This window comes from Pogona vitticeps, chromosome 5 (genome assembly GCF_051106095.1).
Source record: "Pogona vitticeps strain Pit_001003342236 chromosome 5, PviZW2.1, whole genome shotgun sequence".
Lineage (NCBI taxonomy): Eukaryota > Metazoa > Chordata > Lepidosauria > Squamata > Agamidae > Pogona > Pogona vitticeps.
This window is the reverse complement of record NC_135787.1, coordinates 162,267,804-162,372,416: the sequence shown is the minus strand read 5'-3', so window position 1 is coordinate 162,372,416 and position 104,613 is coordinate 162,267,804. Positions and strand designations below refer to the sequence as shown.

General features: G+C 39.3%; 5 protein-coding genes across 10 annotated transcripts; 3 read left to right on the top strand and 2 right to left on the bottom strand.

Annotated features, from left to right (window-relative positions):
- Positions 1-1,510: 1,510 nt before the first annotated feature.
- Positions 1,511-12,988, bottom strand: DESI1 (desumoylating isopeptidase 1). The gene is made up of 6 exons (XM_020787881.3): positions 12,711-12,988; positions 8,058-8,079; positions 7,028-7,097; positions 6,224-6,333; positions 4,221-4,343; positions 1,511-2,344 (listed from the first exon to the last, which is right to left on the bottom strand). Exons 1-6 carry the CDS (start codon positions 12,799-12,801, stop codon positions 2,251-2,253), a joined length of 510 nt encoding a protein of 169 aa, XP_020643540.3. The 5' UTR covers positions 12,802-12,988; the 3' UTR covers positions 1,511-2,250.
- A 239-nt stretch (positions 12,989-13,227) lies between these two features.
- Positions 13,228-37,232, top strand: XRCC6 (X-ray repair cross complementing 6). Of its 4 annotated transcripts, none has more exons than XM_020787880.3 (13): positions 13,228-13,369; positions 20,816-20,908; positions 22,570-22,682; positions 24,808-24,946; positions 27,159-27,413; positions 27,874-28,057; positions 28,313-28,499; positions 30,007-30,175; positions 31,174-31,335; positions 33,130-33,259; positions 35,359-35,459; positions 36,087-36,200; positions 36,779-37,232. In XM_020787880.3, the coding sequence occupies exons 2-13, from the start codon at positions 20,830-20,832 to the stop codon at positions 36,973-36,975; spliced, it is 1,830 nt and encodes a 609-aa protein (XP_020643539.3). In that variant the 5' UTR covers positions 13,228-13,369; positions 20,816-20,829; the 3' UTR covers positions 36,976-37,232. The 4 variants fall into 4 exon arrangements, with proteins under 4 accessions (XP_020643539.3, XP_020643534.3, XP_078232247.1 ...); XM_020787875.3 differs by having other exon boundaries at positions 36,776-37,232; XM_078376121.1 differs by lacking the exon at positions 13,228-13,369 and adding an exon at positions 18,029-18,375.
- Positions 37,233-39,157: 1,925 nt separating this feature from the next.
- Positions 39,158-43,243, bottom strand: SNU13 (small nuclear ribonucleoprotein 13). Of its 2 annotated transcripts, none has more exons than XM_020787913.3 (3): positions 42,292-43,243; positions 40,992-41,112; positions 39,158-39,918 (listed from the first exon to the last, which is right to left on the bottom strand). In XM_020787913.3, the coding sequence occupies exons 1-3, from the start codon at positions 42,292-42,294 to the stop codon at positions 39,656-39,658; spliced, it is 387 nt and encodes a 128-aa protein (XP_020643572.1). In that variant the 5' UTR covers positions 42,295-43,243; the 3' UTR covers positions 39,158-39,655. The 2 variants fall into 2 exon arrangements, with proteins under 2 accessions (XP_020643572.1, XP_020643571.3); XM_020787912.3 differs by having other exon boundaries at positions 42,667-42,822.
- On the top strand, positions 43,208-51,659 carry LOC140707684 (meiosis inhibitor protein 1-like). Its single transcript, XM_073002272.2, has 5 exons — positions 43,208-43,476; positions 45,193-45,316; positions 47,149-47,199; positions 49,139-49,212; positions 50,584-51,659. Exons 1-5 carry the CDS (start codon positions 43,339-43,341, stop codon positions 50,704-50,706), a joined length of 510 nt encoding a protein of 169 aa, XP_072858373.2. The 5' UTR covers positions 43,208-43,338; the 3' UTR covers positions 50,707-51,659.
- Positions 51,217-101,071, top strand: MEI1 (meiotic double-stranded break formation protein 1). Of its 2 annotated transcripts, XM_020787839.3 has the most exons (26): positions 51,217-52,733; positions 63,466-63,596; positions 65,136-65,250; positions 68,109-68,225; positions 70,515-70,614; positions 71,802-71,936; positions 72,608-72,722; positions 75,574-75,665; positions 76,921-77,062; positions 77,440-77,551; positions 78,945-79,005; positions 79,333-79,427; positions 79,845-80,019; positions 80,400-80,550; positions 82,501-82,785; positions 84,163-84,328; positions 86,191-86,295; positions 88,584-88,694; positions 90,063-90,244; positions 91,418-91,499; positions 91,921-92,111; positions 92,571-92,652; positions 93,574-93,680; positions 98,268-98,399; positions 99,688-99,797; positions 100,836-101,071. In XM_020787839.3, the coding sequence occupies exons 1-26, from the start codon at positions 52,538-52,540 to the stop codon at positions 100,879-100,881; spliced, it is 3,336 nt and encodes a 1,111-aa protein (XP_020643498.3). In that variant the 5' UTR covers positions 51,217-52,537; the 3' UTR covers positions 100,882-101,071. The 2 variants fall into 2 exon arrangements, with proteins under 2 accessions (XP_020643498.3, XP_072856258.2); XM_073000157.2 differs by lacking the exon at positions 51,217-52,733 and having other exon boundaries at positions 63,261-63,596; positions 99,688-99,795.
- Positions 101,072-104,613: the final 3,542 nt, after the last annotated feature.

Below are 104,613 nucleotides of genomic sequence, written 5' to 3'. Positions count from 1 at the left end.
AGACAAAGCAAGTGTGTTTCTGTATGCAGAATATGACATAATGAAAGACACATTAAAGACCAGATCCACTCTTACCTTGGATATTACATAACCATTGCAAACAAAATAGGCGTTACATTGGAAAAATTTACAGTTGCCAAATTGCCATCAATATATCCTATTCAAAGGAACAGGAAGGAATACAACCAACTGCATTTCCTACCCCATTCTTTCCTCCTCTTTGCCCTTTCTTTTCCTGCTCAAAGAAATGGAAACATCAGTTTTATTCCACACTAGGAGAAGAACGTCAGGCAAAAGGACTGCTAGCAATGGAGAGTGGGGTTGTGTACTAGCTGCATCCTTTTCTGATGGTTTAATCTAAAGGAACAAAGCACAGTACTGTATATCCAGATTCCAGTCCATATACCCTTCTTGAGTTATGCTTAAGTTTTATACATTATACAGTGCCCCATGTTACAGATTAACACTTGATTTTATTTCTGATCATTAACCTATTTCTCTTTCTTTTTGCCAAATACAAATAGGAAACAGTAATTTTTTACTACATATCTCTTAAGCGCACAGCGAAAAATGTCAGTCAGCTATCCTAGAAAAGGGGCACAGATCTTAGGTGCCATAAAATGTTCAGATTATTTGAATTAATGTGGGATACAGTAGTACAGCTGTTTTTTTCTGCAGAAAATTCTCAAAGGATGTAGCAGCTAGTGCCCCATGAAACATGGTCACTAGAACAAAGGTTGTCATGCTGCAGTAGCATAAAGGTAAAGGTTCCCCTTGACATTTAGTCCAGTTGTGTCCGACTCTAGGGCGTGGTGTTCATCCCCGTTTCCAAGCCATAGAGTCAGCATTTGTCCAAAGACAGTTTCCATGGTCATGTGGCCAGCACGACTAGACACGGAACGCCATTAGGTGGTATCTATTTATCTACTCGCATTTTTACATGCTTTCGAACTGCTAGGTTGGCGGGAGCTGGGACAAGCAATGGGAGCTCACTCTGTCACGTGGATTCGATCTTACGACTGCTTGGTCTTCTGACCTTGCAGCACAGAGGCTTCTGTGGTTTAACCCACAGCGCCACCACATGACATGAGTAGCATATTATCCTTTTATTCCTGTCCTTGAATAAATACCACAGATGTTCTGAGGAAGATACTTTCTGCAGAAAGATGTGACATTGGATTACATGTGATTTTGAGCATGATTCAAAAATGTCTTTAGATGAACACAGCTGTGCCCCTTATTCAAACTGGAGCTATATTGTGTGGCATGAGTGGGTAGATGGATAAAATTCAGATATTGTACTAATTTTTATTAACAAAAAGACATGACCAGTCTATTTTTAATTAACTCTTCAAATTCCCTCTTCCTTAAATGGTAGATATTAATTTGGGGCATATACTTGGAATGGCTATTGTCACACTATTAATGGCATATTCTCCATCTCAAATTTATGTTGGATAAAGGACACACTGATGCAGATGCTTTTTAAATAACATTAGGAGATTGCTAAGGGTGAGAGCTCTATTCTAAGTCATTTTAAAGTGTTCCTCACTTAATGGCCATAAATAATTTGTAGAGGTTATTCCATCCAACCCTGGAGAGTCCATACTCTTGTCTCTGGACTGGTTTAGATATTGCAAGACAGCTGGTGGTCCTTTTTCTGTTCCTTATCTAGAATTAGACATCAATTTCATAGCTTTTCATAAAGATTATTGCCCCAGACAAACTGAATGCTATTTAAGTCTCAACATTATTTTACAGTAAAAACATGTAGTTTTTTCCTCCTAAAAATAATATTCAAGTTTAATATTGAGTTAGTATTTAGAACTTCAGTGTTGCAAGACTCATGCCTTTGGGATGAGATTTGCCAGAAATACACTGTAAAGGGGATAACAGAGAGAAGCAAATTCAGAAAGAAGTGGCTAAAATGAGTATCCACAATGCCCTCTGTATTACTCTAACTTGTGTAAAAGGCTTTCCAATTTCCATTTTTTCAGCAAAGGGTTATTTTAAAATATCTGAAATGAACTAATACAAAACAAATTTAGTAAGTAAATACATTATCTGAATTTATAACAAGGTATTTCCCCCCTCTTCTGGTAGCGTGCAATCCAGTAAATACTTTCCCTAGGAAGTCTGAAATGCCATCTTGTTGTGGATGCTGGCATGAAATTAAAGGATAAGAATCTGGTAAACTTGAGTTGAAAAAGGAAATGCCCGAGTGAACAGAGGCATTCTTCACCAGGCCTGCTAACTCTGTCCATTGTGTCTGCTGAAATTATTTCCTCCTGGTGGCTGGATCTGGATGGAGTCGAGTAGAGGCCTCAGAGCTTGTCCAAAGGGTCTGAAGAAGCAAAGATGAAAGAAAGTGAATTTATGTTTTCCAAGCAATCTGTACACAAAGTGAAAACAATTAAAATTTAGAACACTGCTGATTCTACAGAAGAATTAAGCACAATTCCTAAGGGTATGCACACACAGTAACTTGGGTAGGGGGCAGTAAAGTCCCTGGATGTGCTCCTTCAGAACATTCAATCTGCTCAAGCAACCTATGTGGTGAGCAGAGCCCATGCCAGCACCTTGGCCATCTGCAAAGCAGGTGGAGAATAAAGGAGGCCAGCACAGGCCTCCCTCTCTCTGAATATAAGAACTGAAAGTACTGCAACATGGAAGCAAGCCACCTGTTCTTTTGCTGGACATTTCTCTATAGGTCTTGGCTCCATAGCACTGTAACAATAGGTATCTTTGATTTGGCCTGCATTTGCTCAGTGCATAGTGGCATCCCAAACAGCTGTAGAACACTATGCAAGAGATGTGCCTTTGGACTCCTTGCCATGATGTGAATGCCAGAGCACACACCAGAGACGGATTGCTCTTTTGATAGTTACCTGCAGCAAAAAGTTTTTGGCCTACAGCTGTGCAGGCCCAGGCCACGTAAAACACATACAATAACAATAACTATTTCCAGCCCACTCTTCGAGGAAAGGACACAACTTTGTTGGTTACAGCAGCAGTTTACCTGGCCCAGCATTGAGAATGGATCCAGTGCATCAAGAGACCTGAATAACTCCTGATGCTACCACCACTCATCAGCAGTTTACTGAGGGTCACCACCAAGAAAAATAATCCTTTGGAGACCACACAGGTGTATACCACCCCATTCCTCCTTGCTACCTTGGTACAGAGCTAGGCCTTTGGCCCATAAGCTAGGCTAGCAACAATCACTCCCCAGCTCCTCTTAAGGTGATCCCTCCATACCCAGAGGTGACAGGTTCCTGCCTGGATCCATCCCAATGCCCCAACCACCAACATGATTGCACCAGAATGCAATAAAAGGAACATGATAACCCATTCCAACTGCTATACACTTGTCACACCAACCCCCAAAGCCTTAATGTCTTGCCACCATAACTAATCATAAATAGAGAGAGAGGGAGGGAAAGCTGTGAGCTGGCTGGGGAGTCTCTGAGCTCCCATTTTGAAGCGGATTAGACTGAAAAGTCCATCATTCTGGTCCTCCTGCCCTGAGGCATAATTTCAGATTGCAAAAGCCAGCCAATGGGAGGCCATGGAACCCAGCAGCTACCATTCTTCATGAACCCTGCCATGCATCCCACTTGCAGCCTATGCCACTGCTCTAGTCAAGATTGGGCAGCCCAGTAAGTCATACCCTTATCTCCAGTGTCACCCGCAGTGGATGTCAAATGCTACATCCCTCTGCCTGAGCTACTGCTGACAAAGAACTGTACACTGCCAGCTTCTGACTTCTATAGGCTGTCTTGGGAAACAGCTCCTGAAACATCTGCAATACTTGCAATATGATCCAAACTGAAGCTTTGTGTTGGTCTCTTGTGAAAAATTATTTTTCCTGGCTCATGTTAGCACCTCAAGGTACTATCTGCTTACTAGCATTATTCCTGAGGCGAACAAAATTTGAATAGGATTTTCAGTAGGACAGGTAAAGTTTCTGATATGGATTTGGGAAGAGGGGCTTGCATTTGCTTCCTCTTCAAAATAAAAGCAGCTATTTTAGTCTTGATCTTAGTGTCCTTTGCCTGTAGGCTAGTCAGGAGTATATGTTATTATTCTAAGCTACTGAAATCAGTGCCTTTTCCTCAGAATTCCTGAATAGCCACCTTAGTTAAATTGGGCAGGCACAGCAATAATGGCCCATGGTGTGTTATATGCTATATAGGAGAGAAACAAACGGCTCTACTTACGTTGCAAGAACTTCAGATGGAAGGTCAGTGATGTAGGAAGGGATTTTTCTTCCTGTCAAGAACTGGGCCACTTCATTGCTGAATGTATTGCAGTTATGGTCAAAAAGATTATAAGAATCTCCACTGTTGCCCCCCAAAAAGAGGTGAAACAGAGAATTAATCAATGAATGAATGGGGAATAACTATAGATCTCAAGTAAGAGAACAACCACTTTTCATTCTGGGCAGCTTAAAGGACATATGGAGGACAACTGCCATTGTAACACTCATCCCATTCAGGTCTGCACACGATGGGGATAAGGAGAAAAAACCATGCTTGCTGTTCCCATTCTTGTCACCCAAGCCCTGCCAATCTCTGGAAGATGGAGGGAAAGATACAGCTTTCTAAATCATAAGGCAAGCCTACAGGAGTACAACTGTGTCCCTGTTTCAGTCTTTTCCCTTCCAAAGAATGGCATTGGAAGGTGGCAACAGAGACACCACAGTGTGGCTCTGCTCTTTCTGCTATTCTCATTATTGAGGAGGATAAAACCTTTTGAAGCAGTTCAGTGTTTGACTATTGAATACTCTATTGATGTAGAAGCAAAGGTGTGTTACCAAATTTAAGACTGCATGGCCAGGAACAAAGATGTTAACTAGTTCACCACACAGAGTAACAGTCAGTACAAATAAAACCCTCCATCAGATTAGAATGGAAAAGACATGGGTAGGGCACCACTATTAACAGAAATTAAAAGCAGTGACAAGGATCAGCATAGCATGACCAAAGAAGGTTCCCTACATCTTCTGTACTTTATCTTTCTGTTTCAACATTCCAGATATGGAATGCAGTGTCTGTACAAGTAGCAGTGGTGTAGGTTTAGCTTCTACACAGCTATTCATTCTTAAGCCTATTTATTTCAACGGACTTAACACATGTTTATTCAGTAGGTACTGGGTTGTAGCAGCTTTGTTAAAGACAGCAGCCCCAAAATAGTACATACCTACTTTGGGAGGAAACCATAGAACTTCATAGTATTTTTAAACCAAATCTCACCATACAGTTCCATCGAACTACTGGCCTAGCATTTTATGAAATATATTCCTGTTTCTGTACCATCGCTTTTTCCCCTTGAAGTATTCCTCTGGCCTAGCATTTTATGAAATATATTCCTGTTTCTGTACCATCGCTTTTTCCCCTTGAAGTATTTCTCTCTCACACCAGGATTTATCCTAATTTGTTTTAAAGTGTTCTCCTTTGGCAGAGAAAAGTATGCTGTCATCGCACACTTAGCACAGACCAAGATCCAATGGTGTACCTTAGTATTCAATGTCAGCAGAACTGGGACTTTTCTTCCCCCTGTGCTATGGCATACTGTTACAGCAAAAATCTGCTCCAGAGGGTGTTCAGTCTGCTGAATCAGTTTTTTTCAGGTTGCATAGGGAGAGAGGGGAATGGCTGATTCTAAGAGAAGCTGTAGGATTTAGTGAAACTATATGACAGGCTTTTGGCCATGCATTCCTACAGATCAGCTTTTCTAAGAGACATTACTCTTTCTATTAGAAGGTATATTATGGAAGCATCAGTCAAACTAAAAGTAACTAAGGCATGTACACTGACAAATCATTTGATGAAACACCCTGTGGCTTACATTTGAAATGAAATAATTCAAGATTTGACAACATCTGAAATGAAAAACTCTAAGGGATGCAAATTAACCTATTCATATTGCATCAAATCTTCCTGATCAAGATAAACACTATAAAGTAATGAAGTTTGATTTCTGCAAAGCAATTCCAGAGTAAACCCTGTGATGGAGTCTGTATAACTCCAAATCAAATCAAAAGGTGTTTTGTATTAGAAGGGAGCACAAAACTGATTCAGCAGACTGAACACCCTCTGGAGCAGATTTTTGCTGTAACAGTATGCCATAGCACAGGGGGAAGAAAAGTCCCATGTCAAGCAGATTCCTCACTATTACATCTTTCAAGGAATTTTAGAATAGGAATGGGGAGCATTCTTACCGGAATATAGACTCCCCCAAAGAAGACAAGTATTCTAGGAAGAGGTCTTCTGAAACTTCTGTGCTTCCCAAGTCTACTATAGAGTCTGGGGGTCCAAGCAGTGTTCCACCCTGTAAAATTCACATCCAGGAAGTGATAACACATCAAGAACTATTTCTCATCTTCTAACATGGAATATATTGTGCTGAAATTCTCATCCCTGCCCATCTATTCAATTACTTATTTATTTATGTTATTTATTTAAAATATTTTACCCCATGTTTCTCCTTAAAATTGCTCAAAGCAACTACCATTTTTGCCAATTTAATAGTAAAAAACATATGCTAGTCAAGTTTGAGAAGATATCTCACACATGTCCATTTTGGAGTGAGGAAGGGAAGGAAAAAGGAAACATAGATTTGGTTTCAACTATTTGGTTCTTTTCTAGCATCATCTTGCCGAAGTGAAAAATACTGTAGGTTTGTGGGAGGGGAGGTGCAGGGTCTTAGGCTGATCAGCAACAGGAAAAAGCTGTTTAAATCTCAGATTGCAGTATACACCAAGAATGTGCTATGTATGTCTACTCAGAGTCCACAATGGCTACAGAACAGTGTTTTTTGGAGTTTGAAACAAATGTACCAGGAAAAAAGCAGTCAAAATTTTGGAGCACAAATTTCTCAGTGTTTAGGAACTGGCAATGCTGCACTAAATGTATGTCTATGTATTTGCTATTTTCCTAAATAGACTCTAGAAATAAAAAAGCAGAAATATATTGTGGAAATGATGAGACAGAATAGGGATGAAACTAGGATCTGTTTAACTTACAGGAGGACAACTGGAGATCCCACCACTGCCATAGAAGAACTCATCCCTATGGACAACTATGGATGTGTGCCTAAAAGAAATGGAGAAAGAGACAGGAAATAATTAAGCAGCAAGTTACAACAAAAAATAAACCAAATTGTTGGTTTAAAAAATCCACAGTATCTCTAGAGCCAAGCGTATAACTAAATCAAACAACAAGATCAAATAATAGCAAGATTACAGAAAACAAGAGTAGGTTCTCAGCCTTCTTTAATTCTGGACAGCATCTTTTGTCCCACTTACAAATTGCCAATTACAAAATCATATAACAAAACATTGCATTGTGTACTTCTTCAGTTCAGCCCTTCCAGTCAGGTGATTAGAAATTAAAACTGAAGAATATGAACAAAATAATTGTTCAAAGTAAAGAAAAAAACCAGTGGCTGAAGCCCAGTAGTAAGTCACAACTAGAGTAGACCCATTGAATCAGTGGAACCTATGGAAGAGTTAACTCACCAAAACCCTATTAAGTCAATGGACCTTCTCTAGTTGTGACTTATTGCTGGATTTCAGCCAGTTTGCTATTATGATGTACGCAATCATTGCGGTAAGTATCATCTTAAAAGATGCAATTCCTCTTGTATGAGAAAGGAGGGAAAAGGCTGCTTTTAGGATTATTTCTGCCAGGCAAAGTTTTTCTAAGTACTTCCATTTAAAAAAATCATACATTTTTGAAACCACCAATCAATAGACTGTGGGTTGATTAAGCAAACACTGTTGCCCTAAATCTACAATGGAGATGACATGATTAAAACTACCTTAAAGTTTTTTTACTTCTCTAAAATGCTTTTCACTGTAATAGTATTACACAAAAATTGGAAAGAACATTCAAAGCATTCCACTACACTAATTCATACAGAATATTACTTGAATAGAGCTTAAAAGAGTAGACATACTCTAGATGGGCAGGATACAAATCTAATAAATAAATAAAATCAATCAATTGTGGAAATGTTTTATACTATGTGTAATTTTAAATTTGGTTACTTACCAGATGCCATCTAGCTGCTTACCTATATATAGGGGGGAAATTAAAAACATTTACAAGTTGTAGCAGGTTACTTCCCATAATAACGTATTCTCATTTCTTACAGGATGACATAACAGTGCCCCTCTAAAAGAGCAAACAACAGCGTATTTCCCTGCTGCTCCAGATGTTGGCATCTGGCAGAGCTAGAAATGACATATCTTAATCCTTGTGGTTTATGCTAACAGATCTAAAGGTAAAGGTTTGAAGAGGTCCACTGCCTCTCTCAGGCGGCCCCTCATTTTCGGAGGGAAATAACAAAGGCTTAGTCTTTACAACTTTTGAACTGTCAACTTTATTGTCTCCCACATCCACCAGCACTTCACTTGAAGGTAACATTGGTTCCAACTTCGGCAACAGGCCATTATCAACGTCAATAAAACGTTTACTATAGTCCCACGGACTTATCGGTGTAGCACCCCATGTCGCTCCTTGACCTCCGATCGCGGGGGTGTGGCACTCCTCATTGCACAGATCATCCCACAACATGAGTGCCTCACCCACCCCCTCTCGTCCGGTCCCTCAGGAAAAGGTGCTGCTGTCTGCTCCCACTCCTGGCGTAACTCAGCCTCTCGTGGTGCCACGATGACTGTCCATTCGTGCGCCACCACACGTCTTGGCTTCTCTTCTTCTGGTTCAGGATTAGGGAGGAGTCCTCCTACTTTTAGATTTGGGAAGTCTCTCAAGAGCCCTTGTTGACCGACCTTTTCAAATGCCTTCCGTCTTTCCTCCCTTTTCTTGCGTTCGTATTCCTCTACTACTGTACTAAACCAACCCACTCCCTCTTCACTTTTTTCCTCCTCCCACACAGATATCTCTTGCTCCTCCCACTCCGCTTCTGTCAGATAGACCCCCGTCTTTCCCGCTCTTTCTCCAACTGTCAAATCCCCTTCTGTTCCTTCTCTACTCCCTGTCATATCCTGATGTTCCCCTTCTTTTCTCTTCTCCTCCATTTTGTCCACCACGGACGGCACACTCTATCCGCTCCTTCACAAAAGGTTACCCTTGACATTTAGTCCAGTCGTGTCTGACTTTAGGGCACGGTGCTCATCCCCATTTCCAAGTTGTAGAGCCAGCGTTTGTCCGAAGACAGTTTCCGTGGTCACATGGCCAGCGTGACTAGACACGGAATGCCATTACCTTCCCACCAAGGTGGTACCTAGTTATCTACTCACATTTTTACATGCTTTCAAACTGCTAGGTTGGCAGGAGCTGGGACAAGCAACAGAAGCTCACTCTATCGCATGGATTTGATTTTACGACTGTTGGTCTTCTGACCCTGCAGCACAGAGGCTTCTGTGGTTAAACCCACAGCGCCACCATGTCCCTCGCTAACAAATCTAAATGGTGTCAGGTTTCCTAAAGAGAACACGGTACACATTTCCAGTATATCAACATATGTACTCTATAGGTAGGTGTTACTTTACCAATAGCTCAGTAGATGGCCTGTAGTCCCTAAAATGTAAATGAGAGAAGTGCACTCCTCCAGATGTTCTCAGACTGAGTTCCCACCAGTCCTAGCCAATGCAATCAATGGTAAGGAATGCTGGGAGATGCAACCCATCAACATTTGACGGCCACACTTTGCCCATTCCTGACCTAAATCTTTCCTTTTAAAATCTAATCCCAACTTGGCTCACAGACAGTAACTGGCCTGTAGGACCCCCAGAGGATCAGGCAGATTGATTTCATAAAGAGATGGTCATTTTGTCCCCTTTTACGAATGGCTGTAAGCTTACAGTGGTGGCAGACTCCTAAAACTTTTTGCAAACTAATCTGTAAAGCTATGCTAGAATGGTTCACAGTAAAGGTAATTTTTTTGTCAAGGCATGTCAAATAAGTCCCTGTCAAGGAAAACATTTATTTTTATTAATTTTGAACCAGTTAGGCTAACAAAAATGCATTGTATTACTGAATGCAATACATTTAATAACATAAGGCTAATTGTAGCAGTGACAGTGTGATTTAAAGAATTATAACCTAGTAAAATGATGGTGATTGCACCATCTCCTGCATTCTTAATTCTGTAACAAGTCTCACACTGAATCCAGGGCAATCTACTTTTGCGCAAGCACATGTGTAAGCAAAGTACTGTATATAGGATCTTTTGTAAATTTAAACAGAATATTTCTACAACCACACTGTACACAAAACTTAGAATTACAGCCTTTATACTATATTTTGAGCTATTATATTTTGTTTTTGAGAAAAATACATAAGAGCTGGGAACATACATAGATATTCCACTTTTTTGCAGGGAAGATATATAGCCTGCATAAAAATAAAAAAACAAATGTACACAGATCTACATTTTTTGAATATGCAGTATGTTTCATCCAAAAACTTTCAGCATATTTTAAAACATTACTAATATAATTTTTTTAAATTCCCCTCTCTCACACAAACATCTCTTTAGAGAAAGGAAAAAACTTTCAGGACCAAGTTGTATAGTTATGCAATACTTAGCTTAGCCTTAGCTGGAACAGAGCTCAGTGTGGGAGGTATTTGTATTTTGTTAAATGGCAAGCTAAACAAGTTTGTTGTTGTGGTATAGAATGACGTGCAAACTCATATTAACAGCAGTAGGAAAGAAATAGGAATAAGGTATTTTGATGAATTAACAATAATTATCAACTTTTTGGTATTTAACAAAAGTACCCAAGAGCTTCCACTTGATTGTCCAAGCTAAGTAGGTGGAAATGAAATTGGATCTTATTAGATCTCAGTGTCGTGACTAACATGTCCTACCAGTTTCAATAAGGCCCAGGTTGAGTGACTATGCAACTAAAACAAAAACATTGGTTTTTATGTAGCAAAATTGGACAATTTAGTTCTATTTCATGCACAAACATACATAATTTGAATTAAATGAATCCAAAATGGGTAAGTTAATATTGCATATATTGTGGGAATCACTATCTCAATTCGCCACCTGAGGCAGCTAGGATTGTTCAATATATGTAGTCCCAAAAGGTCTGTGTCTTAAAGCATTCCTATTTGTGATAATTTTACTGTCCAGTTGCAAGCCAAATACAAATGTCTTTAAAAGGCTACTAAGCTTAAGGTAAATCAGATAGGTGTGTCTATACAATTAATGTACAGAAAATATATAAATTGTTTTTTGAATGCAAGCAAGCATCCTCCCTTCAGTTCAGTGGGGCTTTCATAGATACATCTTATGAGATGGGGAAAAGGTCAACATTTCCTTATTGTTGTTTTGGTGTTTTAAATTATGCTGGCAATTTATTTGATATTTGTACACTACACTGACACCCACTTTTATGGGTAAGTACTGTATAGGTGAGATTTTTTTAAAAAAATACAGATAAATTACATAAATATAAAGTAGCTTTCCATGCTCACAACATAGGGTTGTTAATTTACATCAACATTAATCTCTCAGTTAAATTACATAAGGAAGTAGTGACTCTGATTAAGTAGCTGAAGTACACTAGGCCTGTTAAATTTGACATGTCATGACTAAGGGATCTGTGTGGAGGCAGACATCTGTAAGAAACTAGGTGAACAAGCATCTCCTCTAATGTAACTTTAACACAGGAATTTCAAATTAAGTTGCAACCATTCTATATTACACTGACGGTATAATCTTTTGTATGCTTTGTTCATAAGTCTTACCAAGTTCAAGAGGAATTTCTCTTGAAATGTGTAAAGAATTTCAGCCTAAAAGTTGTTATCCCTGTAAGATATTACAGGTTGTAACTTGCTGAAAACTTGTGTCTCTCAAGTTAAATTATTCAAACACAGCATTATGATCCAGAGAACACACCACATGAAATGAAGGCATGGTCATTACATCTCTGTTGATTTCGGCAAAAGTTTTTAACCTCCGCAACCAAATATTCCTACGCTGAAAAAAGACTTAGCAATGGTCCAAACAATTGCAACTTCTAATGGCTTTGGAACATCAATATGTCATAGAGAACTTTTTTTAGCAGCAGCAGCAGAAAGTCTGGACACTTTATGTACAAACAGAAGAGAAAGTTTGATTTCTCCGTCAGTGGATCATAGATACAGGATTTACATTAAATACTGGCAATGTCATTCATCCACTTTCTCGCACACAATGAAAAATACATTACCGGAGGGATTTAAATTTTTTTTAAAAAATTCAACCAATCCCACAGTGATCACACCCACACTCGCCCATTTCAAAAGCGTCCAGGGAGAGAATTATATCGCAGCTTCTGCCCTAGCTTTGCTCCCTTTGTGACGGCAGATGAGAAAAAGAATCCGCATCCGACAAGGGAAAAAATGCCAATTTTTTGATTACCACCCTGGATCACCATCAAGCCCCTAAGAACCTCTTGCATAACGTGGGGGCGGGAGCGCGTTAAGGATCAACGCATAACATGAACCGGAGGGTGGGAGGAAGAGGTTAAAGATTAAAACCCGCATCTTTTCACACGTTTACCCTTTACTCAGTTTGGGGAATAACGGAGGTACCCTGTGTGTGTGGGGGGGGAGGGAGTCTGGGCTGCCCCTTCCCTCCATAATATAAGAAGGGCACCAGTTCCCTTCTCTCACTCCTCCCATGCCAGCGATTGGGGGGGGGGGTGTCTCGTCTCCCTCTTCGCCCCCTCCCCACGCTCTTCTTACCGAGCATGATAGGACTGAGGCGCCGAGCCATGCCCTTGGATAGGTCGTAAACGTAGAGCTTCACCGGGTGCAGCATCGGCGGCGAGTCCATAGCATTGGCGAAGAAGAGGCAGATGTCAGACTGACCAAAAGACCCCGAGGGTCGTGAGGGAACGCCTCGCCGCGGCCGGTCGCGAAAGAAAGAGGCGGAGGAAGCCCAGCCGGCCCGGCTCCAGCGGCGGCTACCGAGGTGACCACCGACTGACAGAAGGTGACAGAAAAAGGGGGAGGGAGGGCAGAGGGGGGGGGAAAGGGAACATTCATTCTACGCATGCGCCGCCCCCACAAGGCGAACCCGCCTGCTTGTTACGGCGCTTCTATGAGGGAGCGGTGCTTAGCAGCTGGGAGGCGGAGCCAAGAGGCTTTGGTCCTGGTTATTCCTTGTGAGCGGTATCGTGAGGACGTTGTGATAAAGGCTTTTCCTTAGGCTATTGGTTAGAATGTGAGGGAGGGGTGGGGACCGAAGCCTTTGCTGAGTAATGACCGGGTAGGAAGTTACTGGTGGGCGGGATTAAGAATCGAGGGGCCGGATGTGACTGGAATCTTTAACGGCGCGTTAAAACTTCAGGGTCTCAGAGAAATCCGTAGAAGTAGGAGGGGCGACGGATTCTATTGTGGAGGTAAAACTTGCAAGCTTCTTGTATTCTATTTTTTTTTCTCCACAGACAGCAGTGAGACATGTCTGTTGAAAACAAATTGTTGTTAGGTACTGTCAAGTCGCCTTCGATCCATTGCGACCATCTGAATGAGTGCCCTTTTCTAGTAGGCATCCTTCAGTCTCGAGAGACTATAGTATCATGCTCTGTATGGAGGTCTTGGAACAGCGTCTTGTGTGGCTGAGAAGGCCAATTCGAGAATGACAATCCCATCCACACTGAAGACAAATGCAATCTGTCCCCTGTCCAGCTCCCTGGTTTTGCTTGTTTCGTGTTTGCCTCTTTGACTCGGCCTGCTGGACAAGGGTCTCTTCAAATTGGGAGAGGCCGTGATGCACCGCCTGCCTCCAGGCTGAACGCTTAGACATCAATGTTTCCCATCTGTTGAGGTCCATTCCTAAGGTCTTCAGATCCCGCTTGCAGATATCCTTGTATCACAGCTGTGATCTCCCTCTGGGGTGATTTCCCTGCACTAATTCTCCATACAGAGATCTTTTGGAATCTGACAATTAGCTGTTTTCACAGCATGCCCAAGCCAATGTAGACGGTGCTGTTTCAGTAATGTGTACATACTAAAAATTCCAGCTCGTTCTAGGATTACTCTATTTCGAACTTTGTCCTGCCAGATGATACCAAAAATGTGTTGGAGACAATGCATATGGAAGGTGTTCAGCTTCCTCTCCTGCCATGCATGGGTCCAGGACTCACTGCAGTACAAGAGCGTGCTCAGGACACAGGCTCTATAGACCTGCATCTTGGTATATGCCGTCAGCTTCTTATTAAGCCATACTCTCTTTGTGAGTCTAGAGAATATGGTAGTTGCTTTCCCAATGCGTTTATCCAGCTCAACATCTAGGGAAACAGTGTCAGAGATCGTTGAGCCAAGGTACACAAAGTCATGAACAACCTCCAATTGCATGGAGATAGTAATAGAGGGAGGTGAGTCCACACCCTGGCCCATGACTTGTGTTTTCTTCGGGCTGATGGTTAGTCCAAAGTCTTAGCAGGCCTTGCTAAAATGATTCATGTGTTGTTGGAGGTCTTCAGCTGAGTGGGCAACAATGGCTGCATCATCCACGAAGAGGAAGTCCCGTATGCATTTCAGTTGGACTTTGGTCTTTGCTCTCAATCTAGAGAGATTAAAGAGCTTTCCATCTGATCTAGTCTGGAGATAGATATCTTCTGTTGCAGTTCCAAAGGCCTGCTTCAGCATGACAGCAAAAAAGATCCCAAACAGGGTCAGCGTGAGGTCACAGCCTTGTTTTACTTTGCTTCGGATGTCAAAGGGATCTGATGTTGAGATATCAAAAACTACAGTGCTCTTCATTTCCTCATGAAAGGACCTGATGATGTTAAAATGGCCTAGACTGGTGGGCCAAGAGTTGTGATCAGCACCAATTTTAAAGTGCCCTTTAAAATGTCCTGTTACTACAGCACTATTCAGTTTTTGCAAACACAAGGCTGTCATTTCCTTTATTCAATCAATTCATCTCATATTTGGTTTTTCTCTCTTCCTCCTGCCTTCAGTTTTTCCTACCATTATCTTTTGCAGTGAGTGTAGAAAACAACGGGGATGGCTGAACCGTTATCATACCTCTTGTGGGCTGCCTGCCCCCACCACGACAAATATATGGTAGCAAATTATGGCAAGTTCTTAAGAAATAGGAGTGCCTGGCTACCTTATCCATCTCCTGAGAAATCTATATGTGGGACAGGAAGCAACAGTTAGAACTGGATATGGAACAACAGATTGGTTCAAAATTGGGAAAGGAGTACAACAAGGCTGTATATTGTCTCCCTGCTTGTTTAACTCAGTGGTTCTTAACCTTTTTGAAAGAAACGTCCCCTTGAGCCATTGAGGAAGTTATCATCGCCCCCCTCCCTGCGGTGATGATATCTTTTTTTTAATCAATCAATCAATCAATTAATTAATTAATTTAAGACACTTAAATCCAATGACCCCTGAAAACAAAATTAAATTCCAAGAAAATGAAATGTCCCCCAAAAAGTAACATCTAATGATTTAGTTGCAAGTGAATTTTAAGACACAAAGAGAAATATAAAAAGGGCATAAAAACAAATGCAGGAACTAAAAATTTCAAGACAAAAAGTCTGAAACTAAATTAAAATTGGAGGAAAATATATATTCATGCACACTGTAAAAAGGCTGCAGCCATCTTCACAGGTTTGGCTTCTCCAGCGACCCCCTACCGCCCCCTTCTGCTCCAGCGCCCCCACACTGCCCCTTTTCGTTCTACCGCCCCCCTGAAAAATGAAATCGCCCCCTGGGGGGCATTATCGCCCACGTTAAGAACCACTGGTTTAACTTATATGCAGAATACATCATGCGGAAGGCTGTACTGGAGGAATCCCAAGCCGGAATTAAGATTGCTGAAAGAAATATCAACAACCTCAGATATGCAGATGATACTATTCTGATGGCAGAAAGTGAGGAGGAATTTAAGAACCTCTTAATGAGGGTGAAAGAGGAGAGCGCAAAAAGTGGTCTAAAGCTCAACATCAAAAAAACTAATATCATGGCCAGTGGCCCCATCACCTCCTGGCAAATAGAAGAGGAAGATATGGAGGCAGTGACAGAGTTTACCTTCTTGGGCTCGATGATCACAGATGGTGACAGCAGCCACAAAATTAAAAGATGCCTGCTTCTTGGGAGGAAAGCGATGACAAACCTAGACAGCATCTTAAAAAGCAGAGACATCACCTTGCCGACAAAGATCCGCATAGTCAAAACTATGGTTTTTCCAGTAGCGATGTATGGAAGTGAGAGTTGGACCATAAAGAAGGCTGACCGCCGAAGAATTGATGTTTTTGAATTGTGCTGGAGGAGACTCTTGAGAGTCCCCTGGACTGTAGGGAGAACAAATCTATCCATTTTGAAGGAAACCAACCCTGAGTGCTCACTGTAAGGACAGATCCTGAAGCTGAGGCTCCAATACTTTGGCCATCTCATGAGAAGACTCCCTGGAAAAGACCCTGATGTTGGGAAAAAGTGAAGGCAAGAGGAGAGGGGGACGACAGAGGATGAGATGGTTGGACAGTGTCATCGAAGGTACCAACATGAATTTGACCCAACTCCGGGAGGCAGTGGAAGATAGGAGGGCCTGGTGTGCTCTGGTCCATGGGGTCACAAAGAGTCAGACACGAGTAAATGACTAAACAACAACAACAAAAGCTGGGGGGGGGACTTTATTAGGGAGCCAGACCTGTGCAAATACCAAGATACCATTCTGATTTTGCTCCTCACCACACCACAGCTTCACCTTTTACAATGTTGTTCTCAGTATGTCTGTGCAGACACATCTCTCCTTCCAGTGGATTGTGCTTTTAAAAAATAGCACCAAGAACATGTTGTTTTGGACAATGTAAAGCTGAATTCTGAAACTCTCAGGAGTGCTCAGATGGTGAGTGGTCACATCCTGTTCCCTCTCTGAGCTGTTTGCTGCCAATCATGGGCATAATCCAGTTTGTCTAATAAGACAATTCCTTGCTTGCTTTACCCAAATGCTCCCCAAATTACACTGTGGATTGTTATGTGTCGTCAAGTTACCTCCGATGTTGTTTAACTGGGGGTTTATTTCCCATGAAAACTATAATTTTAGAGCAAAATAACAAATCTCAACAAACATTTTTAGGTTTCAGAAAAACATTGACATGGTTAAATTACACTTGTTTATTTATTTAAAATATTTTTTACCCCACCTTTCTCCTTGAAAGGTCCAGTCCATCCTGTCCTAGCCACTCTCCAAGCTTGAAGCCATCTCTTTTAGAAGCATGGGCTCCATTGCTTTAATATGCATCCTCATTGCATTTTAAAAACTTTTCTAGGGCGTGAGTAGACAAATATGTGTTCCCTGGGGCATTTCATCAACAACCACATAGGTGTCATGATAATAATGAAGCAAGGATTGAGATAGAACAGCCTTTATGAAGCAGAAGTATATGTTGTGTAACAAACAGCTTAATATATATTTGAGGCTGAGGATGATAAAGTGTTACTTATGGTCAACCCTGCTATATGGATGTGATGTGTGGACTGGTAAGAAGAAGAGTAGAATAAACAGTTTTGATATGCTGACAACAGATAGAAGAATCCTTTGCATCCCATGGACTAATAAGATACTGTACATAATAATGAGATACTTCATCAGATAGGAAAGGGAAAAGAAATGATTATTTATTTATTTATTTAAAATAACACCACCACCCCAATTTCTCCTTAAAGTAGGCCCAAGGAGGTTTACATCACTTAAGACAATATTTAAAGCTAATTCAAGTTCTCATATTTTTGCACACATATGTTCCTCATGACAAATGTAATATACTTCAATACATGAGTGTTGTAAGCCGCCCAGAGACCTTTGGGTAGAGTGGGCGGCATATAAATTAAATAAATAAATAAATAAATAAAATAAAGGAAGAGGGAGAGTAAACGTGATCGGTAGAATCAGAGCAGAGACGGTGCACACGGCAAGAGGTGGGTGGAGGTATGCCACGACAACCGCAGCAACTAAGAAGGCACCCAGAGTGAGAGATGTCTTGAGTCAGAAAAAAATTGCCATGTGCCTTCTTTCCCCCCCCCCCCCCTTTCTTCCCCAGTCTCCTGTTCTTTTGCGGCTTGTATGCTGCTTCGCAGTTACAGCCAGGCAAAAGCCTGCACTTCTTTTATCATTTTCAGGCGATACTTTCACTTCCCACCTGGGGAAAGGAGAGAGTCGAAAGGAAACCTGAATTGGGAAGCCTTGACGAGTTTTCAAACGATTACCTCTATGGATTCTCTTGAGCACAGGACCTTTTCGGGGCTAGGGGAAGGAACGGTGTCGCTGAGTTCCCTGCTACCATTGGGCCACCGTTCTTCTTGGGGGCGGAGGGTAATGGTGATTGACAGGTCCCGGAGTAGGAACGTGTGTCGGGAAGTAAAAGCCGAGAGAGATCCCGCCGGCGGAGTGGAGGTAACGGGGGAGGGGGTATCTTTTCGTCGGGACGGGGGTTGCTGCTTATTTCGGTGCCGGGGCTCGGGTACATGTTGGCCTTTCGGCCGGGGCTGGACTGCGTCTAAAAGAAGCTTTCCCTTCTTTGAGTTGTTTTTATGGCGGGTCCAGAGCCAGCGTTGCAGGCGCCTTCTCCCCCTGGCTTGAACAAGAGCAGGGAGGCGCTTGAAGCGCGAGCCCCGAAATTTTTTAAAACATCATTAATTGTTGCGATCGCCTTTTTAGGGTTTGGAAAAGGATTCTAGGTTGTGCTTCCGTTGTGGTATGTGTTCGTTTGAATACACTCCTTAGGTGGTTATAGCCCCTTTCTTGCCAATGCTTCACAACTTGAAAATCCTAAACCAAAAAGATGTCCTCCCCCCCCCCCCCCAAAGACCCCAAAGTTGGCTCAAGTTAAAGGTTTCTTCAGGAGCTGATGGCAAATACTGTAGTTTCTAATGTTGGTTTGCTGTCACGGGGCCTTTTTTCTCAGCTTGAGTAGTCCCAGGAAATTGGGGTGGGGGGACATGTTGTTAGTATCCGACAGCTCCTGGAAAGACTTGAATGCTGATGAAGGTGAAGGAAAGGGTGAAGCAGGTCTACAGTTGAACATTAAGAAGATAAAAACTGTGGCAGCAGAAGAATTACATAACTTTGGTGTGGACAACGAAGAAATTGAAATCATCAAAATTCTTCTGTATTTTGATTCAAACAATCAAAATGGAGACTGCAGCCAAGAAATCAGCAGAATACTTGGGACTTCGAAATGCAATTATGAAGGAACTAAAATATATATATTTAAGAGTTAAAATGGGTTGCAAGAAACCAATCCTCATTTTGCTATTCCTGATTATACGTATGTGTCACTTGGATAGTGAAGAAACCTAGTAAGAAAAAAAATTCATTTGAAATGCAGTGTTGGAAGGGAGCTTTATGGATACCATGGACTGCTGAGAAGACAAATACAAGTGGCATCTAGTTCAAATCAAGCCTAAACTCTCATTCAAAACTAGTCATGACTACATTGAGGCTGTCATAAGATTCATGGGAAAAGACATTAAAGCTAGGAAAGATGGACGGTTTTAGAAAGAGAGGAAGTGTACACATGGGATCATTGACTCAGTAAAGTAAGCCATAGTTTTTAGGTTTCTATACAGAGTAGGGCTCTTCATGATGCAACTTCATTGAGGCAATAAATTCATAGGGTTGTCATAAGGCAGAAACAACTTGATGGCATATAACAATAGTTTGTAGCAAAAGGGGTATTGGACAAGTACAAATCCATAACACCTGCATCAAATTGTTTGTCTTATAAGGGAAATATATGCTTTTCTCTGGTGCATATAATTCTGATTTACCCCAGAAATCATTTTAAAGTATTTTGTAAGGCTTATATCCACTTTAGTCAAAAGATCTATTCTCATTATGATCCTTACAAATCTCTTAGGCCAGCCCAAGATCTTTTATCTTTAGGAGCATAGAGAAATGTATAGTATTTGGCCGTGCAACACACCTTGATTGTTAAAATTTGCAATCTTGAGCAAAACTGCTCTGGAGTAAGTGTTACGGAATACTGTGGTACTTCTGGTTAAGTATACTGTAATGTTTTCATGTAGTCAGTGTAGCTTATGTTTCAGTTATTTAGTTAGTGTACAGTTGCAGCTTCTTAGTTTCTGTCTCATGTGGCTGATGAGCTAAGCTTTTGCCCATGTAGGATTGTGTACTAATACAAACATTGCACCAGGAGGATTTGATTCAAACGTGGAGGTTATTTGTTCTGAATAGAATGCAGAATGTTATTTCCTCCTAAATATCAAATTTAGTTATCAGTGCATACCAGTTTCTTGTGGATGCAGTGATCGATAGGATCTCTTCCACTTTACATTCCTAAGATTAAAGGTCAACAGGCAGAGATGACCTACTAGGTAAATTTAATTTAACAGGCCAGAGACTTTTTATAAGCCTGGAATTTCCAGAGTTGAGACAACTAGAACAGATGTTAGGAATTCTACACTCACATGTAGATATTCCTGTAAATTTGACACAAATGTAATTGTTTAATTTTACTTACAGAGTCTCTGGGTCTTTATCTGAGTAGCTATCTTATTCCAATGATAATCGGAAAGATTACTAATATATTGGATGAAGTTCTATTGTTAGTAGAGTCACAACGATAGAGGGGACAATCTTAGGTTTGGAGATCCAGATTCTTTAGTAAATGTCAAATCAGAAGTGTGAATGGTATCTGCTTTATAGATTGCAAATCTTTGGTTTGCTGAAAAAGAGCTGTGCAAGATTTGTTTATATAGAGAAGTAACATTCTTCTTTCTTCTACTGCTGTTTGTTCTCTTAAATATATTGTTTGAGAGCAGATCTGGAATCACCTGCTAGAATATTTACTTGCTTCATCTATTCTCCTTAGCAAGTCGTTAAGATATGTCAGACTGGGTATCATATTATAAAAATGAAGATGATCAGGAAGAAGAGGAACAAAATGAAGAAGTTGAAACCATTGGTAAGAATCAATCTTCAGAAACATATATCATGTTGATTTGCCACATGTAGTCTTGAAACTAGCCTGCAACATGAATATTGAAAATAATTGAGAACTGGAATAGCTGAATCAGTGTTTTTCTACATGCCTGCATATATGAAATATTATGTAGTACAGTCTGCTAGTGTGCACTTTGTGTTTATAATATTTTGTTGCTTTTATGGGCACTTTGACCATGATGTGGGATCCTGCAGTACCAAAGATAAGGATTGTAGGTGTGCTAACCTACATGTTTTTCCCCAGCAGCATGGCCTGTTGTAGTCCAAAACACAAAATATATATACCTCTAATTAGAACGGACCATAACTAGATCTGTGAAAATTGTAATGAGCTAAGGTGTAAGTAAACTGTTTGAAAAATACATATCATTCTTACTCAGTAAGGATAAGCACATTGTGAGTATATACAGTATACAAGTACATGTGCTTTCAGTTTTGTAGAAAAACAAATTTAATTTTTTCAGGGTTTGATTGGATAACCTCCCTGGTAGACATGATAGGAATGCTGAAGACATAATATACTGTATCTTGAGTTCAGCAAAGCTTTTGACAGAGTGCTCCATTATATTCTGATTAGCAAATTAAATATTGTGGGCTGGATAGAACAACTATCTGGTGAACACACAGTTGGTTATAGAATCATACTCAGAGTGCTTATCAATAGCTCTTCTTCGGACTGGGAATAAATAACAAGTGGGGTACCATGAGGCTCAGTCCTGGATGTGGTGCTCTTTAAAAATTTTATAATGATTTGGATGAAGGGGGTATAGGAAATGGTTATCAAATTTGTGAATGACACAAAATTTTGTGGGATAGTTAATTCCCTGGAAGACAGACACAAAATTTAAAAAGATCTTTATAGGCTGGAGCACTGGGCTGAAAACAACAGAATGAAATTTAACAAGGATAAGTGTAGAGTTCTTCATCTTGGGGACTGGGGACCAAACAGTTACAAGATGGGGAATACTTGGCTCATTAATACTACATGTGAGAACGGTCTTGCTGTTGTTGTAGATCACAAGCTGAATATGAGCCAACAGTTTGATGTGGCTGCATAAAAAGCCAATGCTATTTTAGATTGTGTTAGCAGAAGTATAATCTCCAAATCCTGTGTACTTGTTCCCTTCTTTTTTTGCACTGATGAGGACTCATCTTAAGTACTGTGTCCTCACACCATGCTTTAAGAAGGATACCATCTAACTGGAACAAGTTCAGAGGATGATCAGGGGACTAGAAACCAAGCCCTGTGAGGAAAGACTGAAAGAGCTGGGCATGTTTAGCCTTGAGAAAAGAAGACAGAAGGGAGATATTATTTTGTTGTTGTTTAGTCATTAAGTTGTGTCCAACTCTTTGTGACCCCATGTTATGGCACTCTTCAAATGCTTGAAAGATTATCATACAGAGGTGGGGCAGGACCTGATCTTGATCATCCTAGTGTGCAAGACATGTAATAGTGGGCTCAAGTTGCAGGAAGCCAGATTTCAGTCGGATTTGATTGTATTTCCAACTCCATTTATCTGTGATTCTATGATGAATATGCAATTTGTAATTAAGTAAATGTCATTGAATAATTGAATAAAAGGGATGACTCATATATAGGATTTGCATTTTTCCCCGCTACAGGAGAATATAAATATTCAGGTCGGGACACATTGGTTTTCTTAGTCGATGCCTCAAGAGCCATGTTTGACTGCTATGATAATAGTGATTTGTCTCCTTTTGATATGACAATCCGGGTAAGAATATCCTTCAGAAATTGAATGTTGATTCTGTATCTTGTAGTCTGAAAGATTTTGAAATATGTTGGGGCAGTATTATAGTAGTAATGTAATAGTTCACCAAAGAACAACAGAACAGGTTGTCAATTCCCTTTTCTTCATGTTACCAGATAATTCCATTACTCTTGGGATGATGAAAGATATTTTATTTTGTATAAGAAAGTAGTTTCAGTTTTGTGTTAAGCTCTTTAATCAGTATATAAATATGTATATGCCTGTGCTTTAAAATCCGATTTGGGCACCAGATGGTCTGGGACAACATGTCCAAAACAAGCAAAGCATTATAGACCTTAAAGAACCAAAATAGAGTACTGTATAAGTATGCATGCAGAAGAGTGATCCCTCACATAAACAAGCAAAACATGTAAGAAGGTAATTTTATGTGCTTGGGACCCTGAACAAGGCAGAGGGTTCCACCAACCCTTCCCCTCAAACTCACAAAAAGGAAATGAAAATGGGCTTCCAGTAACATTTGATTCTGATTTTTTTTTCTTAATTCTCTTCATTTTTTAGTGTGGTGTGGCTCCTGGTTGGTTTTTGGGAGTGGAAAATTCACCTTGAACCCTCCTAAGTTACTTCTCCCTATTTAAATTAAAGAATAACTCTGATGGTAGAGCATTTGGAAATAATTTCATTTTTATCCATGGGAGTGTTTAAACCAAGACTGTATATTTCCCACGTACTGTAGTTGAAATGTGTACTTATCTTTGCTTATACTAAACCTGAGTATGACTCCTCAGGAGGCAGAAGCATGTTTTTACAACTTAGAAATAGACATGTTTACATTGTATTATTGATGCTTAAATTCTGGGGTGACTGGCATGAGCTTAAGAAACATGTTTTTTTTTAAAAAATGTGAACATTCTGAGTTCAAAAGTGAGGTATTTTATATCCAGTGCAGCTCATTTTAGTGTAAGTATAGACGGGATTGCAATCTAATGTATTTAAAGCATATTGATGAGATTGAAATAGTTAGTTTTAAAATCATAGAGGCAAAGTTTCTGTCAGCTGACTTTCTGAACCTCTGCTTAAAAATAATAGTTGGAGGGGAAGAGGGTTATGCTAGCTGATCTTTATTTAACTTTTGACTATTTTGTGTATTTCATCATTTTGTTTGTATATGTTCTGTGCTGCATTTCATGTAACATGAATGTGTATTTGTCAGTTTCATAATATTCATGGTAGTGTACTTTGATGCACTTTTTGTGGAGTTTCCTCTGTTCTTCTGTAAAGCTAGGGTAATAATAACAATCATGTACCATCAAGTCAATTCTGACTTATGTTGACTGTTTTCAAAGTTTTACATGTAGAAAATACTCAGAAGTGTGTGTCATTCTCTTCTTCTGGGGGTGTCCTGGGACTATGTAGTTTGCCAATGGCCACACAGCCTGGCTCTACAGGCAGGCACAGTGGGGAATTGAACTCCCAACCTCTGGCTCCACAGCCAGATAGCTAAGCCTCTGAGCTATCCAGCCTGCTCAAAGCTAGGGTAATATGTTTTAAGTGCTGTGGCAGAGCTGGGTTGGCCATGTTTTGGGGTTTCAGGGCCATTTTTCTGCCCCCAGGGTTCACAGAGGCTGTACCAGATTGAAAGTCTGTATCTATAAAAAAAATAAGGGTTGGTTGGATGTCCACACCGAGTTTTACTTTTTGTGGTTTAGGGGGAAAATATGTATGTATGTCTTGTGCTTTATTGTCATGCAAAACTGCTGTATGTGGAGGTTTCTAGGAGTAGAAAATAACTATTGGTGGATTATTATTATTATTTTGTGAGTAGCATGAGGAGGTAACAGAACTGGCTTTGGGGGTCATCACTTTCCCCACATAAACTCTCAGGTATTTCTAGATATTTTTAATACAATTTTAAAAGCAGTGGTTCCCAACCTTGGATAACCCAGGTATTCTTGGACTGCAACTCCCAGCCTGACCAGCACAACTGGTGATGAAGGCTTCTAGCACTTGCAGTCTAAGAACACCTGGATGACTCAAAGTTGGGAACCACTGTTTTAAAAAGATGTGGAAGAGCTGTTCTTTAATTGGCCGTTCCCTTCTTTGTCCTTACTGATTTGTCTTTCCTTACTAGTGCATTCAGAATGTCTACACAAACAAGATAATCAGCCATGATAGAGATCTTGTTGGCGTGGTTTTTTATGGAACTGAACAACACAAAAATTCAGTGGATTTTAAGCACATCTATGTTCTTCAAGATTTGGACAATCCAGGTAAAGCAAGAATGCTATGAAATAGATTTGTTACCGAAGTATTTATGAAGTCAGACACAACATTTTGAACAGCTGTATAACTTGAGAGTCTGTTTTATATTCTGTACAATTTTAAATTGTGGCCAGAGAAGTCTGTAACTCAAAAAGTCTGTAAATCGAGCCATCTGTAAGTCGAGGGTCCACTGTATTGATGACTACAAACACCATATGACTCTATGAGCTCTATATGACTTCTTTCAGTGGTTTCATATAAATATTAAAAAGCATTGAGGAAATGGAGAAACCCTGGGGAGACCCCATAATGGAGGTCCCAAGGGTGAACATCATCCCCCAAACTCTACCCTCTGGGATTAGCCCTTGAGGTAGGACTTGAACAATTGAAAAATGGAGCTCCCAAGTCATAAACTCAATAGCAATCTCAGAAAGATACTGTGGTCCACAGTATCAAAGGCCACATGTGCTTAATCTGTTCTGGCCAAGGAGGGGGGGGAAGAAAAGCAAACAAACCATGCAAGACTCTTTGGAAATGCAAAAAAAGCAAAGCAAAAAGCAAACAAACCGTGCAAGACCCATCAGAAACGTGATTAATCTGTTCCAGCTGAAGGGGGGGGAAGCAAACAAACTGTGCAAGACCCTTCGGAAATTCAAAGAAAGCAAAGCAGAACCCAAACAAACTGCAAGACCCATCAGAAATGCAAAAAAAGCAAAGCAGAAAGCAAACCATACAAGACCCATTGGAAGTGTGTGGGGGGGGGAAAGCAAAGCAGAAAACAAACAAACTGTGCAAGAGCCATCAGAAATGCAAGAAAAGCAAAGCAGAAAGCAAACCGTGCAAGACCCATCGGAAATTGGGAAAAAGCAAAGGAGAAAGTAAACAAACCATGCAAGAGCCATCAGAAATGGGGAAAAAGCAAAGCAGAAAGCAAACAAACCGCGCAAGACCCTTTAGAAATGCAAAAAAAGCAAAGCAAAAAGCAAACAAACCCCGTAAGACCCATCGGAAATGGGGGAAAAAGCTCCAAAAGCAAACAAACCCTGCATCACAGCATAGAAAGATAATGCCACCACCCAGCCCAAAACCACGCTGGAAAACCCACCCAGAACAGTTTTTAAAAAGTAGAAAGCAGCACCTTACAGAGCAGTCCAAAGCCTCCTCTGATAGCACACACTCTAACCACTGCAGCGAAAGAGCTACAGTAGTGCCTCGCTAGACAGTTACCCCACATGACCGTTTTTCGCTAGACATTGACTTTTTGCGATTGCTATAGTGATTCGCAAAACAGTGATTCCTATGGAGGAATTTCGCTGGACAATGTTTGGTCCCTGCTTTGCAAACTGATTTTCGCTAGACGACGATTTTGACAGCTCCCTCCGCGCTCGCAAAACAGGTGTTTTTGGGACCTAAGCTTCGCAAGATGATTTAAACAGTTGATCAGTGGTTCGCAAAGTGGCTTTCCTATGGCCGATCTTCACTAGACAACGACAATTCTTCCCCATTGGGACACATTAAACAGGTTTCAATGCATTCCAATGGGGAAATGCTTTCTGCTAGACAATGATTTCGCTAAACAGCGATTTCAGTGGAACGGATTATCATCGTCTAGCGAGGCACCACTGTACAAAGAAGCAGCCTCTTCGCCTACTAATGGTTAGCAATTTGAATTCCCTGCCTTTTTTGGTTGTAACTCTGCAATTTGAATTCCCCGCCTTTTTTGGTTGTGACTCAAAGCTCCAGCTGCAAGTTGAAGCAAAATTTTGCAGCTGGAGCTGGTCGTAACTCGAAATGGTTGTATGTCAGGACGTTCGTAAGTCAAGGTACCATTGTAATTTATTTTTTCTCATTGTTGATGGCTACAATAATTGCTGAGCAAAACTTTTAATTTCATACTTTTTGAAATTCAAGTCAGATGTATTTAACAAAGAAGAAAAGATGGTAGTTATTGACAGACACAAAAATTGCTGTCATGTCTACAGGGACAGAAGATGAAAATTTAGGAGTCCTACTTGATGAATCAGGCAAGTTAGAAGACCATTGTTTACATGAATTGGACAACAAACAATGGGCAAACTGTTGGAAGATTTACAGATGTTGGCCTGTTGTACTGTAGCTTGGGAAAGAAGTGCTCTTCCATCTGGGTTTTTTTTTTTTTTTTTTTTGTTTTTGGAAGAACAGGAAATGATAATCAGTCTTCTCTTGTCTTTTTACCATTAGGGGCAAAACGAGTATTAGAGCTGGCCAAATACAAGGGAAAGGAAGGGCAAGCTCTGTTCCGCAAGTCATTTGGCCATAGTGCTGACTACTCATTAGGTGAAGCCCTCTGGATTTGCTCCAATCTCTTCAGCGATGTCCGCCTCAAGATGAGCCACAAGAGGATCATGCTGTTTACTAATGAAGATAACCCTCATGGTCAAGATAGCGCAAAAGCCAAATTTGCTAGGACTAAAGCTACAGATCTTCGAGAAACAGGTCAGTCTGTCGCTTTAAAATATAATAATACAAGGTAGTACTGTATTCTTTTTAATTATACATTTGTTTTCTTTCAGAAAAACAAACAACTTTCTTAATCCCATATTTGCATAAACAGTTCCTACCTAGTCCAGGATAATTTGTTACGAATAACCTTGGGCCAGGTTCACTTCCTTACTGCATTTATACTCTACCTTTCCTGCAAAGAGTCAGAGTGACATGCATATTTATTTTACACTCTTTTACAACAATCCTAGTTAGGTTGACTAGACAGAAAGATAATAATTAACTGAAAGATATCCAGTGTCAGAGTGGTTGTTTATGTTGCCCTAGTCTTTGTGTATGGATAATGCGATTTGGCCATACCTGCAATGGCACTCAAGTCTGAACATTAGAAGATACACAGATGTGATAACAGAAAATTATCATCTATTTCCCTCCAATTCTGCTTTGTCTCCAGGTATTTATCTTGATTTAATGCACCTGAAGAAGCCTGGGGGATTTGATATCTCCTTATTCTATAGAGACATCATTAATTCAGCAGAAGATGAGGACTCAGGAGTCCAGTTTGAGGAATCTGGCAAATTAGAAGACCTTATGAAGAAGGTACGAGCAAAAGAGACAAGGAAGCGATCTTTAGCCAGGTGAGTGTAAGAAATACATAAATTCTTGGTATCATCGTATTTGTGGGTTGATCAGGAGACTTGCTGGTGAAAATCCCTCTTCTATCAGAAGAAGATAGTGAGGCAAAAGTTACATCAAGTATTATGCTATATGTTGTGTTTCTTTTGTAATGTTCTGCAAGAATAATCTAATGTGCTTTTAACTTTTAACAGTAGAAATTGAAGTGCACTAAAAAGTGTAGAAGACTGAAAGCTTTGTTTGATGGTTCTGCACAGGTTGAACTTCTACCTGGGAAAAGATGTGGCTTTTACTGTTGGCATTTTCAACTTAGTCCAAAGGGCTTTCAAACAGCCCCCAGTGAAACTTTATAGAGAAACAAATGAGCCTGTGAAAACAAAGACACGAACCTTTAACCGAGAGACAGGTAGCTTGCTTCTTCCTAGTGATACAAAGAGAGCTCAGGTAATTTGTTGATTCATCTTTCCGTTCTCATATCAGAGAACATGCATGTCCATTTAAATATCTGAGGGACCTTTTATGATAATACCAATTATGAGTTTCAGGTATGAATACTTAAGGTGGTATGGTAAACATAAATGTTTTTCATAGATACAGTGGTGCCCCGCATAACAAGTGCTTCGTTTAACAACGAATCCGCATAGTGACGATTTTTTTGCGATCGCAAAAGCGGGGCACCACTGTATTTGGAAACTACATTTGGTTCAGACTGCAGCAGTCCTGGTGTTAATTAATTAATAATGGAGGTAGTGTATAGGCAGAATAAGACTCCTTTACTGAAACAATTCTGCTGGCATGTTCTTAGCCTGAGGCTTTCCAATTTGAGATCATTCTGGAATCTGCTGTGGGACACAAAGGTGTTGGCAATTGTACATTTATGATCTGTTGCCAAGTTTGGCCAAGGGATGAATATTCCCATCCCGGAGTGAAGGACACAGAAGCACCTGCAGCATCTAGCTGTTATAAAGTGTTAAAGACAACATTTTGGCGGCTGCCTTCTTCACCTGTTCTGGTGTGAATCAAAGTACAGTGGACCCTCAACTTACAGACGGCTCAACTTGCAGACTTTTCGAGTTACAGACTTCTCTGGCCGCAAAATTTAGATTCGACTTGCAGCCGGAGAATCTACTTACAGACCAGAAAAAAACCAAAATGGAACAAAAATAGAATAAAAACTGCCAGTTATGGGATTGATCGGTTTTCAATGCATTGTAGGTCAATGGAGATTCGACCTACAGACTTTTCGACTTGCAGCCACCGTTCTAATACGGATTAATTCCGTAAGTAGAGGGTCCACTGTAGCAAGTATGGCAGCTACAGCACAATAAGCATGGAAGAGGATGGCATTTGCTGGAAATTAGTAATTTTTCTGCAGATCAAGGCTGTATGGGTCAAGCCTATTTATCAAGACATTTTGTTTTGCTACTCATTTTGCTGTTGCAAGTCAGAGGAAATACTTTTGCAACTACTGTAGCTCAGTTATTTGCTGAATTTACAATTTTTGTTTCCTCACCTGTGTTGTCAGTTGTTCTTAAGTACATACACAATATGGGATTCTGGGTGTTGGCAATAAGTCAGTGATTGTATTTTTTTAGAGCTGTATTTAGTTTTATACAGTAAATTTTGTCCTTCATAGTGCTCGTGAAGGTAATTGTCTCACTACAGCAGCTTAGTGATTAATTTAGCAAGATGTTCAGAGTTTATTAATGGTGGGTAGATTTAATTAATAGATACTGGATGGGAGATTGCTCATGATAAAAGAAGTATAACCAGAGGCTGGTGGTCGTTCTTTGAAGCTCCTGACTTTTTGCAATGAAAACATCTGGCATGCTAGTTCTTGCAGGCAGTGCTGTGGTTCCATTAGCACTTGTCCTATATTTTTCTTCTGTTATAACTGTGGCTGTCATTGATGTACTTATTGTAACTACTGTCCTCCCCACCCATTTTTCAGGTCTATGGGAACCGTCAGATTGTGCTGGAGAAAGAGGAGACAGAAGAAGTGAAGAGATTTGATTCTCCAGGCTTATATCTGATTGGCTTCAAACCCTTGGTAATGCTAAAACGCCATCATCACATCAGGCCAGCCCAGTTCATCTATCCTGATGAGTCTTTGATTAATGGTAAGCTTGTGTGGGAGTTATGGTCTTCCATCTGTCTCTAGAGAAGGGAATGACAGAGGACGAAATGGTTGGACAGTGTTATCGAAGCTACCAACATACATTTGACCAAACTTGGGGAGGCAGTAGAAGACAGGAGGGCCTGGTATGCTCTGGTCCATGGGGTCATGAAGAGTCAGACATGACTAAACAATAAGACTAAATGACTAAACAACAAGAACAACAAATATACCCCTAAACAGTGGAATAATTACAAGATTTTAGATTTAAAATGGGTAGAATGGTATTGCTAGAATTTTTGGGTGGTATTGGGTCTTTGGACCCATACTTACTTTGTGTTTGGAACAGAGTTCAGATTAGGTCTATTCCTTAATTCACAAAGTGTGTTAAATCCCCTTGCCTTTGGTTCTGTCACTTGCCAGTTCAATTTTCTAGTAGATATCTCAACATATATATCCTGAAAGTGCACAGTTTTGGATAAAACTATATAAAAGAATTAATACATTTCACCATACCTAAGTAGTCCCCTGAATATATAAAAATCATCGTCTTCCGAACACCAGCATTCAATTACCTGAGCTTGCTATTATTATATAATTGTGGTGATTAATACCTGTATATGTTCTTATTTTTATTTTTACAGCATTTATGTTTTTATACATGATATACATATATAGTACATAAATTTGAGATGCACATATAAACATTTACTTACGTATTTGAAATAAGTAAAATTGTCTGCCTTATAAGAATGGTGGAAGGAGTACCATGCTAATATCTCAAAATGCTTGAAAGTAATGTACGAAGACTATTGCTGGTTATTAATAGTTACTACTGTATGAGGAAGAAGCACAATTAAAAACAGAATCTTCCAAATCCTTGGTAACTGTAGATATATAACCAATATATACTTGATTGCAAAAGCTTGCTGTAGTGGTTGTAATGATATCCTATGGGTATTAGAAGCAAGTAATCTGACAACAGTGGAATTTTGTTTATAGGAAGCACCACACTTTTCAGTGCTTTACTAACAAAGTGTTTGGAGAAAGGAGTGATGGCCATATGCAAGTACATCCCTCGTCAGAACACCCCTCCCAGGTTTGTAGCTCTGGTCCCTCAGGAAGAAGAACTAGATGAACAGAATGTGCAGATTGCTCCTGCAGGTAATTGCCCCTGTTGCCATTTTTATCTCATTGTTGGCTATGTGGTTTTCTCTGCTTCTTGTCAGCTAGATGTTTTTCTCCTGTCTAATGTAAATAGTGGAGGTTATGTATGGGCAGCATGGAGTGGATACAGAAATATTTTCTTTTCTATCCCTTATAATAAAGTTGTTATTTGTGATTTGGTATTATATTCAGTTTTGATTGCTTTATATAGACTGCCTGTTACTTATAAATTCATTAAGAGCAGTGGTCCCCAACCTTGGGCCTCCAGATGTTCTTGGACTTCAACTCCCAGAAATCCTGGCCAGCAAAAATGGTGGTGAAGGCTTCTGGAGTTGTAGTCCAAGAACATATGGAGGCACAAGGTTGAGGACCACTGATTAAGAGCATCCTGTCTCTTACACTTATGCAATCAATAGCACACAAGATTATTTTTCCTCCCTTCTAAATGTGTGATTTATTATGTCATGTATCAGCTGCACAACAATTTTGCAACACTGGTCATCTTAGGACAGTTCTGGCAGACACAGAGAGCTAGTTCTTGCATAAAGCTTGTGAAAGATGGCTGCCAAAGGCCACTATTTCTCCTTTCCACTGTGCCCTGTACCGTGTTACTGTGAATGATACTCTGACCTAAAACAATAGGGATGTTTAATGGAGAGGTGGTGGAGGAAAAAACTCTTGTTGTGTGAGTGTAACTTCATTCATACTTCTCTGAAGCCAAATCATATAAAAGTTTGCATCTTTCAGTCTGCATTTCGGATAGATGTGTGTATTCCAGTAAAACTTCTGTTCAGCCTTTGTCATATCTAATAGTGCATTTAAGTTATTTTAAATTGAGTCTATATATAGCAATTATATGAAAAGCAAATAATAGTAAAATAATGAAAATTCCAGAGAAATTCAGAATTCAAAGTACCAGATTTCAGTAGTAGGAAAAGATGAATCAACTTAATAAAGGAAGATACAAGCCTTGAGTTTCAAAGATATGGGATAGAACTTTCAATGATATAAATTTTTCAAAGCCACTAAATCATAGGTGCACCATGAATTGGAAGTGTGTACATACATGCACATGCCCACATACAGACCCATACATATAGCTAATTAGCCAGAGATGAAATTATGGAGCCATCTGTGCTTCTAGTTTTTATTCTGCTTTTTCCCATTTTTACTCACAGAAATAGTTCACCTCAGTGGAACCCACCTCATGGGAATCCTGATGGAACAATAATAGAAAATAAATGGAAACCAGATACAAGGGCTTTCTTTTTTCCATTAACTCCTATAGCATGACTGGATTGAGTTTGGAATATCCAAGCCATGTTTAATCTAGGCAATGATCCTAGTCAGTAACAGTAAACCATGCATTTTATCAACAATAAAAGCATGTTTGTTTTGGTTGTAGGGTGGAATACATTTTATCACATAGATATCTGTCTTTATGAAAACATTATTGGCTTGTTGCTTAAGATATTTAAAGATCTGGCTCACTTCTAATACTAATATTGAATCTTACCAATAACTCTGATTTAGTTCTGTTAATGCCTTTATTCTCTCTCTAAAGTCAGTAAGGAACTTTCTTGGGCATTGCAGGTGAGCCAGATGTAGTTTATTAATAAAATGTTCAGCAGATTTCTAATGGAGCATTCCTGTGTTTATTTTGATAACAATTCTTAGTAATAAGAATTTGTAGATTATTCATCAGAATGATAAGTGTTTGTGGATTGCATTGACAGAATATTTCCATTTTTACTCTCTAATAGCTTCTTAACCATGCCCATCTTTACTTAGGGTTTCATCTGATTTTCCTGCCATATGCTGATGATAAACGGAAAATTGACGTCACAGAAAAGGTCCCAGCTAATCAAGAACAGGTGGAAAAAATGAAGGAGATAGTCCAGAAGCTTCGGTTCAAGTACAGGTAGGAGGCAAACAATGCGGGTTCTTAAACATCATGGACTCTTGACACCAGTCAAGCAGTACTGCATGCTGAGGAAAGTATCCACCAGGTAAAACTATAGTTTTGGCTTTGATTTGGCTAAAATTGGACATTCCTGATACAGTGGTGCCTCAACTTACGAACACCCCTACCTACGAAAATTTTGAATTTTTTTGGTTTTTTTGCAGCCTTTGGGGATTGCTCTGTTTATTTTTCATTGTTTTTAAGCACATTCCGATGGAGCTTTCCGTATGCTTTAATTTTTTTTTTTTGAAATGTTGGAACGGATTAATCCCATTCCCATGCATTTCAATGGGAAATAGTGCTTCAATTTACAAAAATTTTGAGTTACGGCCACTGTTCCTATGCAGATTAATTTCGTAAGTCGAGGCACCACTGTAGTTCAAATAAATTTTAATCCCAACTCTTATGAATGCTTACCATGCTTCTGTCTTACCTTGTTTTCCATAACCTAATAGATGATTTGTTGAGTTTTGAAATAAAAGTGAAGTGAGAGGTGAGGGGGATGGAGAGTGCTTGGCAGTGTTTAAAGAGTTGAGGGATAAATTCTAAACTGCTGGCTGGGGAGGAGTTTGAAATCACATTCTCTCCCCACAAACCTTTTGGCACACTGCATCTTCTGTATTTATCTCAAGAAGCTAACCTGGCCCCAAGAACAGCCATGAAATTTTGGGACTCCAATAAAAGTATATAATAAGTATATATATATAATATCTAGGTATAATACAGTGGTGCCTCAACTTACGAATGTAATCCGTTCCGGAATGATGGTCGTAACTCAAAATGGTTGCAAGTCGAAGCACCATTTCCCATAGGAATGCATTGGAACCCCATTAATCTGGGGGGGGGGATCACCAAACCTCCAAAAAACACTGCAAGCCCTATCGGAATGTGTTGGGGCTAAAAAAGAAACCACCAAAAAACAAACAAACAGAGCAAGCCCCATCGGAATGCGCCGGGGCTGAAAAAAATTCGCCAAAAACCCACAACACCACAGCAAGCCCCATCGGAAGGCGCTGGGGCTGAAAAAAACAGATCTTTTTCCAGGCTTTTTTTTCATTCCAGGCTTTCTTCTTCTCTCAGCCCCTTTGACATTTCCATTAACATTTTACTCCTGTTCATCTCTCTGGTCTTCTTGGGCTCCTGGTTCCCCTGGAAACATGGTTTCTCTCAGATTTACTGGGGAGCTAGTGGTAGGAAATTTGGTGGTCCTGGTGAAAGATGAGGGAAGCCTCTGTGCCTCTGTCCCTATCCTTACACTGTGATAAATACCATTTAACAAGACTTTGTTTATGTAAACTTCAATGTCTTAAAATTAAAAATGAAACCAGATTGCATCTATTCAAACATAACATAATTATATTCCCTTTAGAATCTGAGGATTAGTCATAGATAAGGACAAAATATATTTTTAAAAAGTAGTAAGCAAGTAATGTTTCAGCACTGAAAAACTTCGGATATTGAAAACGTGTAATGAAATGTACATCCAGCAGGAAGCTGTAATTGACTACAGCTTCCAAATGCATAGTTGCATGAGTGCAAATAGTTACACAGTGTTTTCATGTTCAAAGTGTCCCACAGGTTTTTGCTAAAAATAAGTCTGTCTGCAAATGCTAATTGAATTAGAGTTGACAGTGCAAGAACAATGAAAAGCTGATTATTGTAGAATACTGAACTGATATAATATTAATTTATAGAACTATATTTATACTCAAATAGAATGACCTCAGTGTTGATCCACAGAGCAGTTGTTTCACTTGATTCCAGGTGTATCTTTATTTCAAAGACTTATCCAGCATTTGAGCAAAAGATTGGAATATAATTTAATACTTTGCTGAATCCTATGTGTTGTTTCTCTCCATCTTGAACCAGGTCAATCATTATGCAAAAGAAAGGAGTAAGAGTGATAACAATAACATGAGCAATTTCCTTGTATTCCCATTCCTGCCGCCGTTCTTGTGATATTTGTCTTTGTGGAGGTTAATTTTATTTTTTGCTTGGTAGCTTTGTCTCCATTTGAGAATGACACTGGCCTGCACTTTCTGTTTCATTTTCAATAGGAGTGAGAGCTTTGAGAATCCAGTTCTACAGCAGCATTATATGAACCTAGAGGCCTTGGCGCTGGACCTGATGGAACCTGAAAAAGTTGAGGATCTGACCGGTAAGAATAATTTAGTGTAGTGGAAATGCATCTGAGACAACATATATGGAACGTGTTCAGCTTCCTCTCCTGGCGTGCACAAAAGGTCCAAGACTCACTGCAGTACAGGAGTGTGCTCGGGACACAGGCTCTATAGAACTGGATCTTGGTATATGCCGTCAGCTTCTTATTAAGCCATACGCTCTTTGTGAGTCTAGAGAACATGGGAGCTGCTTTGCCAATGCGTTTATCCAGCTCGACATCTAGGGAGAGGGTGTCAGAGATTGTTGAGCCAAGGTACATAAAGTCATGAACAACCTTCAGTTCTTATGTGGAGATGGTAATAGAGGGAGGTGAGTCCACGCCCTGGCACATATATACAATGTGCTCAATCAAGCATAATATTCTAGATATATGTTGAAATTTATTAATGTTAGCCTTTTTAATGTTAGTCCATTCAAATCTCAATCTGCAGAAAGAGATATAATAGCCAATTTTCTGCATGTTAATATAATTATGTTTATTTTATTTATTTATTTAATTTATATGCCGCCCACACTACCCAAAGGTCTCTGTTTTAATGTAAGCTCTTAGCTAGTCTCTCCGGATATGTGGTGTGCGTAATTTTTTTTAAAAAATTTTTTTCAGTGCCCAAGACTGAGGTGATGGAACACAGACTTGGTAACCTTGTGGAGGAGTTCAAACAGCTGGTTTACCCACCAGGTTATGACCCCGATGGGAGAGTTACAAAGCGAAAACAAGGTGAGGTTGTAAAAACACTGAAAAAGCTGTAGCTATATCCTCTAATCTCATATATAACCCATTTGGAAAGTTTCCAAAATTCTCAGCCCATTATGGTTTGAGTCATCCCTTAATGCACTGGTTCTTAACCTTGGGTTACTCAGGAGTTTTGGACTGCAACTCCCAGAAGCCTTCACCACCAACTGTGCTGGCTGGGGTTTCTGGGAGTTGCAGTTCAAAAACATCCGAGTAACAAAGGTTAAGAACCACTGCCTTAGTGTACAGTCAAGAAATTTATGGGAGGATATTTAATTGTCTTGTCTTTTTCTGCTCTTGGCACTAACAGAGTATGATTAGGTCAACAAAGACTTCAAGGCTATCAGCTTTCCAAAAGAGAAATCATTATGAATTAAAATACTTTTGAATCGCAGAATGAAACAAGCCTTATTTACTTGCCTGTTATTTGACACTGTAACTCATGGTCAGACTGAAGTTTTGCATGATATTTGGGAAGCTATTTGAGTGGCATTCAGTGTATTTTTGTCTGCACTAGCAACACATGGTGGTAAACGATTCATTCAAAAATCTCTTTCCAGCAGGGGATGTCACTGAACCAGAAAAGAAAGCCAAGATAGAAATATCTGAGGAAGATTTGAGGAATCATGTCCGAAAAGGCACTTTGGGTAAACTTACTGTACCAGTTCTAAAAGATGTCTGCAGGATTTATAAGCTATCGGCAGGGGGAAAGAAGCAAGAACTTTTAGATGTGGTGACTGAATATTTCAGTAAGCACTGAATTCTGATCCTGCTCCCAACTGCCACCTCTTCATCCACTTCCTAAGGTTTAGATATGTAGCAGGCAAAAAAGATGTCATGTCTTTATAATTGTGGTTAGAGAAAAAGAAGTTGGCAATGTCCCCCATTGTCCCCACAATGGTTGATAGAATTTGGTGAATATGGGAATTAAGTTGAAGATTTAATTTTTCCTGTTTCAAGACTGAATACAACCTTGCTTTACTTCCTTATACCTTTAATAAATGAGCTTGTTTTGTACGTGTCTGCTTTTATTTCAGCTGGTTCAAATGTACAGTGGTGCCTCGCTTTATGACATTAATTCGTTCCAGCGAAATCGCTGTAGAGAGAAAATATCGTAAAGCAAAATTAAAAAAGCCAATTGAAATGCATTGAAACCCGTTCAATGTGTTCCAATGGGCAGAAAACTCACCGTCCAGAGAAGAAGGGGCGGCCATTTTCGGTGCCTGTGCAGTGAGGAATCCATCCCTAAGCACAGCAGGGGGCCATTTTCTTCATCCGGTGGCCATTTTAAAACCCAACGATCAGCTGTTTTTTATCGTCGTAAAGCGAAAATCTCAAAGTGGAAAAACCCCATTCAAACCATCGTTTTGCGATTGCAAAGCGATTGCAGGAACCTCACCGTCAAGCGGATTCGTCGTTAAACGGGGTAATTGTAAAGCAGGGCACAAATGTAATGTTATAGTTAACATATACAATATACTTTGATTGGAAATAGCCTGCCTGCTGGAAGAACTGTATAGATTTGTTGGATTTAAAGCTTGAGCTTCAGTAACTAGCATTCAGAGTACATAAAATTAAATAGGCTATGAAAATACTTATTCTTTATACATCCTGGAACATCTTTTAGTAAAAATACACAAACCATGAACTTCTCTTTCATGGTGCCCCAAATCACCTGCTAGAGCCAGCCACATTTGTTTTGATCCACAAGACCCACGTTAATCATATACACTGGTGTAGAACAGTGAAACCAACAGGACTGACTGAACATTACAACCACATAAAAGAACTAAGGAGATGCCTAGAACTGCCAAAGCTCAACATACCTGATTGCATTTGGCTGTTCAGCTTCTGCAATTCAGACATTTCCTTTTCCTCCTCTTCATGGTACATGTAAACACTCTGTAATCCTTCCATGGGATCAGAGACAATGTGACTGTGTTGGTTCTGCTAACTAGTTCCCATTGCTCATGCAGTACATTGAGCTAGAGCAGTGGTTCTTAACCTTTGTTACTTGGATGTTTTTGAACTGCAACTCCCAGAAACCGGAGCCAGCACAGTTGGTGGTGAAAGCTTCTGGGAGTTGCAGTCCAAAACTCCTGAGTAACCCAAGGTTAAGAACCAGTGAGCTAGAGGATAACTGAAAACATACTGGACTGGGACTTTAGAAAGCCAGCAGTCCTACTGGAGGAAATATGGGGCATCTAACAAGGGAATCACCGTCAGCTGGAGAGATCAGAGCAGTGGTTCACAATATGACTTTCAACTATTTCTACTCCTGCAGAAAGTTCTCTTTATGTTGACATCAGTACTTTCTTGAGCAGCTCAGTTTAGCTAGAGTTATTACAGTACTAGCCTCAGCTAGAGATTCTGGTAATGTTGGAAAGTTCAGGAAGAGTAGAGTCCTAGTAAGTGTAACCAGCGGCAGTGGGTACCAAAAGAGGAAATGAGGGATCATGGTACAATTCTGCCCCATTTTTGGCACTGGGCAGTGCCTACTGCTGGTATTGTTCTTCCATCCAAGAAAGATCGAGGAAAAATGGCTCCTTTATGATAATGTAGGTACAATTGCTTACTATAACTGCTTGCATAGGTTCCATTGATTCAAATGGGCTTACTGTAACTGACTTCCTATGCTAAAGTCATAGAAAAGACCCATTTGAATCAATGGAAGTTGAGTTGACTCACCAAAGCCTATTGATTTAATGGGGCCTACTCTAGTGCAATTTACTACACATCCAGTTTTTGGGAGGTAGCAGCATCCAAGAGTTAAAATATTACACCATGGGCAACACTATTCTTTTGTCTTCACAAAAGAATTTCTCCATGCCCCTAGAAGCTGAGCTAAGCATTTTTGCCCTGTGTAAACATGGATTAGTAATTAAAAAAAACAACCCAGAAAGTGCAATTAAAGAACAAATAATTTCTTGTAACTCAGGAAATATATAACCAACTGTAATTTATTTTCTTAAAAAGTTAAAGCCAGTTCATTTAGGGCTTTTATCTGCCATTTATTTCTACCAGTGTCTTTAGAATCAAGCATGTGAGCCTGGTTTGTTGTATGTGCACTACTATGGAGACAAGGAATACAACAGACTAAAGTAGCTTCGGGGGGCATTATATTGGCAAGAACATGTGCTTTGCATTTACTGGATTGCTATGTTCACCCCCGAAGCCATTTGCAAATGAAACTTGTTCATTGCTAACAAACATAGATCAATTATATCCCACTGGATAAATACTGTTCCTCCTTGGAAAGAAGAATGTAGAAGTAATGACAGCATTCTCTCATTAGAACAAGCATAACTGAGAAAGACAGAAAGGATTGATCTAGTTGACAACAAAACAAAAGCAGTAGACTACAATTACGAAAATAAAAAAGATAAACTAAACTTTAATTTTCTGAGTTGCTTTTGTTTAACATTAGCGGTCTAACAGATTTACACCAGTAGTCTCTCAATGGCTTGCTGAACAGATTGAATCTGAGGCTTCAGCTGGGAGCCTTCTTTGATGGTAATGGAGCAAGCTACAATAGGCCGAGAAACTCCACACGCCCGGCCAAGGGCCTGCTTGGAGCGCACAAATACATAGGGAACGTTCTTGTCTTCACAAAGAAGTGGAAGGTGAAGGATGATCTCCAGAGGCTCAGCATCAGCAGCCATCACAATGAATTCAGCAATTCCTCTGTTCAATGTTTTAGTAGCTGTAAAAAAGGAAATAAAGACAATTACTAGAAATACCATTTCCTTAAACTACAAGGAAACACTCAGTAAAATTAAACGAACTGCAAGTTTCTTTCTCAGACTGGAAGAGCTAATGAAGGAATCATATACATATATCTTGGAAAATGACTGCATCTGCAGAAACAAAACTGAAGTTTTAATTGTCAAGATGGAAAGGCATGCCTATAGTTCAAAGAACTATTTTAGCTCATCCCAAAGCTTATATGTGCCCAATGAAATAAAAGATCTGTACAGTTCATCAGTGAAAAGTTAAGTAAAACATCTCTTACATGTTGTATTTGGATCAGCAGCCTTAAGTACATCTAAATCTAAAATTATTACTACACCCTTACTTCTCAAAGGATATAAGATGTGGCATAATAGCTAAAGTGCTGAAGACCTGGGTTCAAATCTCTGCTCAGCCATGGAAACTCACTTTTGAACTGGAAAAACCACTTTTCAAATAACTCACCTGGAAAGCCCTATGACAGTCATCCAAAGTCAGTTGTGATTTGACAGCACACAACACACACATCTAGAAGGCTGCCATTATTTTATGCAAGGAACCTCAGAAGCTGCAGTGGCAACCAGAACAAATACAGAGATTAAATGCTGCGTCAAAAATAACAAATTGACCTGTGTTTAGATGTCTATTTAATCAGTGATTTTTATATCTGATCCTAAACTCATGGGGGAAGGTGTTACAGAGTTTGTGGGAAAGCCAATGGAAATGCTCTTTTGAGCATTTTTGGTGGCTAAGATTTGTGTTACTGGCCCAGAAAGACAGAAATCCAACTCTTCTCATTGAAAGAGTTGATCCACCTCCAACTAGAAGATTAGTCAGATTATTTCAGTTCTGCAAATTTGGAGAAATGAGCTTAATGTGTCTGAACTGACCGGCAGATTATCTCATCGCTAAGGTCAGGAAAGCTGTAAAGATAGGCATATTGTATGATAAAGCAAAGTACAGAAGATTATATCCATAAGTAACAATGAAAACCTAGTATACTACATGCAAACCAAAATTTCTGGTACAAGTACTACCAGCTCTCACCTTCATTGGCCCCTTTTCGTAACTGTTTATAGTTACACGCCTGCTGTACAAGATCTAGAAGAGTCTTGGTAAGCTGAGCATCGGCAAGTGGATAAGCCTTGGGATTTACTTCTGCCTCAGTCTAAAGACAAGTAGAAACAACAGTTTAAGGAACAGGAACCATAAGCTTCAACCATCAAGTCTACTTGAAAGCCAGATGACCTGAAAAACAAGCACATACTCGTGGGCAGGATGCCTCCTGCTGAATGGTTTAAACTCCCCCAATGGAAATGCTCTTTTCAGCATTTTTGGTGGCTCAAAAATGTAGGCGTGCCTGCACCCTCAGTGTCCTTTACAAGGACTTTTAATAATCACTTTTAGTACTTCTAAGCCAAGTACATTCCGCAAGAACACACACACAAACATCTATTCTGAGTTACAAGTTTGAACAGGAGCACAATTTACAGTTTCACCTGCTGTACATTCAAAGCAAGCCTCCTTCCCCCTTAGTAAATTGAGCTAAATTTCCTCTTTAAATCTAGATTCACTTCCATGATATAAAGAATAAATCTGAGTAAGGAACTAAAACCTAGTAACTTTCACACGACATTCCAGCAGCCTCAGCTTTTATCTCGGTATGGATGCCAAACTCCTCTTGCAACAACTGGGCAAATGGGAGAAAGGTCCCAACTGCTTCCCATGAAACTTGCCCTAAAGGAATGCAATAGCATTCCTTTAGCATTTGCAGTTTTAAGTATCAAATTAAGAGAAAGCCCCCTCTCCCCAAAATGCTGGAACACAACGGTTGAATTACCCACTCAGCCACAGAACTGACCGGCTGACGCGAAGTCAGGTACAAACTCTGCCACCTCATAGGGCTATTGTGAGGCTGAAAGTAAGAAAACCTAATTTCGAACTTCTTGCGAAAAAGGGTCTGAAAATCAAAACTGAAGTAAACAGAAGAAGCGTGTTCGGTGGGAGCACGTGGGTGTTAAGCTTTACTACTAAGCTCACTCTTAGCCGCCTGAGAAACGTTGCAAATAAGATCACAGTTACAGTTACCAAGACAGGAAGCTGCCCAGAACCCCGTTAGAGGTTTTTTTTTTAACTCGGCACGTGCCAGGACCCCCCGCTTGCTCTGAACTTGTGCAGAGAGCAAGGCGGCGAGCTTTCCCCTCGCCCTCTCCACGAGGGAGCCAAGCGCGCCCACAGCAAAAGCAGGGAAAGAGCTTTCCTCGAGTCAAAGACAAAGCAGACAGAATCGGGATGGAAGGCACTCTCTCCTCACACCCGCACACGGGTTAGACTCGATTCTACTCACCATTTTAGATGAATCCTCTCGGCCCGAAAGCTTCACGGAGGAAAAAAAGCGAAAACCACCGCAGAACGCAAGAAAAAAAATGTGCTACTGGAAGTGACGTCAGACAGGAAATGATACCTTGGGCCTACACTTTCGACGCTTCTGAATTGCGCCCTCTAGCCGTGGCGGACTGAAAAGCCGGATTCATTTCAGGAGTCAAGCGGGACTTGAGGCGCGAGAAGTGTTGTACAGTACGAGGCCACTACGCCCATGGAACTACGTTGGGAATAAACTTAACGAAGAAAGTTGTTTGGCTCTTAAATTATTCTGGGCAAAATATTCGGGATATCGGGGAGTTGTAATATACCCTGCAGGTTTTCAAAGTTCTGCAAATACCTGATCCGGTGCATGCAGCGTCTGAATGCCATTCCGCCGCTGCTCTCCCTCCCGAAGATGCATTCCTTTCTTCCACGCCCAGAGCAATAGTTGCACACTCGGCAACGGACTACTCCCTGCTACAGAGCCCGTTTCCATTGCCCAGCCTAGTGGGTCCAACCCACCCTTAGGTGGGTCCAGTGAGGCGTTGCTCGTTTGTACACCGCCCAGAGCATGTGAATTCACTAACTGGACGCTATGTAAAATAAATAAATACTCCTCAGGCTTTCATAATTTGGTGCACCAGCTGATTATAATTAATGCCGTCATGGAAATGAATGCCGCCTATCTTTTTTTTTTAATTATAATTTCGTTCGTCTTTAACCGTTGCGGCACAAACAGAAGTGTTGTAAGGTAGTTCTCCCTTGCAAGCATATCGGCTTCCCAGGAATTGCTCCTCTGACTTCCTTGCAGTCCTTAAAGCCACAGGAAACCTGCCAGAAACATCGGGCGGAGCATCTCCACTCCCTACTTAGGACACTCCTTTCCACCTGCTACTCTCTCCCGGTACCTCTCCAAGGCTCGGCCACGTTCTTTCAATGCGCCTGCGCAAAACCGCACCGCCAAATTTGATGCCGTTCTCCTCGGCTGCTGTCCCGCCTCACCCTCTGAGGGAGACCAAGCGGGGGGGTGATGATGGAGGCGGCTTCGGAGCTCCTGGTTTGCGAGCGCCTCCACCATCTTCACGACTCCCGCTGGCTTCTGGAGTGCCTGCCTTCGCCGCTTTGCTTGGCGTGTGCCATTGAGACGTTGAAAGACGGCGGGGTCTCGGTGTGTGTCTCTGCCGCCTTGCTCACTGAAGCGTCCTTCTGGAAGCATCCCCCTCCCCCTTTCCCTCACTTCGCCTCCTCTCTCTCTCTCTCTTCCCGCTCCCTTCCTCGGGTTGCTGCTTCCCACAGCTCGCTTTCCGATCCGTGGTCCTACCCAGGAGGCGTCAAAGAGCAGAGGATTGGGCTAATGGCTAGGCCTGTGTTCAAGCGGGGGTTCCTTGCCCTGTGGGGGAATAAGGTAGCAATAAAACGACTGTGGAAGCTCTGGCTCGTCTTTACATCTTGCAAGGAAGCAGCAAGAAATAAATATGGAAGGGAAAGTACAGTAGTGTTTGAATTTTGACTGTCCTGCTTTGCTTGCCCGGTGATACAGTACATATTTCTGTTTCAGTCTCAAGTCCTTCCTATCAGAGTAGTAAAAAAGTAAAGGTTCCCCTTGGCAATCGGTCCAGTCGTGTCTGACTCTAGGGAGCGGAGCTCATCCCTTTTTCCAAGCCGCAGAGGCAGTATTTGTCCATAGACAGTTTCCGTGGTCATGTGGCCAGCACAACTAGACACGGAACGCCGTTTGTTATCTTCCTACTGTGGTGGTACTTATTTATCTACTCACATTTACATGCTTTTGAACTGCTAGGTTGGCAGGAGCTGGGACAAGCGATGGGAGCTCACTCCGTCGTGTGGATTCGAACTGCTGATCTTTCGACCTTTCAGTCCAGAGGCATAGTAGTGACCTATATTTTGCTGTGCTGATCTGTCTGTAGATTAATATGTTAAAGTTATTCCAACAATAATGATGATGATCCAGTCCAAGTACACAGGGCTTTGTGAAGGTTGAGAGAACACATCCCATTTTTGGGATATTTACTATCTGGAAAAGTGCACAAGGGAGCTAACAGGAAAAGGAACCAAAGAGAAGTTGGGAAGAATACGGAAGCTGCAGTTGCAGCTGCAGCTGCTTGGCCTTGGTTGTAGCAGGATGATAAAGACTAAAGGTGCCAAAGCTGTCATGGTTTTGCAGAAGCTGCAGTGGCTTTTTAATTTTATTCGCTAACCCATTTGTGAAATGAAGTCTGTTTCTCCATATCCAATTTTAAATGTGCCTATAATATAGGATAGCCTGAAAAAATCACATTGCTTAATTGAAAATTAAACATTTGGTTGCTAGCATGAAAAACTGGCAGAGAATTGCAAAATATATGTTTGAAATTTCCATCCCAGTTTTGGCGAAGGAACTGAAGTAAGAGTGGTAGTCTCATTACTTATAGAATACTGTACAGTTTTGTGTATCAGAAGCCGCAAGGCAGAAGATGGCATGAGTGATAGAGATTGACAAACAAAGGTAACATGTAGGGATTCATTAGGGTATTAAAGTAGAAAGTATCAGTGGAGCAAGACCATGTGTTATTTTCTTGGAAGAAGTTAAGAATGGCCTCAGCAACCACAAACATGGTAAATTAGGACTAATGATAGGATTTAGTCCTGAAATTGATAGACAAATAAATATATATATATCATTTTGAAATAAAATTATTCTCTTAATGTATTGTATGCCATATTGAGCAGATCAAAAGGTAGAATATAAATGTTTCACTTTAAAAAAATTAAAAATCAAAAATCAAATAGAGATAAATCACAAAAATGAATTTGCATGGGGATTTGATCTTCATGTATTTTTCTTGATAAATAACTCCTGGAATTTATCTTTTTTAACCTGTAGCATGTACGTAAGAAGCATGTACTCTCTTGCCTTCGAGATATTTTGACTCGGCATGCAACATTAGTCATCCCACTGCTTGTGCAAGATGAAAGAGTCTGTGCTCATTTCATAGCAACCTTGTTTGGTAAGTGAAAACCATCCAAATTTTATCAATTTAACAGATCTAGAGTATTCTGCTGCATAAATGTATCATTCTTTTCTGTTCACTCTTTTTAATGTAGTATAATGAGCGTATTTATGGACTATAAGCCAAACCAGATCTCCTGGTAATGTCTGATTGTGCTGCATGTTCCTAGTTCCCCTCTTCCAAATAACAGTGTTGGGGGCAAGAGAGCCAACAAGATAGTGTTAACTATTTTTCCTAGACTGCAGTCTCCATGGAAATCTTGACCAGAAAGCTTTGGAGTAGGATGGTATTTCAATGAGCTGGTGTTTTGGGGAGGGGAAATATCTCCATGTTCCAAACCAAGTAGGGCATTTGGCTATTGTTATTTAGAAAGAAAAGACCCTAGGTCCTTTAAAGGTAAGTATAAATTTACCATCTAGCTTCATACTAACTCAGTACTGGTTCAGATTCATTTCAGCCATAGACTTGTTAGGAAGGTTTCAGAAGCTACTATCCCTTGTCCATCACATCCTTCCACTTATAGTCTAGGAATAATAAATGAATATTAGATTACTCTGAGGATATTGTAAATATTATTTAGACAGGTGAAATGCTTTAAATATTTGAACTGACACTGCTGGTGTTGTATGTGTATTTATTACTCACTGATAGCACCCAGTTTCTGTGTTTTATTCTGGGATTTTGCTTTTGTTATGGAGGATATTGTGTTTTCAAACACCAAAAGAAATATTTGGCCCTGGAAAAAATGTGATACTTCCACCAGATGGTGCTTTTATTTTTAGTCATATCCAAAGATGATGGATTGATGGTTTGAGTATGTGGCTTGGAGGAAAAGAGCATGTAAGTAAGGGAAAGAAGGGGTGGGGGTAGCCCAGCTTGGTGTTTGTTACTTTTAATGGGAATTGGTTGTTGTATTTAACTGTGTATTCTTTTGAACATGTTCTTTATGTTATGCTTGAGCAAAAACTGTTTCTAAGAAACTATATATTTTCTTAATAAAAAATTAATCATAAAAATCTTCAAGGATTGTCTCTCTGACTCAGCAGGGTTTGGCTAAATCCAGAGGAGTGGTAATGGTCATTGACTAGCTACCAGAGAAGTCCTAATTAACTGAGCTGTTGTGAGTTCTAAGGAACTACAAAGCCCATGTGTCAGTGCTTGCAAAGTACTGAGTAAAAGTAAAGTATTATTTTAAGGTCAGGCTTATTCTAGGCACAAAGTCTCCGCATTGCTGGAGGTTGAGGACTTGCCCCACCGTAAAGGTGGTAGATTTGTGGCTGAGGGATTCCCTGACCAAAGGATCCTTGCTTCTTAGGGAGACTTGGTCCTGACACATACCATAGCAGCAGCTTAGTAGGATATGAAGAGTGTTCAACCCTTGATATTCTTGTCCAGCCTCCTGATCAAAATATAAGTTCATACCAGCTAGACTCTAGAGCAGTGATTCCCAACCTTGGGTTCCCAGATGTTCTTGGACTACAACTCCTAGAAGTCCTGTCTACCACAGTAGTGGTGAAGGCTTCTGGGAACTTTAGTTTAGAGCATTTGGGTACCCAAGTTTGGAAACCACTGAACTAGAGTTAGCAATTATCAAAAACTTTAAAAAAGGCGGAGAATGTGATAATGCTGGAATACTACTTACAACTTCTAGGTTTCCAAGACTCAGAGCACAATCCTGTATGTATTTATTGGAAAATTCAATCCCATTTTATTCAGTGGATCTTGTTCCTCATTGTGTTCAGGATTACAATCCCAGTATTGGTTACAGGAACATTATCATTAGTTTGTTCCAAAAGCATCTATCTGATATCTGTGTGTGTATGTTGCAGAGATCTTACAAACAGTGGAAAATAGCAGCTTTCAAGATTTACCTGTTGAAAGTAAGTAAAAAATGGGGAGCATTAATGATTATACAAGCAATTTTTGTTTTGTCTGGATATTAAATATTTCTCTTGTAGTACCTATTAGAGATGGGAATGAATTAAAAAACAAATCACCAAATCAATTCAAAAATTGCTTATTTGTTGATTTATATTTTTATGAATGAATGTCCCTGACAAATACAAACCAACAAATTTCCAGCCATTTTTTAATTCATTGAGCTATAAAATGGTTCCCCAGGCACCTAGAGACACCAGCACTATAGAGAGAGTCAGAAAATTCCCCTGACTCTCTCTACAATCTCTTGAAGATTGGGTTTCGGGTGTCTGGGTTATACATCCCAAAAAGGGCCTCCCAAGAAAGTTCAGCCCAGACACCTAGAGACACGAAAATCACAGAGAAGTTTACCCTGAGACTCCTCTACAACCCCTCCCACATTTGGTGAAGATTAGGTTTCCCAAACTAGCTGCTAAAGAGTCCATTCCTGGAGGTGGCCCACTTTGTAGGTATATAATTCAGATGTCTGGGCTGCTATAGTGAGGCAAATGGAAGTCCCTTTACCCATCTTTTCAAACAACTTTTCTAACAGTTAACATTGTGAAGGAGCTATGCAGATTGATCAAAAACTGAGCAAGGGTAATTCAGTCTGCAGGCTGTGCAAAAACAGGAAAAGTTGAAGGAACATGCTAGTTTCTTGGGTCAAAGCAATCTAAATATTTCATTTTTAGCAAACTTAAATATAAAAAATAGAATTATGGCTAAACCCCATCACTTTCCATTGAGCTGACATGTGAAATCTTCGGGATTTCTTATTAAGAAATTGATTTGCTAGCTTCAGAAGAGCCACCTGCAGTACTTATCTGCAGTACTTTAAAAAAGCCAAGCAATACTCAGCATGGTTTTCCATTAATATATATATATTAGTGGAACAGATGGAGTAAGGTTATTAGTCAATGACTGTAAGCAGAGATGGGTGTACAGTAATTGTATGCAAATATCCCTGTGCAGCTGCCCTTAACGAGAATCCGTTCACTCACATGTCCTGTGGTGGTGGCCTTGCTCATCCTTCCAATTGTGCCTGGAACGCTGCTCTCTTCCTGCTTGCCTGGCTGCTCCAGGCAGGGGGAGAGAGGACGGGTCTCCCTGCTCAGTTGCTGAATGGCCAGCTGATTGGGAAGGGAGTGGCGTTCTAAGAGTGATTGGAAGGATGAGTGGGGCCACCGCCGCAGCAGACGCATAAGTGGACGGTCTGGCCCTGGGGACTGGGCCCTTGATAAGTCCTGCTGCTCAGGGATATTAATATTCATATATAAATACAAATATCCCCATATCTAATTATAAGGCAAGGCAGCAAGTTGCAGTTGGTTCCGAGAAGCTGAACAAGTATTATACAAGTATCTGAACAGTTACTCTATGGGTTTTGAATTGCAGTTTTAAAATATCTCTTGTTAAATGAAATTTAGAGGGGTGACAAATCATCCAATTATTTCTAGGAGGAAAGCAATTTTGCACTGATCAAAAGGCTTAAAAGATCACTGTAGGAAGGTTTTGCTGACAGCAGAGCCTAATGGTTGTGCTTTTGATTTTACAAAGTAGAAATTTTCACTTTCTTGCTTGATTTCTCTTCTGTATTAATATGTCATAAATATGTCATATCCAGATTAATCTAATTTTGATAAAATTATGAGCAGTTATTATGTAGCATTTAAGTTAATTGGGAAGAACATTCATTTTGTTTGAAAAAGTAGCCACATCTGCTCTGTTGTGCCTTCTCCCATGTAAACAAATGTTCTGTAATTTGAGTATTGAAAAGATTATAGTAAGCTAGGAGGAGCAGTCAAAGGTTAACTGCAACAATGTTTGTTACCAACAATCATAACAAAATCTATCCAATCACATGATAAATATGTTGTGAATATCTTTTTTTCTTTTACTTAGTTTTGGTACTGCTGGTAGTAGAGCTGAAGGCTGATCGGTACCTGCACTATTTATTGGATAAATGTCAGAAAGAGGTTAGTAGGTTTCCACGCCCCCCATTCCTTTAAATGCAGTTTCGCTTGAAGGTGGAGAATGAAGAGGTAATATGGAATCAAGGAAGGAAGCTAGGAAAGTATTAGAATTGATCCTCCTTCTGAAACACTAAAGCATCAATGTTTATTCTGTTTTTTTAGATTTTCTGACAAAATGGCAGCCTACTGTGAAGCACAGGCAAATGAATTATAGATTAAAAGGTTGTACAGAAATGAATGACATTTATATAATTTGTCCTAGCTTCCCATGAAAATCTTATATGGAAAAGTATATTTATTTAAAATAATTTTATCTCACATTTCTCCTCAAAAAGAACCCTAGGTTGCTTACATTATTAAAAACACAATGTTTAAAAGCTAAAAACAGAAGATGTACATATATTAAAAAACAATTAAACAAGTATAATATAAAAAACACTAGTAAAGTCAATACAAAACACATTTTAAACACTGGAGCACAACAATCCATTTAAAAACCTCTCTCAGACCACCAGTTATTAAGGGAAAACCTGCCTGAAAAGAAAGGTCTTTGCCTGCTTGTGGAAGGACAAGAAAGATGGGGCCAGCCTTGCTTCCCATGGGAGAGAGTTCCAGAGCCTGGGAGCAGCAACAGAGAAGGCTCTCTCCTGTGTCCCCACCAAGCACATCTGTGAGGGTGGTGGGACCAACATGGTTTGACATGCTGCTGTTTCACAGATACATTCCCCATTGCAATTTCCATAGTCAGAGAGCTCAAGATGTTCTTCCGCAATTGTGGGCTAGTCTTGAACAAACTCTTTGCAGACATGGAAATTTTAATGGGAATGTGCCTGTGATGCAGCAGCACAATATACAATATACTTATGCATATGACTTTCTGTACATAGACCTAGTCAGAGTGCGCTTCCATTGACTTGTGTATGCTAACTGTAGTTGGACCAGTCTCCACCTAACTTATTTTCTCATTGGACTCATCTAAAGAACTTCTCTTGTCTTGTCCTAGTGGAATATTTTCCACTCCAAGGAAACCTCAGTCAGTAGAACCTAATCAGCACAAATCAATGCAAAACAGAAAAAAAAACTACTGATGTTTGGTGGCAAAAAAACCACCCAGAAAATAAGTTTTTTTTGGTCTCACTTTGTCATGGTTGACATCACTATAGCCTTGTACCACATATATAGTGGAAAAAGTATTGTTTACCTGGGTTAGCTTATCGGAGAACGAATACTACGGATGAGCTCTAACAGATTTTTTTTCAGTATGAGCTTTCATGGTTTACAATCCATTTCCTCAGACACAATGCAGAATCTACAGAACTGTTTGTAATTCTCATTTTAGGGTAAATGACTTGCTTTTTTCACTTCCATCCCTAGTTGTGCAAAGTAATTACCATAAGAGGGCATTTACCCATATTTAATCTTCTTGGAAAGTTGGCTGATGTCATCCCAATTTTCACAGATATATTGGTGACTGAACACAGTAAGTGTTACAAGTAAATTATAAGTATACATTGATGGTGCTAAAATTACTTGAAAGTAAGAGTTCTTCTTGATGTATCTCAAGATGTGTGTAGTGGAAAACAAGGTTAATGAAGCAAATATAAGCTCTGCCAGGCTCTTCACAAGTCTGACTGCCCTCTTTTCCTTTTTCAGTCAGTCTTGTAAATGTAACTGGGCAGAAATTAGAGTTTAGCTTTAAATAAGAAGTACTTTAAACATAGTATGCTTTCTGCATACAACCATGACGATTCATTCCATGAATTAAATGGAATGGAGTGGGGTGGAATGGAATAGAATAAATGGAATTCTTTCCATGAATTTAGATTTTTTGGTTTGTCTATATAATAAAGAATAGTAAGGCTTAAGTGATTTTTAACAAATGTGATGGATAGAGTAGTCCCATTTAAATCAATGGAACATTCAGAAGAGTTGACTCACCAAATCCTTATTGAGTCAATGGGCCTACTCTAGTGCAATTTATTGTGTTAAGCAACAAGATTTTGGGCATTATTTTAATTGGGCCAGCAGGTTTCCTAAAAAGACAGGTTTTTGAGTCCTTTAGAACTTTTCTTCAGGCCGAGTGTTATAAAACACATGATGGATGGGAAGTAGAAAAATGCAAATATCATCCTAGCCAGATATTAAAGCCATGTGACGTGTTCCAAAATTGAGACCATAGGCTTCAAGAGTCAGTTTGAGGTGTGCTAGCAGTTTGTATCTTGATATTAGGAATCAACTATTTATTTCCATCTCTGTAAAACAAGTTATAGGAACTCAGTGAACTCAGTGTTGTCTTTTAGCTGAAGCACAAGGCTTTTGTGCTGTCTTGAACTAGGTGCAATTAGTAACAGTGTTTTCAGGAACACAGATGTATATCAAGGCAAGAAGGCTCTAGGAACTAAGAATAAAGGTAGCATGTGATAAAAGTAAATAGGACCCGAGCCAAAAAACCCCAATTGTACTGAGGATAAAACCCGTTGGGTGTGGTTCTCTCTCAACCTAACCTACCCACAGATTTATTGAGAAGGTAAAATGTGGAGGAGAAAAACCATGTATGCTTTGTAAACTTTTTAGAGGAAATATTGGATATAAGTGTAACCAATAAATAATGTCTAATATTCTGTTGCATAGTTATGCCAATGTAAGGACAATGGTGTAACTCACAGTGACAAAATGCCATTAATTAATGAGTTATTATTTGGATTCTTGGTTGTGCCCCATACTACTCATGATTTGTTGGTTAGTGGGAATTTGCTGCTGTTAGTTACACATTGCATTTCTTCCAGCAGAAATATGCAACAGGATTTTCACCAGTAAATTATTTTGAAATAAATAGGCTATAGAAAAACGCTGTTTTTAAAAATATTGATAGATGACAAGCTATGTGCTTCTGAAGGACAGTTGCAAGAAATCAACAGAGAAAGATGCAGGAAGGCCTAACATATTTTTAAGATTAACTGTTTGGAAAAACTGTATGTTCTGAAAACATTTATTATGTACATCTCACACTATGTTGCCAAAGCAGCATGTTTGTTATTCCCTTAAAAACAAAGCAATTGGGGCACTTGGTGTGCAGATCTTATACACATGCAGGACAGCCTAATTACTTGTAGTAGCAATTGCTGAGTATGTAGAATGAATTTTTAAAAATATATTTGTGCTCTTGGCTCTGAGGAAAAATTGCATGTAGACTGAAATACTGTACCAGGTTTAGGTGACAGCCTAGCTTGAATGGTGTTCCTACAAGCGATTATGCACTTCATTTTTTTCAAAAGTGTACTGTTGTCTCTTTGTAATTGCCTTTTCTATTCTGTCTGCATGTAATGTGATGGAGCATCTGGCTACAAGTTTGATGTATCCCAATGAGAACATAAAGGCCGCTGTATGCTATCTTTATGGCAAGCTCTACTCTTTCCCAAGTTCTGGAGAGTGGCTATTTGTGCACTTCACAGAGAGGCTGTGTGGCCTCTTTCTGACTACTCTGAAGAGTGCACAGACCAAGGAGCTGCAAATTAACTGTATGGGTAAGATGTCCAGTCAGAGGGGAAGGGCTTTGGATATTTTCATGAATGTTTTAAGCACTGCAGAATAAAATGCTGTGAGTGGGTTCTCTGTCTTTAAAGGGCTTTTCTTTATTTGGAGACATAAGAGAGGATTCAGAAGTATTTAACGAAACATTTTTATTAATATGCTCACTTGTCATTTCTTTGTTACTAACATTTGAAACATGAACAGACAACGAGGGAGGAGAACTCTCCCAGAACCATAACAACGATTTATCTTCCTCTAACCCTTTTAGTAATAGGTTCTTGTTTTCTCTTCCTCTTCCGTGGGTAGTCTCAGAAAATTGTTGCGAACAGCGCACAGGGTCCCGCAACAAGGGTGGCGGGCCCAATCCCCCTCTCTCGATATTTCCTTCTCCACTTCTGGGGGAATGTGATGCACTATTCGAGCAGGACCACGCTTCTTCGGGAAGACCAATACGGTCCATTCTTCGGGGCTCAACCCAGGAATGATTGGTCTTGTCGCACTGGTCTTCCCCTCCTCACTTCCACCTTCAAACAAAGCTTGAGCAGATCTCTTCACTGGAACTGAGAAGGCTTGAACATCTTCGATGGTCTTTCCCGACTCTCTCTCTTTAAATACAGACACCTTCTCCGTCTCTTTAGAGATCTCTCCCTCTTCGGTAGTTAGGAAAACATCTATCTGCTCCCTTTCACGGCACACCTTGCTTCTCGCACCTTCCCTTTCCTCTCTCAACCGTTTCAACTGACTTTCTCTCACGCGCCTGTCATCCTCGCCCGCGCGCCTTTCCTCCTCTCGAGCTTTCTCTACTCTGCCCGCGCGACCTTCCTCTATCTCCTCTGCTTGTTCTTTTATTTCGGGCTTCACTGATATCTCTGACTCCACGATAACTATCTGAGGGGACGGCTCACTACTTGTTGTTTCCTTACTCTCCTCCTCACACGCCCCCTCCCTTGAGTGGGCCGTCCTCTCGGCTTCTATGTTCTCTTCCAACTCCTGTCGAGAAAAATAATCAGCGTTAATATGATTTTTTCCCTTTCTATACTGAACTTGGAAAGAGAAAGGTTGCAGCGACAAATACCACCGAGTTAATCTCGCGTTAGAATCTTTCATCTTATTTAACCATTGCAAAGGTGCATGGTCTGTCATCAAAATAAAAGGAGCACCCAATAAATAATACTTGAAAGATTGAATAGCCCATTTTACAGCCAAAGCTTCTTTTTCGATGGTGGCGTAACGTCTTTCCCTATCACTCAATTTCCTACTAATATACATAATCGGATATTCTTTTTGTTCATCTGTTTGAGAAAGAACGGCTCCAATCCCCCTATCAGAAGCATCGGTTTGTACAATAAATGTCTTTTGGAAATCAGGAGCATATCGATGAGGCAACTCACTTAAAATACTTTTCACTTTTTCAAAAGCAATTTGTTCTGATCTCCCCCACACTATCTTATTACACTTCTTTTTTTTCGTCAAATCAGTTAGAGGCGCTGTAATTTCTGAATAATTTGGTATAAACTGTCTATAGTAACCAGCCAGTCCAAGGAATTGTTGTACTTCCCTTTTATTCCTAGGAACCATCCATTTATTAATCTTATCTACCTTTTCAGGTACGGGCCTAATTTTCCCGTCTTCTATCAAAAATCCTAAATATTTTATTCCCCGGCGTGCTATTTTACATTTAGATGGACTGACACATAAATTAGCTTTCCTCAATTCAATTAATACTTTTTCCAAATGTCTGACATGTTCCTCAAAGGTCTTACTGTATATTAATATGTCGTCAATATAAGCAGCTGAAAACTCTTTTACAGGCTCTAATACCTTATCCATTACTCTTTGGAATGTAGCAGAGGCTCCATGTAATCCAAATGGCATTCGTGAAAATTGGTAAAGGCCTTTAGGGGTTACGAAAGCCGTCTTTTCTTTATCCTCATCTCTTAACGGAATTTGCCAGTAACCTTTCACTAAGTCCAAAGAACTGAGCACGGTGGCTCCTCCAATTCTTTCCAGTAAATCTTCTATTTTAGGCATAGGGTATGTATCAAATTTGGACACATCATTTATTTTCCTAAAATCAATGCATAACCTAATACTCCCATCTGACTTAGGCACCATAACCGGGTAACTTCTCCAAGGACTATAAGACATCTCTATTACTCCCATGGCTAACATTTCATCAACCTCCTTATTAATTTTTTCTTTAAGATGATATGGCCAATTCCGTGCACCCGACCTTACTATCTTCCCTGGTATGGTATTTATGCAATGCATCCCCACTTTAGTAAATCCCGGTTTATTACTAAATACGTCTTTAACTTTGGACTCCAATTTCCTAATTTCCAATTTTTTGTGTCTCATTTAAATTTTCCTCTAATATCAGTTCCTCTTCCGGTGATTTACACCCTAGTATGTCTGGTCCAAAATCTTCCTCATCAATGTCTCCTATAAAAATGTCTCTTTCCATCCATTCTTTTAATAGATTAACGTGGAAAATCCCTGATTTCTTCTTTTTATCTGGAGTAGCTATTTCATAGTTAGTTTCATTCAATCTTTTTATCACAGTATATGGTCCTTGCCACCTGGCGAATAATTTTGATTGTTCAGATGGAAGTAACAACAAAACTTTATCACCAGCTTCAAAATCCCTTTTCCTTACCTTCTTATCATACCTGAGTTTTTGACCTTTTTGAGTTTTCCTTAATTGTTCTTTCGCCTCCTTAGCAACGTGATTTAAATGTTCTCTCATTTCGATAATTTGTTTAATTTGTAATTGTGACTCATCTTTACCAAATTCCCAACCTTCTTTTATTAAATCTAAAATTCCCCTAGGGTTTCTTCCGTATAGCAACTCAAATGGGGAGAAACCCGTTGAAGCTTGGGGCACTTCCCTAATGGCAAACATTAATGGGGCAACAAGTAAGTGCCAATTCCTAGGTTTGTCTATAACTAATTTTCTTAACATTCCTTTTAATGTCTTATTAAATCTTTCCACGAGACCGTTAGATTGAGGGTGATATACTGTAGTTTTTAATGGTTTTACATCTAACAACTTCCACATCTCCTTAAAAGTTTGACTCATAAAGTTAGATCCTTGATCCGTGATTACTTCCTTAGGGAACCCTAACCTTGAAAAGATTTGCATTAATTCTTTAGCCAAAACTTTTGCAGAAGTGGTTCTTAAGGGAATTGCCTCAGGATATCTGGTTGCGTAATCCACTAGTACCAAAATATAATTATATCCAGCATTAGACTTGGTTAAAGGTCCTATTATGTCTAACCCAATCCGTTCAAAAGGTGTATCAACTAAAGGCATCGGTATTAAACCAGCTCCAGGTTCTGGTTTAGGTTGAGTCATTTGACATTGTCTACACGTCTTACAATATTTTTCTATATCTGCCCATACATTAGGCCACCAAAATCTTTGTAAAATTCTAGCACTCATTTTCTGAACAGCTAAGTGGCCAGCCATTGGTATGTCGTGAGCCAATTGTAAAATATTTACCCTCCATTTCTTGGGGACTACTAACTGTGGGATGCCTTCAATTGATATCCTATATAAAAGACCATCACGCATTTCAAAACCCACTTCACCATTTCTAACCATCCCTTCTTCCTTTGCTTTTTCCATAAACTTAACCAAAGTATCATCGTCTTGTTGCCACAGTCGAGTATTATGTCTAGACACATCTTCAAACATTTCATTTACATTTTGTTTCACACATTCCCCTTGCATAACTTCTGTGGAAGTCATCAACTCTTTCATTTCTAACCAATCTCTTCCTAAAATCATTTCTCTGACCAAACCAGGTACAATACCAATTACCATATCTCTTTTTACATTATTAATCTCAACAGTAGCAATAGCAGTCTTATAGGTTTTTACATCTCCATGTATACATCTAACTGTTAATTCCCCCTTTTCCACAATCCTCTTTAAGTCTTTTACCAAAGTTTTCCCACTCCCAGAGTCAATTAAGGCTTTCTTCGTTTCTCCGTTTACACACGCGATCACCTCCCATCCATTCTTTTGTTCCCCACTTCCCCAGTCACCTGACTCCAATCTTTAATCCATGAGCAATCTACTCCGGGGCAATTTTTCTTTTGATGGTCTAAAGATCCACATTGGAAGCAAGCCCCTCTGAACTCTCTGGGTTCTTTCCATTTTGGATAAGCTTCCATAATTTTTCTCGATCCTCCCGGCTTGCTGGTTTCGCCCTTCATGTCGCGCGCAGGCCGCTGTGAACCAGCCACGTTGCTTTCGGACGCCATCTTCTCTCTAACTCTCCCTTTCTCGCTGTAAGACCAGTGACTCTCGCGCGATCCTTCGTCGGCAATACAGAAGTCTTCGACCAATCGTATCGCGGCATCTAGGTCACATGGGTGATTTCTCTGAACCCAGGCTCTCATATTCGCGGGTAAAGTGGTTACTAGTTGTTCCAATACGATTGCATCAAGTATCTGTTCTTTGCTTCTTTCCTCAGGTCGGACCCATCTTATCAGGTTAGCTTTTAGCTTTTGTACTAAAGTACGCGGATGTAATCCATTTTTCCATTTTAAACTGCGGAATTTTTTCCGATAAGCTTCCTCTGTTAAATTGAGAGTTTGTAAGATCATGGATTTTACTTTGTTGTATTGCAGAGCTTCACTAGGGGGTAAAGTGTCGACCATTTCTTGTAAGTTTCCAGACAAACAAGGTGTTAAAATTAAAGTCCATTGCTCTTTGGGCCATCCAGCTGCAAGAGCTACTCTTTCGAATGTATTTAAATATGCTTCAGGATCATCATCCGTCGTCATTTTTTGCAATCGGATTGGAGCTGGTCCTGCTACCCATGCGTTTTTATTTGCAGTCTCCTCCCTCGGTTCTTTACGATCTGTATTTCTCGCTAGTTGAGATAGTATTATATTCTGCTGTTCTACTAATAAATTGATCATTCTTTCTTGTCTTGCAATTGTTTGTTTTACATCTCCCTCTTTCTTCGTTGGTGTCTCCGAAGCAGCCCCACGTTGGGCGCCAATGTGAGTGGGTTCTCTGTCTTTAAAGGGCTTTTCTTTATTTGGAGACATAAGAGAGGATTCAGAAGTATTTAACGAAACATTTTTATTAATATGCTCACTTGTCATTTCTTTGTTACTAACATTTGAAACATGAACAGACAACGAGGGAGGAGAACTCTCCCAGAACCATAACAACGATTTATCTTCCTCTAACCCTTTTAGTAATAGGTTCTTGTTTTCTCTTCCTCTTCCGTGGGTAGTCTCAGAAAATTGTTGCGAACAGCGCACAGGGTCCCGCAACAAGGGTGGCGGGCCCAATCCCCCTCTCTCGATATTTCCTTCTCCACTTCTGGGGGAATGTGATGCACTATTCGAGCAGGACCACGCTTCTTCGGGAAGACCAATACGGTCCATTCTTCGGGGCTCAACCCAGGAATGATTGGTCTTGTCGCACTGGTCTTCCCCTCCTCACTTCCACCTTCAAACAAAGCTTGAGCAGATCTCTTCACTGGAACTGAGAAGGCTTGAACATCTTCGATGGTCTTTCCCGACTCTCTCTCTTTAAATACAGACACCTTCTCCGTCTCTTTAGAGATCTCTCCCTCTTCGGTAGTTAGGAAAACATCTATCTGCTCCCTTTCACGGCACACCTTGCTTCTCGCACCTTCCCTTTCCTCTCTCAACCGTTTCAACTGACTTTCTCTCACGCGCCTGTCATCCTCGCCCGCGCGCCTTTCCTCCTCTCGAGCTTTCTCTACTCTGCCCGCGCGACCTTCCTCTATCTCCTCTGCTTGTTCTTTTATTTCGGGCTTCACTGATATCTCTGACTCCACGATAACTATCTGAGGGGACGGCTCACTACTTGTTGTTTCCTTACTCTCCTCCTCACAAATGCATTTGTGATTTGAGAGTACATTTTATTCTGTGTTGCTTTCTTGTGAATCTGGAATAGAAAGTGGAAGAAGCCAATCTAAAATCCAGTGGCTGGAATTCTATTACTTATGCCTGCTGACAAACGTCCCTTGGTGTAGGTTCCAGCAGCAAATTGCTGTGAGTTAAGAAATTGGTATAAGTGTTTGGTATTGCATGCCAGTTGCATGACTCGATGTGTGACAACAAATGTCTGCCATGACTTCTGCAGCAATTCATTGGTAAAATCTACATGACAGATTTAACACTGGTGTAATTGTTTAGTTGAATTCCAGCCAGTTGTATTAGAGGGCTTGGTCAGGTGGTACATTTGTTCCTCCTGCTTTGTGTCAGCTGGTGCCACTGAAGTGCAGAGTTTACTGGAAATTCTGTCCATGTTGTGCTCTTGAAACTCGGTGTCTCTTCACTTTCAAGAAAATCAGTTTATAAAAACCTATAAAAAGTTAGAATGGTCATTCAGAATGTTCTGTGCTGAATCTTTATAATTAATTAATCTCAAATTAGCACTAAAGTGAAAGCTGTTAATGGGAGCCCTGAGCAGTGGTTATTTCCTCTTCCACCAAGGGACGATTGTGATCCACTTCAGAAAACAGCAGGGTTTTTTTTTTTACAACTCTTGAGAAAAGCTTGCACAGATACTTTAAGATCTGCTGTTCTCCCTCACTTTCTGAGTTAGCACTAAAATAGGAAGCTTCCCTGATCCAGAGCCTTTGGCAGTGCGCATATTTATTGGACCTATTTCGTGGCAATACGGCTGGTGAAACAGCAATATTTCTCCAGCCGTATTTCTTCCTCAGAATGTCATCCAGCAGAGCTGTTTTGGGTGGTTGGGGATCTTCTTCAACTGGGAAATCAGGTGGAGGTCCCAGATTGCTCATTAGCTTGCTGTGATGAGTTTGCCATCCATTTTGAGGGAAAAATCGCTCAGATTCACAGTGCGTTGGACTCCACAGTTATTGCAGAATCAGAGGGTGTGTCCAGTGTGCTGAACTTAGCTCAACTCCCAAACAAACAGCACCAGAGCACACAGTGCTACTCCTGTCCTCTGAAGATGCCGGCCACAGAGACTGGCAAAACGTTAGGAACAACAACCTCCAGAACACGTCCAAAGAGCCCAAAAAACCCACAACCATTAGATCCCGGCCATGAAAGTCTTTGCGAATACATTCACTGTGATGAGTTTGCCATTCATTTTGAGGGAAAAATCGCTCAGATTCACAGTGGGTTGGACTCCACCGTTACTGCAGAATCAGAGGTGGTGTCCAGTGTGCCATGCTTAGGTTAAGTATTAATGGATGGCCTTAGGAGGTGGACAGGGTGCTTGGATCTGTTCATTCTACCTTCACTCCGCTCGACCCTTGCCCATCTTGGCTAATTGGAAGATCGGCCAAGGGGGTTCGCACCTGGGTCCAGGAGGCCATGAACGCCTCTTTGAGAGAAGGAGCGGTTCCTAGCACTTTGAAAGAGGCGGTAATTCATCCACTCCTTATAAAGGCTAACCTGGACCCAAGGCTGGTGGTTAACTACCGACCAGTGGCGAACCTCCCTTATTTGGGCAAAGTGTTGGAGCGGGTTGTGGCTGGGCAACTCCAGGCGCTGCTGGATGAAACGGATTTTCTGGATCCATTTCAGTCGGATTTCAGGCCGGGTTTTGGTATGGAGACTGCCTTGGTCGCCCTGTACGATGACCTTTGCCGGGAGAGAGGCAGGTGGAGTGTGACCCTGTTGATACTCCTGGACCTCTCAGCAGCTTTCGACACCATTGACCATGGTGTCCTTCTGGATAGGCTGGCTGGGTTGGGAGTTGGGGGCACCGCTTTACGGTGGTTCCGCTCCTTCCTGGCTGACCATGTCCAGAGGGTGGTGCTGGGGGACAGTTGATCTGTCCCATGGCATTTACGTCATGGAGTTCCTCAGGGCTCGATACTGTCCCCCATGCTGTTTGATATTTACATGGAACCGCTGGGAGAGGTCATCAGGAGGTTTGGGCTGAGGAGTCAGCAATATGCTCATAATACTCAGCTCTACTTCTCATTTTCCAGCAATCCAGGTGAGGCAGTTTCTGTGCTGAACTCGTGTCTGGACCTGATAAGGGACTGGATGAGGGTTAATAAATTGAAACTCAATCCAGACAAGATGGAAGTTCTGTTAGTGGGTGCTTCACCGGACAGGCTGGAGGGCTATTTCCCTGCCCTGAATGGGGTTACACTCCCCCTAAGGGACAGGGTCCGCAGCTTGAGGGTGCTCCTGGACCCCAGTTTAACACTGGAAGCCCAGGTGTATTTGGTGGCCAGAGGCACCCTCCTTCAGCTTGGAAATTATACCAACTACAGCCCTACAGTTACGCACACACTGATAACATTTTGCATAGATTACTGCAATGGGCTCTATGTAGGGCTGCCTTTGAAGACGGTCCGGCAACTGCAACTGGTCCAGAATCGATCTGTGTGGCTGGTGAGTGGTGCTGCTGCTAGGGAACATATCAAGCCGATTCTGTTTAAGTTACATTGGTTACCAATTGTTGCCTGGGCCCAATTCAAAGTGCTTGTTTTCACTTATAAAACCCTAAACAGCTTGGGCCCTGGATACCTGAAGGACCGCCTCCTTCCATATGAACCTACCCGGCAGTTAAGATCTAGCCAGGGGGCCCTTTTGAAAGAGCCGTCCCTTAAGGAGTAAGAGGGACGGCTTGTAGACAAAGGGCCTTTTTGGCATCTGCCCCCAGACTATGGAATGCCCTCCTGACTGAGATTCGTCTGGCGCCGATGCTGATGACATTTCAGCGCCAGATCAAAACCTTCCTATTCTAGAAGGCTTTTAATTGAAATAATATCAACTGTGGGTCAGATTGCAATTTTTAGAGTTTATATTTTAATTGCATTTTAATTGTTTTGACTTTTTATTGTATTTTAAATGTTGTAAGCCGCCCAGAGACCTTTGGGTAGTGTGGGCGGCATATAAATTAAAATGAATGAATGAATGAATAAATGAATAAATGAATAAATAAATAAATAAATAAATAAATAAATAAATAAATAAATAAATAAATACTAGTAATCTACAGTATTTTCAAAATCAGTTGTACCTATTTAAATGAAATGGAAGAGACCTATTAAAGTATTGGGGTTCAGTGGTAGAGTTCTCGCCTGCCACGTGGGAGGCCCGGGTTTGATTCCTGAGCAATGCACAAGATGCTACAGGCCAAACCTGGGTCCTAAGATTCTGCTCCGTTATCACTATCTTCTCTGGTGAATATTTTTGTTTAGTTTTATTAGTAGATTAGTGCAAAGCTGAAAGCTTCCAAGTAGAGATGGGCATGAACTGTTCGTTTTCTTGTTGCTTTGTTTTTGTTGTTTTGCTTTGTACCCTTGCAGAATTTCTTGGGTTGGAAATAGAGATGGGCACTTCGTGGCAGCAACCAGAGGAGGCAGTGCAGAGAAGCTGGGGTGCTGCTTCTGAGTGAGTGCCCACCAGAGGGGGTGGGACACTGAACTGTGAGAAACCTGTTCGGCCATTGTCCAAACTGGCACAAATCACCAAACTGACAGTTTGTGACCATCTCTGTTTCCAACCCAAGGGGTTTTGCATAGGTGCAAAGCAAAACAATAGCAAAATGAACAGTTATGGGAGGTGGTTTGTTCGTCTGATGAGCCTAAAATTATGTGGGATTTTAATGGTTTCATTTATCAAGGAATAAATGGATCAGCTAAGTACAAGTGTACAGTAGTATTATTAGGAGTAAAGGTGGAAAACCTTCAGCATGAAGGCAGCACGTGGCTCTTAAAGAGGTAAAATATGTACCCCAGTATCCCACATACCCAGTAGTGAAACATATTGATCAAAGTTCCCCAATGTCTGCTAGGGGGTATGAGAAACATTTAATTTTATGGGCCTGCAGCACCCTGGCCCTCACGCTACATGTTTTTTGAAAACATGGCCACTAGGTGGCAGAATATATCAAACAAGAAACAAAACAAAGCAAACACAAAACAAAATAAAGGGGACAAAAACATTGTGACATCTTAAAAACCAGGTGCTACATTTTAAGGTGGGCTTATGTGGATCAAGTCCACTTTCTCATGGCAAATATTTATGCATTTATACATGGCCCCAAAATAAAGAGACAGAGCTTGGTTAGTATACACAAATAGCAAATTATTTAAGTCAATGTGGTCTTGCAAACCTAGTAATGACTCAAGACCCCTGTTTGATATTCAGTTTCTTTCCTTTGAAGCTCCGTTCTCCAAAAAGGACAATGGTTAGTGGGTAACAGAACCTGAGATAACAACAGCAGACACAAGATAATCATTGTGGCATTACACATTTGGTAATGAGTTAAGAATCCCTGGCCTTATCTTTGAAGCTTGTTCTATAAATGTGGCTGTGGTTAGTTGGGAAGGAACCTGGGCTATGGAAAATAACAGCAGATAATGGCATAATTATTGTAGCATTTCACATTTGGTAATGCCAGAAGGGGCTTTTCAGTAACATTCATTTTGTAAGAAAAAAGACTTTGGGCTGAAGTTTGCAAGGATGGATGTGTCCTTCTATGGTTCAGGGCTGGACGTGTATAGGAGGTTATCCACATTGATAGGCTACAAAATAAAAAACATCAAGGAATTATTTGGCATACTTTATACATATCAGCTTCAATCTTATCCCATCTATAATATGTTATAATGTTTTAGCAAGGACTACTACTATGAAGTAATAGTCATTTCAGACCTTATACTGGGACACTTAAATATTTCATAATGTCTTGCGTGTTGCTGTTCTTCACATATACACACTCTGTTGCAGGTCTGTTAAAGCAGCTCCTGAAATATGATAATTTTGTTTCTGTTATTATGAGCAATTCGGGGAAAGGGGCAGATTCTGCAAGCCCAGAGTTGTTTGAGGGAGGAAACCCCTTGCCTTTGATGCTCAAGAAGGTAATTTTTATGAAGGCTAGTTATCTACACTTCTAACATTTGTTATTTAAAAAGTCAATAATTAATTTAGTCATTATTTTGAGTTGAGCTGGTCGGATTGTATAAGAAATGTAATTCCTAGGTTATTTGGTTTCCCTGTATCTGCCTATGCAGAACTAGGTGACTACTTAATCATTATCATTATCATGATCATCTTAGAACTGTAGAGCTGGAATAGAGATGAGTCTGTGGACCATAGAGATGAAATTTAAAAGACTCTGTATTATGTCTCAACATCTTGTAAAGAGTGGATGGAAATATTTTTCTTTCATTTTATAGAGGATCACTTCCATAATAAAGGGAATATATTTCTCAGAATGATTAATCTACCCATAGTGGATACAGTTATATTTAGAGATGGGCACAATTCAGAAAAATGGTCATTTTGATTTGTGATTCATCAAGGTTGATTAATAACAAATTATGAATTTATGATTTTTGGACAAATTGATGAATCAATTCATCAATTTATTTTTGACTTTAAAACTCTATAAAATGCCCCCAAGCACCTAGAGATACCAAATTTGCAGAGAAGCATCACTTGAATCTCCTCTACAAGCCTTGCAAGTTTGGTGAAGTTTATTGGTTGTTCTGGGTTTTTCGGGCTCTTTGGCCGTGTTCTGAAGGTTGTTCTTCCTGATGTTTCGCCAGTCTCTGTGGCTGGCATCTTCAGAGGACAGCAACCTGTACTCTGGAGTATAGGTTGCTGTCCTCTGAAGATGCCGGCCACAGAGACTGGCGAAACGTCAGGAAGAACAACCTTCAGAACACGGCCAAAGAGCCTGAAAAAACCAGAACAACCATTAGATCCTGGCCGTGAAAGCCTTTACGAATATATTGGTGAAGTTTAGTTTTCAGACGTCCAAGTTATACACCCACAAGGAGAGCCCCCCAGGGACGTTTCCCCAGGCACCTAGAAACACCAGAATCACAGAGAAGCTTCTTTTGACTGTCCTCTTCAATTCCTCCAAGTTTGGTGAAGAATGGGTGTCAGATATCCATGTTATAGTGGATGCCCTTGCAGGAAAGTGCCCTTTAGCAGCTGGCTTGGGAAAAACCAATCTTCACCAAACTTGAAGGGATTGTAGAGGAAGCCAAGAGTCTCTAGGTGCCTGCGGCCCCATTTTATAGCCAAATGAATCAATAAAAATAGCTAACAATGAATTGATTCATATCTGTTGAGGGGCATTGATTCATACTAATACAAATTGACAGATTAGTGAGTTTTGAATGAATTTGGTGATTTGTTTTTTAATTCTTGCCCATCTTTAGTTATATCATTTATAATCATTCATATTTATGAACTAATGATTTAGTGACTATAACGCTATTTCACTTCTCAGTCTTGAAATACAAAAACCTTAGCCTATAAGCTGTATGGCAAAGGCATTTTTTTCTATTTTAAATTATTCTTATCTGAGTTCAGTGAACAAATTTTCTAATGAACTTGCTGTAGAAATTCAGTGGAATAATTTTTCTCAATTCTGATTATCTGTACAGCTGTTACTGTCAAGAGATGAGGTACTACAGATAGCAAGTGCTCAATGTATAGCTGCTGTACTGGTGCATTCACCAGCAAAATATGCTTCTGCTTTTATCCATGCAGATATTCCAGGTAACAGAAATAATTTTGCTATTTGTTGTTTGCTAATGTGTAGGATACCATTAAACTCCCCTTCCCCAAGTCATATTTGGAATATTGCAGCTCCCATTCTGTTGCATTAGTATAAATAATACATTAGAAGCACAATAACTATGTAACTATTAAAGTATCTTATGTTTAGCAAACTAAGCCTTAAGGCTACATTTACACACACTAGGCCCAAACTGTGCTTCAAATTTGCAGTAATAGATGAGGTAGTTACTCCAGTAACAGCCTCATTCTGTGCAGTAATCAACAATAAAATACCCAGACAAAATGTGTTATGTATTGGTGAGAAAAGCAAATGATAATATCCCTTCTAAACCTGTATTCAGCTGCTTTGCAGTAGCATGTCATGTGGGTTGAGCTATGAAATGGATGCATGAAAAAGCAGTTGCCCATTTCTTATACCACTAAATTCTGTGTTAGCCGTCTGACCCACATTCATGCCAAATGGGTTGTATTGACTGATCTTGAGATGTGGTGACTAAAACTTGTAGTGGAAGAAATACTTATGCTAAACCAGTAAACAAAATGACTCCTTTTCCTTGCAGTACAGCATGTGTGGGAAAGATTTATTCTCCAGTTTTCTGTTCAGTAGAGGTATCAGCGCATTTGCTGTATTTAGTAAAGTAGGTAGAAACTGGGTATTTTTTGGTATTTCTTGAGAATCTTATTTTTCCTTATGTTATTAGTACTGTATCAGTAACATACTAGACAATAAGATATTCCAAAGAATAAGCATACTGGAATAGTTTATCTGTAATTTCAACTTCTTTGAACAAGGATGATTAAGAACTAAATGCTTGTTCATAGGAATATAGTGTGGGAAACGTGCTGACAGTAGAACGCCTCTGTTAAATACCCCAAATATTTTCTTGCCAACATATGTGCTGTAAGTATTGTGATATAAATAATGGAATTCTATTATTAGTACTGTATTGTTTCAGATACACTATGTTAATCCAGTACTAGAAAGGCACATGGCAGTTGAAATACCTCTTAGAATGGGTGGTGTAAGTCATCTTAATATGGTTAGATATGTGTTATTTCATTTGTCCAAGGATCATAATCATTTGCCTTTAGAACTGGTTCTTACTTTAATGTCTTGTATTGGATGATTGATGTATAACTTTTCAATTTCTCATGGTATTTGAGTGCATTTTTTCTAACAACATACATATTCCTGATACAGTGGTGCCTCGCTTGATGATGTTAATTCATTCCAGCGAAATCGCTGTAGAGCGAAAGCATTGTCAAACGATATAAATAAACCCACTGAAACGCATTAAAACCCGGTTAATGCGTTCCAATGGGCTGAATACCTGCTTGTCCAGTGAAGATCCTCCATACGGTATCCATTTTTGGTGCCTGTATAGTGAGGAATCCGTCCTAGAAAACAGCGGGGCGCCATTTTGAAAGCTGGTGGCCATTTTGAAGCCTGACGATCAGCTGTTTGCTGATTGTCATAAAGCGAAAAATCGGTTCCCGAAACGGAACCGATCAACGTTAAATGAAAAAACCCAATCTAAACATCTTTTTGCAATCGCTTTTGCGACCGCAAAAACTTCAGTGTTAAGCGGGTTCGTCGTTAAACGAGGTAATCATCCAGCGGGGCACAAATGTATTCTTTGAGGAGTCTTACCCATCTTTTTACTCTGAAACTCTAGGGTTCACTTGATAAATAGTTGATTTTACAGTTACGGTACTTTAGTTTCTCCACCAAGGCATGTTCAGTGATGGTATGGTGCTCTTTAAAAGCAAGTGTGATTTTTCATAAGTTCTCATTCATGTGATAAAATGGCCTGAATTCCATGCCATGTATACTCCTATCCATGTGCCAAATTATATAACTGGCATGTGAGTGCTAATGTAAAAGACAGCTTGTTAATTAATGGCAGCTTGCCACTGCAGTTTATGCCATTACCTTTAGCTAGCATAAAGCTGCAAAAGGATTCCTGGGGTTAGTCTTGGAGTGCCACAAGATTGTTGATTTTTCTGCGACAAACACAGCCAGCCCGTGACAGATACACACATAACTGTACTATGTGAAGAAGCATTTGCTTTTGGGACTTTTGAATAATCTAATTCTAGTGCACGGCCACAGGTCTGGCATCATGAGAGAGGTAGAAAAACTTCTCCCTGTCTACTGTCTCCACATTATGGATTGTTTTTTACATCTTTATCACATCCTTTTTCTTATGCTAACAGCCCTAGACTTTTAGTCTTTCTCCATAGGGTAGTAGTCTGGTGATTTTGGACGCCCTCTTCTGAATCTTTCCCAATTATCTTATAGATCATCAGCACCAAAAGAATTCTGGTCTTGTGAACTCTGCTTCTCCTGGGTGAAGCATTTAGTCATTGCCTCCTTTGGAAAAGAAAAATTACAACCCAGACCCTCATGCTAAGTGACCAGTGTTGTGCTCTTTTGCACATTTTGGTGCTGAAGACCAGACAAACAGCTTTCTATAGCTTGACAGAAGCCATCTGTTCAAGCCTTCTTTGGGATTTCTACCAAGAGTATCCACTGGGTACTTCCCTCTGTCTCTCACCTCATTTATTTAGATTTGTTTCTGTCATAAGCTTTCAATTCTCATCCCCAACGCATCTATATTATATATATCATGTACCGAGAGTAGAAACTTCTATTTTGAATTTTATAGAGCTGCTCAAGGCAAACTGCCGAGTTTGATAGTTTCCAGGATATGTTGCAGCGTTTTAAATTAAAACCTACACCTTTGTGTTTTTATTTATTTATTTTCTCCTTCTGGAAGCACTTCTCTTGGGCTCAGGTGATACTACGATGGATTTATTTTTGTTCTTGCTTGCAGAGTTCCTGTTTGAATGTCTCTTCTGCATGAGTGAAATTCTCATCTGGTCAATTTATTGTTGCTTGCTGCTTCTGACGGAGGAACAGCTTTTCTTTTCCAAGTGCCACACTGTCTATGGTAAATCTCTCTGCTTGCTATAGCATGACAGAATTGATGTTGCATCATTTACTTCTTTCACATTAATTCCTTTCTCCGACACTGCCATTCTTTTAAGCTCACATTTTACAGAGGCTGCTTCCAGTAAAAGCTTTTATTGTGCTTTTGGCTTACCTCACTCACTTTATTGTATTATTACTATTACTGTTGTTGTTGTTGTTGTTAATGGAGCTCCTTATCAAGATATGCTAGGTTTGCTCTTTTTCTCCTCTTTCCAGTAGTAAAGGAACAACCTTTTATTTACGTAGGCCTTTCACAATGAAGAACCTCAATTTTCTCTGTGCTGGTTCCCATTTTAAGTTAGATTAGTAACAATATTTTAATTGATTTTAAAGAGTTTTAATGTTAATTATATTTTAATCATATAACTGAAATTAATTCTATTTCAATATTTGCTATTTGATTATATTTTCATCTATTCCTTTCCAGAAAAAAATCTGTTTTACCAGTGCCAATTATGTGCACATTGTCTTTTGACTGATAGTACTAACAACTGTTTTATCAGAAAACACCAACAGAAATGGGAGGAATTCTGGGAAATCATATGATGTTGTTGCCAAATCATTGGATTCCAATGTCTCTTCTATTGCCTTCCTGTATTTTTGTAGTCCTGATTTGTGGTACCTGCAGAACAAGGAAACTGCTGTTGAGGCCTTAATGCAGCTGTTCCAAAACTTTGGGTTCCAGGTGATATCGGAGTATAACTATGAGAATCCCTGCCATTGGCCACTGTGACTGGAGCTTCTGGAAGCTGAAGCCCAGCAACGTCTGGGGACTCAAGTTTGTTGCTATTGCTTTGGAGGTCCTGGTGCCTCTAAGCAAAAGGCTTTATTGAATTTATTAAATCCTGTTTAGCAGAGGCAGATAATTGATGATATCTCAATCACTGTCCCATCATTCTGCTGCCCTCCCCTATAGCATTGGGTAGCTTAGTAATTGTTTTCCTTTCATTGTTTGAATTCTGTTAATATTATAGCAAAATAGCTCTCTCTTCAAAAGAAAATGAGATAGCAAAAAGTAGCCAGTGATGAAAGCTTCCTCATGGAGAACAGAAGCTTGACTAAGTGGAATTCATTAAGTTCCAGTTGCGCTGAGGAGAAATAAATAAACAGGGCACATCTCACATCGAGGAACTTTTTAATAAAATGCACAGGATCTTTACTAGATGAGAACAGACAAACTATCCAGAGATATTTTTGCCATGGGGATAAATTTTGCTCGATAATATTTGTATAGCAGCTAGCATTGGTATAACCATACTGAGCAGTACCTCAGCAACACCTGGGACTTTATTGTATAAGCAATCATAATTTGATTTCTGGTCTTTTGTATGCTGGAATGGTAGAGCTGTGTAAAGAGGTATTGATGCTATATGCAACTTGGAAGTATTAATCTTTGGAATACTACTTTTCCTTTCCCAACCATAGTACAGTGGTGCCTCACAAGACGATGTTAATTCATTCAGCGAAAAACATCATCTTGTGAAAGCATCATCTTGCAAAACGCGGTTACCCATAGGAATGCATTGAAATCTAATTAATGCGTTCCAATGGGGGGAAATCGTTCTCTTGCGGAAAAAAACGTCTTGCGAAACGTGTTTTCCCATAGAAATGCATTGAGATCTAATTAATGCATTCCTATGGGCAAAAAAGTCAGAACAAAGTCAAATAAAAAACTTTATAAATGTCATAGAAAAACATTTGTCTTGCGAGTCACAGACCCAGCTGTTAAAAACATCATCTGCAAAAAAGTGTCTCTTTAAAAAAATTATCTTGTGAAGCATAGACCCAAACATGGTTTTGTGAAAATTGTCCATAGGAAAAATTGTCTTGCGAAGTGCAACAGCTGCGGATTAATCGTCCCGCAAAGCAATTGTCTTGCGAGGCACCACTGTAATGTTATTCTTCAGAGCTCTAGTAGTCTTTTAAAGCTCTCTGCTTTTCAGCCTGTTGCTGCCCAAAGTGTTCAGAATAATTACAGATACTATTTTCACATTCAAGGGTTCTCTGTGACTCATTATTTCTGTTTTATTGTTCTTTTGGAGCATTTAAAAAGTACTTTCCCCCCTCCATAGGGCTCAGGCAACTATGTTTGTTCTTGTTGTCAGGAGCAGGCTCTACTGTATGTATATAAGTTCCCCCTTCTTCCTAGTGATCGCCCTGCAGCCACCACCAGAAATGCATGCTTGCTACTCACGTTAAGATCCTCCTTTGTAGATTTTCATGCTCCTTTTTAAAAACTTTATTCTAGGCATTGAACCTATTTTAAGAAGCCTGAAAGAAATCTTGCTTCTTAATAATCTGGAATTGCAAAAGCAGGGACTTTTGCTTTTCACTGAAATTTTGAAAAGGTAAGATTTCAGATTTCTAGTTTCTTACTTCACCTTTATTTGAGAGAGTTAAAGGAGACGAAACAACTTTGACTGAAGATGTAATTAGTGTGTGGGTAAAGTTTTTAGTAGAAAAGATATGTACAAATGATGCATTTTATTCCAGCACATTGTTTTTGTGATAAACCTGCAGCATGCTTGCTTTTGCTTTCCAGGTTGTGAAAGTGGTGGTCAGTTTGTAGAAACACTTTATACAGGCATTTAAATGCTACTCTTGGATCTTTTGGGATGCTGAAGAGGCCAGCTCTACATTTAGTGTTTCTCACTGCTTTTAATCTATGAAGCAGTTAGAGCAGGAGCCTAAACAGAGAAGTTACCATTAATCTTATTCTCAAGATGTAATGAGCAGTATACTGTATCATAATATCGCTACTGTATATTACTCTGGTAAAGTCTTATTGTAGGACTCGGATTCTTTGACATTAGTCTTGGTCACGTAACCAAATAAGCACACATGGTACAGTACTTCTAAACTCTTGTGTTTTTTTGTTGGTAGTGTGGGAGATTTTTCTCTCCTTTATTAAAAATATGCTGTAGTAGTTGATACCAAACTGTTATACAACTGTTATACATGGTATGCAGTGCCTCAAATATTCATTTAGAGGCTTAGGGGCTGTTTCACGGATTTGCTTGACATGAACTGAATGATGTTACTATGCATATAAGTGTTGGGGAACCATATTATATGTACTGTACAACACATGCACCCCAAAATACACACACAGAAACTTTATAAATACATGCACCTTTTTTATGCCCACTAAGGGAAATTATTGTAGGTACTATAGATTAGGAATACATCCATTTGATTTCTAATGACTACAGATTAGGAATACATTCATCTGACTTCTAATCCAAACTGCAGCAATACTTAATGAAATCAACAGGCATATGGTTCGGCATATGTTTTGCAGGGAAAGCTTTTATGATGCCCATGTGTGACATACTTCAGTTAGTTTCTCAAAACCAAATTGTTATTAATAATGTCACTTGAAGCTTCCAAGCTAAACTGTAATAACTTTGAAATGGCAGCATATTCACTGAATTTTTATTTTTTTACTTACTTTGAAACTTCCATAAGTTTGGAATGCCAATGAAGAGTTCTGTTGGAGGCTGTTTTTAATATTTTAAATGTTTCATCTTTTCAGGCAGCCAACAGAAATCAAATTATTTGCAAATAATGCAATATTTAAAGATGCCACTGATGTTCTTATGGAAGCTGTAAATTCTCCTGTCCTTGAAGTAGCAGCTGAAGCTGTGAAAGCTGTGACTGCAATCCTGACGTATGTGGAAGATCTAGAGAGCTTTAATATACTTGGATTATACAGATACATAATTCTAGTGCCCTTTGCTTTGATCTTATGTCTGTATTTATCTTACTTTCAGCATTTTGTCTCTATATTCAACACAGACAAATATCCCTGATCCCCACTATCCCATAGCTTGCTTGAGACCTCGTGAGCACAGCAGCAATGTATGTGTTCCCCCCTAATATCATAAGACAAACTTCCTCTTTGATTTCCAACAGGGAATAGCTATGGTGCCTACAAGCTAAACCAAAGATTTTTTTCCATTCTACTGTGTAGCTCCAGCTAGTCTCTTTCTGCAGTACACCTTCACCCCCCCCAAAAAAGGGTATTCTGAAGCATAGTCTTGTAAACTTTGATCTCACACCAATTTATCCATATCAGTTGACCCCATCTATGTAAGTAATACATATTGATCCTTCTAGAACATTAAGGAAATGGTAGATTCATGGAGCATTCAGCAGTCGGCACCAACATTTTTTCTTGCTGAAATGGTACCATGTCCCTATCGTTTTCATACCGATGGCAGGTTTTTTTGTTGTTGTTGAACATCAAGAATGGCTAATTGCATGCCACATCCAAGTTGTTTGCAGCTACTTAATGGTTTCTTCCAAATGTACTATCCTTTCTTGCTCTTTTCACGGCAGAAAGGACCATGTGAACTTTCCACCAATACCATATGGAGAACTACAGAAGCTGGTTGAAGGTGTGCTGATGCGGTGTAATGATCTCCCCCTGCCATCTTTTAATAGGTGGCTCATGGTTAGTCACATACTGTTTCTTTTTTGTTTTGATTGGAGGGTAGTGGTCAGGCATATATGTGACTTTTTCTTTTTCCATGAATGGTGGGATTCAAGCAGTCTCTTCTGTTGAAAAGGCTGCCGTATTTGCAAATGTGTTGAGGTAGTTGAGTCCTTGCCTCTTTCCACTTTTCTAGAGGACTTTCTTTATATTTTTATTTAGGACCGAATGGTCCACTATATTACTCACTTTTGTATGCAGAAATCTTTCCACAAAACAGAGATTGCATGGAGGTGGAACAAAATAATTAATGGCATTGTGTTGTCTGAACCCCCAAAAATGGGTTGAAATTCACGAGGAGTAATTCAGAAACATTTTGCTGCTGTGACTGCAGTCTTAGACATGCCCCGTAAACCGCCCAAAAGAACTGATATAGGTTGATCGCACAAGCCAAAAGCAAGACAAAATAATGGAACAGGAAATACTACAAAAAGCATGCTCTCTGAACAAAATAAACCACAAATTTATGCCAAAAGATTGAGTCCACTAATAATTAATGTTGTCTAGTTGACAGAATAAATATATAAAGGAACAGTGAGAAACGTAGCACAAACAGTGGGTCAACTGTCTAGTTGCTCTCTTATATTCAGTGGAAATTATATTGAAGTAATCTGAATCAAATCCAAATATTTTGTGAATTCAGTTGCAAGGTGTTTATAAGGGGGTGGGCAGATTAAAAAGAGTATGTATTAGTTATTAGCTGCTTCAAGAGTACAGCAAGACAGGAAAATATGGATCAGGTTCTCCCAGTGAATTTTTGTGGAGAATTTGAGGGAAAATTAATCTGAAAAAGCCTTCCCAGGAAAATCTCCAGCTGCAATGCCTAAAGAAACAAGATACGGTCTTACGTGTACACCTTTTTTACTTTACAGTATATTTTGATGGTATGTAGCCATATCCTGTGCATGTTTGCTTTAAAGTTCTACTAAGTTCAGTGACACTCATCAGTAGATATATATAACATTGCAAACTTAATACAACAGGACATATGTGCTTAGAACAGGCTGTACAAACAGCTATGCTGCAACTTCATGAAATATGACTATATGTGGGTGTTGCTGTGACATTACATCAATATGTCAGGGGTATGAGCTGTACATTTCTAGAATCAAGGCATCAGTGTGCATTGATCTTAAAAGACGAAGAATCTAATATCTGAAAGAATCTATATCTCTTTCCTTGTGTTCAAAGAATTATAGAATAATTGAGTTGGAAGGGGTCTACAAGGCAATTGAGCTTTGTTACATAATGTGGCAACATTACTGTCTAGTATGGTCCAGAGGAATGTTTGCATCATGTACATTTTACTCCTTCCTTCTAAATATTCTTTAACTTCTTTGCCCTGTGCAAGATAGATAAATGTCCAGGAAAACCTCTACTTTTCTTTTTATTGAACAAGCACATGCAGATATAATTGTATTATATTCATTTTATCTATTGAATTGTCTATTAAATATGCAAAAAACTTAATAAAAAAACTTATTGTGTTCCTTCAAACAATGTTTTAGGAACATAACTATGAAAACTTAATGAGCTAAATGGAAAATATAAGTAGCTACTCTTAAAAAAACTTTTAAAATGCTCTAATAAAAATGCATATGGTGCTTAAGAATGGAATTAAAAGATGATAATTAAAGTGTTACAATTATTTAATAATAAAGTATTTCAAAGGCATACTCTCTTAAGTTATTAAAAAAAACCTCTCAAGTCACATCTAGGTAAGTGTCTTAACAAACTATGTAATTAAAAGACTAGAGCATAAACACTTACAATCACATTGTTAGACAGTCAAATTTTTGAACCGCATCCCCAGCAGAGTTTTCTTCCCTCTTATGGAACTCTCCTGCCATCCTTTGCTCCTCGTGATTTTTTTTTTATTTTTTTTTTTGTCTCTGTCTTCTATGGTATCTTCTTGTATTTATGATTTTTTAAGATGTTTAACTTTCCCTTCCAATGGAAAAGAATATATTTTCCAGGGCCTGCAAGTTGTAGGGGTCTGATGGACTAAGGAAAAATTTTAAATATAAATCTCTGTTGTTGTTGCACTACAGTGGCTTGTATCTCAGAATCTAGTAGGCTGCCACTATGATGATAAATATCATTGATCTGATTAAAATTTGCACAGCCTGGAGGAATAAAGGCCTCTAACATAAAAGACCTGGCACACCAAGGTACTGTAGTCACAGAGGGTGCAAGTTATAGGTCCTGCAAATGCCATCTCTGGTCATCTTAACACCTTACAACATAAATATGTTCTACTTATTTTAGTATGCTTTCATTTCTCTTTTGTTTTATTTCCATGCTGAACTTTCAGCTATGAAGGAAATTCTTTTGCAAGCCAGTGTTTACATATAATGGCCTTGTTCTCAAGCTGAGCTGGAGAGGATGAGCTGATTTTTTCACAGTGACTTTTAATAAACTGCAGTTCAAGCTTCATTTTTCAGACACAACGTATATTTTCAGGGCTGCCTTTTCTATACCCCGTAGTTGTTTTTGCACTCTGTACACACAGAATTTCACACCTTGACAGTACAATGTACTACAGACCCTGGGGAATTATCAACCTGTCTCAATTTTGGTATTTTAAAAAATAATATGGAAGGAAGTTGGCTTGAATTCCTCTTGAACAAGAATGACAACTGATTTGTTGTGAATGATGGCAAAAAAGGGATGAGTAGCATAAGTTAATTCAGATGATCACAGGAATAACAAAATGAATATTTTGTGCATGGAATTGTTATTCTAAATGCAAGATTCTTCTGGCCTGAAATAGATTCTTCATAGCCTTTTTTTCTTCAACTCCTTATCACAGGGTCACTCAGGGGGCAAACATCAGAACAAAGCAATTTCACAGCAGGGGCAGTTCCTGCAGAGTGCTTTAGAAAGCTTCAAGAATGCTTGCAGGTGAGGAAGAATTTTGTTCAGCCTTATTCGTCCTTAGGAGCACTTAAGAAAGATTCACAGACAGTCTTCTCCCATTCCTTTGAATTTGTTCATGCTAATCTTGTATTTATACCTGAGCATATGGCTAAAGGAGAATGAACTAGAGTTCCCTACTTTATTGTTTCTATATCCAGTTGTCACAGTAGTTCTTCACACTGGATTGTTTTTAGGTACGTATATCCTAAAAGCATCATCATGTGGTGTCTGAGTCATGTATGTCTGGTTACATAGTGCTGAGAAAAACACACACCACTTTTTCTAGCTAATTCCAACACTGCTGATTCAGAATGTATCATTGCTTGCTTTCCTATACTTTTATCCCTCCTTCGGCCCAGAAACACAAAGCAGGATATCAAATCTTTCATTGTCTTTAATAAGGCTGGGCTGAGAGATTTGAGTCCTGTTCATATATTCAAACTGTATTCTTCAGTGTGCATTTAGTGAATGCATAGAAGAGGAGGAAGAAATATGCCCAGGGGATCTAGCACTGGTCTCTGCATGTTCAGGAGAAATGTAAATGGAACCCTGTTGGCATGTAACTATGCACCTGATTAGGATACCTGACTATGTGGAAGATTCTACATATGTACAGTTGTACATATGTACAACCTTAGCTGAAAGCACCGTGCCTTGATTAGGAACAGTATAGTTTATCTGCTTATATAGCAAGCAGATTTTAAAAGCTGGTCTCCAGTAACTTATTCAAAGCCACTCAATGAGCTTTGACTGCAGCTACATCGGCAAGCCAAATTGGCATGATTTGACTTCGCTGTGGCTTGATTTGCAGTCTGTTTTACACTTCTGTTCAGGTAGGTAACCACACAGAAACTGTGGATTGTTTCAGTGCCAATGTCCACACTGGCCCCTCAGTCATATGCAGTTTGATCTACACCACAGCTTCTCTTCCTTTGATCCTGCCCTCTGCTAATACCTAGCTCTTTTTTATATGGTTCTTTATAAAGTCAATGGACTGCTTAAATTGTTACACAGCATTAGGAAAAAAGGGCAGTTTTCTCAAGTTCTTCATAACTTTCAAACACATACACAAATACCATAGAAGGGTACTGCAGTTTATTGGAATTGTTTCTATTTCACATCAGATTTTTTTGCCTGTGGCTAAGTGATCTACTGTAACAAGGTGACTGAGCGCAAAACTGATACATCAATGTAGTGATAAGATGATCTAGCACTAAACTTGCTGTTTTTTTTTTTTAAGGTTAGCTGTAGAACTCCAAAAAGAACCTCTGGCTCAGGAGAATGCCTTCACAGCTCCAAACTCAGAGGACAAAAATACACTGAGAAGATTTTCTGAATTTCTACTAAGGTTGTCTGACTCTTTTTGCATCCCCATAGTCATGGTATGTTTCATTACACATTTAATTGGACGGGTCACTTACCTTTATAGGAAAATCACATGTTTATTGTGTCTCAGCAATTTTTGTTCATATATAAGAAACCATGTCAATGTTCAATTAGTGATAGCAAAGCTGCCCTGTTATTTCATAGGATTCCCTGCCCCAATAATGGGGTGCATTAAAATTTTAGTTTATGGTTGTTGGAAAAATTTACTGTATGACTGCATTCTTGTTACCAAGTTTAGGACAAGATCTTGTAATTCAATTATACCTTTTGGCTTGTTAAGCCTATTTAAATGATTTTTCATTTCTTTTCTGAGTTGCATATTTTTCTTTCTTTCCAGAACAGGGAAAAATATGTCTGTTTCTTCTTCCCGCAGAAATATTCGGAAAGGGCCATCCGCCCAGCTCTTATGGAAGTGTTCATCTCGACCCTCAGTATCTTATTTAGTGTGCTGCCAGATGCTTGTAAGAGATTCTCCATTAAGCTGGGTGAGGAGAACCAGAACAGAATATTATCTCTGCTTATGTCATATGTATGTATATTTCTACAACAAAGATGTAGAATTTGTTTTCAGTGCCCAGTATTCTGTTGTGCAGCTCCACTGCACAATGAAAATGACATCACTGGCAGCAGCATGCCACTTAAAGAGTTCCTTTTTCGATTTTGGGGGTACATATGACTTTAATTTTGTCATTTCTACTATGAAACTAAAAAAAGAGAACTCATTAATTAACAGCAATATTCTGCTGCCAGTATCATGACTCTCATTGAGCAGGTGGATTTACATAACAGGATATTGGCCACCAAATAATAAGACAGGTAGTTCAGTAAGAATCACAACAATGGCTAAATGTCTTTCAGAGCAGATGGGTTTCCATAGATCTCATTCTCCTCTCAAAATGCAGGTATTCTTTATGTAGGGTGTTTCCTGACTGGTGGCTTCTAGCACCACATCTCCTTCTTTTCTGTTATAAGCTACAGGCAAGACTGCAATTAAATTTTCTCATTTTGTAGGATATAAGACTATTTTTATATCCTATTATATTTCATCCACATTTGGTGGTGAGACATAGTCATGCAAGCAGGAAAAGCTTAATTCCCTTGAGCATGCAATTTGCTAGATAATTTTTTATATTAAATTTGAAATAAATGGCTCCATTTCACTCAAATACTTCTTAAATTTAGATGATCCTGCATAGTTACTTGAATAACTTAAAATGTAGACTTACAATGCCAATAGGGAGGTTAAGTTGCTGATTGTAATGAATGTTTAAATTTGTTATCTGAAGACATGTTATTTAAAAGCTATTTCCTGAAAATTCTAAATACAAAACCACACATTAGTGCAGTTTAAAAGATTGGTTAAGAATATGTGCAGGATTTGTCTCTGAGCCTGGATGCCAAGGTTTTGGAGGTGGCCATGTTCTCTTTGCTCTCTTTCTGCAAGCAGGTGAAGACCTTTCTCTTCAAACAGCCTTTCCCTTAGTGATTGGCTATTGGAGAGAGGTTTTAAATGAAGTGTTATGCCATGTTGCTTTGAATCTGTTTCTAATGTTGATTTTGTCTATCATTTGTAATGTGTTTGATTCTTTTTAAATATTTTTATACTTTCTGTTTTTAGCTTTTGAACATTGCCTTTTAATTATGTTAGTTGCCTTGGATTCTTTTTAAGGACAAAGGTGGGATAAAAATAATCTAAAGAAATCAATAGATGAATACTTTTTTCTAGAACCTAGAGATGTAGTGGTACTTTACTGAAATTATAATAACTGTTCTTGCAATTGTGATATTTGCTTAAGTACCCTATAGATTTACTCAAACTGTACCACTGAATGTCTTAATTTAAGCATTTTTCTAAATCAAAGTTATCCTTCTGTCTAGCAACATCTTCTTTTATTCGACTGAACATGGAATTGAAGGCCAAATTCTGCACTAGACAAAGGTATTAAAAAGTAGTACTAAAACAAAATTATATGTTCAGCTCTCTTTGACATTTATTTCCTGACTTATGTCAAGAAGTCCCAAGACATTTTGTTATTTGCTTCTTCAATTCTGATGGCATGAGATGCTTATAATTTTTACAGAGCAGCAGAATGTTCTGAAGATGCTAATAAAAGCCTGCTGTATTGTTCAGTTATTAGTACCTTAATTTTTTCAGGTTCACAGCATATAGAATATGTAGTATAATATTAAACCAGAGAATGCCTTGATCATTAAAGTGGTATCTGCTTTTCATACTGCATTACTTATTTTCTCATTATTTTCTCAGTAACTCTGCTTTGAATCAAGCTTGTTCTAGCTTTCTCCAGAGCTTGTGTCTTAATCTGCATATATCCTTGGAGAAGATGAATTCTGCACAAGATGGCAAGTCTGATAGTGATTTTGGTTTGGAAATGGTTTCTGTCAACCTGCAGTATACACTATGTATTTGAGAACAGATGCGTCACTGGGTGGGATACATAGGATCTTGGTATTAGTATGTGCTGATTATTTGAAAATACAGTACTTATATTTAAAACAGTGTTTCTTGCACATTCTATATGGACATATTTTTCAACCTCTGGATGAGCTGAGATCACAATAAGAAATAAGTTTATGTTCCCTGCTGTCTTGTGGGATACCATGGAATAGTAGTATACTTTAGGAGAAGCTGGTAGTATTTTTGTTAATATTTTTGGGGAGGGAGGAAACAGGCAATAGGATTTTCAGTCAACAGGATGTTATTTGTGTTTTTGCTCCCTTGTTTCTTTGCTATATCCTGATTGTCCTTCTCTGTCCTAGCACAAGAAATATCTGAACTTCTTCAGAGGAGTCTACCAGACTTAAATGTCAGTGTACTGGAAAGCCTCAGTCTCTTATCTGAAACCCCGGATTCATTCTGTTTAGATGAAATCCTACGCAGTCATCAGTATAGCTTACTGCTTCTTTTCTACTTTGCTTTTAGTCAAGAAGACAGGTGAATGAATGAAATGATATGAATACAAAACATGGTGCTAGACCACTGGTGTAGCTCAGTGGCTTGGAGTCCCTGACCCTAAGAGAGGAGCTTGCTAAGATTAGACTGCGAATGTGTGGCTGATGGGTTGTATGCATTGACATCTGTGCAACTCTGGCCAAGCTGAACAGTCCTGAAGCAGTACCAGATAGAGTGACCAGTAAATCACTTCTGAGTTTACTTTCTGAGTTTATTGTACCTATAAACCTCTGGGAACATAACCATGAGCTGGAATTGACTTGACAGCACATAATTATTATTCCACTGAAAAAATAGTTGCTGAGATCAAGTACAGTACGAGCTTGTAGCTTGATTAAAAACCCCAACAACCTTGTTCTTAGATTTGTTCCAGAAACAGAGCTATTCTCAGCTATAAGAAGCTTCCTTCTGTCAGTCCAGAGCCAAGGAGACTCACCACCCCCTTATGTCTGCAAAGCTGTTTTGTATCTTTTGGCAAGCTGTCAGGACAAGACTGAAGAAGCTTTAGACTTGGTAAACACCGGTTTGATCACTGTTTCTAGGAGTAGCTTTTAAAATTGGACCCATCTAATTTCTAATGGTTATGGACCTTTCGAAACAGTTAAGTCAGAGTTTTGTTCCTTTTATGCTGATCGTGAAGAAAGAGTGCAGTTGCACAATAGTTCATTCTTGCTTTTGAAAAAGTAGTCTAGCTTTGTGGGAATAGCCATTATTATTTTCTTCTTTTTTCTACTTTTCTTTTTTTGCGAATAGGACTATATGAATACTAGGGATGTGCAAAGGGAAAACTTTGGGATTTCATTTGTTTTGGGTTCTTTTGGGGGGGAGTGCCTCATTAGTTTTCGGATACTGGTCTATTTGTTAAACATGAAAGGGACTGCATCTTTCAGATTCTTTCATTTTGGATTTCCCTATTCAGGTTGTCTCTGACACTTGTCCAGAATCTGTAAATAACTCTTTTTAAACTACTCTAAAAAAGCAGGGACAAAATAGGCAAGAGAATCAATTCAAAAACCCTCAAGAACCCTTAAAAACTGCTTTGAAAAAGCAGAGGTGGTGAGGATAACCCACAATTAACAAATTAATAAATAACACAACTTTAAAAAGACAATCTAAAATGGAAAACACCACGGGGGGGGGGGACTGTGCCAGACCCAGACAGCTAGAATTTGGGGAGATTTCTCTTTCCGCTACAACTTAATGTATTCTCTGAGTCCACTACCAGCAGGTAGCAGAAGGTCACAGAATGATGCAAGAAAGGAAAGATGATGGCAGGGAGAGGGAACCATCTAATCCAGACAAAAAATATCCGTAGCTACAGATGAAAAGAACAATCAAGGTGGAGGGCACCAAGTAGCTCAGCAGCACACACATCCCATCCTCAAGCAAGGACTGAAGTAAAAGAACATTCTGTGCTAGGTTCCACAACCAATGTCATTCTATGACTAAAAATTCCCTCTCTCTCATCCTGTGCATTCTGATTGGTTGCTGACAGCAGCCCTCGTGATGCTGTTTGATTAAACAGTTCCTGGGTTATGGGACAGACAAGAGGTGAAGGAAAGAGCAATTGAAAGAAACAATTTTGAAGGCATCTGAAGCTTTCATGTCTTTCTCTTTCTTTAAAATGAACTATTTCGGTTTGAGAGGCTATCTTTCATCATTAAACAAAAGAATCCAAAATAAGGACCTCTTTCATGTTTTTCCCATTTGGGTTAAACCCAAAGTCCCAATCCCTAATGAACAGTGTGCTGTTTAGTTTTGCATAGTATGGTGCTGCCCATTTTAGTAAGGAGAAAGCTCCCAGGAAAAACAATTAGATGTGTCTTCATGTGCTGGTTTAAACCATGCACAGTGCAGAGCTGTCAAAAACACTAAAACAAAGCATGCCAAAATAACAAATAGAAGTGACAAGAGCCATCAACAATAGAAACACTACAGGTGGAAGAAGTATTATATTTTTCTAACAATACAGTATTAAAATTTAAGCTCTGGTATCCTTATCTCAAGGTTTCATGATATTGTTACAAAAGAGCTCAAGAGAAGATTTGAATCACAGTAACAAACTACTAATAGCTGCATGTTTATGATGTGGGAAAAGAAGTGGTATGGAAACAAATGTTTGAATTGGGTGAAAATAGACAATGGTTCATCTTTTTTAAGGACTTACTGTAGATGGATTTTTGTTTAGTATGATAGAACTTTATAGAACTGTGTATATTTAATTAAAATACTGTTACATATTCCTGGAGTGGTTTACTTGATGTGCTTTCCTATTATTCCTTTTGTGTAGCTGAATAGAGCCCTGAACAATTTAAAATTACAGTGATAATGATGACTTTCACCGGTATCATCTGGCCATATTCCTACATTTAAAAAGATATTAGAAGTGTATTTGTCCCTAGAGAGTTATTTTGATTTTATGCTGTTTTTTTCTGATTTCTCCTTTCTCCTCTCCAAATATAGGCTTCACTTGCTACAATAAGGAGGCTCCTGGATGCTATAGCTGATTTCAGCCTGGTATATGTCCATCATCCACATCTTCTTAAATTCTTTTTACACTATCCTGAGCTTATGGGAAGATATGGTCACCGTATCCTCCAACTTTGGTTTTTCTATGAAGACTACAGCCAAATTGAATCTGAAAATGCTGTTACAAAGGATGCTGCTGACTTTTCTGACCCTACCAACAATTTTAGAAGTTTACTTTGTATGCTAAAGAGCAATCCTAATGCTTTACTTCTCTTGCTGGTATGTGATTGGGTTTTATACTGGTTTTAGATGTATAGAGTGGTGCCTCGACTGACAAACATCCCAACTTACTAACATTTTGAGTTACGACCAGCTCCGGCTGCAAAATTTTGCTTCTACTTGTGACCGGAGCTTCGAGTTACAACTCGGGAAAAAGGTGGGCAAAAAGGCTGGGAATTTAAATTACTAACCGTTGGTCGCCGAAGAGGCTGCTTCTTTGTAGCTCTTTCACCCCAACGGTTAGAGAGTGTGCGTTGGAGGAGGCTTTGGACTGCCTGGTGCTGCTTTCTGCTTCTGAGTGAGTACATACAGGGTTTTGCAGAGTGGGTTTGGGCTGGGGAGGTTCTGTTTCTGTGCTGTGATTTTTTTGTGTGTTTTAGTGTGGTTTTTTTTTTTCTCAGCCCCAGCACTTTCTGATGGGGCTTGCTCTGTTTGTTTGGTTTTTTGGTGATTTTTTCCCCAGCCCCAGCGTGTTCTGATGGGGCTTGCTCTGTGTGTGTGTTTTCAGCCCCAGTGCATTGCTCTATTTGTTTTCTGTGTGTTTTTCTTTTCAGCCCCAACACATTCCAATGGGGCTTGCTGTGTTGTTGTTTTTTTGGCTTTTTTTTCAGCCCCAGCGCTTTTCGATGGGGCTTGCTCTGTTTGTTTTGTGTGTGTGTGTGTTCCTCCCGCCCGGCCTCGGCATGTTCCGATGGGGCTTGCAGTGGGGTGTGGGTTTTTTTGTAATTTTTTTCCTGTCTGGAATGGATTAATCGTGTTCCAATGCATTCCTATGGGAAATGGTGCTTCGACTTACAACCATTTCGAGTTACGTCCATCTTCTGGAACGGATTAAATTCGTAAGTTGAGGCACCACTGTAGATACTTGCCTTTTTTTACCATTTTGTGGAGGGAATGTGGAGGGGGGGGAAGCAAGACTTACAATCAGGGAAATGTTTTTCACACTATTTTTTATCCCTAGCAATAACATTTAGCAATCAGTTTTTTGCTACCCAAGATCACTGTTTTAAAGCCTATGCGATTCAGTAGGAAATGAGTTTTCTGAAAGAGGCTGACTGAAGGCTGTCAACATAGCTGCCATATTTAGAAAGTAGTAATAAAACTATTATATCTAGCAGAAATAGTTTATTAAACATTGAAGATAACAGATCCTTACCCTAAATTCAGGGAAAACCAGAGTGGACAGAATTGAGGATAAACAGATGAGGAACACAGCGTACTTAATAAGAACTGCTATGAAACTCTACTAGCTTATATAGTGATGAGCAGTTTTAGAACTTGGCTTGGTATTAGGTGCTCAGATCAATTTTGTTAGTATATTACAGAAAAGCAGAAGAATTTCCTCATTTGTGTTCTGATCTGCTTCATTCATATCAGGACCTGCTGTGCTTTGGCACTACTGAAGTGGTTCAGAAAGTCTTAATTACACTGAAGACTTTTTTGAAAGTAGATGAGGATGTCTATATCTGTGATCTTCTTCGAAGTCAATTTCTACAGATTTTGCAGAAGTTTCTTGTAGAAAATAGTTCCTGCACTTTACAAGGTGAATAGAACACATGTCTCTGAAGTACAAATGCTGTGGTTAAGAACAACATACTTAAAATTAATTTGATTGTGAAATCCTGCCCACTAGAGTTGTTAGTCCATGAGCTTATTGCATGTCTGAGTCCATGACTGTCTTTGTAAGAGGTCAATCCCACATGCTCATGTAGGAGGAAAGGTCAGAGAGAACTGGTTCTTTAGTTTTGATTAGGACAGAAATGATCTGGTATGGCATGGCTCAGCAATGATATTGTTTGGGTTACACTGAAGTGATATTATTCCTGATATTGGGAGAGATATTGGAGTCCTTGCTATGAGTATACCTGTCTGCAGAAAAGTTCATGTTGGTAATCTGGACATTCTATTTTACATGGTATATAACCCATCTGTGGCATGATGCAGGAGTTACTCATTAATGTACATCTGATTTCAACTGAGCTATCCAGATTTCATCTGTTTCTGGTAGTGCAAACACAGCATCAGTATCAATTCCTAATTCAAAATGATATGCTGTGCTTGGGGACAGTAGGGATATTTGCTAATTTATTCATTCTCAACAAGATAAGTGTTCTCAACACATTGAGACAGCCAGTTGAGAAACTGCTGGTCTTTATGAACATTTTTGCTTCCAGCAGAGGTGGACAAGACAAGCAATGATGTTTTTTTTTTTTAAGTCAAGGTATCTGGTAATTTGTGCAAAATGTCTCTGCACAAAACTCCTGTCTTCTCCATTTGTGAAGCAAAGCACACAAACTATGCACAGAAAAAACCAGCTGATCAAAAATATGTAAACAACCTATTGAGTGCTTCCTTTCTTTTTAAGTAAGCAGACCAAGGCTGCTGTTTGTGCAGTTAGCACAATGTGCATAAGAATTGTTCTTGCAGTTGTGAGAACCAGAAAGCAAGAGCTACTCATTAATGTACATCAGGCAAGGAGAAAACATTTACAGTTTATCTCTCATGTGCACAAGAACAACACAAATGAGAGCTTACAGCCCTAGGATTCTTTAGCAGCTTATTGCGTTTTTTTACTTCCAGCCAAATGTAGTAACGCTTTTGCTTCTAAGATCAAAACTGCAATTTCTGTCTTGGGGTACACAGAGTGTATGCCCATGTATGCAAGGAAGTAGTCATTCAAGTAACATTGGCTCCCATCTGTTAGCAGAGCAAACAGCAACTAGGTTTATTGTGAATTCAGCCCCTAAAAATCGGGGTGGTTGGCAGAGTATATTTCCCCTTTAGAAAGAAATCATATCCATAGTTCTCATTCTGAGTACAAGAATGCTTGTGTTAGAGAAATTGAGAGATAATAGGAATCCTTTGTCTAGCTAAGGTGAAGATGTAGGGATCCTTGGCTGCCCCTTCACATATGAAGAATAAGGAGATAGCTACTCTATCCTCCCTCAGGGACATCAGCAACCTTGAGAATATAAGTCTAAGTGGGAGAAGGTCAGTATAGGTCAGAGCAGGTAAAGGACAAATGAGGAAACCTGAAGAGGTCCTTCTGTCTCCATGTGTATTTCCCCATGGGAGGAAAACACACATCTTCAATGTAAGCTAAGTTGCACTTAATCACCTCCAATATTACTCTCTGTTTAGCAGGCTGGGAAATAAAGTAGGTTCTTCTAATAAAATCATATGGTTAGAAGGGAATTTGGAGACCACATAGTTCTACCTTTGTTTGATGCTGGATATGACTACAGTGTTCCTGGAATGGTACTATCAAATCTCTGCTAATCTATAGAAATGGAAAGACTGCTGCCTTCTGAGAGAGCCTGGTCTCCTATCAACTAGCTTGGGTGGTAACGTTTGTCCCAGTGTTTAGCCAAATTCTTAAACTTCTCCCATTGGTCCTTTCTTTAGTAAACCAGACCCTGCCACTTTTGTTAAACGTCCTCTTCCTGGTACAGTTGAGGTATGCTGCAGACAGAGAGCTGGACAGCATAGATTTCAGATTGCTCCATCTGGGTGAGTTTCTGAGTCTTTTATTTTAAGATAGTTTGTAGTAATTATTGAAAGAGTGCAGCAAGTTTGTAAGGTAAGCTTATGGCTATCAATTGAGAGTAATTACTAATATAAAAGGAAAAGTGTACGTTTATTATTCTGAGACAGTCAGTCACGATAAAACTGAGTAAACATGAGTACAGAAGCCCCTAGAGTTGACTTCCATGTGCAGCTCTGCTGAAGACTACATGGAGGCACTTTCGTGGTTGTTTCCACATTATGGAAGAAGGTCAAAGAACAAGAAGAGACATACTTCCTTGAAAAAGGAAGGAGTGATCAAAGTAAGAAGTGATCAAGATGTAATTACTTGCAAAGGTCAAGATGGGAACCCTGAAGCTTGCATGGCTTCCTACTGGTCTGTTGGCCCTACAGAGCTTAATTTAAATGCAGTGTTGCTGCACTTATCTGAACAGCCTGTGAATTTTCTGGGCTGCACCAGGTATTACTTTAACAGAATGATTATTTATGTTGAAATGTGCCTTCAAGACACTCAATTATAGTGACTCTAACAGGGCTTTATCAGTTTCAGATATCTGGCTGGTTAGATTTATATATATATATCTAAAACAGTGTTGCTACAGATAAACCTATCACAACCTGTTGAAGTTAGAGACCTCAAACCCAAATTTGCACACATAACGTTCTTTTTGCTCACCACTTATCCTGTGGATTCGACTGCAGGCAGTTTCTCAACTGGTCCTTTAAGGTGAGGCAAAAAAGTTTGTGTGTGTGTGTGTGTGTACTTTTTTACTTATTTACACACACACACATATGTACTTTACATATATATGAAACATTTAAAACCCAACTAAAAACATGGATGTTTACTCAGGCCTTCCCTCCTGCCAGCACTTAACTCTTTTATTTATTTATTTATTTATTTATTAATTTATTTATTTATTTATTTATTTATTTATTTATTGCATTTATATGCCACCCATCTAGACATAGTCTACTCTTTTTCTTTGCTATCTGTCGTCTATTATATTTTGTACTGTTTTATTATTGATTATGTTATGGTTTTGTATTTTAATGAGTATATGTCTGTTGGTAGCCGAGAGTGATAGAATATACCAGATGGGCGGGATATAAATCAAATAAATAAATAAATAAATAAATAAATAAATAAATAAATAAATAAATAAATAAATAAATAAATAAATAAATAAATAAATAAGTGTGTGTGTGTGTGTGTGTGTGTGTGTGTGTGTGTATGTATATGTATATGTATATGGCTGGTTAGATGTATATATATATGTAAATATGATATAAAAATATATATAAACTATTTTTGGCCTCTAACTTCAACAGGTTGTGATAGGTTTATCTGTAGCAACACTGTTTCAGTCATGGAGTGCTCCTTTGTCAGGACTCTGGACTGACCAATTCAGAATATGCCCTGGATGATTTGATGTGATTAGGGATTGGACAGGAGAGATACATCTGGATCTACCTGGAGGTTTCATGTTGATATATAATAGGTGAGAGGTTTGCTTACTGACAGTTGTAGTTCAAGGCCAGCAAATACAAACTGCAACTTTTTGGTCCTGGTTATCCTTGAGCCTCTTCTTACTTGGAGTGCAGTCAGAGTGGCTGTAAAGGGGCATGCCTAATTGCACCAGAAACGGTTGCTTTAATAAGAGCAATCTCTTTTAAATCAACCCTTCCATCTGCCAGGGAATTGCTGCAGCCCAACCTCCAAAAGAAGAAGCACTACATCTGGACCAAAAAGGCCCATCGTGGAGACAGATTAGGGTTGAGCTGGAGCACATTTCCTTTTGCATCACACACTGGAAAATGCACACACTGGACCACTTCTCAATCTATTTTCCTATGTGATCATACCCTTAGTCTTTGGATAAAATTTGGAATCAAGGTGCTGGAGTTATATTTTCAAATTATGCAAGAATAAAATCCTTGCAAACCATGGAGTAGGGTGACAAATGACTTGGATGTTCTGCCTTCTCTTCAATATGCATGTGATAAGCAACAGTACTGTGATGCAAACTTTCGAGTGAAATGATAAGGAGTTATAAGTTATACACATATGTTGATTGCAATGCACAGCTGTGATAGAATTCATTGTGAGATTTCTTCTGCTCTGTTTCAAAGCAGATGGTCCTTGTCAGGGTCTGTGGTAATATTCCACACTGACTTGATCAGTGGTCTGGGCTGATGTAGCTATTTCAGTATCATCAGTTTATTCCCACCAGATTTGGCATAATAGCATATTGAATTTTTCTGTCACATAGTCAGCAATTTATCTGGGAGATGCAGCCCAACAGACCTTGAAATTCTTCAGCCGTCCCTGAACTTCTTGTACTGGAGCCTCCAGCAAACAACACGTTCCAGTCAGCAACAGGGTATAAACTGATATATTTATTACATTTCTTCTCTCTTCCAATGTCCAGGGACCAAGTAAACACTATAGGGACACTGTGATTCTAACCACATGAAATTTCGACCATGCCATGAGATGATTGGAAGTTTTCACTTCAGTATTCAATTAACATTGATTTGTTTCTACAAAAATAGTCATGTTCGTCTGTTGTAGCAAAAATAACAAGGGTCTTGGGGCAGCTTAAGAACTAACACATTTTATTTGCTACAGTACAGTATATGTTTTGAAAGACTAAAATGGCCTATAAGCCATGAAAGCTTATGCCAGACAAAATTTGTCTTTAAGGAGCCACAAGACTTTGCTTGTCTCGGTTTTACTGTTCTATATGAATCTGGGGCTGTTAATGTTAAGTACATTTCAGACAAACAGGCCAGCAATTTAAAGGAAACAGCCATTTGAAGTTTCCTTGTTTCCCTAAATCGTTGTTAAGACTGACCCACCTTGTTGCGGTCTGGATATGACAGAATAATTGCAGTTAGATAAAAATGGAAGTGAATGTTTCTTTGCTCTTTACACCAATACCAGAGAAGGTGGGCTCAAGATCACAAGTCTGGTTCATGAAACAATGAGTGTCGGCTATGTTGCATATGGCTGATGATTCATTATCATCAGTGTTTTGTTTTTTTAAATAAAGAAAAAACTCCAGTTACAAACCCCAAAGGCCCTGTGGAATCCCTTTAATTGTGGAGAAACCATTCACAATGCAAGATGGAAAAGCCTTTAAGTACAGAAGAATTTTCCCCCACTTTCTGGCATAAGCAATTTTCAAAAATTAAACATCTTCCATCCCTCAACCCCCCATACCCCATAGCTTCTCTATGATTGAAGGGATTCCATGGGATCCTCTGGAACTTCAGGGCAGGTGGGAATAAGAAATTTTTATTTATTTTTAATTTTTAAAAAATCATCATGGATTAAGTCATTGGTCTTACATAGTGTACAAACATAATTTTATCCTTCATCCATGCTTAAATGTTGCATTCAGATGAAGCTATTGTATATACCCATTTTGAAGCAATGCACATGTCTGTAACTATGCATACATACTCTGTACAAACTATAGTGAATACATGTACTTAGCTCTTTCAAGTACACTGCATGTGCATTTCTACTAATGTGCACTAATATGTCATGCAAGAACTTAAAAGATATGGTCACTAGAAAATCCAAGAATTTCTGGCTTTTGTTGTTGTTGTTGGGTGAGACTTTGCCACCCATTAATTTTGGCAACTGTACTTGATTGGTGATTGGTGTTCCTGGCACTTGCTGACTTCCAGTTGTACCATCTTCATCTTCACATGGCTTGTTGAGCCCCTTTTTTCCTTTACAGTGGTGGCAATGTTGTTTTCCAATATACCTTTGCTGGAGTTACTAGAGAAAATACTCTATTGCACTTGGATGCCAGCCTTCCCCTCTGAACCTGCTTTCTCTTCATCCGATGAAGCACTTCTCTGCTCTGCTTGGCTGCTGACAGCTTCCCTCTTGACCCAACAACATGTTTACAATACAGAGGTTAGACATTTGGGCAATGGAAAGATGACATGCAAATCAGTTAAACATTTCCCCCTAAATGGACATATTACAACATATTCCCTAGTAAGGACATGATGCAGCCACAGTTAAGATTTGTTAAAGTCTCATTATTCATTCTCTAAATCTATAAAATCCTAAGAACATATTGGCTTGCTTTTGACTAATGGCATAACCCAAAATATGAACAAGAGTTTTGCCTCTTGACAGAGCTCTTTCATTACTCACCTGAGCAACCATATTAGGCAGTCTTTGAAAATGTTATACATTTATACTTCATAGATTATTTTATATATTGTATAAATACTGGCCAGAATCCTGTTGTGGGTTGACACCTTTGTTATGGCAATGGCGCAAATCATAGTGATGAATGGGCTAATAAAAATAAATACGATGGAGAATTCTTGCTGCTTCCTCCCCCCGAAGAACTCAGCACACCATTTCATTATGGTTCCTTGATCCAGACAAAACAAGAAACGAATAGTTTGGTTAGGACTTCTTGGTTTATTTGTGGCTTGGGCAAGTGATGACTGTCTGACTGTAGCCAGTATTATATAATCTCCTGGGAAATGGGAAAAAACCCAGCTCTTTCACTCCCAAATCACAGTTTATTCCATAGTCTAAAATAAATGGTCATCTTTGTAAGTGACTGTACATCCCATATAACAGATGGCTTAGGAAACACCTGATTCATCCATGGTCCCTGTGAAATTTGAATTTTATATTAAAATGTGCATTAGGAGTATCCTTGCATTCCCCTCAATGTTTTGATGCAACTGCAGAACTAATGGAATATGCAAGTGGAAGCATCTGATGCTCTTGAATGTAAGCTGATGTCAGGTCAGTTTAATCCTCTGAAGGGAAGCAGTCTGGAGAAGTAAATAACACCCATTTCTGTAGGGTTTTAATAGAAAGATTCAAAAGCACAGTTGCCTAACTGATTATGTATATTTCCTCATTCTGAATACAAAATCTATGGAGGCTCTGTCCAATGTTATAAATTAATAGTATAAGGTCTGCAAGTTCAGTACTTGGGTTCTTGTTGGATGGGTAATCTCTGAAGAAAGAAAATATCGTTCTTTGTGCTGTCTGTGGGGACCTATTTCTTTTACTCCACTTCCTCCCCCCAACTATCCTCTGATTTCTTCCTGAAAGGTTTGTTATACCATCTGTCTTGATGCTGACAAGGTCTTTCATGCACTTGCCTTTAGGAGGAAGAAGTCCATATTATTCTTTGGTAGGTTACATCTCAGCCAATATAATTTATAGTTGAGAGTGTATTGAAAAAGAAAGTACCAGTAATGGCAGCTTCACTTTTTTTAAAGGAAGTTGCTTTTTATAGGAAAATGTATAAATTCTGCATTAGGAAACTGCTGCCCATTGTAATTACCTGTTACATTTAAATGTGTTGGGATCAGGACACTATGCATTCATCTACACAGTAGTGTTGCCTTTGGTTGATCAGTCCCGTTGCCTCAGTTGATGCAGCCACAGTTAAGATTTGGGACAACAGATAGATTTAGCAATTGAAAACATAATTCTAGGTATTTGCATGCAGTACAGTATAGAGTTCTAGAGCAGTAACAGGTGGTTGTGAAAGGTATCTGAAATGGAGGATGAGTAACTTCTTTCTTTCTAATACATAATTTTATGTCCAGTCAGTATTCTTCAGTTTCTGAGAGCCCTCTTTAGGCAAAACTTCTGTTCGTCCTTTGTGAAATTGGTTGTCCAGCAGATAGATGAAGATGGGAAACAACTGCCACAGTCAAATGAGGATGCTTCCTTGTATCCACTGGCCATGTGCCACATACTATCCTTGGTTATCCATCTGCAAAACCTACTGATCCAGGTAGAAATCAATTGATAATTTAAAAAAAAACTGAAACACTTACTGTCAGCAGTAGCAAGGATGATCAGTTTCAAACACTTAGATAAATCAAGAATGTATACAGTTAAGTTCAATTTCTGCCATTTTTCTTCCATTCTTTATAGAGCTGAGGAACATGTATTAGATAATTCTTTCATTTTCAATGCAGATGGAGTATAAATATTTGTCAAGTCTTATTTTATGTCCAATAACTTTCTATAGATTAAGTCCCTCAGCAGCAGTAGCTCCTAATGAAGCCCTAGGAGGAGGATATAATGCAGTTTTATGGGATGTGAAGAGCATTTTGAATTATTTTGGCTGTATCTTCTGTGGGATGGAGGATATTTTGGTTATTTAAGTTGCAATCTAAGAACTGGTATTGTATTTGTATGTTTTTATCTGCAGCTAATCACTATCCCCTCTTCCTTTTTATATTTACAGAAGGATCTTTTGCTATCACAAACTGTCCTTGGCTGTCTTGAAATTTTATTGGGATATCTGCACTCAAAGAATGAGAGTATTGGTATAGAGTTTAATGATTTCTTTATTGTTGCTTTGTTTGCATTTGCTGCAATAACTGGCACTGCATCACTACCAGAGGTAGTCAGAGGAAAGAGTTTCATTACCAATTATTAAGAAAAGGAGCTTTAGCCTTATTTTACTTATAGCCAAATAGCAGATGACTGAGGAAATGCTCTATACCAGTGGCCCCCAACCTTGGACCTCCAGATGTTCTTGGACTTCAACTCACAGAAATCCTGGCCAACAGAGGTGGTGGTGAAGGCTTCTGGGAGTTGTAGCCCAAGAACATTTGGAGGCCCAAGGTTGGGGACCACTGCTGTATACCACAATGAACTATGGATTTCTAGAATTCTCATTTTGGTTCTCTCTGTACTATATTTTATGTCAGACTCCATGTGGTACGTTTCAGTTAGACCTCAATCAGATAATATATTAAATGATGAAATTTGGCAAAGAATTACACAGTTTTGTACACAGTCTATATTATTCAATAAATAAGGTAGTTGTGAGCCACAAAGGTAGGGAGGAGTGGTATAGGTGAATATAATATTATGATACTGTACATACACATCCTTGCTTTGAGACAGAAGCATACAATTTTTCAGAGAACTGATGAGGAGCAGGTAAAATTGGCTTTATTTTCTATTGGTTCTATATCTTATGTAAGGCAGAAGAGATTACCCAATCAGTCTAATTTCAACATTGACTAATCTAGCAATTCTCTTGAACTTGATGTTCTCTAAATTTTCTTCTCCTCTTCCCCAGTTCAGTATATTTTTGTCATCAATGCATTAGATATGTACTTAAACTGTGGCCAGCAATAACAGCTCTTGCTAATGGAGGTAGTGCATTTTATTTCCTTGAAGTATTCATTTTTTTAAAAAAAAATGAAGTTATTTGTGGTTGGTTTCTTTACTTTTAGCATGTCATGTTGTCTCACAACCGTGGAATAAATTCCTGCTGATCACACTTCTTGATGGTAGTGAAAATTCCTTTCTTCACTCAGAAATTCTTCGACTAGTTACTTTGGTGAGTACAAACAAACATTGGGTAGCCATTTTTCGGGCACCAAATTCCAAAGTCTATACTGCTACCTTTATTAGGTGAACCAACAAAGGTATAAAGAAGTGTGCAAAGTTTCAGGATTAATATATTTATATCAGGCAGGACCTTACAAAAATAAAGAGGTGGAAGGAAGCAGGGACACTTGATCTCTTTTTCATTGCATATTGGCAGAGGCAGAATGGAGACAGTAAAATGGATCTCATCAGCCAATGTAGTGGTGTTAGATTTCAGTTGGGGTAGCCCCTAGACATACTGAATGCTGGAAAATTAGAAATTTGGTCCTCCATATCAGACAATGTGGGTCTCTAGAGTAACTTCAAAGCTGCATCTGGCCTGTTTGAGTACACAGGCTCTTTAACTGGCAGAGGACAGAGCCTGTAAACTGTTATCTAGCATTAAGTTGAAATACACTGTGACTACAAGTGTTTATATTGTTTATTTCAAAAAACATACAGCTTGAATGTAGTCCTGAAAGTACTCATTTGAGCCAAAATAGATCTGACATTTGTAGACTTGTTTTTACAAGAAAATAATAAAAAAAAGTGAGCACAGCTGTTGAGAGTTTGATTTTCATCTTGAGGAGGAGAGATGATTTAAGCTCCCCATCCCTGTTGCTGTTTTCCTAATCATAATTTTCCCCAAGCTTTTTCATAACATCTTCTTCTGCTCCTCAGGAAAGCTGAAAGCAGCTTTAATAATAATAATAATTTTATTTATTGTCATTGGAAGTATATACATGGTATACCCATGCAACGAAATTCATACAGGCATCCATAGACCAGACCCACATGCACACACATAAAAATTCCCAAACACTCCCCACCCACTAAAAATCCCCCACTAAGAATACAAACATCTACACCACAGGTGTCATGAGTGCTTCGGAAGATCTGGACCCAGAAGGGTTAACTGTGGCTGAGGAGAATGTGGAGAGATCGGAAACAGCTGAGCAGCCTCCAGATTCTCCCTCCACAGCAGACAGGCTTCGGGGCAGGCTTCGGAAAAGACTCAGGGCAAGAAGAGCAGAGGATCACTCTAAGGCTTTCCACAGGGACCTACGTTCACCTAGTCCTTAGTACTAGCAGAATAGAGAGCTTTCCAACAGCTCAAGGAGCTGTTTTAGTATAAAAAAAGCTTCAGTGAAGCCAGAAACTTCGTGGAAGCAAGGAGTCAAAACCTTGGCTAGCATCCACGTCTCTTGTTCCTGTCTCTGATCTCTGGACCTTGACCCTGGACTGCGCTGGTATTGGACTTTGGACCTTGGCCCTGGACTATGTTGGTATTGTACTCTGAACTCTGGACTCTGACTGTGTATCTGACCCTGGACTTTGACATTGGACTGCACTCTGTAAGTTTGTTTCGGGACTTTGGCTTTGCATTCTTGGTATCTCCGCTCTTGGACTGGTTTATTGGACTTCGGCTATTGTAACCCCCGGGAACATGACAGCAGGCTATGTAACAGTGTCCAACTAACTATTCACTACTGGTGGTCTTGAAGCTCATTATTAAGTGCAATTATAGCTCTGGGATAAAAACTATTCAGAAAACATGTGGTCCGAGTCTTAATTGTTCTATATCTTCTGCCAGACAGCAACAGTTCAAAAAAGTTGTAAGCAGGATGGGAAGAGTCTCTCAGGATGTTGCGTGACTTCCTCAGTCATCCAGGGTTGGTAGCTGGAGCCCAATGATATTCTGGGCAAATTTAATGGTTCTCTGTAGAGCTTTTTTGTCCGCTACAGAGCTACTCCCAAACCATGCCAGAATGCCATAGGTTAGGACACTCTCAATGGTCCTGCGATAGTAGGACAGATATAAACGCTGAGATAACTTTAACTTCCTGAGCATTCTCAGGAAATACATCCACTTCTGTGCCTTCTTGACTAGCATGTTAGCATTTATAGTCCATGAGAGGTCCTCTGAGATGTAAGTGCCCAGAAATTTAAAACTACCAACTCTCTCCACTTCCTCACCATTTATGTACAGTGTACATACACATTTAGGATGTGTACAATTTTTTATCAGATTGATGCTGTGGTTGGGGCAGTGGAAGAAAAGGTTAAATCCTCCTGTATTACCACCCTAATCCAAATTAGAGCCTGGTCATACATCCAAAATACCTGGCATTTGACCTGTGTTAAAAACTATGCTGTGTTTCACGTTCACAATTAATTCCAAAGTGCATATTTGTTTTCCTCTGACTCGGTTCATTTTCTTAGGAAACTAGTTAAAGTAAACGACCACCAGAGGGCTGTTTCTTTTAGCACACCGTTTTCTTAATCAACCTAAGCCCACTGTGAACCTTATAGCCAGCTTTAAAAGACAGCCTCTACATGCATACCCAATTTAAGAACACAAGATGAAAGTATATAGTCTCCCAAATTGGTACATTAGCAGAAGATATACATTTCAATTGCTAGGTAGGAACGTAGGAAACAATTAAAAAACCATGTGACTTGAGCTGGCAAAAATTATAATGCTACGTCTTGAGAGGTTTTTTTAGAAATGTAAACAGACCCTAACATGGCTAATTCTGAGTGAGGCTATGACTACACTGGTAAGCTGATTCAACCTTGCTGCGGCTTGATTTACAGCCTATTTTATGCTTCTGTTCAGGTTCAAACTGAGACTGCAGATTGTTTCAGTGCCAGTGTCCACACTGGCTTCTCAGTCTGATGTGATTTTATCTGCTCCACAGCCAACAGCTCCCCTTTCTTTGATCCTTCCCTCTGCTAATTTCTGGTGCTCCATTTATAGTTCATTATAAAGTCAGTGGGCTGTTTAAAGTGTTGCATGACACTAGGGGAAAAGGACACTTTCCCAATGTTCTGCATAATGTGCAAACACTTACTCCGGAAACGTTGTAGTTTGCTGTGGTTCATTAGAGTTGTTTCTACTGTATTTCATATTGATTTTTATATTATTTTTTGTCTGTGCAGAGGTGATCTAGTGTTAAACTAGTATATCAATGTAGTGATAAAGTGTTCTAGTATTAAACTTGGTAGTTTGTTTTCTTAAAACGTAAAAAATATTTCTGGGAAACTAGGGAATAGGATCACATGGGTGTTGTCCAAAACATCATGCTAAGCTTAATATGTCACCAGAATAGCACCCACAGTCATGTCCCCTGGCCTTTTGGAAAACAAAAGAACTGATCACAAGGGAAAAGTCTGTTTAAATCATTTCGAGTAGAAGCCCTCAGCAGAAGAGAAAAATCTCCTTGTTGGGAGCAAAAAAGGACTGGACTAATTTGAATTGGCCTCAGTAAAAAAAGAAAGAAAGAAAAGAAAAGTGAATTCATCTGTTTTATATCCACAGCAAATCATTTAGTATTTGACCATGTAGTTGCAGCCTGAAATGCAAAGCTTAAAAAAGAAATAAACTGGGAGATCTGAGCTTGTCTCTGGTGTTTTTCCTATGTTGGCACCCTAGAATCTGAGGTAGACAATCTCTTGGGTTATAATTGTGGCTCAGAACACATTAGCCCGAGGCATCTTCTATCAACAGCACGTTCTAAGATGAGTTGCATGTGTGCTGGTAAAATTCCCCAATATCTCAGTGGAACCTATTGACTTTATTTGTTGGTGTGCTGGCTTTTCAATCAATCCACTTTTTTACCACCTCTGCAAAGTAGAGTTACCAGCCACCGTTAACAATATCTCATGATTTAATTCTTCTAGTCTCTTTGTGTCCTCTCTACTGCTATCCCTTTGTTATAATCATCTGTCCACCAGGATGATTTCCATTATGATGGAATAGTCTGCCCAAGAACTTGTATATAGGGGGCCCATGGAACCAGGATTTATCTTTCTTTTCAGCACTACCTGCTAAATCCTCTTTTATTGTCTGTGAGCACAGCAAAAGAATTTTCCTCTTTAAAAAAACAGTAATGAATTCAGGGGTGGAGGCGCTGCTTATACAGGGATTCTAATGCTTTCCTATACAGTATGCTGTTGTTTATTTCTATGATGAGTAACTGACTTGCATGTCACTAAAACAAAACTGGGACATGCAAGATGTGTAGCTGATGCAATTAATGTGCTTTTACCAAAATGTTCTGATACTTTATTTGTAACACCTAGTTGTGGCCTGAGTTTAGTGGACGTTATTCCAGCTAATTTCATATAGGAGTTTCAGTACTTCTGTATATTATTAAATGGTATTGCTTCTACATTCATATCCAGTATTTTGCAGCTCTGGAAGTTTTATTCTAACATATGTTTCCATAGGATCCCTAATCTGAAAGGTATTCTGCTGGTTCTGTAGTCCTCCCTTGCTCCAACTGGCACAAGATTAATGTACTTAAAAATTGCACTAATTTTTGGAGCAAAAATTAATGTAAGACCCTGTCTTATTTTTGGGGAAACATGGTATCTAAAGCAGTTTAAATTTATACTTAAAAAGAAAGAAAGCACAGTATCACCAAAAGCCTAACTAACTTCTAATTGAAATGCCTGTCCATATTTACCTTGCAGCAGCTAGTGGCTCTGTATGATGTGTCTTGTCTTAACTGTGGTTAACATGTAATTTTATTCCTTCTTCTCTCCTGACAAGTTTTTGAGGTATCAAAACACCAGCATTATTTCTCAAAGTGAGATCAGCCACATACTTCAAGAAGCAGCAAATACAAAATTGTCAGAACTTCCTGACGTCACAGTCATTGCTCTCCGTGCCTTTCTTCTTCAGGTGAGCACTTTGGAGAATGGGATCTGCTAACAGCAATTTATAGTTGCAAGCGAAGTGACAAGAAAATGGTTCTCTGCTTTTTGTTATTGTCAGTTTGGCTTTTGTAAAGTCCAAGCTCTTACTAAAGGTAACTGGAAGGTGCAAAATGAATAACACTTAGAGTTCAAGTACTGCTGGACTCATTTTTCGCCTTTGTTATTTCTCGTAATGATAAAACCTCTTTGGAAAAGGCAGTTTTGCTGTTGCTGTTTTTCTCCTCTGATTTGTTTCCTTTTGGCTCTTTCTTTCAAATGAGAGAAGACACTACTATGCATAAGCATTGACTATTTTTACTGTGCAGTTTATTCAATTTTTATATGAATTTTTTGTTCTTGTTTCCTGTCTGTACTGCATTTAGTTTATACTGTAAACTGTTATGTAGCATGTGTAATAGATAAATGTCAGGTCAATATTATAAATCAGAAAACATCTAGTGTACCTCTGTAGGAGTTTGGTAATTATTGTAAAACAACTCTCATAGAGCTAACTTTGCGAGACATCACTTCAGGCAGCAAGATTTCATGGAGGGCACTTGTATTTATTGTAGTATAGTGTTTATATTCCCCTCTTCAGTTTGAAAGGCTCTTAGAGTGGCTTAGGTGTCAGTAACAAAAATAAGATTTACTGCCCTCAGGTTTACGATCTGAAAAGAAATAGAAAAGTAAAAGGTATGGAAATGGGAAAGGAAAAGAAGAGAGTGAAGGCTTTTTAATGTTCTGAAATTCCTCAGGCTGATACAGTAGTGCTGGTTGAACATTTGGGAGAGGCAAAGCTTGGCAGAGCTGGTTTCTCAGCAGTACTGATGATGTCTCTGGTTTATTACATCTAACCTCTAGTGTCTGTACAGAAAATGAATGGGAAAGAGTGTCACATTAGCCTTTTACTTCAGGAGCAAAAACGGGTATGGCTGGCAGTAGGTGCAGACATATGTTCATTGCTGTTTCTAACCTAGACTACCACATGCAGGTTCTGTACTGTTCTAGGCTCCATTCAGCCCTCGGCTGTATGAATGCTGAATGCAAGCCAGGGTATTTGTTCAAGCTGTATAGTTCACATAATTTGGATTTCTGCTTTCAAAGTCGGCAAAAGATAACATTTTCACTGAGGCTCTCTTTCCTTGTACCTTCTGGGCATCTAGATGTTGAGATACCTTTGGGCTTTATTGCTATTGTAGGAAGTGGAGGGAAATGATGGATGAATTTAAAGCCCTGTTCATTGTTTCTGTAATTTGTTTCCCTTCCAACTTCAGATTCAAAGTGGAAAATATCAGGTGGATTCATCCCAAACTGCTTCTGTACAAAACTTGCTGGAGAGCCTCCCACCAACGAGCCGATGTCAGTGGTCACATCAAGGCATGGTGTATCTTTTGTCAGGAGTTGTGTGAAGTTAGGAGGCAGCTACACTGGAAATACATTGCTGTATTTGATTCACAGTTGTCTGTATTGCATTTGAAATTGGATCAGTGCTCAAACAGGAGCTGCAGATTGATTTGGAAGTTCACCATTCATACTGGATGTGATGCAATTCGCATTCCAGCCTACAGCCTCTCCTTCTTTGCTTCTTTCCTCTGGTCTCACCTCTGCTGTTCCTTCCCTCCTTTGGTCCTGCCTCTTCCAATCTTTTTATAGGGTATAAATATGGGAAATTATAATAATGATGATCTGGTGATAGGGTGATCTAGTGCTAATCTTATATATGTAAGAAATTTTTTTTAAACATTTCAGAGGGCAATTGGGGGAGAAGAAAGAATGTTGGAGCATATTCCCCCAGTCCTGAACATCACGCCCAACTACCTATGTCATCGAAACATAATCTAAAAACACATACACTGTCTGTACAAGAACATATCACAACTACCACAATTCAAATTGTTACAGCTTGAAAAAGTAGAAGTTCCCCAGCGGCACAGAAAAAAGCTGCTTTGGGAGTAAAGAAGGGTTGAACTTATTGAATCAGCCTTTTCATCATGTGATCAATAAAAAAGCCTTCAAATTCACCTGTTTAATAAGCAGAATAAATTCTACTGTATTTGATGATGTAGTTGCAGTCTTAGTGCAGTGAAACATGGACTGGCTTGTGCCTATACCTGCTGTTTTGTGATACAATCCACCACCACCACCCCAAAAGGAAAAACATGAGGTTATTTTAAAATTCCTTATGTTTTTGATTTGTTCATCACCTGGGTCAAACAGATTACAGGATATATAGAACTCAGTATTAGAATGGAATAAACTAGAATTGTATGAAATTGTATATTTGATTATGACTATTCTGTGATACTATGTGTTGCTTATATGAATAGGGGTATAATGATTCAAACAAGTGAATCAGTTTTATCTGCAGTGTATAATCCTTGCAATTCCTTTGCTGGTTTTTCACTTAAGCCTTTGCATTTAGATGTCTTGGAGCAGTGGCAGTTTCTCTCTCACACATCAGAGGCTAGAACTGTCCTGAACACTACAGAGAATTTAATACAAGAAAGTGAATTATTCTGAACACTACAAGAAAGTGCAACAGTATATTGATAAGAAGCTTGCCTTTATATTTTCATGCAAGCCAGCATGCTTAAAAACAAAGTGATATAATAATCTGTTCAGTAGCTGGAATATAAATCCTGAAATTAAAAACTTCAACCTGTTTCCTGTCTTTCTTAGCTGAGGCTTCATTTCACCAGACAAATAACAAAGAATTTGCAAGTAAATTGCCTAAGCAGTTGACCTTGGTAAAATACAGTAGATTGTTTTGTTAGCTTTCTACATTACCTTTTTCATATTCAGATGCTGTGAATCATGTTAAATTATACTGTCTTTTAGGCAGCCAAGCAGACCTGTGTGAAATGATTTTTAAATTTCTAGCCAAATTCATAGTTGGCACTCTAGGTGGTTGACCTTTTCCCCTCCTCTTCTTGTTGGTAATAGCAACGGTAGTGATGTTCTCAACTCTCTTGACAGAGGAGCTGAGCACTTTCTGAAAGCAACTGTGTAAGAGCTGGTTTTCATATTATTGTGAATGCTATAGTGATCAGGTCTACATGATAGCATTTATATTATGTCATCCAAACTGCAGTCATTTCTGAATATCTTTAATATTTAAAGTAGGTGCCCATCATTTGAAGTAAATAAATGTACTTACTGTTATTGTTCACTATTTCAGTTGTTCAAGTCACACTTAACATATTTAGAACATGACTACAGTACATGATATATAGAAAATGGAAAATAGCCCCTGTATGTAAGATCACAGTTGAAACAAAGACAATAAAGTTGAAGAGGAAGGGTAAAGAATATATGAGGAGAAGGAATCAAGGGGAATAATTAAAGTGAGCAGACACATTTTAAGGGGACTTTTAAAGTGAAATAGATTCTGTTATTAAGTGAAAAGGTACTTCCACAACAGAAATCTGTAAAGGAAAAGAGGACAGATGCAAAATAGAAAAAACAGTCTTAGGTTAAATGAATAGATGGGCAAAGTGAAGAGGAAAGGAGGAAACTAGTGCAGTATAAAAGTGATATGACCTGAATGGCAGGAAATAGAAGCTAGGCGGCAGCCTGTCAAATGGAAATAGGATAACAGCAGAAATTGGAAGATCAAGAAGAAAGATAATTAATAATAAAATAATTAACAAAAGGGTTCGCAGTGACCATAGGGAGATATGAAATTGTAGCTATAGTAATCAAGTACAAATGGAAAAGGTTGATAACAGCATGGAAATTTGGAAGAAAGGAGAGAGAATATGTAGGCATCTGAATTTAATTATTGAGAATAGGAAAAACTGTTGTGCTGGGAAAAGGTAAGAAAGACAAAATTCAAATTGAGACAATGCACATATACCTACTGAATGACATTAATTTCTCAATATTGCTGTAGGCCCATGTTCACTAAAAGTTTAAATCTAATCAAGACACAGAAATAAGGAAGAAACAATCGAGTCCCTAATCCATATTATGGAAATACTGTACATGGTTACATTGTTGTATTCTGACAAAAACAATTTATTATCTTGCAAAGAGGTTACAAGGTTAGGTGAAACGGAGACTTCCAAGGTGAGAAGGAAATAAATGCTTGTATAGGAAAAAGGTATTGTGCTGTGACTGTCCAGGTTCCGGAGTTCAATTCGCATAAGGTTGGTCCTGGTATTCGCCTGGGGAAAAAGAGTTAAAACCTAGCCATTCTTATTCCTTTACAAAGATTCTTTGAGAGAACGAAAAACATGTACATATATATGTATAGCTGGCTGTCTTTTATCTTTCCAAACTGTATTCTGTGTGATCTGATCCTTTTTCAATTTTCAGTGGTGTTCTTGCATATTTCATCTAGTGCTGTTGTGTACTCAGTCCCTTCAAGACTTCAGTGCTGTAATCCTATACAAACTCTTCTGGAAAGAAGGTCCCATTAATTGTGACACAATTTGTGGGTAGATATTTAGAAGCCAGAACCCTATTGCTATTTGCCTAACTTGCCCAGGCAAAGGGAGCAAAAATAAATAAATAAAATAAAATAAAAAAATCAGCTGATGGGTTCTTAACTGTACCTGATGGATCAGGAAAGAGATCTTGGTGTGCTAATGGAAAGCTTGGTGAAAGCGTCAACCCAGTATGCGGTGGCAGTGAAGAAGGCCAGTTCCATGCTAGGTATAATTTAAAAGGGGATTGAAAATAAAACAGCAAACATTATAATGCCATTGTACAAAAAGCTGGTAAGACTGCACCTGGAGTAGTGTGTACAGTTCTGGTCACTGCACCTCAAAAAAACCATAATGGAACTGGAAAAGGTGCAGAAGACAGCGACTAAAATAATGACTGGGCTGGGCCATCTCCTTTATGAGGAACGGCTACAGCATTTGGGGCTCTTTAGTCTAGAGAAAAGGCGCCTGAGGGGGGGGCATGATTGAGATGTATACAATTATGCAAGGGATGGATAAAGTGGATAGAGGGAGCTTTCCCCCCTCTTGCACAATACCAGAACGAGAGGACATCCACTCCAATTGAGAGTAGGGAGAGTGAGAACAGACAAGAAAATATTTCTTCACCCAGCATGTTGTTAGTCTGTGGAACTCCTTGCCACAGGACATGGTGATGGCCTAGATGCCTTTAAAAGGGGATTGGACAGATTCCTGGAGGAAAAGTCCATCACAGGTTACAAGCCATGATGGGGATGTACAATCTCCAGGCTTAAAAGGAAGGTACCTCCAAATGCCAGATGCAGGGGAGGGGTATCAGGAGACCGGTATCTAGTTGTCTCGTGTACTCCCAGAGGCCTCTGGTGGGGCCACTGTGAGAGACAGGAAGCTGGACTAGATGGGCTCTTGGGACCTGATCCAGCAGGGCTCTTCTTATGTTCTTATGTTCTGTATGGCAATACAGTTTTAAGACTGCAGCTATACTAGGGTACAAGCTGTGAATCAAATCACAGCAAAGCCAAATTGCCTCAGTTTGCCTTGTTAGTGTCTCATCCTAAATCAGTTGCGTTCCTAGTCTCATACCTGTTTCTGCAGAAACTTGAATGCACCCCAGCACCTTGCCAATTAACCATAATTAGTTGTGGCAAGTTATGCAGACTTTATGTGAACACCAATAGGAGTCTGGTCACACATTAATATTTCCTTTTTTTAAAAAAGTTGCTCATGTGATTATGCAATTATTTAGGCATGTATTATGCCTCATTATGGACACGGGTTTTGATAAAATAGACTCCAAATGTATAGAATGCCGAAGTTTTTACAACCTTACAGAGAAGGTATGGCTGGAAGGGAGCTATTTGGGTTGAGGTAACTGTCAATCTATCCAACACTAACTTATTGTTCCTTCCTTCCTCTTAAAGTGAGCCCTGCCTTTTACTCTGAGCTCTTTGTCTGTCTAGTCTTTTGAAATCTTTTTACTGAAAGTAGTCAAAAGCAGTCATGTTTGCCAGTTTGCTGTTCGAGCTGTTCACAATTGTAAGTACTAATTTTCTTTCTTTCTCCTTTTAAGTCTCTATGAGTTACTGCAACTGTGCCAGTTAATGAGAAAAAGCATAGATTACTCCAGGGAACTTGAAACTATTCAGCTCTGTGAATCCCCACTTTTCTGCTGTGCAGCTAGAGAAATTTAAACAAAAATACAAAGCTCTGCAACATAGAATACCTAAGAAGGTAATTGTCACAAGTCCCTTGTTCACTGAAACCGAATTAAAACAA

Excerpts from the sequence above, each read along its gene's own strand:
- DESI1 (XM_020787881.3), bottom strand. The coding sequence starts at position 12,801 with ATGGACTCGCCGCCGATGCTGCACCCGGTGAAGCTCTACGTTTACGAC. Across the intron at positions 8,080-12,710 it reads CCTCAGTCCTATCATGCTCG|GTAAGCAGCTAGATGGCATC; the intron begins GTAAGAAGAGCG and ends CCCTATATATAG. Across the intron at positions 7,098-8,057 it reads AAGCAGCTAGATGGCATCTG|GCACACATCCATAGTTGTCC; the intron begins GTAAGTAACCAA and ends CATTTCTTTTAG.
- XRCC6 (XM_020787875.3), top strand. The coding sequence starts at position 20,830 with ATGTCAGACTGGGTATCATATTATAAAAATGAAGATGATCAGGAAGAA. Across the intron at positions 27,414-27,873 it reads TACAGATCTTCGAGAAACAG|GTATTTATCTTGATTTAATG; the intron begins GTCAGTCTGTCG and ends CTTTGTCTCCAG. Across the intron at positions 28,500-30,006 it reads GTGATACAAAGAGAGCTCAG|GTCTATGGGAACCGTCAGAT; the intron begins GTAATTTGTTGA and ends CCCATTTTTCAG.
- SNU13 (XM_020787912.3), bottom strand. The coding sequence starts at position 42,804 with ATGGAAACGGGCTCTGTAGCAGGGAGTAGTCCGTTGCCGAGTGTGCAA. Across the intron at positions 41,113-42,666 it reads CGCTGCATGCACCGGATCAG|ACTGAGGCAGAAGTAAATCC; the intron begins GTATTTGCAGAA and ends ACTTGTCTTTAG. Across the intron at positions 39,919-40,991 it reads ACGAAAAGGGGCCAATGAAG|CTACTAAAACATTGAACAGA; the intron begins GTGAGAGCTGGT and ends CCTTTTTTACAG.
- LOC140707684 (XM_073002272.2), top strand. The coding sequence starts at position 43,339 with ATGATGGAGGCGGCTTCGGAGCTCCTGGTTTGCGAGCGCCTCCACCAT. Across the intron at positions 43,477-45,192 it reads TGAAAGACGGCGGGGTCTCG|CATGTACGTAAGAAGCATGT; the intron begins GTGTGTGTCTCT and ends TTTAACCTGTAG. Across the intron at positions 49,213-50,583 it reads TGGATAAATGTCAGAAAGAG|TTGTGCAAAGTAATTACCAT; the intron begins GTTAGTAGGTTT and ends TTCCATCCCTAG.
- MEI1 (XM_020787839.3), top strand. The coding sequence starts at position 52,538 with ATGGAGCATCTGGCTACAAGTTTGATGTATCCCAATGAGAACATAAAG. Across the intron at positions 65,251-68,108 it reads TATCCATGCAGATATTCCAG|AGTTCCTGTTTGAATGTCTC; the intron begins GTAACAGAAATA and ends TCTTGCTTGCAG. Across the intron at positions 88,695-90,062 it reads ACGTTCCAGTCAGCAACAGG|TGGTGGCAATGTTGTTTTCC; the intron begins GTATAAACTGAT and ends TTTCCTTTACAG.